Genomic DNA, 144,179 nt, shown 5'->3' with positions numbered 1-144,179 from the left:
TTTTCAATTTTTTTTTTTTTGAGAATAGGCATGGGTATTTGAAATTTAAAAAAATAGTAATAATAATTTTTTGTGAATAATTGCAGATGTTTGAAAAATATCTGCATATCAAGTTGCATATTTAAAATTTTTGTAAAAAAATGTAATATTTGAAATTTTGTTTTTCTTTTTTCTAAAAATTTCATTTTGTAGGAATTTGACTTTTCAAAATATAATCTTGTGGACGACCCTGATAGCAAAATTGTATTTTTTAACTAATATTTAAAATATCAAAGTAACGGTATTGTTAATTTTTACTAGGATCGCATCGGATTGAGCATCGATATTTTTTTTGGAAATGTTCCATAACTACTTTTTAGTATATTCCTGAGATGTCTAGTCATTAACAAAAAAAAAGTTCAATTTCGTTGTAATGTTAATGGATTTTTTTATTATTTTTTTTTCAAAACTATTGAGTAGTTACGTGGGAGTGTATTCATGAAAAATGAAAAGTAACAATGATGATTTTATAGAAGAGATATGCTTGAATACTCCGGGCAATAACGGGTACTACCAATAGTAATGCAACAAAATCTATTTTATTTTTGGGGTAAACTTTTACCCCAATACACTAACTATCTAAAAAATGAGGTTTACTATGTAGGGTTAAGCATCTTGCTGTCATTTTTTCGTACTTTCCAAAAGACAAAACTCATTTTCATTACTCTCTGTACTTTGATACTCCCTTTAAAAATAGGAGGCTTTGTTTATACAAAAGTTAATTGTTCATGTTAGGAATCTTCCTTTTCATTCTATCTCTTAACCTTTCCTCTTCCAAAACGAGAAAGAAAAATAAGGCCAAAGTTAACTTGCGGTTAGCTAATTGTGTCATTATATCCAACTGTTCATTTTTTATTTATAAAATAGGTTGGTATATCTTTTCTTCTTTTCCCTATGATATCAGAAACTTAAAACAAAAACTTAGAAAAAAGGATGATGTTTTCGAGATACATCACGTTGTTACATTGATTGTATCACGCAATCCTCAAAGTTGTTTGTTAGCCAATTCTGGGTCTTATAAAAATGATAACTTTATACATATAGTTAAAAAAAAAGGTTTCCTCTGTCATCCCGTTTTATATGAAAATATAATCAAATACTATACAACAGAAGTTGGGATTTGTATAGATCACACTAATGATCTTAACTCCATGGATTTTCGGCTCTAAAGTTTAAAAAAAAAAACCTTAATTGTTAAAAAACAAAAATTAAGATAAAACCCTTGCTTATAATTACTTTGGTTAACGAGATTTCACTAATCAAATTTGCATCTAAATGCTAATTTTTTTATCTTTAAGGCCTCAAAAAACAAATTTGGATCGAGTTACGGATCAAAAAGTTCATTTCTGAGCTAGTCTACTATCTATAACACCAAATGCCAAATTTTAGTGCTGGATCCTGAAAAACAACCGTCAATTCATCAATACATAAAAAAAAAAAACCTCAAATACCAAAAAATTGTTTTATCTTCCGGTTTACAAGTTGAAATCCTCATTTCTTCTGTGTTTTTACGCAAAATTTTAATTATTATAATTTTGTTAGAACAAATATCTATATTTTATAAATTGGATGCATGTGATGCCTTGGTGGTGGTTAATAAGGATCCAGGGGAACCCTCATATAACCTGCGCAACCACAGGGTTAGGAACTTTTATTTGATATTTGAAGGGTTCCTTGGATGTATGTGATGCTTTGACGGTGGGTTTTAACTATCGCATACTACTTCCTGGACCCCAGCCAAACGGAGGCATTGAACTAGTTTATGGTGTAAGAGGGGCTTCTTAGATATATTGGATGAATTGGTAGTGGTTTTTAACAATTGCACTTTAGGTAATCAGGGGAAAAAACCTGTGTGATTTAGGTCTAATATCAAACAAAACACTCCCTAAAATGACACTTAAAAGAAGAACAAAGTTAGGTATGGAGAGTCATGGCCTACCGGATTACATTCTTGCTATTCTTCGAGTGTCTAATCTTTTGTAAGAATTCTATGTTCTGCCTCCTTCATTCATCTTTGATCATTGTCCATTAATTTCTGCATTCCGGAACCCATGTAAACCAAGAAGCTTATTCTGGAAACTAAATGTATTGCTCCTGGACTCCAGGGAAGCTAGCGAGGAAATATCTAAAACTATAAGGGAAAATAAATTAAAGTTAGATTCTGGAAGTGTTTCACCGACGGAAACGTTAAAAAATTGAGTTAAGTGCAAAAAAAAAACCCCATTTATCTGACGTAGTAGAGAAGCTGCCTTAGAAAGGAAAAGAGTGAGGATATGGTTAGAAAAAATGGTTGACGGATGCCTAGATACAGACTCAAAGTTGGAGGACATACCCGAACACGAAAGTAAAGGAACCATGATTAGATTAAGAAGGAAAATAATGGACCTTAATATAAAGGGGAAGGTATCCTTCATAAAATTTGCTGAGGGGAAAAAATTATCCTCCTTAAGGTTGACCTCTGGTGAGATTTCTCAGATCCTGCTGAGATATCAAAGGAAGTATGTAGTTTCTACCCCCAGCTGTATGCTTTCCCCGACTGTACCACTGACGACTTTTTCTACTTCTGGTGAATTGTCAAAGACCCCACCAAGTGGAAATCCCTCCTATCCGAATTATCGTTACCAGTAAGGACTGAAAGAGATTGCGATGTTAGTTCAGTAAATGAGGATATATTTAAAAATATAGACTTGCTCATAAACCAAGGTGAGATCCTAAAATTCATTAAAAATTACAAAAAAATAAATATAAATCTCTTGGTCCTTCTGGACTTCCTTTCGAGTTTTTTTAATACTTTTGATTTACAAATGACTCAGATATTGTAAGAGGTCTTTAAGGACATTTTCACCAAGGGATTTGCCCCGATTTCATGGACGAAGGAATTTTGACGTTGGTCAAAAAAAAAAAAAAAAATTAGTAAAGACATTAATAATTACCGTCCAATGTCTATTGAATACATAATTCAAGATTCTTACAGGCATTTTAAATAGAAGAATACATTATGTTTGGCCACACATCATCTCTCCTGATCAGAAAGGTTTCATGTCGGGCAGATATTAGCTAGATATTCCGCGATCAATACAAGATTCAATGGACCACTGTTTGTCAGGTAATACAAAATTTGCAACACTCGTAATAGATTTTGAAAAAGCTTTGGACAGTTTATTTCATAAGTATATAATCCAACAATTGTACATAAATGGACTTCCAGATAAATTCGTAGATATGATATCGGCTATTCTACGACATGCATCGTCGAGAGTTGATATTACAGGAGCAAATTTTCAATTTGCAATACACAGAGGTGCCAGACCAGGAGATTGTTCATAATCGGTATTAACGGTTTGTGGAATAAAATAATGCTAAACAATGCAATCAAAGGTCTGCATATCAAAAACTGTCTGTTAAAGTCGGTAATCTATGCTGGCGACCTTACCTTATTTCTGACAAGATTAGAAGAAGAAATCGTACAGTCCATCAAAGCCTCGTTCGAGACCATTAATAATTTCAAAGATATCTTGGGTCTCTCAACAAATCTTGTAAAGAAACAAATTATCACAAATTGTGATCGTGAATAGAGAGTTTCTTTCTTTGAACTAGACATCACTCGATCAGCTATTCTACTTGGCGTTGGGGTGCAGCAGATTCTTTGGAAGCTACGAAAATAAATTAGTTAAACATTATTGAATCACTACAAAGGAGAGTTTTAATTTATATGAACATCCCTTTTACTCGATACGAAAGGCTGAAAGCATGGCCTATGAATATACTTCCCAGGATCTTCCATTTATTAAGATATAAACCCTTTTCCAGTGAAATAAACCAAAAAACAATCATGATTAAAGATGGTCTAGTATGAGGTAACTCAAAACCACATATTTCACAAACCAGAGTAGAAGCTTCCGTTCCGGATTGGGGCCGTGGGTCCCCTTGTATTAAAACACTGTGGAAGTCCTTGAAGTTCTTCTGGATTAAAAAGATATTTCCAAATGAAGATTTTTGGGCGATGCACATAAAAAACGGGTGTTTGAAAGATACGGGGCGTTGTTTTCTGAGTGGATTGCCATGGGTACGTTGGAACTATTAAAAACAATAAAAAAATGTGGACGATATTGGAAAGAAATGGTACCATCTTGGAACTCGATATTGAATGTGGTCCTTCCTCTACTGGGGAATAATGATACCACCAACTTTAATGGCAGGATCAGTAGTAGGGACGAGTACCTCAATGAATATAATATTACCTCAGTTGGTCAGTTTCGGGTCCTGGGGGAAGTCAAAATTAAAAACGATATATTGTGATTGAGTGCCAGTAAGACATGCCTTGCAACAAAATGTGATGTGACTAAACAGAGGCCCCCTGTCCCTATGTACATAGCTTTAGGGAATCTAGAAAATAAAGATATCCGCTTAGGCTTGAGGAAGGGCCAGGAACACAAGGGCCCAACACAAATCGGAGAGAGAAAATTGATGAGACTTGGAATCAATATGAATCTGGCACAGCCGGACCCCTTTAGTAATTATGAGGAACCCATTCACGGACTCACACCAAAAATGGTTGCGATATAGAATTGCCACAACCTCTTTATATACCAACAAATCAAAGGTTAGTGGCGAAGAGCGCTGGTCCCATTGGTGTAAATCGGAGCTGGGATCGTCTTTCCATCTTCTCTTTTACTGCCCAAAAATACTCCCCTTATCCGTATGGTGGAGTGTATGACTCTTGGAGCTTATAATGTGGTCATGAGCCCTTCTGACTGGCTTATTGCAACATCCCCCAAACACCATAATGCTTTTAAAATGGAGTTGATAATTGCGAAAGTCCAAGGAATTATATATCCCAGTAAATAGACATATTAAAAAACTTTGAGGATTCGGAGTTGCCCTTGAAAAGGCAGGTTTAGCCAAGACCTTTGTACTAAAAATTAGAAGTTTATGAAAAGTCTTGTTTACGACCCGCTCGCTTCTCCTCCTTTATATTTTTTTTATTTTTCGCCTTCTTTCATCATTTTACATTATGTAGTAATACTGATAATAGTCAAGGGTAATAATTTTGGTAAGAATAGAAAAGCGTGCGAGGAGAAATAAATAAATACGCATGGCATCATTGATTAAAAAATATACATCTTCTTCTATCAATCAAGAACGTTATCATTCCTGCCTTTATTATTCAATATTAGTTACAATATTAGATGCTGATAGTCGATAGATAACTGAATAAAAGGCCTAAAATAACGTCGCCTTCTGTCTGGATTTATGAAAATGGAGGCCCAGGAATTTGGAAAATACTTACCGGATGAGAAACAGATGCCTTGTCGGATTTGTCGATATAAATGTGCCTTTAGTCCCTGTCTAGAATTACACGGCACTCATTATCCTCATCTCATATCAAGAGCATGGATATTCATTTATTAAATCAAGTTAGCGATGAATACATCAAGTCAGACTTTAACTTTGATCTCACAAAGATGCTTATTGCATGTATATACCCTTATCCATTGCTAATCATCTACGTTCAAAAAATTTAGGGAGAAATACACGGGTAAATTCTTCCCTTCCCGAGGAACCATCATTAAATTAATGGAGGATGTTGGTAATGATGTAATTTATAGAAATACCCCCATTGTAAATTGTGAAGTTGAGATAATTTTCAGGATGTCTTGAGTCATCTACACCAAATTACGATCCAGTTATCAGTAAAAAGTATAAAATATTTACTAATTTCGAAATGGAACTCTGAATTTTGTAATATCTAACAGTAAGTATTCAATTTTTTATAAATCTAACCATAAAATACGATTCTATTTTAGCTAAAGATATCAAGAATTATGATACACAACTCATTAAATGGTAAAAAAAAGTGCTTAAATGGTCAAAACAACGGGGTTGTAGCATTTGGATGGTTCGCAAATAGTTTGTCTGACATTCGCTTTTTCACTTAAAGACTTGGGTACATATATATAATAATATAATATTACATAGTCAATAATTATTACTTTTTTAGGATTAGCTATGGGTGATAAGCTCCAAGAAATGGTGCTCAGAAAACTCTTAAAAGGCAAAAACAACTGCTTAAATGGTCACAACAACGTGGGTAGTAGCATTGGGTGTAGCATTATAATTAGTAATTGTGTGTATCCTTCATGATATGTTGTTATATGAGCATAAATAAGGGGGGTGGAAATATTTTTTGATGCTCTTAATAAGGAGTAATAACGCCGGACATTACTACATAATTAGCTTTTGCTCTTAATCTTTACGATGGATTTAATTCTAACATTTTTTGATTAGTATATTTATTGTCTAATTTTATGACTTTGACATTTACTTTCTTATTAATAATTATGGAGATCTCATCAGTAGAGATATATCTATCCTGTGCACAATTGTATATAGCAACTTCCACATGAAGAAGAGGGTGATTATCTTTTTGATTAAACTCCACGTCTCGCTTGTGTCTTGCAACCTAAAGTTATGCCATATTTAACTGGATTCCGATATCAGAACAAGAAAATATTTAGGTCAATCTATTATTTCAATATTCTGTATTTATAATTTATTGTTATTATTAGTTATATGATTACAATTGTTGAATTTTGTATATTTAACATAAATGTAAGATGGTTAATTTTTTAGTATGTAGATTATATTTAATTTAAGTCTTCTTTTTAAATTTGGAACTACTGGTGTACTTCGAAATACTCTACTTTGTCGTTTCATTAGTTATTATTCTAAGAATATGGTTCATAATGAATTACAATTTCATGGAGTGTGACGTTTTCAAATCTACTGTAACGGATAAAAATCGTCTAAGTCAATTATACGTAGTATATCTTTATTAAACAAATACTTTCATTATACCCTCAAAAATCATAATAAAGCAGGCATCTGATAAATACTGATGTGATTATCACTGATAATCACATCAGTATTTTAAACAATGATACCATATGTCTTTCCCCCCTTCTCCTCGCACGCGTTTTTCTCTACAATATTATCAACTATACAGGGATAGTATGTATGTTAGTGCTCTGTTGGATGAGGAATCACTGTAAGGGTGATAATTTTGGTAAGAATAGAAAAGCGTGCGAGGAGAAGAGAAGAAATGCTTATGTAATCATTGATTAAATAAAATGCATCTTCTTCTATGATGAACTTTATCATTCCCGCCTTTATTATTCAATATTAATATAATATTAGATGCTGATAGTCGATGGAAAACTGAATAAAATGCCTAAAATAACGTCGCCTTCTGTCTGGATTTATGAAAATGGAGTCCCAGGAATTTGGAAAACACTTACCGGATGAGAAACAGATGGTTTGTCGGATTTGTCGATATAAATGTGCCTTTAGTCCCCTGTCTAGAATTACACGCCCCTCATTATCCTCATCTCATATCAAGAGCATGGATATTCATCTAAAAAATCAAGTTAATGATGAATACATCAAGTCAGACTTTAACTCTGATCTCACAAAGATATTTATTGCATGTAAGATAACCTTATCCATTGCTAATCATCTACGTTCAAAAAATTTATGGAGAAATATACGGGTAAACCTATCCCTTCCCGAGGAACCATCATTAAATTAATGGAGGATGTTGGTACTGATGTCATTTATAGAAATACATATAAAAATGTTTTGAGTCATCCACACCAAATGACGATCAAGTTATCAGTAAAAAGTATTTACGAATATCGAAATGGAACTTTGAATTTTGTACTATCTCACATTAAGTATTCAATTTTTTTTTAAATCTAACCATAAAATATGATTCTATTTTAGCTAAACATATCAAGGATTATGATACACAACTAATGAAATGGTAAAAACAACAACTTAAATGGTCACAACAACGGGGGTAGTAGCTTTGGATGGATTGCAACTAGTTTGTCTGACATTAGTTTCTTCTCTTAAAGACTTGGGTATGATCATTAGGTTTTCCAATATTACATAGTCAATAAATATTACTTTTTTATCACTTAAGGGTTAGCTATGGTTGATAGGCTCCAAGAAATGGTGTTCAGAAAACTCATAAAAGGCAAAAACAACTACTTAAATAATAACAACAACGGGGATAGTTACATTGGGTGTAGCATTATAATTAGCAATAATTAGTATGTTGTTATATGAGCATAAATAAGGGGGGGGGGGGAAATATTTTTTGATGCTCTTAAGAAAGAGTAATATCGCCGGACATTACTACATAATTAGCTTTTGCTCTTAATCTTTACGATGGATTTAATTATAACATTTTTTTTATTAGTATATTTATTGTCTAATTTTATGATTTTGACATTTACTTTCTTATTAATAATTATGGAGATCTCACCGGTAGAGATATATCTATCCTGTGTACAATTGTATATAGCAACTTCCACATGAAGAAGAGGGGTGATTATCTTTTTGATTAAACTCCACGTCTCGCTTGTGTCTTGCAACCTAAAGTTATGCCATATTTAACTGGATTCCGATGTCAGAACAAGAAAATATTTAGGTCAATCTATTATTTGAATATTCTGTATATATAATTTATTGTTACTGGTTATATGATTCCAATTGTTTAATTATGTATATTTAACATAAATGTATGATGGTACATTTTTTATTATGTAGATTATATTTAATTGAAGCCTTCTTTTTAAATTTGGAACTTCAAATATATTTCGAAATACTCCACTTTGTCGTTTCATTAGCTATTATTCTGAGAATAAGGTTCATAATGAATTACAATTTCATGGAGTGTGACGTTTTCAAATCTACTGTAACGGATAAAAAACGTCGAAGTCAATTATACGTAGTATATCTTTATTAAACATTTTGCTAATAAATACATTTGTTATACCCTCAAAAATCATAATAAAGCAGGCAGATGATAATCACTTCAGTATTTTAAACAATGATACCATATGTCTTTTTCCTCCCCTTCTCCTTGCACGCGTTTTTCTCTACAATATTATCCACTTTAGGAATCAGCAGACATAGTCATGGAGTACTTTTAGAGCGCTTTTGAATAGTCGGTAGGAGCGAGTGAGAGATGGAATATGTTAAATATTTGATATCAAGGTTATGTTTGTACGCCTTCTCCCCCTCCTGTTTCTCCATTTTCTTTTTCATTTTTCTCTCTCCCATAAAATATTTTTACTTCTTTAAATTAATAACTGGGAATTATTTTTTTTTAAATATAATAATATTACAATTAGATTTGTTTAATGTATATGAAATAAGTGAATATATATATATATAACAATCGTACTTTATCCCTGGGACACTGGCCAATCCGAGGCAGAGAGTATTCAACCATATTTTAAGAGGCCCCTAACTAATTATTCGCTTCCCCCCTCATCCTCTTACACTGCAATAATATTACTCATACTTGAAGGTACTCCCTTGGGGAATGGAATAATGAAATATGCTAAGATATGTGTCATAAATAATATTAAGGTAATTTATAATGTGTTTTTTCCTCCATGGCAATATTCTCAGGAAAATCTTCCAGAGGCAATTTTCCAAGTACCATGTTGATATAATAAATATCGAGGATCAGGGCCTTGAACTTCCTTCCTACCTCCCTGTAAACTCCACCTTTACTAGAGATATATATATATATATTTTGTGAGGGTGCAGGGAGAAGGCAGGAGCGATACATTTGGACACTTGAATTAAGACCCTTATTTTATGATTTTGGAGAGTAGAAAATTCGACATTTAAAATAGCATTAGTGTAGTGAAAATATCATATTTATATTTAATTTCATATATATTTATTTTATTATGCATTTTAAATCAATTTACAACAAATATAGTCGAAAATTCTTCTTTTAGACGGATATATTAAAACAGCACGACTTATGCATCAACTGTTTTTCCTTTTATAAATGCTATTCTAAGTTTTATTTTTATAGGATTTTAGTATATAAAATGGCAAGAGAAAAAATATCAAGGGAAAAAGGTAAGTAGAAAAAAAAGAACAAAAAAGTGTCTAAGTAGAAAAAATGGGGAAAATCTTTTAAACTGTTATAATACCTATTACAGCCATAAAATATATCAAAATAAAAGAAAAATAAACAAAAACGACAGCGGTTCCAATGGAAGAAGTGATAAACACTTAAATCTCCCCTTACTTATGGATTGACGAACAATCATTTTAATGATATTAGACAAGAACAGTGTTTTTCACTTCATGATGATCCAGGATGTGTGAGAGGAGGAGGCGGTTGGTTGTGGTGCGAAAAATCAGTCTTTGTCTCTTCATAAACCTTCTTTATTGTCCAAAGAGATCTAAACAGGCAGCATTACATAGTCACCTAAAGGACTCAAATTCCCGAAGTTGTATCTCTAGGACTGTGAATCCATACTTCCAATGTATTAAGGCAAGTTATGAGAACCATAAAAAAAGTTATAGGCTCTTTCGGTGAATTTTTCTTTTTCCTTTTCTAGTATGATACTGCCATTTTTTCTTGAGAACCTTTTACACACATCCCTCTTTACCTATGTCTAAGGTGTAATAGACTTGAAGATATATTACAATAAATTCACTTATATTTGTGAAATTGACTCCATGTAGGGGGTCTTATTTCCAGGACACTTAATAGGATTCAAGACCAATTTTAAGCTTCCATATTAAGGATTAACACAACCCTAATACAAGGTGAGGACTCAAGAATTGCTAAAGCCGTTTTCAATTATACATATTTTTATTTTGTGCTATTTTATGCTAAACTTTTGAAGTAAAAGTTGGTGATTCAACAATTTTCCACACTATTTATTCAATATGTCCCTCCACTCTGATTGATGTCTTCAATACGGGGACGAACAGAAGGACAGCTGGCCTTGATGATCTGTGATCATGGCCTTTAGGGCAATGACAATTGGGTGAGATGTTTTTTTTGTCTTCCCTCCAAGAAGCAAAGCCAGGTTGTTCACGTCGGGTGTGGACAAAGACCAGATGTCTACCGGGTAGAAGGCAGCGATTTTCTCCCTATATAAATGCTGCACCTTCATGGACGTGTGTACCGGGGTGCCGTTAGGGGTAAACACATAGTTGTTCCTAGAGAACGTGCTCCTCAACCATGGTAACATAGGTAATAGACGTCCGTGTTCCCTCAACCTGAGTTCTTGATTCAGCCAAGAAGCAATCATTACTCTTCTTCAGAACAGCGTCCAGTGTGAAGATCTTTTTGTCGGAGATAAACAAATGCGCGGAGTAGATCGCACACCATCTGCTGTTTTGCTTATTGATAAGACACTTTTGATTGCACAAAAACCAAACAAACATCAACGCTTAGCTTTTTGATAGTACTTTCAAACGGCACCAAGTAGAAAATTGTCCGATTTTTATAAATGAGGCTAGATGGCTTCGAAGAGGATTCTAACTTTTGAGTCCTCACCCTGTATTGTAACAACTTGTATGATAACCAAGATCATTTCATAATGAATTGCGTCTTACCACAGTCACATCTCCTTAATTAACGCTCTTTAAAAAACAAAAACATAGATAATAATGATCTGTACGTCATGTCAGTGAATTTAAATAATGAATATGTTGTATGCAATATTTACAAAAACAAAGCAGAATCCTCGCAGCATAAAATCAGATAATATTAATCAAAAGATTGATACTGATGATTAAGAATTACCAACTTTACCTCATTATTATAATAAGAGATTCTAATATGTGTTCATGGTTCTTTATTTCAAAAATTAGAAAAAAAAAAAAAAAACCACACACATAAAGTTAAAAATGAAAAAAAAAATATTTATATTAATATACACACAAAAAAATGGCTTTTGAAAATATAAGTGTAAAAAAAATAAGGCATTTCAATTCATTACTTAGTTTGTTTTCATTATATAATGTATATATATTTTTATACCAAGATAAAAATAATAGAATCCCTCATGAGACCTGGTTCTTGGGTATTTTGTCAATCCTAGCGATGTTTTTTGTTTGTATGGTGGTCTCATATGAGTGATGTATATTCAATAATATAGTATCTACTAGTAGTAATGCCCGTAGCCGTAGGGACGGGCATAGTGAGCACCGTAGTAATGACCATAGCTATGAGGACGATAGTAGGCAGGGTATCCATAGTGTTGGTGAGAGACGTAACCGTATCCTGGATCAGCAGTAGGTTCAGCCTCACGCTTTCCTAAATGATGATGACGATATCCATATGCATAAGGATATCCATGGTGATAGCCACTATGGTATCCGTGGTGTCCATAAGGTCTATAGTATCCATAATGCCCGTAACCATAACTGGGATCCGCATTGGCTTCAGGCTCTGGTTTGGCGGATACAGAAGCGACGAGAATTACGGCAACAACCTAGGAAAAGGTAATTGTCTATAAAGAAACCAAAAAAACAACAACAACACAGAGCAAAATACTTACACAAAGGAAGGTCTTCATTTTGGATGATGTCTATTTTGATCTTAGCTCTTAAATGATGTAGATTGTGTAGAGCTCCAGAGTTTATATACCTTGGTCCAACATACTTTGAGTCTTCCTTCGAGGATGTTAAAACAATAACATATTTCATTAGGTATCAACATAGGCCCACCCTTTTTTAAAAGATGATTACGTAGGCCTGCGGATGGTTTCATTACTTTTAGTGGTTACTTATATTATGCTCCATATCTATATTTTATTTAATACGATATACCAAAATTACGTCCTCCTAGAGAATCTTTCTTTCTTCATTACTTCAAATGAACAACAACTCACGAAATTCTCATAATAATTTGCTTAGTTTTGAAAGAATCACTGAACGACACACAAACACGAGGAATGACACCTTAATATTCCTTTAAGTAAAATATTTCGTAAATAGATTATATATTTTTTATCAGTTTCAGAACAAATTGGAATACAGAATCTAAAATTGGGACAGCTTTAGGTGAATTTAAATTATTTATTCTTAAACATCCCTTAAGATTCAAATGAAAGAACTACATTAATCTTTCGTTTCAGTAGGGGTTTATCGGCCAGTGAAGAATGCTCCAAATTTCATAGCACTTTTTAAGATACATTATTTTCACTAATGTTTTAATAAAGTACCTCAGTTCATCAATTCAAGTATTGGAACTTTTAAAAGGCCCAAGGGTTACAAGACTACACGAAAAATTCCAGTTTAGTAAAACTTTAAATATATTTTATGTAGGAATTAGCTTACTATTATTCTTAATTAACGCATAATTTTTTTATTCACTTTGAAATATTAATTATTTATGTGTAAACTAATAATGTATAAACTAAACAATAAACAGTATTTAGTTAGTATAACAATAAAATTAAGTGATTAAAATGCAAAATAGATATTAGGTAGTTATTATGAGAGAATGGATTATATGAAAACTACAGTAACCCAATTATTCTCTCTCAGAATTAAGAGTAAGTTCCTATATATTTATGCAATCAAATAACTCGGAGAAGTATGAAGATAATGCCTCTTAGGTAGGCTATTTTGAGGTTTTATATTTTCATACTCCAGGAAGAGTACCCTCAGGCAAGAGAGTCTTTTACCATTTTCAACCAATTCTATAGTTGGTGATACGTTCATATATTCATAGGAAGTACTCCTAAAGAGTAATTTTACAGAGGAGCAAAACATTGCTCCAAACATCAGTAGCAGATGAAAAAGTGCCTTAATTTACACACTCTCTCCTATTTCATTCAATGCCTTAATATCCAGAGTACATCCAGCATCTTCTTCAGAATGATATAATCCTTGATAAACCAGTCCAAACTCTTCAACACCAATGATTTTGTTACTTTGAAGAGACTCAACAGGAATTCGATCTTTCTGATCTTGAATACCAGGTAAATTAATGCGCATACTTCTTTTTTAAATGGAAAAACTTATATGCACAGTTGAGTCAAACGTCCAACTTTGTTAGTGATCTACAACTTGTTCAAGAGAAATTAAATGAGGATATTTCTTCAGGAAATAATAAATTACTTTCTTATAAATCTCAAAATTATGAAACTTTTGTTCGTATCCTACAGTTAACGTAGATGATTTGGCCTTTTTTGACTATATCAAATAAAAAAAGACCTATCTACTCCATGGTTAAATTAATTTTATTACCTATTAATATCCAGATGATATAGATTTGAAAACTATGTAATAAAGTAATATAATGCTTATGCTATACCCAAAACACAACAAGCGTCTTTTGAAGCTCAAGGAGACTAGATTGGGGGTTGAGTTATTTATCAATAAGTGATTGGCGTTGCGAAAACAACTAGATGAATAACTGCGATTTCTAAATTTATTCTAAATCAAAAAACTTATGAGGAAAAAAAAAGAAATTGGAGAAAATTGAAATTTCGTTAATTTCAGGTGCAATGGAATATGAAATTAGTAAAAACAATAAAAGCTGTGGAAATTTTTCTGGATATTCGTTTACTTATAAATTTGCAAAATAAAAATTGATGTTTATCAGAAATATTTGTCGTTATCTGAATATTTTTTCAATTTTTCCATCAAACGTCAATTTTGCATTTTTTTAAAAAGAAAGGCCAATGAAACGATACATTTTAGACATAAAATTTCTAGAAATCCAGTAACCTTGAAAAGTATTTTCAATTTCTGAAACATTTTTGTACATAATATTTGCAATCTTTGCAAAAATGAGCCAGTTATCGAGGGTTATTTTTTCAACAACCTTATTCTTCATTTCATTATTTTTTTTGCAAGACCGAAAAAAATAATGTAAGGTTTGTATTTATTTTAACATATATCTTATTAACTAGTTTTTGACAAAAATGGCGCAAAAAAGGTTTTTGGCAATTTTCTTCGCTAATTTCGATTTGGTAATTCTATACATATGTATATTCCGTTTCCAAAAGAACAGGAATACAATTTCTTGTTGATCCCTCGTTGTGATTATGATATATATATTGGGCATATTATTATTCTACGAAGAAATTTTTGGTATTTCTTAATTAAAAAAATATAATAACTACTCTTTCAATTAAATATTATTAAGCAATATTATAATAGAGTATGGAATAAAATACTATGTATATTTTAATAATATGTAATTCATTTTAACAATTGTGAAGAAATAATATGATATATTGCAATTGGTATGATTGAGTTATTTGGCTAACTACCATATGATTACAGGCCTTTTTTCTGTTTCTTTTTAGAGGAAAGGTTTCGTGATATAATAAAGATAACGACGTGTATTGTAATGAAAAAAATAAGTTATATAAAAAAAAAGGAAGAATGGTTATTGGGCGTGCTCTTTCTTCTTTTTTGTTCATTATTTAATAGGTTCTGGGAGTGTAAACATCTCCCTCTAAAACCATGAATTCCTAGCTGTTAATTGATTTAAAAATCCATGATAAAATAAATATATACGAATTTAAGTATAGAATAAATATTTTCCATGAACTAATGCTATTTTGAATGTTGAAGGTTCTCCTTTTTCTACCAGAAAGATATTTTCTCACACCAAAAACCATATAACACGCAGCTGATATTAACAAAATCCTTAATTCAGGTGTCTCTATGTCTAACCCTCTTCATCTCTTTGCCCTCATTTCTTATTATTTTTCAAAAATGGCATTCTTAATTTGAAGTTAAAACGTTATTTACTCATAGCAAAGGTTATTTTTTGGGACGGCTTTTTGGTTTAATTTGAACGCGTCTTTAAAATTTAGGACAAAATCGGACGGAGGATCAAAATTTTGGGACAGATACTTCCCTAGATTTCAGGGATCTAAAACACACACACACACACAAAAAAAAAGGTGCTTGAAGAACATTTTCTGTTGATTTAATTGAATTTAAACGCTTTTTTTGAGAAAGATGTTGCGTGACTTTTTTTATCATGGGATTGCATCATAAATAAGTTATATTTTGATGCAGTTTTTCCTATGGATTGGCCACCAAATGAGTTTACAGGAGGTAAAAAAACGTCGTTTATTCGACTTGACGTACATATATACCAAAAAAAAAAACATCTCTACCATCGTCGGTGTCAATATGAAGACCGTATGCAATATCCAGCATGTCAAGAATCTTGGCAGAAGGACGTCAAGATCTCCAGGAAGAAAAGTTCTGCGGTGAAAACTTGTCTAATTTCTGATCTAAGGACATCATCCCTCGCGTTGAATCTTTTTGAATGCTTTTTGTGGTTTGCTATCAAGGGCATCACAAATACAGCCCCGCCCAGAAATGTAGATGACTTGAAGTCTATCATCTCCAAGGTCTGGGCCAACTACCTTCAGAACAAAATTTTCAAAGACTGTACCAGCTTCAGGCACCACATTGAGGCTGTCAATATTTCAAATGGAAGCCTTATCGAATAAGATGCAGACCCTGTGATTTGCTCACAATTTTTGCCCACTTATTTTTTTCAAATCAGTTAATAAAATTTTGAGGGAAGAACAAGAATCAAGAAATTACTTCGTGGCTCTGTGATCACGTCTCTGAAGGGATTATAATCCTCGACTTCCTTTCCATCGAAGGAAAATACCAAAAAATAATAGACAATATGGATATAGAGGGTTTACTATAGTCATTTGTGAGAAGTGGCTCCATAACCTCTCTTCTTCATCTATTAGTTATCAGATCACTGGATCTGTCAGGTCCCCCCTCTTTGTGTTATGCTTATTTTAATTAACGTATAATATTTCAAATTCTTCCATTATCTTATTTATTTTTATAATTATTATTTGGACGAGGTCTGTTTGCTGTAATTGGATAACAAACTTTTATGCTTTTCGACTACTGTGTAAAGAATTGTAGATGGGATTCATTGGATGTTAATAAAACATCAATAAAAAATGAACAAATAAACTCCAAACACTAAAATCATGAATGGATTTTCTAAGAGGGGCAAAGCCCTTATGTTATATATATATAGTGTCAAATTCAGATATAATAAAAATACGCTTTTAGTCAAAGTTAAAAAAAAAAATGTTTTTGATTAGGGGAAAAATTTGCTTCGACACCCTCTACGTACATTAATGATTAATCATCCTTTTCAATTATCGATTAAATTATTTCATATTACAGTACATATATAATTTTTTGTACAGAAATCTTCATATTTGTTATTTAAGCCGTAGAACACGAAAATGACCATTAAAACTTTCAACTTTTACAGGTTCGGACTTGAAGCCTTTTTTTAAAATAAGGTTTTTAGAGGATAACTACGATTCAGTCCCATATTTTGACATAAAAGTACTATTTCAAAATTACTTAGAAGATAATATACTTTTTATTTTTCCTTCAATTGCTTTATATTTCAATTTAAAAAAATGCATTTCAAAAAGGTTGTGATGGAATTTCAGTCAATTTAGTATTTAATATTAATAAAGAAATTTAAATATAATAAGCTGGTTAAGTTACGTGAATATACATTATAATAATATTTCAGGGGGAAAAATTGAATCCTTTATTATAACTTACACTAAAATAATAAATAATTTAGATGTAAAGGGGTTAAAACAAGTTTAACAGATGCTACATACTCAAAATAATTGATAGTTATAAACTGATAAACGATTATTTTTTTCCCCGGAATATTAATACAAATCGACTTTGTTTAAATTGAAATAGAAGGCCTATTCTATAACTATAAGTTTTTCTTTTTTTATATTTTTCCCTTGTATAACAGAATAAGTTATATAATTCACTCGTATTATATTACATTACAACGAAAACATGAATATTTTTCGCAGGATATGTGCAATGTTCTTAATACAGATCTCATATATTATGTAGCTTCATAAACCATCGAAGTTTTTATGAAAAATTCAAAGGACGATATTCGAGATTCTGGATTGTACTAGACCAAATAAATAATATCTCATATACCAATTTATAGTTCTGTTTTTGGTGTTATCACATATGGAATCCAAAATGGCCCCACAGATCAATCTGAAATTTATCAAGCAGACGTATAAAATAACTAAACATAACTATGATATTTTTTTTGCGTGGCCGGAATTTACGCCCTGTCCGGTTTCGTCATACGGACGTTTCGCCCTCATATACATATAATAGCATAAATGTATCTTCCACCTATAATTTAAGGTCTTCCTTTACTTCAAATTGAAGTCCTTTGTATTTAATTATGAAATTATGGTATTTGAGTAATTAATATGAAATAATGTTTGTTTCTTCTTTTAATGAATTCGAACCATTTGATATTTTCTATTTTAAAATATATTAAAATTGAATGAAATGCACTCATTTTACGATTCTGAATGCAAAAATGCATGACAAAGGACTTCAATTGGGGGGAGACTAATTTTAAATCTTAAATTATATGTAGAGGATACATTTATACTATAATATATGTATGAGGGCAAAACTTTCGCAGATAAAAAACTTCTGCTGGGCGAAACTTTCCGGGGCAGAACTTCCCAGGGTGAATCTGCCCCCTCCCAAATATCTTCTCCCTCTGTCTCTTTCTTGATCCCTCTCTCTGATCTCTTCAATTTTCATTTTTTGTTTTTATACCCTTTTATTCAGCCCTGCAACGTTGGCAAACTCTGTTAATATAAATATAAAATATGTCTATTTATATAAAGGTGAAGATAATTTTTAGGGCTAAGCTCCCTCTCCTCCCCCCAAAAAAAAAAAAAAAAAAAAAAAATAATTGCAGGTAGCAACGCCACTGGTAGACTCTGTAAAATTTGGGTTGGATAAGATCCAATTGCAGTTTTTTAGTATGTGAATTATCAAGGTTTTTTTTCCTAAATGTATTTATTTAATAAGAAAAAACTTTAATGACCGTAATTTGTGCATACACTCTTATATACTGTAATGATAACCCCCTTGTTGTCGAAAATGAGAGAAATACCCCAAGGTTAATAGAAATACAAGGTGATACCATAACCCGTGTACGACTCATGTTGGACTCCCCTACTCTTTTAAAAATAGACGTCATACTAGATGTGTGGTTACGTATTTTCTCAAAAAAAAAAAAATCTTGCCCAGCAGGTGATACGATAGATTAAATTGAAAATTCTAGTAATAATGACGTTATACACTATGAGGGGTTGTGTGTTTTGTCAAAATCTACCTATCTTGCCCAGTAGTTGATACGATACATCAAATTGAAAATTCTAGCAAGCCTGATTACATGATGGTTTTACCTTGTATTTCTATTAACCTTGAGAAATACTACATTAAGAAAATATGAAAATGTAAAACTACCATTTCTCATGCAAAATTATTTAATTTTCTTTAAAATACTTTTTCAAAACCATTACATATTTACTTATATATTTATTCATTAATTTGTAGCAGAACAGCTAGAAGAGCTATTCACTATTTAATAGTTAATCAATGGAAACTGGTAAAAATGAACTATTTAAAGGCTCAGTATTTAAAACATGAATATACTCAGATATAGTTTAATATTTCCGTTCAGTAATTGATTTTGCTGTTGACATTGTCCATTACATAGCAATCTTTATTGCATTTTTGCACCTTCCCTTGAAAAAGTAAAAGAAAAAAGAGTCTGACTGTTTAGACAGTATATTTATTGTTCACAACCGTCATTCCTTTCACACATCGTTACCTTTATTGTGTTTCAATTTCTTACATCCATAAAAAAAACGAAAAAATGCAACCAATTAACGTCCGAAAGACTGATATTGGGGGAGTAGAAAAATCGACCACTGACAACAAAATATATTGTACTTTTAAAATGTAAATGATGTACCTAGTGATCCATTCAAATCTGAACACTTTGAATTGTAAAATTCAAAAATTTATAATTTATAAATTAACAATAGAATTTCTCGAAAATTAATACTATAAATAGATGTGTGTCTGAGTTCTCTTAATCATTAATGTAGCCGCCATTAGCGGCTATGATGGATTCCAGGCGGGGGTAGAGAATTTGACACCCACTACGGTTGTATTCATATGGTGTTCCCGTAGTACATGCTGAGAGTGGATTTGAGGGTCTCAGTGTTTCTTCTCGACATGCACCAATTTGTCCTTTTTGACAGATCCCTTCTTCCTCTCCGAAATTTTGGAATTGCTGACGGCGTAGACGGTAGGCCTGCAGACGCCAGCATCAAGAAGTGCGCGAATGGAAATTCGTCGATCACGTTCAAGTGTCATTTTATCGACTTGTTTTGTAACTAATGGTGTATGCTTAAATATATCGCAATATGAATTAATTTCAATCACTCAACCTTCATTAATTATTAAATTAGTAAGTTTACAGATTTCAATGGACCACCCGGTATTATGTGGCGAGTATAGAAACGAAATCTTGCTTTTTTGCTCTTTCAACCATAAATTAATATAAAATGATCCTTTTTAACATCTAGTCAAAATGCAAAAACAGAGCAGGTGATACAGTCATTAAAAATCTATTTCACTCAATGTAATTTTCGTTGGACTTTATAACAGCAAGATGTGGGTTATGAACTCCGTGCAGGTCCTGGAAACTAAAATCCGATCTAGATTCTTGCATTCTAGGGAGATGGAGTCGATCATGGACATCCCGGTGGTGTGAGAACTTCAATTTACCATTGACTCAAGGTAGGAATCGACAGAATAATCTATGAGATTAAGCTCAGGGGAGGTAGAAGGTCAAATATCCTTGGACACTCAGTCATTGCTGTGCTCTTCAAGCCAGTCAACAACAGATCATTCTAGTTCAGTCAATCATTGATCAGATAACTAGCCAGGTGAAATCAATGACACCATATTTTTCTATGTTTGTTAAGTAGCATTGTACCTCTGGTAAATACTAAACAAAATTACGTCGATATACTTACATGATTGTGCCTTAGGTAAATACCAGCTATCAGTTTGAACGTCTATAAGTAGAAACAATTGAAATTTTCTGTCCTTTAATAAGGTTTATCCGTCAGATAATAGTTAAAAAAAATGTTTCAATTATTTCTTCTTATAAACGTCATTGTTATTGTTGATCAAATTTACAAACTTTGATCTATTTTCCCGACATACATAATCTTTTATATTCAGGGTCGTAAAAGTGGGTGCCATACGTATTAATATTTATCGATCTTATTAATAAAAGAGTCATACCTCAACACTCCAATCAGGCCCTCCCTATAACTAAAATCCTGATTGCGACACTGTTTTAATATAATGACCTATTACAGAGTTTTATAACCAATAAATTGCCAATATGCTACAGGTTACAATTTTTTATAGTATATGTAGATTGGTGGTCTTTATTTGATTTTATTTATTTTTATTTAAATGAATACACAAATACAATACAGGAAATACTTAAGGAATTACGCTAAAATTAACACCACTAAATATTATACAAATAAAATTATATTTTATCCCACAGAAACAAAACCTACAAGCACACTAGCTTATTCATTTCTAACAACTAGACATTAAAGTAAGTAAAATATAAAAAAAAACGATAAAATAGACTGTAAAACACTAATTGTAAAGCTTAAAATAAACGTTGTTTTTTTTAAACGTGATTCACGGTTATTGAATAATCTTACGGTTGTAAAATGTCTTATAAGTTATACAATATCTGCTGCCAAATCTATTGGTTCCAACATATAAACAAAATTTAGTTACATATAAACAAAATTTAGTTATCTAGTTTGTTTGATAGATAGATCCGAGTCGCTTGGAATGACTAACATTGAAAAAAAAGGAGGAGTATGCCTGATTTGATAGGCTTATATAAAATAATAAGCAGCTTTGATTATTGTACTTAAAGATAGGACAGATTCGCATTATCTTGGATCTGGATCGGTTTGTATCTTTGGACGTAAATATCTGAAATAAGCTTCAGATATCCCAACTATCAGATCCACATCCAAAACCAAAATTAGATAGATACTTGTCTCAAATTTTATGGGAAATTAACCCGAAGTTTGGAACTAAATCAAATAGAATCCTGATTAAAGTTATATTTTTACTGATTACTGTGGCTGAAGGAATGAATAACCGAATATTATTACTATTTGAGGATAATTGTTAGTTATTATTAGAGTTATTGTTATGATAACTTTGGGAATAATTACATAACGGAAAAGTTTATGTAAATGTTACTTCAAGCACTAATCAAGACACATATAAATACTACGTTCGATATAGATAATTTTTTTTCTTTTTTGAACAAGAATAATGTATTACGCAGTAATGTAAGTTGCTTAAGATACCAAAAAAATCACTTGATTCTTTTTAAGATCCATAAAAGTTTAAGAACCTGAAGCTTTTTCGAATCCCAGATATTATGAATTTATCTATACCGTACTCACACTTCGGATCCAGATCCTAAATCCTGTTGGTGGTGAGAGAAATTAGGCAATCACTCGATTTTCATTAAAGAAGATATAAATTCTTTTATCAAAAGGAACTTTAAAGATGGGAAAGCTTCGGGGCCTGATGGTGTTAATGACAAAATTTTCAATGGGTGAATTGATTGTGTCCTTCCTTACCTAACTGAGATTGGAACATCCGTGGAAGTATTTGGACATTTCCAAAGTCATTGACGGAAGCCAGGAAATCCTGGATTCCTAATAAAGGTTTGTCTATGGATATTAATAACTGGAGACCAATTCCTTTTGTTAATTAAGGCTATAGAATCCTTTCTGGTATTCTTGCAATCAAAATGGAGCCAATCTTAAATTATAAGCTTGGTCTGGAACAGAAAGGATTCCTGAGGGGGACATGATTTCCGACATATCAAGAAATATTCAAACTGGAATTGAGAGTATAAAAAATAACGGGAGATTTGGTGCAATAATTGTAATTGACTTCTTCAAGGTCTTTGATACCATTTTACATGGACATATTTTGAGAGCAATAAATAAATTCCTTTCCATGAATTTTTTCCATCCAATTAGAGCTCTTCTTTTCAATTGTACGTTGACAATTGCATTATGTGATTTGGAAAGTAGTTCAATAGTTGTTTTTTTTAAAAGTCGTCCTTAAGGGATCTTGGGGATTCCATAAGAAAGAAGTTTGCAGGTTTAAAGTTAATTTTGGAACGTCAAAACATACTATTAATATGTATGCTGATGATATCACTCTTATATTGGAGGCAAAGCCAGAAAACCAATTTCCAAGGAGGATTGAAGTCTTAAGTAACTACTATAAAAAATATGAAAAGGTATGTTGGAAAAAAAAACAATACGAAGCCAGTTATTCCCTCTCTGGGTAAATGGGATCCCTTTAAAGGACTTAAAATAGTTAATTGCTGTATCAAAAGTCGATATTCAAGTATTGAATGAGAGTAAATGAGCCTCTCATACAAACTGGCTTGATCTACACTTTTGTATTAATTCTTCTATTCACTCAAAAAAGAAATTTAATCTCCAAAAAAGAATTGAACTTTCTTTTCTTAAGCTGTTATCATTATTATTTAATTCCTGGAGAGTCAACTTCGTTTTTTTACTACGTACAAGATATTATTGATATATACGAAACTGGGTTGGAAGAAAAAATACTACTGAAACCAAGGATTGGCTTGATACACATTATTCGGACTCTAATCAAGCTTTCCAAAAAGTTTTAAAATATTTAAAAGAGGCAAAGTGAGGATCAAAGACGATTCACGCAGTGGGCGTCCGAAAGATGCAGTTACCGATGAAAATACCGATGGCAAAATATTTTTGAATGATCGTTATGTGAAGTTGATCAACTCGACAAATATCAAGAGGGCGTGTTGGACATATCATTCAAAATATGTGGACATGCAATAGCTTTCTGAAAAGTGGGGTTTGCTTGAATTCACAATCGATCAACACAGTGTAAATGATTCGTAATAAATACCAAAATTGTTTAGACAATATTTAATTATGGATAAAACGTGCCTCTATCCTTCAATTCATAGTCCAATTGAGAGTCAGACGAATGGTCTGCACGCGATGAACCAAATCCAAAGCGTGGAGAAGTGCAACAGTCGGCTAGCAGGGGTATGACATCAGTATTTTGAGATGTGTATACTGATTGGTCCATTAAAATTTGAACAATTTGAATTTTAAACTTGAACAAGATATAATTTATTATTTAAATATAGAATTTCAAGGAAATTTATACTATAAAGGGATGATTTGTATGAGCTCTATTAATTATTAATATGACCGGCCTTAGCGACAATGATGGAATTTAAGTTAAATTCATTTTACATATAAAAAGAATGTATCTGAACTTATTCACATTTGAAATTCCAGCTTTTTATTATTAATTTATTTAACACTACATAAGTAAACAACCTTTTTAGAGCACGGTTACTGAACTGGATTATATGGAATGCCCAAAAATAAAAATAAAACGCAATTATGACATGTTAACATTTGAAAAGCATTCACTCGTGTTCCAATGGATCTTCTTCCCCCTTCTTGGTATACTTGTTGTCATCGTACCAAGTGGTCTATTGAAATCGGCCCCTAACTAATTCAATAATTAGTAAAGTTTGAGGGATTAAAATTAATTCATGTATCGATATATTAAAAGATAAACAATAGTTACAAAATAAAACAAACCTGATCTTTCTACCTTACGTACAATTCGAGAAAAGGACACTCGAATGAGATTGGCGATTTTCCATCCCCGTACTTTTTGACGCCTTCCACCCCCCCTGGAAGCCATCATTGCTGCTAATGGTGGCTACATTAATGATTAAGAGAGCCCGACACACATCTATTTATATTATTCATTTTGTAGAAATTCCATTTTTTGTTATTAATAAATCATATCTTGTTGAAGTTTAAAATTCCTATATTTTCAGATTTTAATGAGACACTCGGTAATTCTTACTATAAATACACTGACAAGATTGTAAAGGTCAAAATAGTGTAAAGGTGTGTTTACTGAAGTGCTTACTCACAATTTAGTACGCATTTATTTTTATTTTTTATTATGACTTTTCGCCTGGAATTGTCAATAGAAGGATTTTTTTGTCGCTCTTGGTCAAATTTATACAAAAATAAACATAGAAGTTATTATTTATAAATTTAAATGGATTTTATAATCAAGTATTACTAATATATTATAAAAGTATTAATTATGGCTTCTTTATAATAGTTAATGAATAATTATAAATTTATTTAATTTAAATATAAAAACCATTCTTGTTCATGATCACTGATTAAATTTTAGATTTATTTAAAATATTTTAATTGAAAATAATTATTGATTTTTTTAGACGTTCCTCACTTTAATTAATAATTCTCTGTTTATTTTTACTAATCATCTATATTTCATTTAATATATTATTAACAACATTTGACCTCATAATAAATTTAATTTTTTTATTTCAATTTAAAAAATAAAATTTACAAAATATATATATATTTTAAATATGAAAAACATATGATTAATTAAAAAGATAGTTTTTGAAACATTTTTATTAAAATATAACCATAAAAATATTAGAATTATTTAAATGATAATATATATCAAATAAAATATTTTTCAAATTTTAATTTTATAAGGTAATAAGTTATACTTAATAGTTAATTAAATATAAAAATTGAGGTACTTGCTTACTCGAGACAAACATGTGAAAGAATAGAAATGATCAAAAAACAATTAATCTGGGGTGATGCAATGTTTTTCATTTGTGAAATTAGACAAAATTCTGATATTGATGACTAGGGTATGGGGTGCCCCCTGTGGAGGCGAAAGGAAGTAGTTGAATCTGTCGTAGTTGAAGCGATTGTGATTGAGTAAAGACTTCTGAGCCACCCGAATAAGAAGCTGGTTTAAATCACAAACGAATTATTTATTCTATGATCGAATATTTATGAGTCCAGGTGAAGTCACAACAGTTTAAAAAAACAACTATTAATTGGGCTGATATGAGTAGATCCTGGTACACAATTTGGCATCACATTTTACCACTCCACGGGATGGAGGAACCTATCCATTTCAAATGTCAATACAGTTGTTTAGATGAAGTTTTTAAATGAGAAGTTGGTAAGAGAAATAGAATGACAAGACATAGAACCAGATTAGGCTAGTTCTTTCTTTTTTTTGACACTTAAAAGATCCCAAATTTAGACAAACGTATCTTCAGAGATAACATTTTAAGAAAAATGTAATTTTCCAAATCGTATTCGTAAGATATATAATTCTTACTAAACTTAAATTAAAATAACAATTTTTTTTGGATTAAATTTATAAAAATAGGAGCAAATCGGTTTCACTTTTTTTTTCGATATTTCATCCAATGTCCAGCTACAATGTAAAATTTAACAAACAAATAAAACAAAACAATTATCAAAACAAATAAAACAACGACAAGACAATTACCACTGACATAAATTGAGGTGTTAACACTTCCTCGATTAGGATGATTAAAAAATATAATTGGTTCCCTATCACCCATCTTAATGGTGTCTATAGGTGTTCTCTAAAAGTTGATTTCTCAAAAGTTTCCACAGTCCAACGTCCTGATTCCCTACTAACATTAAAGATATAGTTAAATGATATTTTAAGCTATCCATACTTCTCATAAAATTTTCCTTCTTGCAAATCAACAAAAACTTTTTTATCAAACACAAAAGGGTTCCTCCCCAAGGCAGATCTGTTACCCTTTTCCATTGGTTCAAAGAGGATAGTCCACGCTTGTTCCTCCAGGCCTAATTTTTATAAAATTTTAGACGTCAACTCCCTAAATATTTTTTTCTTGTGACATGAAGTAAACATATGCTATTGGGTGTCAATTTCTCCACATTCAAAGGTACAAAGCATCGGTTTCACTTTATTATTTTTATAAAGGGAGTCATCCAATTGTTCCCATGACAGTTTGCAATGCAAATTATGATTAATTAAGTATATGCAAATATTATTATGTTTTTATCATAGGATTAGCTTTATTAACATCTAGGTAATTTAGTAATACAAATTTAAATAAATGTAATTAGTGAAGTTAATGACTTGGTGTAAGTTAAAGACAGGATTAACGTTTGAAGGGTTATTTTTAATAACGTCAGTTAAATTGTGTATAATTTTTTCAACGGATTCATCCATTTTACATTCGTAAATATTTATTAAATTTATAAATTATTCATACTTGTATGAATATAAGCCATCAAGAAAAAATACATCCTTATTAAAACATAATCTTAACAACATGAGTTTGGGATTTAACATTACCTATATAAACTTTTTTATTCTTATTGTAATATCTAGGGCATATAAAAATATGCGACCGGATTTTTTCACTTACTTTACAATTTTTTGCATTTTGTTCAAAAATAACATTTTTTCTCATTTTTGAAAAAAACAAGAACATATTTTCCACTTTTAGGGGAGAAAATGCAAGATTTTGCTCTCTACAGTACATTTAAAAAAATTAATTTCTAAAATGTTCAACACAAGGACAAATCTTCACCAAAGCATTAAAACCAAGTAAATAAATTCTGAACACGTGATTAATTTTTGTTCAAATTTAGATCCTACAATAATAATATATTTTTCCATAAGGTGCGCTCGTGGTGCATTAATTAATTAAAAAAATAGAAAATCGAATTATTAATAATTTTTCCATCAGATCCAGATTCAAAATGTTATCCAAGTTTGTATCAAAGTAAGTCAGACTGAAGTGGTACATACTCTAAGAATGAATATCCTCTAAAGATAAAGGGGAATCTGTTTGAAAATACTTTGAAGAACAGTTATATTGAGGAGGAAAAAAGTGAGAAGCATGCCAAAAATCTTGGGTAAAAATTGAAGCAAACTTACATTCAATCATAATTTGAAGATATTACAAAAAACAGACATGATTCAAAAAAATTCGGAACTGATGCCTTTGGCCTGGATCTTTGTAATAATACTAATAATAATTATAACAAAATAACCCTAAACAATAGTAATTAATATAAAAGAAATTGTGTATCTACAACTTTATAATATTAATGACACATGGTCTCTGATTTTTATGACGCTTGTGTTAACCTGGGTAATATATTATGTACGTATGATATAAATACTAAACAACGTACCATTTTAGAGCGGAATTCTAATAAGAAATTTATAAAGAATTAGCACAACTAGACTATGATAATCTTGTGTTGGCTGGTGATCTAAATCTGTTCGTTGACAAAAGAACGTATTCTTGTAATTACGTAGGGGAATATAACTTAAAATCTATGAAAGTTTTAGAACTGATGATGGAAGATCTGAGAATGGTTGAAGCAGTTAAATTTTGGCATGGAGATAGTTTTATCGATACATGGTCGACTAAAATGAAGTCCCATATATCCCTTACTTATAAATTCGGAGCTGACAAAGAGATTAAAACATATCGAGACTATTAATGACGGTAGATCAGACCATAAAGCTTTTGTAGTAGAGCTTTCTCTGTGTCATCAGAGGAAAAGATGGATAATGCCCAAAAAGATTTTGAACAATTGAAGGTTCATTGATTGGGCCTCTAAACATTTGGACCTTTTTATTGATAAACTAAAAACAAATGGAAAAAATACAAATAAAATTGTTGGTGGACTATTTAATGGAATTAAGAGAATTACGATAGAGGAAATTTGAGATGAAAAAAACAAAAAAAAAAAATGACAGGATAAGACAACTTACCCGCTTCAAGACCCAGCTTCAATCGACTGAGTCCTATATTCAACAGATTAAACAAACACAAATATTAATGCTTGAATATAAAAGACTTTCTTTCAAAGAATATTTGAAACGCCTTAGAGAGTTGAATGAGGACGCATACCGTGTTAAAAAAATATGTGTCTGTCTTTGAGAGAAACAGAAGCCAAGAAGCTCAGAATAAACTGGTAAAATAACAAAACCATATTTTTCCAGAATCGGACTTTAATTTGTACGTCAGGAAGCATTTGAAAGAAGACCGGCCTTTTGTGGATTTACTTTTCAAACATTTCTGCAACCAAACAGCGAAAATAGCAGCTAATTCAAAACTAATTCCTGAAGGGCATTTTACGATATTACGCTGAACACGGATGTGAATTATTAAAAATGCTAAGTCGGATGGGAGATATAGTGCAATAATAGCAGTTGCTTTCTGCAAGGCTTTTGATACAATAAAGGCTGGTTTGAAGCAAAATTGAAAAAAACTTTTGCGATCACATATATACCATGATAAGAGGCTTTATTTAAAATGCGCCCTCCTTTCTCAACATAGATGGTGTCCTCTCAAAAGCAATAAGGTCCAAGAGGGGCACCCGCCAGGGAGATCCCCTATCTCCATACCTTTTTAATTTGGCACTTTTAACCCTTCATGGGCAAAGTAAACAACAATCAAATGTTTGGAATCAATTTCGGAGGGAAGAAAGGCTCATGTCAATTTTACGCAGATGACAACTATATTCTTTTAGAAGGCGCTTCGGAAGAGGAACTGAAGAATAAAGCAAGGCTATGCCTGAGACTGTACGAACGTTTTAAAAAGATATCTGGTCTTAATATCAAGTAAGATAATACAAAAATCCTTGATATTGGTTCCAATAAGTCTAATTTAAAAACCATGGCTGGATGTGAGGTCGTCGACCATTTAAAACAGACTAGGAAAAGACACAAAATATTGAATGGAAAAGATGAGAAAGATTGAATGCAACGCAAAAATAATGAAAGCTGCTAATACGAACTTCTCCAAGAGGGTATGCTGATGGAACTTTTATGTGAAGGTTCATATACTACCTAACTGGAGACTGAAGATTTTCATTAATATGAATATTTAGTCCATCATTTCTCATAAGTAGTGAGGTTTACAAATAGGTAATTAATTGAGTATGAAAGAAATACTTTAACTTTTTATTTTATTTTTGTGATAAGTTAATAGAATTAAGAACTTGAGACATACCTACAATCTGTCAGAATGTCAGATATCATATCTATTTTTCAAAAAAAAAAAAGTGATAAAATGTTGATCATATAATACGTGAATAAATATTTGCAATTTTTTTTTATAAACAATGAAATCTAAAATGAAGGATTAAGTTTAAGTAGCATAAAATATATATAAATTCTGAATGAGTACATTTTTTTGGTTCTTAGTTGTAGACTATTTCCACCTAACTTACTCAAAGTTCATTATATTAGCTAAATACAAATATTCGTAAAGTAGAAGTAAAATTGTAACCATGATATATTTCTATATCAATAATGTCATCAATCAATACTGTAGCTGTTGTCATAGTCTAAACAATTAACAAAAGGAAAAGTGAAAGACACCTTTATCAAATCTCGTAACAATGAAATACAACTAATTATAAATGAAAATATAAAATAAAGCACTATAGATACAAAAAAATAATGTATTCAAATAAAAATATTTATAACTTCTTTAATAAATTGTATAAATTTTATATTCATCTATTTAAAAAATGTCATTAAATCCGGAATTAGGTAGTTGTTAATCAGAATCGGAGAAATGGGTATTTATTCCTGGAACCCGTATTAGCATCAGCAAAATAATTTTTAATTTGTCATTCCGATGCTTATTTATTAGTGTTATTTAACTATTTATTATTATTTTTAGTAATGAAAAAAATAGCCATTTCCCCAAGATTAAGGAATTGTTGCTTTTTACTAGAAAATTTTATATCTGAAATTTTTTTACAAAAAATTTTAATTTATATTTATTTTGTAATTTTTTACAATAAATGTATTTTCTTGAAAGAACTAGAATTTTTTGAATTTTTTTGTGTACACAGCTGTGGATGTTTTAATTTTTTCTCCAAAATATTTAATTTTTTTCTCAATAGCAGTGAATTTTTGAAATTTTATCTAAACAACTATAGATTTTTGAACTTTTTTCCCAAAAAAATGTATTTTTGTGTGAATAGTTGTGGATTTTTGAAAAAAATTTAAATATGAAATTGTATATTTCAAATTTAATTTGTGAAATAATTTTCAAAAACTAAAATTTTAATTTTTGGATTTTTTTTCTTTTTTAAATTCCAAAAAACCCAAAAATAAGCTCCGGAGAATTGAGCCAAAACTGCCCATACTATTAGGAAGTTCCAATTTGTTTTTTTTAACTTTTCCCAATATGCGTACATCCTCCGCCATAATTATATCCGAGCCCAAAGATCCCAAAACGTGATACCCTTGACGAATGTGAGCACCATGAATACGATGGGATGAGTTCTAACCATACCCGGGATCAGCCTCACGTTCAGCTTCAGAAGAAGCTTCAGTATCACACTTTCCAAATAAAATTTTATAAATAATTTAAGCCAAATGGTATAAGTAAATCTAAAGCTGATTTGGCCAGTAGTGGGTACTCATTCATTAAAGAAAAAAGAATATGTCAATTTTTTAGAATCAAAATTTGTTTTTAGCGTATGGTTACATAAAAGTTGAATAAGAACATCTTTCATGACATACAAATCATGATAAGCTGGGGGGCAAAAGGGGCCTATCCAGTTATTTTTTAGTGGATCCCTCTCTTCTGAGAAATACTCATAAAAATTAATGACGCAAGAGTTTAAATTGTATTCTTCTATTTGGAAATTATCTTTCGATCCATCCATAGTTGCTAGTGACCCCCACTATTGGAAACAAGTTGTTCTAAAGGACTCTAGATTTTGTATAAAATGATAAAGAATCGGTAATATTATAAATATATGATGAGAGTATTTTTTTTAAAATGTACTTCAATTTATAGTCAACTAGGAGCAGTACCCGGAGTTATTATGGGTGGATGAACAGACACACTTTGCTTTAATAACATAGAAGATATCTCCCAAATAAATTCTGTGTGTTGCTTTCTATTTTTCATCTGCACACGCACACGTTTAAATGTTCTCTCCTCAAGAATGAAAAGATAACAATAACAGCTTGAGATTTTTTTAAAATTTGATGGGATGAGCCAAGGAGTACTTTCGTCTCTAGACCACTACCTGGTTGAGCTTTAACGACACACACACATTGCTAAACCTGATCCCAAGTCACATTCATGATTTATTATTTCATATCATCTACTTATTTTCTATTTTAATATGAGCTTTAGCTAGACATACTCCTTCTTCAAAAACAGCCCTTGATTCATATTTTTTTCTTAGAACAAGGATTTAAACTGTCCTAAAATACACTAAAAAATGACTTTAGGAAAGAATACCCACAAATAAGCAAGCATTCACAAAGACTTTGCTCTATTATCATTTCCAAATGTATATAGATGTTTACCACAAAATATGTTGTAATAAAGGAATAATTTTTTTATGAAATGTATTTATGAACTAAACAGAAGGCTTAACAAAACCGACATGAAAAAAAAAAAAAGTTACATAAGATCAAAAAACTACAAGATTCATTTTTTTGAATACTTCTTCCAAGTGATGCTCTTTATGACTGAAAAGAAAGAGCTCTTTAATAATAGTATCCTCCATAATGGTATCCACTGAGATAAGGATATCCTGATCCATGTCCGTATCCTCTGCCATAATTATATCCGAGCCCATAAGGACGACCATGATATCCCCCACGAAGGTGACCACCATAAGCACGATGGGATGAGTAGTAACCATATCCGGGATCAGCCTCAGCTTCAGGAGAAGCTTCAGCATCACGTTTTCCAAGAAAGTGTCCTCCATAACCAAGGGAGTGTCCTCCATAACCAAGGGAATGTCCTCCATATCCATAGGAGTGTCCTCCATAGCCGACAGGGCGAGGAGTATAAAAGTAGCTGTTGGTATAAGCAGCGGCATATGGTCTTCCATATCCATAGAGTCCTCCATAGCCGTAGTAAGGTTCAGGATCGGCTTCAGCATCTGCTTTGGCATCAGGAGATGCAAAAGCAGAGACAACAAAGAAAGCAAGGACCTGAAAAGAGTTGAATATGATAAAGAAATGAATCTTGGATAAGACTAATGCTGAAAAGGTGTTTGACTCACACTGAAGAATGTTTTCATTTTGTATTATGAGTTGACTTGTCTATTTTGATCTATGTAACTGATGATCTGAGAATGATGTCGTTATCAAAATCTACATTGATTTATATACCTACCCATCCATGTAATTTTCATTCTTTTTAGGGAGGCAAAAAGTACATATAAGGTTAATTGTGCGTCTCTGTTACATAGTTATGTATATTATACGGCTTGCTTTGAATCTAATTATTATACATTTATTATTTACCATCCCTCTTTGCCTTCATTCTAGAGGGACGATTCCAAAGCTATCTTAAAAATAAAAGTCAGTCACTATCATGCCTTGGAATAGTTATGAACGTGCGTTTGCCGTCGAAATCATAAATGGTTCGAATGAGGATTTCTTTATTACTTAAACTAACTGTAATTTAGCTCTTGAGTATTTCTAAGTGAAGTTTTGAGAAATTAGTTAATTTTTCCCATTTATAATATCCAACTAACGATTTTTTTAATTTATTTTGATAATTTTAAATTTGCAGAATTATTTGAACAAAAATAATTCCAGGAATAATTTTGGTAGTGAGATAAAAATGAAGTTGTCAGATTTGGTGTTATGCAAGGATTGTAAATTGGTGTGGTTTTGTTCAAGTGGGGGGTAAGTCGAAGGGGTTTTATTTCCGAAAAAACCTTTGAATAATCGCCAATAACGAATTACTTAATCAAACAATCATTCTCATCTTTGAATTAATACATGTTACCAATTTAATTTATCATCTTTTTGTATAAAATAGTTATCTTTTTAAGTCCTCTTTCTGAAAAGTTTTTTTTAAAGAGAAACGAAAAAAAATGTAAAGATCTTCGTGGTGGGTGGGGGAGTCAACCATCTGATTTAACATTTAAAATTGTACAAAATAATTTTTTTATTATTGTTATCATTATGAAATGAACATATAACTTTTTTGATTTATAAAACTTGTTGTATAACTTTCTGAAAATAACCTGTGTTGCTCACCCTGTATAAAGTGTCAGTTCCCTTTTATTAGCTAGAAGCAACAACCTCAAGCACAGTTTTTTAAATAGTTTTTTTCAGAAATGAAAACCTCTCCATGTTCATTTGAAATAATCTAATTCCTTCTACTGAGTATATATATATATTTTTTTTAAATGATCCCGAATCTCTTTAAACGTTTCTGATACTGTTATAATTGTGTTATAGTTATGTTTAATTTGATTGTCCTGTTTTTTGGATTCACTCCTCAGTTCAACAGAACTGTATTTAAAATATCGGATATCGTCATCTTTACTAAGATACATTTTAATGACGTTCGATCAAAGTGCTGAAATTGCAATCAATTGAAGACAATTTCTGTCATATTTTGGTAATGTAGGACTCTGGAAGTCATCAACCAGGATATTGAGAAGGCCTGATTCGCATGAGCTTCTACATTATTCGAAGGCACCAGCTATAAACTCCGTAAGGCATCGAAAGTTATTTGTAAACTCCAAACTCGTATCTTTAAAGTGCGAAACAAGATGAGATTAACTCGAATACAGCTACTCTTTTAATTATTTTCTAACGGCAATGGTGATATTATTTTGATTTCTTTTTTTTTTAATGTGAACAATTTGATAATTGCTATCGATGTCGTTATTAATAAATTTCTTCATTGTTAGTTGGGTAAAATGTAGTATAATTACTTTGTTAATGGATATATAGGTAGTTTATGTATATTCAAAAAGGGGAAGGTAATAATATTACGCAACCTCAAATTCTCATCCGTTTTTTGAAAAAAATATTAATCATTACTTTTATGTTATGTTTTATTTACTAGTGTTTTTAAACCTGTTACTTGAATTTTCTCAACTCTTATGTTTTAAATGTTATTTATAGTAGAATATTAAATATATATTAAAGTTGGATATAAAAAAAGTGAAAAAAAAAATCAATTTTTTTAAAATTAGCTCATATTATTTTAAATTCTTTAGAAGAGTCAACCGTATTGGGCATCCTTAGCCACTAGTCAATTCATAAATATAAATAATGTTGACCAATCAGAACATTGAAGCTTTCTTCTTTTGAAGCTGAATTCATTGGTAAAAAAATGTTCTATAGCATAGTCAGAGTTTGTTGGAGGCTAGGCTCTTCGTGCTCTTTAAAATATAATTCATTCACTCTAGTATAAACTTCAAAATCTTGGTCTCCTGCTTATCTTCTAATACAGCGTATCTCAAACCTTTTTTTAGTCAGCCCAACTTATAAAGTGCAAAAAATCTCAAGGGATCCCAATCGGAAATATGATTAAAAATGACATTGCATAGCCTAAATGCAAATATCTTGTTTATTACGACGAAACTGTAATGAAGAGTATACTACCAACTGTATTTATTGGTAGAAATAATAACTTTAACCTTTATAATACACAGATTGAGTAAGTTTTACAAATTTTGTTTGACCGCCAAAACATTAAAATAACTTAAGAACCCAACAAGAGGACCAGGATAACTCAAATGAAGTGAGGGGAGGGGAAGATGCTTCATGTCATAGTGGATCATGTTCAGTTCTTGTGGGGCTTTTATTTTTAGAAAACCATCAATTATGATGTTGGTTGCCCCTTGCTTTCTGTGAAGTCAAATGTATTTTGACGTTTAGTTGATAAAACCGTATAATGACCTACAGACTATTGACATGTTTCGTTATTGACAATGGGTACTGATTTTTTTAATTATAAATTAAAATACATTGAATTATAAATTAATTAAAAACTTAAAGTTTTGTTAATGAACATTCTTGATATAATGCACTGAGTTCCCAAACTTTTGGAAAAAAGAGATCCCAAAAATTAAACGTAGTTCATGAAATGGCAAACATTTGAACGGTTATGCAATTAAGTTAGTCAAATTTTTGTATCATTTTTTCAGCTATTCCATCCATTTTGTAAATATAAATTAAAATGCTAAAAATACTTTTATGAATATAAGATATTGAAAAAAACGTAATTCACCTTAATAACCTAATTTTAACAACATGATTTTTAGTCCTCAAATTAAAGAAGAAGATTAATCCAAGAAATCAATTGGAAAAATATAGGAACGACTTTAAACAAAACAGTTAATTAAAATAATTTAACCTTGATTACAAGTGGCTAAATATACGAATAAATCAAACAAAGCAAATTGTCCAGATAAATAGATAATTTGGTAAGGCATTTTATAAAAAGATGACTTAAAGGCATCAAAATATTAAGGTGGCAAGGAATATAGTTTATAACATTTTTAATATTTTATACATTGATAAAAATAAGAAAGACAACGAAGAAATAATTGAATTTATTGTAATATAAAATATCCATATGTACTACATGAAACCATTTCACTTCTTTTTTTGTGGTGTATGAACTTAAAATTGAGACTCAAAATGGAATAACATTGCAGGCTGGGGGTTTTGAAAATAAGTTCATAATCGAATTAAAGTCTGAATTTGAAGGATATACACAGTGCATTGAGCAAAGCAGGTCTATATTATCTTTGACTTTGTGTACAGCAGCTCTACGTTAAGCAGCAATTTGTATTCATTTTGATATAAGTTAATATGGAATATATCTTTTCGTATAAATAATTTAAGCCAAATGGTATAAGTAAATCTAAAGCTGATTTGGCCAGCAGTGGGTACTCATTCATTAAAGAAAAAAAAGAATATGTCAATTTTTTTAGAATCAAAATTTGTTTTTAGCGTATGGTTACATAAAAGTTGAATAAGAACATCTTTCATGACATACAAATCATGATAAGCTGGGGGGCAAAAGGGGCCTATCCAGTTATTTTTTAGTGGATCCCTCTCTTCTGAGAAATACTCATAAAAATTAATGACGCAAGAGTTTAAATTGTATTCTTCTATTTGGAAATTATCTTTCGATCCATCCATAGTTGCTAGTGACCCCCACTATTGGAAACAAGTTGTTCTAAAGGACTCTAGATTTTGTATAAAATGATAAAGAATCGGTAATATTATAAATATATGATGAGAGTATTTTTTTTAAAATGTACTTCAATTTATAGTCAACTAGGAGCAGTACCCGGAGTTATTATGGGTGGATGAACAGACACACTTTGCTTTAATAACATAGAAGATATCTCCCAAATAAATTCTGTGTGTTGCTTTCTATTTTTCATCTGCACACGCACACGTTTAAATGTTCTCTCCTCAAGAATGAAAAGATAACAATAACAGCTTGAGATTTTTTTAAAATTTGATGGGATGAGCCAAGGAGTACTTTCGTCTCTAGACCACTACCTGGTTGAGCTTTAACGACACACACACATTGCTAAACCTGATCCCAAGTCACATTCATGATTTATTATTTCATATCATCTACTTATTTTCTATTTTAATATGAGCTTTAGCTAGACATACTCCTTCTTCAAAAACAGCCCTTGATTCATATTTTTTTCTTAGAACAAGGATTTAAACTGTCCTAAAATACACTAAAAAATGACTTTAGGAAAGAATACCCACAAATAAGCAAGCATTCACAAAGACTTTGCTCTATTATCATTTCCAAATGTATATAGATGTTTACCACAAAATATGTTGTAATAAAGGAATAATTTTTTTATGAAATGTATTTATGAACTAAACAGAAGGCTTAACAAAACCGACATGAAAAAAAAAAAAGTTACATAAGATCAAAAAACTACAAGATTCATTTTTTTTGAATACTTCTTCCAAGTGATGCTCTCTATGACTGAAAAGAAAGAACTCTTTAATAATAGTATCCTCCATAATGGTATCCACTGAGATAAGGATATCCTGATCCATGTCCGTATCCTCTGCCATAATTATATCCGAGCCCATAAGGACGACCATGATATCCCCCACGAAGGTGACCACCATAAGCACGATGGGATGAGTAGTAACCATATCCAGGATCAGCCTCAGCTTCAGGAGAAGCTTCAGCATCACGTTTTCCAAGAAAGTGTCCTCCATAACCAAGGGAGTGTCCTCCATAACCAAGGGAATGTCCTCCATATCCATAGGAGTGTCCTCCATAGCCGACAGGGCGAGGAGTATAAAAGTAGCTGTTGGTATAAGCAGCGGCATATGGTCTTCCATATCCATAGAGTCCTCCATAGCCGTAGTAAGGTTCAGGATCGGCTTCAGCATCTGCTTTGGCATCAGGAGATGCAAAAGCAGAGACAACAAAGAAAGCAAGGACCTGAAAAGAGTTGAATATGATAAAGAAATGAATCTTGGATAAGACTAATGCTGAAAAGGTGTTTGACTCACACTGAAGAATGTTTTCATTTTGTATTATGAGTTGACTTGTCTATTTTGATCTATGTAACTGATGATCTGAGAATGATGTCGTTATCAAAATCTACATTGATTTATATACCTACCCATCCATGTAATTTTCATTCTTTTTAGGGAGGCAGAAAGTACATATAAAAGTTTAATTGTGCGGGTTTGCCAGATAGTTATGTTCACTTTACGGCCTGCTTTGAATATAATTATTATATATTTATGTAAATAAATGAAGGGTTTTCCATCCCTTTTTGCTTTTATTCAAGATGGATGACCTTAAAATTATCTTGACAATCAAAGTCAGTCGCTATTATGCGTTGGAGGATTGAGGAACGTTCGTTTTCTGTCGAATGTAACTATTGGCAAATAATGAGTGGACAGAATATTTTAGAGTAATACAACTAATTGCAACTTAGCTCTTGAGTTTTTTATTTGTGAAATTTTGAAAAATAAGTTAATTGCTTCAATTTTTAATAAACAATAAACGATCTTTGCAATTCATTTTCATGATTTTAAATTTGCAAACTTCAATAAACTCAGATCCTTTAAAGGATAATCATTTTAGAGATCTATCAAACCTGGTGTTAAGCAAAAATTATAAGTTGGCGTAGTTTGCTCAAATTGGGTAGTTAAAATCACATTTATTTTGTAAAACCCAACATTTTTAACGTAGATGAGAAATCGTCTGTAACTAATTGTCCAATCAATTTATCATCAGTGTACAAAAAACACTGATTTGTACGGTGCTTAACAATTTTTTGACCACCGCATCCATACAGCAACAGAAAAATCAAACAACAAGACCAGAAGAACCCAATGAAGTGCAGAGCTAAGGCTACATTTCACAGTCAATTCTCGTGGTGTGTTTCTTTTTAGATACGATTTATCATGATGGTGCTAGTTCCTTGTTCTTTGTTAAATCAAATGTATTTTGAAAGTTTAATGATAAAACAGTATACTGCGAACTGCAGTCAGGCTAACCCGGCAGATTTTTGACATGATACATTATTGATAATGGGCATTGGAAACAATTGTGTACTGTTAATTTTATATTTTTAGTTAACCGAAATAAATTAAAAATTATATCCATTCATATGTAAAATGAATGTGTTTTTTATTCAAATATATTTATAACTGAAATTTAGATTTTTTAAATAAGATATCAAAATATGTATTTTTCTGACGGCACACATGACATGTTTTAAAGAAAATCCTAGTGTTCTGCGGCACCCACTTTGAGAAACACTCTTCTAATGGACTCTTGATTACTTTTTTTCAAATATAAAGAATAATTGTTAAGACGGTAAAATTGAAAGATAAAACTAAATACTGAGAATAAAACTTTTTATATGTACTTCGATTTATAGTCAACTAACGATAGTGCCCGGCATTATGCAAAGTTATTATGCACCAACGAACAGACACATTTTGATTTAATAATAGAGAAAATAACTCACCAAACGCAATCATGAGTGTTATTGGTCATTTTCTTGAGAAGACTCACACATTGTTACTTAAGTCGTGTATGTTCTCTCCTCAAGAATGAAAAAAGATAATAATAAGCTGGATATATATTTTTTTAATATGAACGAAGAGCCAGGATGTACTTTAGTCTCCAAAGTTTATAGAGGGCAACCTGGCTGAGCTGTAACTACATACACTCGCTGCTAAACCTGATCTAAAGTAACAAATTATTTAAAAAATATATACAATAGTCGTTTAAAATGTCCGTGCAAAGTCTGAGAGATGGTACTACTGGTACGTATCGAGGCTATGTTAAGTTAGTAGCATCTCTTGAAAAAACTGACACCAACTTTCAGCTAGATTGATCTATTTCTTTCTATTTAGCATTTGTTAAAATCAAGAAAGTTAAGTGATTTAAAAAAAAAATGGACGAAATATAATTTTGTGTTTTGATTAAACATTACTTTATGACAGGCAAAACACCTCAGAGGACTAAAAAGAAGCTTGATAAACGTTATGGGGACTCTGCATCTTCGATAAAGCAGTTTATATGTACTTTCAAAATGTTTGGAGTGGCCATATGGGCACAAGTGACACTGAACGTTCTGGACACCCTCTTGAGTTTACTACTTCAGAAATCATAGAGCCCAATACATGATATGTTGATGGGTAACATACGAGTTAAGGTCCATCAGATTGCTAATGCTGTGGGCATCTCGAGTTGCAATTGCTAAGGTCTGAGTTTGTGCATTATTGTGATGGAAAATCACTTTTTTGTGGGCCAATCGCAGGCATTTGCCTTGCCTTTCAGTTTTTAAATAGTCCAATGTCATTGAATAATGTGCTTCTTTAATATTTTTATACTTTTCCACATAGTTAATGAGGATTATTCCTTGCAAATCCAAAATACAGTCGCAATAATCTTTATGCCCGATTCTTAGATTCAAACAAATGCCTAACAGAAAGAAATAGATGATCTGGCTGAAAGTTCTTCCAAGAGATGTTATTATCTAAACATAACCTCGATACACGCCAATAGTGGCATCTCTTGGACTTTGTACAGACTTTTCAAAAAAAACCTCATAATGTAAATTCTTTTCATTTTTCGTGTGAGTTTTAGCTACACATACTCGTTGCTAAAACCAAATCATAAAAAGATTTTGTGGCGATACCTCCAGTTCAAAATTTTGATATAATTATATTTACTTATCAATAAAATTAACTATTTCGGTCTTACTCAAAACATTCTATATAACCCTTACTTTTTTAATTAAATAATTGACAGAGTCAATATCCATATTAATAGACATACCTACCAAAAAATGTCTTGAATGAAATTATAAGACTTTTTTGTTTACGAAATGTATTTATGAACTAAACAGAAGGCTTATAAAACCGCCATGAAATAAAAAAAAGTTACAAAAGATCAAAAAACTACAAGATTCATTTTTTTTGAATACTTCTTCCAAGTGATGCTCTCTATGACTGAAAAGAAAGAACTCTTTAATAATAGTATCCTCCATAATGGTATCCACTGAGATAAGGATATCCTGATCCATGTCCGTATCCTCTGCCATAATTATATCCGAGCCCATAAGGACGACCATGATATCCCCCACGAAGGTGACCACCATAAGCACGATGGGATGAGTAGTAACCATATCCGGGATCAGCCTCAGCTTCAGGAGAAGCTTCAGCATCACGTTTTCCAAGAAAGTGTCCTCCATAACCAAGGGAGTGTCCTCCATAACCAAGGGAATGTCCTCCATATCCATAGGAGTGTCCTCCATAGCCGACAGGGCGAGGAGTATAAAAGTAGCTGTTGGTATAAGCAGCGGCATATGGTCTTCCATATCCATAGAGTCCTCCATAGCCGTAGTAAGGTTCAGGATCGGCTTCAGCATCTGCTTTGGCATCAGGAGATGCAAAAGCAGAGACAACAAAGAAAGCAAGGACCTGAAAAGAGTTGAATATGATAAAGAAATGAATCTTGGATAAGACTAATGCTGAAAAGGTGTTTGACTCACACTGAAGAATGTTTTCATTTTGTATTATGAGTTGACTTGTCTATTTTGATCTATGTAACTGATGATCTGAGAATGATGTCGTTATCAAAATCTACATTGATTTATATACCTACCCATCCATGTAATTTTCATTCTTTTTAGGGAGGCAAAAAGTACATATAAGGTTAATTGTGCGTCTCTGTTACATAGTTATGTATATTATACGGCTTGCTTTGAATCTAATTATTATACATTTATTATTTACCATCCCTCTTTGCCTTCATTCTAGAGGGACGATTCCAAAGCTATCTTAAAAATAAAAGTCAGTCACTATCATGCCTTGGAATAGTTATGAACGTGCGTTTGCCGTCGAAATCATAAATGGTTCGAATGAGCATTTTTTTATTACTTAAACTAACTGCAATTTAGCTCTTGAGTATTTCTTAGTGAAGTTTGAGAAATTAGTTAATTTTTCCCATTTATAATATCCAACTAACGATTTTTTTAATTTATTTTGATAATTTTAAATTTGCAGAATTATTTGAACAAAAATAATTCCAGGAATAATTTTGGTAGTGAGTTAAAAAAGATTTTGTTAGATTTGGTGATATGCAAGGATTGTAAATTGGTGTGGTTTTGTTTCGAGTGGGGGGTAATTCGAAGGGCATTTATTTCCGAAAAAAACCTTTGAATAATCGCCAATAACAAATTACTTAATCCAACAATCATTCTCATCTTTGAATTAATACATGTTGCCAATTTAATTTTTCATCTTTTTGTATAAAATATTTATCCTTTTAAGTCCTCTTTCTGAACAAATTTTTTTTAAGAGAAACGAAAAAAAATGTATAAATCTTCGTGGTGGGTGGAGGAGTCGACTATCTGATTTAACATTTAAAAACATTCAAAATAATTTTTTTATTATTGTTATCATTATGAAATGAAAATATAACTTTCCTGAATTATAAAACTTGTTGTATTACTTTTTGAAAAGGAAGCTGTGTTGCTCACCCTGTATAAAGTGTCATTTTCCTTTCATTAGCTAGAATCAACAACCTCAAGCACAGTTTTTTAAATTTCACCCTTCACAAAGGAAATGTCAAGTAGCTCTAAACAAGATGAAATTAACTCGAATACAGCTAGTCTTTTAATTATTTTCTAACGGTAAATGTGATATTATTTTAATTTCTTTTTTTTTTTAATGTGAACAATTTGATAATTGCTATCGATGTCGTTATTAATAAATTTCTTCATTGTTAGTTGGGTAAAATGTAGGATAATTACTTTGTTAATGGATATATAGGTAGTTTATGTATATTCAAAAAGGGGAAGGTAATAATATTACGCAACCTCAAATTCTCATCCGTTTTTTGAAAAAAATATTAATCATTACTTTTATGTTATGTTTTATTTACTAGTGTTTTTAAACCTGTTACTTGAATTTTCTCAACTCTTATGTTTTAAATGTTATTTATAGTAGAATATTAAATATATATTAAAGTTGGATATAAAAAAAGTGAAAAAAAAAATCAATTTTTTTAAAATTAGCTCATATTATTTTAAATTCTTTAGAAGAGTCAACCGTATTGGGTATCCTTAGCTACTAGTCAATTCATAAATATAAATAATGTTGACCAATCCGTAAATTGAAATTTTCTTCTTTTGAAGCTAAATTCATTAGTAAAAAAATGTTCTATAGCATAGTCAGAGTTTATTGAAGGCCAGGCTCTTCGTGCTCTTCAAAATATAATTCATTCACTCTAGTATAAACTTCAAAATCTTGGTCTCCTGCTTATCTTCTAATACAGCGTTTCTTAAACTTTTTTTAGTCAACCCAACTTATAAAGTGCAAAAAATCTCAAGGGATCCCAATCGGAAATATGATTAAAAAGGACATTGCATAGCCTAAATGCAAATATCTTGTTTATTACGACGAAACTGTAATGAACAGAGTATAATACCAACTGAAGTTAATGGTAGAAATAATAACTTTAACCTTTATAATACACAGATTGAGTAAGTTTTACAAATTGTTTTGACAGCCAAAACAATAAAATAACTAAAGAACCCAACAAGAGGACCAGGATAACTCAAAAGAAGTGGGGAGAGGGGAAGATGCTTCATGTCATAGTGGATCATGTTCAGTTCTTGTGGGGCTTTTATTTTTAGAAAACCATCCATGATGATGTTGGTTGCCCCTTGCTTTCTTTGAAATCAAATGTATTTTGATGGTTAGATGATAAAACCGTATAATGACCTCGACAGACTATTGACATGTTTCGTTATTGACAATGGGTACTGATTTTTTCATTGAATTATAAATTAATTAAAAACTTAAATTTTTGTTAATGAACATTCTTGATATAATGCACTGAGTAAACTTGGTAAAAAAAGAGATCCCAAAAATTAAACGTAGTTCATGAAATGGCAAACATTTGAACGGTTATGCAATTAAGTTAGTCAAATTTTTGTATCATTTTTTCAGCTATTCCATCCATTTTGTAAATATAAATTAAAATGCTAAAAATACTTTTATGAATATAAGATATTGAAAAAAACGTAATTCACCTTAATAACCTAATTTTAACAACATGATTTTTAGTCCTCAAATTAAAGAAGAAGATTAATCCAAGAAATCAATTGGAAAAATATAGGAACGACTTTAAACAGAACAGTTAATTAAAATAATTTAACCTTGATTACAAGTGGCTAAATATACGAATAAATCCTAAACAAAGCAAATTGTCCAGATAAATAGATAATTACAGTAAGGCAGTGTTAATATGGCATCAAAATAGGCGGCACTTACTTTGAGAAAGGCAAGTTAAAATTGAGACTCAAAATGGAATAACATTGCAGGCTGGGGGTTTTGAAAATAAGTTCATAATCGAATTAAAGTCTGAATTTGAAGGATATACACAGTGCATTGAGCAAAGCAGGTCTATATTATCTTTGACTTTGTGTACAGCAGCTCTACGTTAAGCAGGAATTTGTATGCATTTTGATATAAGTTAATATGGAATATATCTTTTCGTATAAATAATTTAAGCCAAATGGTATAAGTAAATCTAAAGCTGATTTGGCCAGCAGTGGGTACTCATTCATTACAGAAAAACCCGCATTTGTCAATTATTTTTGAATCAAAATTTGTTTTTAGTGTTTGGTTACATGAAAGTTGAATAAGGGCATCTTTCATGACATACAAATCATGATAACCAGGGGGGTAAAAGGGGCGTATCCAGTTATTTTTTAGTGGATCCCTCTCTTCTGAGAAATACTCATAAAAATTAATGACACAAGAGTTTAAATTGTATTCTTCTATTTGGAAATTATCTTTCGACCCATCCATAGTTGCTAGTGACCCCACTAATGGAAACAAGTTGCTCTAAAGGACTCTAGATTTTGTATAAAATGATAAAGAATCGGTAATATTATAAATATATGATGAGAGTAATTCTTTTTAAATGAACTTCAATTTATAGTCACCTAGGAGCAGTACCCGGAGTTATTATGGGTGGATGAACAGACACACTTTGCTTTAATAACATAGAAGATATCTCCCAATAACTTCTGTGTGTTGCTTTCCATTTTTCATCTGCACACGCACACGTGTTAATGTTCTCTCCTCAAGAATGAAAAGATAACAATAACAGCTTGAGATTTATTTAAAATTTGATGTGATGAGCCAAGGAGTACTTTAATCTCTAGACCACTAACTGGTTGAGCTTTAACGACACACGCTCATTGCTAAACCTGGCCCAAGTCATATCCATGATTTTTTATTTCATATCATCTACTTATTTTCTATTTTAATATGAGCTTTAGCTAGACATACTCCTTCTTCAAAAACAGCCCTTGATTCATATTTTTTTCTTAGAACAAGGATTTAAACTGTCCTAAAATACACTAAAAAATGACTGTAGGAAAGAATACCCACAAATAAGCAAGCATTCACAAAGACTTTGCTCTATTATCATTTCCAAATGTATATAGATGTTTACCACAAAATATGTTGCAATAAAGGAATAACTTTTTTATGAAATGTATTTATGAACTAAACAGAAGGCTTAACAAAACCACCATGAAAAAAAAAAAAAGTTACATAAGATCAAAAAACTACAAGATTCATTTTTTTGAATACTTCTTCCAAGTGATGCTCTTTATGACTGAAAAGAAAGAACTCTTTAATAATAGTATCCTCCATAATGGTATCCACTGAGATAAGGATATCCTGATCCATGTCCATATCCTCTGCCATAATTATATCCGAGCCCATAAGGACGACCATGATATCCCCCACGAAGGTGACCACCATAGGCACGATGAGATGAGTAGTAACCATATCCGGGATCAGCCTCAGCTTCAGGAGAAGCTTCAGCATCACGTTTTCCAAGAAAGTGTCCTCCATAACCAAGGGAACGTCCTCCATATCCATAAGAGTGTCCTCCATAGCCGACAGGGCGAGGAGTATAAAAGTAGCTGTTGGTATAAGCAGCGGCATATGGTCTTCCATATCCATAGAGTCCTCCATAGCCGTAGTAAGGTTCAGGATCGGCTTCAGGATCTGCTTTGGCATCAGGAGATGCAAAAGCAGAGACAACAAAGAAAACAAGGACCTGAAAAGAGTTTAATATGATAAAGAAATGAATCTTGGATAAGACTAATGCTTGAAAAGGTGTTTCACTCACACTGAAGAATGTTTTCATTTTGTATTATGAGTTGAATTGTCTATTTTGATCTATGTAACTGATGATCTGAGAATGATGTCGTTATCAATATCTACATTGATTTATATACCTACCCATCCATGTAATTCTCATTCTTTTTAGGGAGGCAGAAAGTACATATAAGGTTAATTGTGCGTCTAAGTTACATAGATATATTAGACGGCCTGCTTTGGATCAATTTTTTATTCATGTATGTATACAAATTAAGGGTTATATACATATTATGTACAATGCCAAACAAATTAATTGTTAGGTATATACTGGGTGCGTCCACTTAAGTTTATAATGTGTAGCAGTCATGCTGTAATAGAAATAGCACGTAAACATGGATTCATTTTAAGAGCAATATTCTAAATTTCTCTTGGAAATACAGTCCGTTGTTATCATGCTTTAAATATGTAAGGGGCGTGCATTTACCGTCGAAAATATTATATTGCCAAAAAATGGTTTGAAAGTATATTTTATACAATTAAACTAATCGGAATTTAGCTCTCGAGTTTTTTATTGGTGAGATAGAGGAAATTTCTTAATGGCTTCAATTTCAATTCATTTTCAAAATTTGAAATTGTCAAAATTCTTTGAACGCAAATAGCTCATCATGTAATGATGCTATAGAACTATGTTCAGATTTATCAAATTTAATCGTATGAATTTTTTAGATTTACTTTGGCAAAATCGCAAAAAACTAATTATTTAATTTACTATTCATCCCGATTATAAAGTAAGACATTTTTTAATTTTATTCAGAATCTTTCTTTTTATATTTAATTATTCCTTTAAAACCTGTAAATGAAAAGTTATTTAAAAAGTAACAAAAAATGAAAAAACAACCCACTGGGTATTAAATATTAAAGTTCAGTGATTGGAAAATCAGGAGCGTCGCTATCTGATATGATTTTAAAAACTCTGTCAAACACAACTTGAGTTATGTTGTCGCACTCTGTATATACAATACATACTATATTTTTATTTTAGTAAATGTTACAATGGCAGGGATGAAAATGACCCTTTAATTGATCTTACCTTCAAAAAATTTATATTTTATTTGTTGTATATGAACTATACGTATTTATTAAATGCTCGCTAATGCATTTATATACATTTACTATAGATATCGGAGTATTTTTCTACCCAATCTTTAAATCATACTAATACAATAAACATTTATACTAAATAAATAACATCCCCTTTTCCCCTATAACGACATTAACAAATTTCAAAACGAATGATTCACTCATTTTATATGGCATCCATGCAAATAAATCGCCTTTTACAAATCCATAAATGCCCATTTTTTCATTTCAATCACGTAGCGCCTTTTATTTTTATGTTTAAATACTTTTCCCCAATGAATCCATCGTTTTGATATGTAATTTTGGATAAATACGTATTGTCCAATGCTTAAATCGTTTATTCTTTGATCAAGACCATGATTCCGCTGATTTTCTTTATAGATAAATCATAATTATTATTGTATTTCCTAGATAAAATTGGCACAATTGACCTTATATTTTATCCAAACACTAACTTTGTAGGGCTAATTCCATTCTCCTTCTGTGTATTTCTCATTTCCAGTAGTCTGCGACTTATCATGGACTTTACGGGGTATCATATGAATAAAAGAGTGAGATACGTCATTCCTCTTTTCTCGAAAGTTGCATATTGATGAAAGGAACTCTTGCAAATACATGAAATTTTACGAGGCTTCTATGAAGCAATATTGGTCTCCCTCTCCCATTTCAGCTTATTGTTTAACATTGATTACGCATGCAAAAGAAGTTTTTTAACAAAAATAATAGTTAATTCAAGGTTATATTGGTCTATCTAAGTATTAAAAAAAAATATCTGAAGGGTAATTCCTTCATATGTAGAAGACATATGAACCATTGTACTGGTCTTCCAATCGAGAGCTCCAATCTTCTCATGATTCCAGGCAAAGTGCCAACGTTTGTATTGCAACCATCATATACAACTGCAATAAATAACACCAAGCTTTCATGTTCTTCTATTACTGAAAACATTTCTCTTGATTGATCTTCAGCTTCTCAACTTTTCTGTGAAAAATGGTAAATGTATATATGGTCGGGCTCTTAAAAAGTAGACTATCAAAACTGGCTTTAAAATAAAACAAATATTCATTGGGATCAAACTTTGATCTTTATTAACTTTTGAGAAAAATCATGGCATTCCAGTACTGGTTTACGGTGTTCTTGAGATTGTTGATATTTGGGTGACGGCCTTAGGCTCAACATGCACTCAAAAAGTGAAGTCCAATAAGTTGGCATTTGGTGAGTAGGAGGGCACTTTTTCTTTGGCCAACCACTTCTGGGCCTTTTTGGACGTATGTGTAGGAGCACCATCTGGCTGGAACACCACATTCATGTTTGGTTAATTGGTCTGGGCACATGGTTTCAACTTCTCCTCCTTTGGTTTCTTATCAGCTTCCAAAAATGCGTGGAATGAATTTCGGTGATTCAGGGTTTCTTGGCTTCTAAGGCAACTACCAAAATCTAGTTTTAAAAAAAAAATATTTCACCGGGAAAATTTTACTGCATTCACAAAAACCTTGATTTATGAAGCAAAAACGAAGTGTAAAGATTTTTCGCCGCACCGGTTGGTAGATATAGAGGTTTATGCCAGGCACATATTTGGGATTTTATTAAGTTGAACCAGGTTTATACTTCGAGGCAAGGGTCTTGACTAATTATAAAAAAAACTCCAGCAAAATATAAATAGAACAGTCAAACAACAGCCTATGATATGGAGAGACGTCGAGTCGAAATTTTGGAACTTTCCGGGCGGGGAAAAACTCCTAATAAAGCTAAGATGAAATCCGGTGATGAAATCGTTGGCCATCATCTCGCCTAGGCTGAAGGGCGTCTCATCACTGAACAAAACGACGACATCGGGTGGTTTTTTCTTCAGCATGTTGAGAAGAATCTTCGTCCTTGCGAGGCGCTTTTCCTTGTCTACAGGCTTGAGGGCTTGACGAGGGGCTCTCTTGTAGACCTTAAGGCCAAGTTCTTTCTCAACTAACCGGTCGTTTGTTCTGCTGCTGACGTTGCACTCTCTGGAAAGGCTGCTGACGGTGACCTTGCCTCTCTTGTCCTCGACAGACTTTTTCACCATTTCGTCCAACCTTCGAGGCATTGACTTAGATCTTGTGGTCGCCTCAGGAGTCCCTTTAGTTACCACGCTGTAAACGGTGGTGTGGATGCAGTTCAGAAACTTTGCAATTTCAGAGGGAGTTTTTCCCCGCGCGGAAAGTTCCAAAAATGCGACTCGACGTCTCTCCATATTATCGGCTGTTGTTTTACTGTTGTTATTTAGATTTTGCTGGAGTTTTGTTTATAATTAGTCAAGACCCTTGCCTCGAAGTTTAAACCTGGTTCAACTCAATAAAATCACAAATATGTGCCTGGCGTAAAATTTAAAGGAGTGTTCAGCTTTAGATGCGCACACCAGTATACACCATAGATGTCGGAATATTGATCGTATGAGATTCTACCCAACCTCAACATAATATTAAAACAATTTATACTCAATACATAACAATGTTTGTAAATTAATGAGTGACATACAATCCAACCCAACTCTTTGTCCCCTATAAAAAAATCTTTGTTATTAAATGCATATTATATTGACAATTTTTACAACTCCATTTCAGATGACAAACATTAAAGAGGAAAAAATATTTGTACATCATTTTTTCTTTTAAAAGTGAATACATACAATTTTGTTTATAGAGTGGACCATTGAAATCTGTAAACGTTTAGTTTTAAACTTAAACATTAATGTAAATGGCCTTAACAATAAAGGTGGTCCCCAGGAAGTAACGGAAGGCCTAGCATTCGCTGAGGATGTAGTACTTTGTCATGGGGTCACAGTCCTGGCTGACAGTGGCTTTAAGGACCTCGGCGTTTCGATCACCGACACTGCAGATGTAGTCAAGGGGGGTGGCATTACGGCTGTAGGGAGGCCACAAGTGTCAAATAGAGTTCAAACGAACTCATAAGATTAATTCAAAACTTATTAAATAAGGTCTTGTAACGAAAAAGATGGGGTTCTTTCATTGCTGATGTCAAAAGTGGCTCTTCACCCTCACAAGGCTCCTTCCACCTACTTTATTTTATAGCTCTCTGGACAATCTGCCTGCACTGTTTTCTTTAAGTTCTCCCAACACTTTGAATTTTAAACTTCAACACTTTTATTAATTTACCATAGAATTCCAACAAAATAATATTATAAATAGATGTGTGTTTGAGCTCTCTTAATTATTAATGTAACCACCCTTACCGGCAATGATGGGTTCCAAGCGGCGGTGGAAGCCTTGTTACTTGTAGTCCTCTATCATGGCGTCCCATTGCTAGCTAATAGTGGCTTTGAGGGTGTTTCGATGACGGACACTGCAGATCTTCCCCTCGGAGTGCACTCCGAAGGTATAGTCGATGGGATTGGCATCTGGCCTGTAGTTGGCCAAATTGTCATAAATGAGTTCAAAGGAACTTATTAAAAAAATTACAACGGAGGAGATGGTTTTCTTTTTTTTACTGGTGTCAAAAGTGGCCTCTCAAACCTGACAAGGCTATTTCCACCAACTTTTAAGGTAGCTCTCGGGACAGTTTGGTGTGAAACCCGAAATCTCTTGTATGAGCTCTCATAGACTTGAGGGGATTGGCCTGGGCTGTTTTCTTTAACTTTTTCGTATCCAGTTTAACGTTTCTGACATATACCTTCTTCCTCTCCAACGTTTAGGACTTTTTGACGTCATAGACAGTGGTCTTGAAGACTCCCAGAGTCAAGAAGTACGCGAATGGAAATCCGTCTATAACGTTCAAGTGTCCTTTTCGCGACTTCTACGTAAGTTAGAGAGCTCATATTTGTTTTATTTTCTAACTAAATTGTTTATGCTCTAATATATTGAAATATGAATTAATTTATATCACTCAACAGGCAGTGATTATTACATTAGTACGTTTTAAGATTTCAATGGACCACCCGGTAGGATGAATTAATGACATTATTTTATATTCAAATCAACCTCTTCACTACGTACCTACATATAAAGAAACCATGAGAAATAAGCCAATGAGAAAATCATTATTAAAAAAATGACGGCACAAAGCATTTTTCTAATAAGTTGTTCAATTAAAATACAAAAATAATTGTTACATCTTTACAATTATTATTAATATTTGCCATTTTAGGAATTCTTTAAATATCTTTATGTTGTTTAATTATGACATTATTTATTTGATTTTGTGGACTCTATGTCTAAAAAGTATCTATATCACGAAGAGAGTATTTACCTATATTAGGATGGGTTCTTTTTAAGGTGATTGGATCATTTTTCTAAGCCTACATCTATTTACATAAAATAAACATCATAAATTAAAAGTAGTACTTCTTACATAATCAAAAGGTGCTTCCTCGGACTATAATAAGTTGCAAAAATTCCCTCACACGTTTTACATCTGATAGTCCTTATTAAACAAACTCTGTCATTCAGTATTTTGGACTAGCTTCAATATTGGCTATACGTGATATACAGGGTTCCTACTTATAGCCTTACTAACAAAATCACAAAAAATAGCATATCTCGGCAAAAAATCAATATATTTCCATATTTCAAAAACTGACGACAACGTTATTTAGTATAAATTACAATCCACTCGATGTAACAACCCTCAGGCTTTACCAAAGCCTCCACTCAGCCTCTAAAGCGAGCAGTGACGGCTTTTACCATTCTCTGGTTCATCTTTCTGCACTCCTCCTTGATGGTATCGATTAGGGAGGTCTTTGCATTGTGAGGACATCTATTAGATTTAAATTAAGAGAGTTTGGGGGGAGGGGGTATGTATCCTTAGAGATGAAGTATTTTCCTTGTTCTCTCTGACAGTAACTGGCCAGTCTGTAGCCTGTATAACCTGCAGCGTAAATCCGCCTGGATACATCTTGACATTGTGTTCCAGTTAACCCCAAATTCCCTGGTCAAGCGGGCAATTGGACTGCTGGGATAATCCAAAAAAACAGCTTCCACCCTCATGATGAAGTTGTCGTCTCTGGATTTCTTCCCTTTTCCTTCAACTTCTTTTTAATGATTAAGTCAGGGTGCTCCTTATCCTCATCTAAACACTTCCTGATCCTTTGAATAAATCGTATTCGCTATGATTTTCCCCCTTTGAGTTCAACAAATCCATAATAATGGGGCAAAGTATCTGCTTTTCTTTAAATTCAAAATTATATAATTTTCTGTATGCTGACTCCATTGAAATTTACAAGCTACTAAATAATTGTTCATTGTTTCAGAAATCAAACAGAATCAAACCTGAAAAGAAATCTGAATTGCATCATGCTTTTTACGACGCTTTTCTACAACGACACTATGAAGTAGGAACCATGTGGGAATTTTTCTTTAATTTATTCCTTTGATTCAATTTTGGCGCCTTTTTAGTTTAGTGAACGTATGTATATAAAGAGCGGGGTCCACACATATGTGATACAATTTTATCAAGATCCCTTTCAGGAGAAACCCCATAAGTACTAGGAATAGTATATAGATTCAATGGAATAAAAAGAATTTTTATAAATATAGGGGTGTATACCGGGTGGTCCATTAAAATCTGAACACTTCAAAATTTCAAAAAAATTAATACTAAAAAAGAATGTGTGTCTGAGCTCTCTTAATAATTTATGTAGACATACTTTGCGGTAACGATGGCTTCCAGGCGGCGGAAGAAGGCTTGGCACCCGTTGTGGGTGTAGTCCTTGGTTATGGTGTCGCAGAGTTGACTGACAGTGGATTTGAGGGTTGGATGACGACTCTGCAAACCCAAAAGGTTTATTCAAGGGGGTTGGCATCAGGGCAGTAATTGTGAGGGGGGAGGGGGCAAAAGTACCTTCTTGAGATAATTCAAAAGAGTCTTACAATGGAAGAGATGGGTTTCTTTCAATCTGGTGTCAAATGTACCCTCTCCACTCTCATTACGCTCTTTCCACCACTTTTGGATAGCTCTCTGGACAGTCTGGTGTGAAACCTCGAAATCTCTGGCATGGGCCCTCGTAGACTTGGTGAGATGGACATGGGATAGTTTATTTAAACGGTGGTTAGAGATGTCTTACTGCTTAGATACTTCCATAGGGGGTTTCAACCGTCAAGGAGGTGTGCAAATGGAAATTATCGATCAAGTGTTATTTTTTCGACTTGAAACATATAAGAATATTAATTAATTTCAATCACTCAACCTGAATTAATTATTACAATAGTACGTGTTCATATTTAAAAAAAAACACCCTGTAATATCCCAATTCACTGACACAGGTTAAAAAATAAAAAATTATTCTAAAATAACGTTTCAATTGATTTAAGGAGCCTCTAAAATACATTTTGAATCCTAAAATTTGCCATTGAGTAGTTTTTTTATAGTATAACAAAATTCCTAATACATCCAACTCTCGATTCTAAAAACTTTGATTTTCGACTCATTCTAATTGTATTAAAATCTAATTAGGCTTCATTAAAATATTTTTACAAAAGAATGCAAAGCAGATGTTAAATGGCTATTTAAAGCGGTTAACTTTATTCTGTGACAATTAAGCAAAATAAACACCATTTTAAGAAGCTGCAAAAGACGTGACTCACCTCATTGAACCTATAAATTAAAGACTTAAAGAAGCCCACATTTTTTTCAAGGATTTCTACATATGAAGATTATATTATTTCACTGTTATTAAAAAGAATTGAATATTTACTAGATCATATTAATTAAATTATATATATAATACATATATGTATATAATTAAAAAGTAATTACATTTTGAAACTTTCAACTTAATTTATTTTTGGTTATGCCTAGGTTTTATATGCATATGCCAACTTGAATTTAAAGGTTAATCATTTTATCCTTATTGTGAATAGTCATTGGATTACATAACAAATCTATAATAATAAAACAAAGGGTGGTTGTCTGTCTGTATGAAAAACAGTCACTGTGCTCTCTGACGTATATCATATACATATTTTTGATCCAAGAAATAACAATGTAGTCGTATTAATGAAATATTGCAGAAGGGTACATGTATACAATATATATGTATATAATTCTTTTTGTTATTGCTCTCTTATGAATATCATAATTCTTATTGTCTTAAATGTAGTGTGCATAAGAACTCGTTACAAAATCTATACCTATTTAAATAAATTAGCTTTCTGAAATTTGTTACTCCATATGTTTAAAAAAATGAATTGACAATATTGTCAATTAATAAAAAATTTTATCGGAAACAATTTTCCGTTTTTATAGTGAGGAAAAAATGATTTATAGCGTTTGAAGGTTCACCCTATAATAAGGGAGAGTGTTAATAAAAGGACTAATCCTCGTTTTATTAGTTTATTATTTTAAACTACGACAACCCCAGCGAAACTACACTCAAAAGTTGCAAACTACAAATTGTCTTAAAAGACTGCACAAAGTGTTGATGGCCTTATCCTCATGGTAAACAATCTTTAAACGAACGTCTACAATGTTGATAATGTCTTTTTCTACCATTTCCGAATAAAGGAAGCCTGATATTTTTGTTTCCTGATCTGCCATCATTCACCATAGAAAATAATGTAATCTACGCATCCTGTAGAGTTCAATTTATTAGGAAAACCTCATAGTCACAGTCATTTTTAATCGGGTTACTTGCGCTATTTTACCAGTTAGGAAAAAGCTATCAAATGTTTCCATGACGAATTTCTCCATTGAAGTTGTTCATGTATACAATCATAGTCGTATGTGTATAATACATAAAGTATCCTTCATGTTATTTAATTTTTTTTTTTTTGTTCACACAATCTTTATAATTTATTATAGGTGTATACATACATATGTGGAACATCCATTTCTAACTCATACAGCAAGTGATAAGAAATAAAAAAATTACCCATAATTTTTGTAAATCCATTTTTATTTTTCAACTTCAGTGTACAAAGTTCTTATGGTGCGTAAAAATGCAAAATAAAAAGACCCCAAATTTGTTTTTGGAATCTTCAAAAATGTCTGAAAGTAAAACAATTAATTTTTCAAGGGGAATTTTGATCTATTTCAACATTATTAAATAATATGTTATTAAATTGTATGATCTTTTCAAATGTTATACAGACATATCTTGCTCGTTTGTCTGAAAACTAAGGATGGGCTACGTTTATTTCTTTTAGAACTTCATAGACACGGGTAGTTTAACTTCAGATATTGATAGAACCGAGTGCCTTAATACCTGTGAGTAATTTCTATATTTTCTAGTTTAAATTACAAATAAGCTATAGAAGTTTAGAAAAAAACCCTTTGTAACTGATTGATGACTCATAGTTTGAACAACAAGGATTGGGGTACCTACTTTTTTGAAAGATAATACAAGTGAAAGTTGCACGACAATATATTCATCAATATATGATGTCATTTTTCTCAAATAACTTTTGAATTTGATCCAATGCCCCTAGTAATTTCTAAGGACGAAAGTAATAATATCTATTGCTATGTTTTCTAATAAAAATAAACTGAAAATGAACGTGGTAACCCTGACAGTTTGAAAAATGTTTGAGGGAGGAGCAGATTAGCATTCATGACGTTTTATTAAATTAGCTACGATCAGTAGTCAAATTATGGAAATAAACACAAACCCAAGCCCTTATCTAGCTAAAATAAAGGCAGGATTTACTCTGATGTTGTTCCTCGGTTCTACTGTGAGTCCAACAATGACTTATACTTATAAATCATCAGTGGTACTCTCTTTGATTCATGATCAAATACCTTCTATAGTTTATATAATACTATATATATATATGTGGGGTGGTCCAGATAAATTGGGAACATATGTAAAGGCTTATAACGAACGAACAAGATGGGGTAGAAGCATCATTTTACGTGTACGCTACGGAATTATTATAAATGTACGAAACCAAACAGCGGTACAATTTCGTACCGTACCAGTCGTAATACCATTCTAAGCGTACAATTTGTATTTAGAATCATTTTTTGTTGATAATTCTTTGGTTCGTGAAAAAGTAATTTCGTATTTTTCACTTTATTTCAATGCAATGCCTTGTGAGCAGGATAATTTAGATAACTCTCCAAATATTTTCAAGTTAGCTTCACCATACCTCCCACTTACAGTTACATTTGTATCAAACGAAATAATTTTTTCGACAGCTGGTAATTAGTGACTTCTAATTGGTCTTGGTTATTACCAAATAATGTTGACAGGCTCATCTTGTTGCTAACAAATCTATAAATTCATTAATAATATTATCTTATAACCGTTCTATATTATAGGTATATCAAAGCTTCTTTTTTTTAGAGAAGTTATGTATTTGTGGGAATAACTAATTTGTGCAGAAAATCAATTATAAATAAACAAAATATTAAAAAAAACTACATTCCTTCGATTAAAAAACCCAACATTTTACTATTATACAGTAGCGAACCGCGTACGGTACCAGCACTAGTAAGTATATATAAGAAGATAGGTTCTATGACTCCAGTGAAAATAAAATAAAAATGTCGGTAGACTTCATTTATTTATAATTCAACATTGGTAATTGGTTATTCCGCAAAAGTTCTGGAGAACTCAAAAATGGAGAAATCAAAGAAGAAAAAAAAGCACTCCCCAATCCCCAAATATAGGCCAAAAAGAAGAATTTTCTGTCAATAAGACACCTTCCCCCCCCCCCTCCCCACTCACATGATCAAAATGGTTTTAAAGTTTTCGTTTATCAAGAACTAAACTTGTCTGTAGAGTTTGTTCGTTAAAAAAAATATATTTAAATAAGCTATGTGGGCATTTGAACACCTGGTAACCAAAAGTATGTACACAGACCCTTATATATAAATAATTGAATTTGATCAAGTATTTTCCCTCATGAAAAATTTAAGCTGAGTTTAAAATAAAATTAGGTTGTATTGCTTTACTTATCGTTTATAATTTGGCTATTAAGACTTTTTGGATCAAGTAAAGTTCAGAAAAAGGGTAACATTTTTACAATAAGTATTTCTTAATATTCAATTAAGATTTATTAAATGGATGTAGCTTATATAGTCTTCGTATTCGGAAAAGGTCAGAAGAAGATCAAATTTTTAGTAATTTAATCTTTCCTATAAACTTGACCATTTGGTAATGCTTTGGAAGACATAATATCGTAAATATGGATGTAATTTCTTTAACGAACAGACAGATGGACATACAGCAAAAAATGCAATTTATGGAAATCTTTGCTCTCTTTAAAAAATTAGATCCAAAATTTGTAGAAAAAATAAAAAAATATTTTCGATTGCAAATTTATTCATTTAAATTTATTGTATTAAAAGAATTGCTGTGACATAAAGTGATATTCAGTTCAAAACAATTTTTTAAATCAAAAGCTGTGTATCTACCTTTAAATATTTTTCAAAACAGTAAAAAATTTATAAACGATATTTTTCGCCTAAAAGAAAAAATTTGCAACCCTCAGAGCTCAACATTTCTCAAATTTAAAAGATAAGCTCCACCCTTACATATATATATATATTCAATTAAAAGAAACCACACATTATTTGTGTATGAATAAAAAAAATGTATTCATTTAAGATTTATCTATTACATTGAATGTATGTGAACAATATGCAAAATCATTCAGGGACGCATTTGCCTAAATCGGATCAAAAAACTACAAAATATTCAAATTTTACATAAAAATCTATTCTTTTCATGATTTGCCTTAGTAATAATAGTGGCCATAGGGACGAGCATATCCCAAAGGACGAACAGATCTATATCCATAATTATAAGGTCTTTGAACATAAGAAGGATGTCCGGAATGATAGTTGGAATAATAGGAGTATCCTGGATCAGCATCAGCGGTGGCTTCAGCATCACGCTTTCCAAGATGATGGACTCCGTAACCATATCCATGACCATAGCTATATGGATAAGCACCACGAACGTAAGCACCAAATGGATGGGGTTGATATCCATGAAATCTAACATGCGAATTTGCTCTGTGTCCATAGGCATCCGCCTCAGGATCTGCTTCAGGTGCAGAACAAGCTGCGGCAATGAGCATGGCGAAAACCTAGAAAAAGTAAATCTACATTAGTATTCCATCGTGAGGAAGTACTTGCAAAACTTACAAAGAAAAAAGGCTTCATTTTGTTTGAGTGAAAATTGTCTATTTTAATCGGAGATGAGTGTAATGCTTGAATGATAAGGAAATTGGAAAACTCAGGCCTTATATAGGGGTCTATCTGATGTTTGTTTTTTCTTATTAAAAAAAAGTATGGTTGGATGGCCCGCAATGTGTTGTTTTGTGATAATTTGAAGCGGAATATGTTATATATACATAGATATTAAGTTTTTAATAATGATTTTAACGGGACTATGAATATATTTATAAGTACATCGTAGGTAAAAAGTGCTGTTTGGAAATTTAACAAAGAAATAGTTTCTACAATGATAATAATACAGGGTTGAGACTAAAATTCAAAATGAAGCAAATATGCGTGACTCTGATGACAAAGTTACAACATACTGAATAATTCATGCATAAGTTTTTTGGACATATCCATAAATCACTTAAGATCTGGATATACTATTAACTTTTAAACTCACGCAACCTCTCTATTATACCCATTGATGTTTTAATTCAATAAGTTATATTTTTTATCGTCAATTAGTTTAAAATATATATATAACTTGCATTGAAAGGGATTATTCTTCCTGGACGTGAAATATGCCTTCCACTTATATGGTTCCTTGTTGCCACATTGGTAAAGCATCTGGTCAAAAGCTCAAAGATAATAGAATAAGAATTCCTTCCCATAAATTTCCAACATCAAACATGGAAATTAAGAGTAAATCAAAATCAGCTAAACCAATCTAATTTATACCGGGTAAAAAATACACCATATTTATTCTAGTAATATCGAATGAGTGTTTAATATATACTCTTATTATTGTTTATATAGATGGTAAATCCGTTAATAGCTCTAAAAATGAGTTTGCTCTCTTCATTTTAAACATAAAGGTTTTGAAACAGAAACTAGATGGACCAATGGAGAATTAAAAAGACGTAACTTAATAAATGATACTATAACTTCTTTAGGATTAAAAACAGAAAGGAGACTTAACCAAATGACTAGTATCATGTTAATGGCTCAGATGAAGCGTAAATGAAAAAATGATGAAATAAAATTAAGGGAACAAAAGTTTTTGAGAGAAGATGACTCTTCAAATTTGTCGGAGATCAAAGATAAATTAAATATAAATTGGGATATAATAAGGGGAAGATGAAGCTACTAGTATTAAGCTTCAAAATGAGATATTTGTAGAAAACGATCCCCCATTCTAAACATTAGTAAGTTTTCCATGTCCTCAATGTCTTTTTTGTAAATCTCTTGACTCAGTTATTATACTGACCCTAAATTGTGCAAAATATTTTTATTTTCTTTCTGAATCAGCTAGGTCTTTGTTCATAACTATTTATATAAATACTATACAAATAAAAAATAAATACATAAAAGGAAAATTGCGTTTGTAAAAACATAATTCAATATTATAGTTAAAAAATAATTTCCTTTTTTAGGCCTAAAAAAACAAAAAACAATCATATTCACAAAGAATAGAATTTATTGCTGTTAACCATAGTACAACATACATTATTAAATAGTATATATATGTATACATTATAAAATTATACATAGATATGGCAATGAACACGACCACACAAAAAGGGCCGATGAACATTGTAGGCTTAAACAAGTAAGCTTATGTTTTTACTTGAAAGTTTGACACTCTTTTGTTTCGGTTTCTTCACCATGGGATGTGTATGTTTCATTCTTTGAGCTTCCCTGTATCTATTGCACCAAACTTCGAAGAAGAAGTCACCCACCACCTTCTTTATGTACCTAGGAGGCGCTCCAATGCAGAAACGATTTTGAATTTCAGTACCACTCTTTCCAAGATAGTCTACAAATTCATTTCCTGAAATATCTGAATAGTATTTGTAGCAATGGGGATATAGGTTTATTTCACATTTTACGATGTTTAATATTTCTTTGCACTTCTTAACGGTCTCACTTGATGTAATTGAATTTGAATAACAGCAATTCTGATTGAGAACCCTATGGAATGATACCGTTTTTTGATGGCTTGTCGTGGTTAAGAAGAGTTACGACTGTTTGTGTGATGGGGAGGATTTATTCTTGGAAGACAGATGCTCCGTTATTTAATGATGCTGATTATCGATGAATCGACATGTCACCTCGAGTGATAGCCCATCCCGCACCTGTATTACCTTTCTCATCTTTGGATCCGTCTATACATAATTGTATCGGGGTGTTCAACTTGACAGTTGTCGACCCAGATACGATTGCCGGTGATATAGTCACATACTTTATTCAATTCAACTTGATCAATTTTGGTTCTCTGCTGTTCCTACTCTCCCGTTCACATCATTGGTTAATGGATGTGCAAGGGTATCTCCTATGGATCATCCAGAGTTGGATGAGGGTACATCGAGCAAGATCGATATGTCTCCCAGGGACGAGCAGGGTGCTCGTGTCCCTAAAACCACAATAAGGGTGAACAGTATATCTCCCAGGGACGAGCAGGGTGCTTGGGTCCTTAAAACCTCTATGAGGAGTATTGCCCTCCTTTCTCCGGTGCGTGTGCTGAGAGCACAGCACGTCTATGGAGATAAAAATTTGCTGTACAAGAAAAAATGGCTTGTCCGCGCCTGGACATGGATGGAGCGGATCTATAAGCTGCTATTCATGGAGCGGAACCTGTGTAAGCACCGTCATGGATTTGGTGCTTGGGGGGGTGATGTTATGTATTTCATATTTCCTTTCCCCTTGTTCTTATCTTCTTGTATTTTCTTGTATGTATTAAAGTACTGTATTTTACATAGTATAAATAGTCGTGTATAGAGTAAATAAATTAGAGTATGGTTTTGTAATAAAAAAGAATACACATGATCTTATAAATAAGTGTTATATTATTCCTCCACGTGATTTCTTCTCCTCATGTCTCTCGGTCATCCTGGATCTCTCCTAATATAAATAAGTTTGTGTCTCTCCCTCGTCAAGACGCAACAATTATAACGAAGAGCACGTATAGGCATGAAAAAACGTCATTGTAAGTATTTTTCATAGCTCTGAGCAAGAATAAATGGGAAATAGTGTCCAACACCTGTCTAAAATCAATCGCAATGAGTGCACCATATTTTTTCTATATCTCAACCAATTCGTAGAAGCTAGAGTATTTCTAGAAACATCTGTAATGCTTCTATTCTTATGAAAACTTTTCTCCTTAGGACACAGCTTCTCATGTAAAATTGGTTCTATCTGCTTGGCTAAAGTACCTGCCAATATCCTATAAGATTTGTTTAAAATCGTCGAGGGTCTCTTATGGCTGAGTTTTGTTCCATTTCCTTTTTCGGGATTAGGGTTATTCACCCATGGTAAAGGATGAAGGAAGTTTACCACTCCTCTCCATATTATTTCCAATTCTTAAACAATAAGGGATCACATCTTTGGAGCATAGAGTGAAAATTTTACATTTGATGCAATCTGGACAGAAATATTTTCAACTTAATTTAAATCAGGCTATTTATTTTCTTCTTTTTGTTTATAATATCCAATAAAAGTAGCACAAAATAAAGTGATTAAATCTAGAAAAATAACAGTGCAACTCCATCTAACCAATTAAAGGAACATTTAAAAAAAAAATCTAACTTATATTGATCTTCTTGACCAGCTCCAAAAATGGGAAAAGGTAATAAACGAGTCCCTCACTTTTGTCAAGGAAGATAGGAAATTTACGTCTCAGTTCCAAATTCCGACAGGCTGTATTTACTTCAACTCTCCCTGTAAGAACTGTGGAAAGAGCTTTAAGTCAGCCCTCCATGCATTTGCAAGATGCCCGGCATTATCTGGTCTTCAATATTTCTTCGATTTGAATATTGAACTTTTGAATTTGAGTGACTACAATCCCCAGTACTAGTTTGCCTACATTCTTTTTAGAATGCCCAAAGGGAAGGAAAGACGATCCCAGAAACTAGGACTGTCTGCTTTGCTTTAGTTAGCACTAAAGCATATATAGCTAGCTGCCTCACTTTCTGAGTATCCAATAAGCTTTCACTCTCTGAGTAAAATTTTCATTGCCTCTGCAGCAAGATACGCAGCCTTTTTCTTAAGAATCCCCCATTACGAAGATATAGAGAATGGAAATACGCCGATGACATAGTTCGATTTTTCCCACAATGATCATGTAACTTCTACTCGACCCTTAAATGTTTAGTAAGATGATGATGTGGACAATAACATTCAAGACATAGTTGTTGCTTGTTTGTCTGTTCTAATTTTATCCTTTTCATATATTATGTACTCATATTTTGTAGGGGTAGACATTTGCATAATTTTAGATGGTCTGTAAAAAACATAAGATGTTAATATTGAAGGGCTGGGCTTTGATCTAGGGGGTATATTTTAAACTATAACATTTATTCATGATTAATTTTATCGCAATCCCTCTTGATGTATCTTATTATTATTTTATCTTTATATTATTGTATTAAATTTTAATAAGAGCCAAATTAAAAAAAACAAACAAAAAAAAACACTCAACATCCCAGAGAAAAAATTAAGAATAACTGAATTACAATTAGATAACAATATTTATAATAAATATGATGATGGATTACTCAACCCTGATGGTGAGTAATAATGCATTTTCAAATAAATAATAATTATAGAATTATTAAAGAAACTTTAGGTTATTTTAACGTTTTATTTTAAAAGTGAATTAGTCTAGTGATTATTGACCAATGTGATCATGGGTTATTACAATTGAAGAGGATTCAAAGTAGTCATATCTAAATACAATGTAATAAATAAATATCAGGAAGTAAATGTTGAACTTCTTTTCACAATAAAGTATCAATTTGAAATGAAAGAAATATTAAACCAACTTCATTATGTGTCATGTTTTCAGTTTGAGTAATGGCGATAATAACAATTTGTTGTATTAAAATTGGGAAACGATGGTCTAATTAATGTTGAATATCTTAAGTAATCCATAATATTTAAGCAGATATCCTCTTTTTCTCTCTCTCAATATAGGTATGTACAAGGGTGGATGATGCATCCTTGATAATAAATTATAATTGCTTTTTGAAGACTCTTTCTAGTTACAACTCCAAGTTAATCAGATTACCCGACAAACTCTTTCATCAGACGATCTACAATTCTATGCTTGATTACTTATATCACAAATCAGAGTTTTTAATGGAAAATCGGATAAGTCCATATCTCTGCCTTCATGGTTTATCCCTTTTTAACAAAAATTAATTCTTCTCTTCTATAATTTTTGTTTAATGGAAGAATAATGATTTATTTTAGAAGGTTCTAATAACGAGGTTGTATGTATAGTGTTTATCCAAATTTTAAGTAATCTATGACTTAACAGATGACTTAAGATGTGCCGGTTCGTGGGTGAGAGTTTCTTGTCATACTTTTCTCATTTTTTATAATCAGATTCACTTTTGACAATAGTAGAGAATAGGCTATGAGGTTCATACTGAGGTCTTACAAAAGAAGCAGATAATGTTTTCTATGTTTGATTTGTTTGTATATAGGGAGTAGGATGGGTCTCTATATTGGAACAATTTTTTTGGCCGAATTGTGTAAGAGTTGAAATGAGTTATTTGAGGACCGATTTCTTGTGAAATATCAATGATCTTTTTGAGTCGTCACTTAACTAATCTAGCTGGCGCAATCTTTATCTTTCTTCAAATGAATAAATCTTTCTTTTTCTTAGATTTGACCATTCGAATTGAAATACAAAATGGAAAAGGTATGTGAAATCCTTTGTCGACCATGTAACAAGTGGAAACTTCTACTACTACCTGAATGATTCCTCCGTTACCTCTATGAATTTCTCCAAAAGAGGGGATATTTCATTCTTTGTAAAACTAGAAATGATACTAAAGAGGATGCGATTCATTTGATTCCTCACTGGGACCAGGGTAAGGAGTGAGGGATACCTCTTGGTCAGGAGGACAAAGGTTAAGTACTGGGTGGAGGACTAATACTCATCGGGGACTATGTCTGGAAGCAGGATGGAGCATAAAGCCACACAATAAAAAAGATACAAAAGTGGCTCTCTGAAAACCTGGCTGACTTCTTGGAGAGCAAAATGTGGCCCACATCCTTTATTGATCGCAACCCTCATGCAAATGGTATCTGGGGCGCCAATGAAATGAAGGCGGGACGGGTGTCGTATCCAACCATAACTGCCCTTTAGTCTGCCGTGTACCTTTAGTGGGTTTCCTTTTGTGACAGTTAAGGCTCACCACACTTTATTGAGTCTTAAGCCATACAAAACTTCAGGGACCATTGGAATTATGAGCTCTATTTACAAATAGAGCATTCTTATGAAGAATATACATCACTATGAGTCAGTCTGAGGATTGCGACATTGGATCTCTGTCTGTAACTCAGACATGTCTTGAAGATTATCCATGTCTTTATATGGATAACGTTCATGTCTAACCCAAGTTTATTTACCCTTCCCTTCAAAACTCGTTCTTTTGTCCACTATTGTGATTATATTTAAAACTGGAGAATATTATGTGATGAGAGTGATGGTCCACGAAAATGGACAAAATATGATATGGTTCATGATAGAGGGATATGGGTGGGAGGTTTGTCTGGTGATATTTTACATCCCTTTTTTTACTCATCTTTATTCAAAATGTTCTCAACAATTATACATACTAGATAAACAAAAAGAAAGAAATATTTTTTTTGTATATTCAAAATTTAAAAAAAAATAATTTGGAAAATTTCAATGCTTATTATGTCAGCTGTCTACCTTTGAGTTATTAATGTTGTAAATCATTTTCAACCATTAAATAAAGATTTTTTCAACAAATGGGAAGTGCAACAGTCCTAATATTTTAAAATTTATTCTTTTGTAATGAACTATCTTAATTTACCATTTAAATTAGTTTATAAAAAACTTTGAGTATCTATCTTGCGTGAGGGTATTTAGCTATAAAAATGTAAAAACATTGCACGCAAAAATTTCTATTGTAAGTTATCTCTTCAACTATTTGGTATTTTAACTCATATGATAAATATTTTTGTCTCAGAAAAGCATGATTATATCTTAGAGTAGATTACGTCATCCTGACAAAATTATAAAACATAAAAAGCTGTATCATAAACTGTTTTCACGATAATTGAGGAAGAAGTATTTTTTTTTTTTTGAAAAATTTGGCAATTGTTAAACTTTGAAGCCGTTAAGCTACCTCAAAAAATATTTTCTAAATTTTGCTTTAACTGCCCCGAATGTATTTTTTTATCACTAGGAACAGATTTTGACCCGGCGATCTGGACTTTTCAACAAAACAAAAAATAAGAAACACCCTAATGTATAGGGACTGTTTAACGTCTGGTACGACTAGTCTGTAGATACACGGTGCTCGTATCGTGGCAAAACTCAACATTCAATTTGATTTTAAAGGATAATAATGGATTCCAAGCTCAAGGCAAACTTTATATGACAAGAAAATGATGTCATGGAGTATTTAGATTTTAAGACCATCTACAATGTTAAAAAGAAGCTATACTGTAACAAGACCATGGACAAGAAGGAAGCCTAAAAAAACATAATTAAGGTGGATGCCCTTAAGGACGCCCCTGTACTTGTTCTTGGAGGGTGGTTACAGGGCCACAACATCCACGTAGATAGACTTTTTAAAGGTCAACCTGATACCCTGTGTCTATGAAAGTTTCTCCAACGGCAATGTCGACTTTCACCAAGATGAGACACCCGCTCACACTGCATAAATTACTAAGACCTTTTAAGGTAACAACATCGCTTTCTGAGACAAGAGAATACAGTACGCCATACAGTTCGGATGTCAATCCCCTCGATTTTTCTTTCTGTCACCATATCATCGAGAGGAGGGCCTGTGGCATCCGTCATCCGAATGAGGAGTGGGGTGCCATGGATCCAAAACTCAATTTGCAATACTTTTCAACTCTTTTCAACAAGAAAAAAAATGTTCTACCTATAATAATAACACACCGATTGAAATATTTTTAAATTCGAATAAATTTTACAGGAGCCACATTCAGCATTTGGAAATGAAAACATTACAGTATATGGGTAGTCAACTACGTATATGGCAAGCAACACTAAACATTTTTTTTTTTTTTTTTCAAGAATAATTTGTTTAATATTATTATTGTTAACTTGGACTTCCTCGAAAATATGTTGCTTCAATTTTAGTAAATAAGAAATACATGGATACGTATCTATAAATATGTTTTTAATGGGTTAAGAGAGCCAAATGAAAGAAATTGCATCACTTTAGTGGGATTCAAAACATTTATGGGTACTATGGTGCATCAAACCCCCATGACTTTAAAAATGTTTTTATTTTGTTATGGCTGTATAGCAAAAGTGTTTTACCGCATAAAAAAGGGAATTTTGTAGAAATTTCATCAATTTTGGCTAATATTTTCCGGGCCCGCATCAATGTTAGAAAATTGAAACAATACCATTTGTATCTCCATAAACTAAATAAATGAGACAAAGGTAATTTAAATTATAAGAAGTATATTTCTCGGTTATACATTCTTGTACAATATATAAGACATCAAATATCATTATTTGTTTTCAATGTTAATTAAAAATGAATAGAATGTCGTTTTTTGTTGGCCAAAGTCCAAAATAAACAAATCAAATGTAAATACATAATAATCTTCACATCTACTCATGTTTACTCACTATTATATTAGCTTTTTCTTACGTAGTCCTATCTATTTCTACTGCTTCTAATACATTCTCATCAAAATGTTCTTCTAATTTAACAACGCGAGTTAAGTCTGTCCTGAGTTGTATGCCTCTTTCTACACAGTCATTAATGACGTTAATTGAATTTATCTTTGATTTGGAAGACATATATGTAGGAAGAAGATTGAACCACTCTCATACTTTTTTTCTCAAGGAATTAGTCTCTAAGCCCAGCAGTGTAAAGATGAACCAGGAGTCGAATGAAACTAAATCTGAAGGTGTAGTATACTGCATTATGTCAATTGAAAAATGTGGTTTCCTCTGAGCCATATTGCTTTGCTCACTTGATGGATTTAAATCACTGACCAGGGCAAGGGGTACCCTTTCTGCAGTTAAATACCACAGATCACGAGATAGAGCAGATACGGAACACTTAGAAATGATTAAATTGATTACTACATATTGCTGGGATTTCTTGTGCAGACACAAATCATTCCAAGGAGCTATGGTGCATATATTCCGCTATGAACTGTAGAGAATCATACAAAATTGACAAAGATATGTAACTTCTCACTCTGATGTTTGGAATAAATTGTTCCAGTAGACAAAGATAATATATTGTGTTGTAACATAACATTTTTGATTGAAAAAAGTTATTTTAAACATTCAAAAGGCATTGAACACTGAACCAGGACGTTTGAGGCAAAAATCTTTATTGCTGAGGGCATTTAAATACAAGACTCACAGTTTAGAGAATTTATTGTAATCCTCAGACTGATGTTGGGTAAATACTTTTGACAAACTGAAGTGCTTCATTTGTTCATTCTTGTCTTAATTTAATCAATGAACTTAGATCAAATTGCCTCAGCTTTTCTTTGCTGAGGTACCAACACTTTCAAAAATGTTTATAAATATTTTGAAGACGGATACTTCTGGTGATTTCGACGTTTCTATTTCCAGGTCTTTGAATATTTATGTAAGCATCACCTCACGAATATGATGATGACATGCTGCCCAGAGTAACAGCCATCCTAAGACCAGAAAATACCAGTAACAGTTACACGGCCTGTGTTAGAGGCATTTGTGTCAAACACCCTCGACACAACTGATTTTTCACATTTCCATAGTTTCAGTATTTCCATGCTTTTCCCAGTTACTATTTTTCATGAGCTTAGGTCAGTGCCTGTTTTGTAAGATTGAATCCCAAGGAGCTCAATTCACATCACCGATCGATACACTCAGCCAACTTATTTCTGGAAGTACCCATAAGTTTTGTATCTCACCGAAGTTATGCAATTTCTTTGATCTGCTCTCTTAAGCCATTAAAGCCATATTTCTATATATTTGTAACCATAAATTACTTTCTATCTAAAATTAAAGCAAATTTTCGAGGAAGTGCAAGTTAACAATAATAATATTAATTACAGAATTCTTGAAAAATAAAGCAAAAATGAATGTTTAGCATTGCTTGTCATTAATGAATGTCAGGCTATTTTCTTTTTTCTTTCTAAGTGTGTAACTTTCAAGTTTCTAGCCGGTACTTGTATTAAATTAAGATAATTTAAATCTTGGTAAAATAAAAGCTAATTGATAAACAAATACATATTATTTCCATATGATTAGCTAATCATATCTTTCATTGTAAAATGTGAAAATATAATTCTATCAAATACAGCAAACAGTGCGACAAAGACAAACATAAAATCATTGGATAAGAACACAAAGTCTATCATATCAATTTATATAATTAAAAAAAGAATACATTTCAATCCTTTTTACAAAGTTTGTGTAATAAATTCAGAACATCTATTTTTTGAGGGAAATATGAGCGGTTAAGGATTGGAACAAAGTAAAACTTTACTTACTAATACAAAATAATAAGTCAAATGCCGATTGTTTGAGAATTGATATTGAAAAATCCAGGAATTTTATATAAACATTCTAAATTATTCAATCTCGTTACTGATTTTCAACATTTCTGTCTATTAGGTTTCAACTTGTACGACTACGACGTCAAATCATTTCAGGGCAGAGCGAAGTAATTTGTGCCACAGGAGAATTGTGCTACTGTCTGGTTTTTTTTTCATAAATCATAATATAAATTAGTCGTAGCACCACACATAGTTAAATATTTTACTCATTCTTTTAAAAAAAGGATCTTTTCAATTCCTTAAATAGCGAAGCAGTTGCGTAAAATATACGTCACAATGCAAAAAAAAAATAAAAACACAAGTTACTACACGGATAAATGATGCTAAAGATCTAAAATTAGTACTATAAGTTTGATCACATGCAATGGTTATAAATTGTGCAGTTAGTTCAAAATCAAATAATTGGAACAGGATTTATTCTGGGAAATCTCAACATTTTTAAAACCTTTGTAAAGTCGCCTGTTACTAATTATTCGATTAATTAATCATCAGATAAAAAATGGCTTGTTGAATTTTGGAACAGTTATGAAATGAAATATGTGTTTAATTAAATTTGGCATCTTTGTGTACAAAATAAATATCCCACTAAAACTATATATTCTCAATTCTCATTATTGATTTGAATAATTTTCACTGAGGGGGCACGGGTTGTTTTATAACACATGGGCTGAAAAGTCCCTGGGTTAACAAAGAAAACATTTTTTTTTTGTTTCAAATTTGGCTTTATTTCATCAATATAATCTCAATCAATCATTCCAGTGCCCAAACGTCATTCCAAACGCTTATGTTTGCCACAAAATAGTCCTCACTTTCAGCAATAAACTCTTCATTGGAGCGAAATTTTGCAGCAATCTTTTTTAAAGATTTGAAAATTTAGAATTAATCCCAATTTATGTTACAGTTTATTGATTAAATATACTGAACTTAACTAAAAATCTAATTATAAATATTGAAACTATTTCTAGAGATACTACATAGCGAAGGGTTACCTGGCGTTGCTTGGAGTAAGGAGGGAGCGGGAAATCACGTTTGATGCTGCTCAAAATTATTTCTTCTTAATGTTTAGACCGGTTTGGTACAGGCCCAGATTATCATATATGTACTATTATGAATTTAAAAAAAATACAAATTGTGTTATAAACTTCAAATAACATACCAACATTTAAAAAAATTGTCTATACGACAAGTCCATTTTTGATATTTATCAAGAAATTGTCAAATCGAAATTGTGATGAAGAATCAGAAAATTATTTAATAAATGTTTCGAAAATTGAAAATACTTTATTGTAAAGTTAGAATTTAAAATTTTATGTCTAAAATGTATCTTTTTGTAGCATTTCTTCTTAAAAACTGAAAATTGATATTTGATGAGAAAAAAAAAACAGAGAAAAAAAATAAATTGAAAAACCATTAAGAAAATATTTCAGTTAAACATCCATTTCTATGTGTCATATTTATTTGCAAACGAATTTCCAGACAACTTTGCATTAACTTTAATTTATCTACCAATATAATATTTCATAGGAAATTTATTTTGTTCCTGATAAAAACGAAACTGTAACTTTCACCGATTTCCAAGACATTTTGATTTTGAACAAATTTAGAAAACGTCTTCATGCATAAAGTTGTTTCTTAAGACAACAGTCACTTTTTGATTAATAACTCAATCCTCTATATAGTCTCCTTGAGCCGGAGAAAGAACCCCTAAACAACTTACTAAATTTTATATAAAAAAATTATTTTTTTATTTATAACATGATAATTTTTTTTTTTCACTTCAATCGTAAAACATTTAATAGGTTTTAGCCAACTTTTGGTTATGAAAAATCCACCTCAATATTGCTTTTTCTTTGCAAAATTTTATATGAAGTATATTTATTTTTAATATTATCTTCACTTTTTGGCTTGGAGGTAATTTATTCATATCCCTTGTAAAATTTTAAACACGAATTGACTTCAAATTAAATTCACCTTAATATTAAAAGCTACTTCACCAATTTTTATTCATGATGATGTCACAGAAAAAATAAGTCTTTTATACTTTTTCCAATATGAAAGTTTATTCGTTATTTGAAGAGACAAAGGAATGGAAGAAGACCTAATCATAATGTAATATTATAAAAATCCTAGTTTCGAATTAAGAGTATGTTGTACACTCCAACTTTAGAAAGTATCAAAATACATCATTCTAAATTATTTGATTTGCCTTGATGTTAAAAAGTTTCATCGACATTCTCAGCTGTCTCAGCCTTGCGCGTTCCTACGTAGTGACGAGGTCCGTATCCATAAGAGCCAGAGCCATAAGAAGAGGGTACATAATATCCACTATATCCGTAAGAAGGTCTTACAGGATGTCCTCTATATCCGTAGGAACTGGTATAACCATAACTAGGGTCAGAAATGGGTTCAGCCTCACGCTTTCCAAGATAGTGGTGAGGTCTTGGGCCATAGGATCCGTATGAACCGTATCCGTAAGAAGGGTATCCATGATATCCTCCATAAACTTGAGGTCTGCCGTAACTGGCATAGCCATGACCAGGATCAGCATCAGCAGTGGGTTCAGCCTCACGCTTTCCGAGGTAGTGAGGAGGTCTGAAACCATAGGATCCATAGGAGCCGTGTCCATAAGAAGGGTATCCATAATATCCATGGTGAGGATCGGCTTCAGGATCAGCAGTAGGTTCAGCCTCACGCTTTCCTAGGTAGTGAGGACGACCATATCCATATCCGTGTGCTGGTCGTCCATGATATCCTCCATACCCATAGGGTCTGACACGACCTCCATAAGTATGATGAGGATCTGCCTCAGCCTCTGGAGCTGCATAGGCAGAGGCTACAAGGACAGCGACAATCTACATATGAAATAAAGATACGTAATATGAACGTGGGATTAAAGGAGAGAATGTTTGATTAACTTACAGTGAAAAAAGTCTTCATTTTCCCTTACTTCGATTGAAATAATACTTTAATTATGGAAATTCATGGTTTATATACATATGAGATTCTACTGGTTTTTTTATTTGTTTTGTGCATCCACGATGTTGTATAATTACTTGATTGTGAAAAAGTTGGACCCGCGCATTGTTTGATGTATAAACATTCGGTAACTCATTTTTCCAACGCTCTCCTTATGGGCGTGAACATTGAAAACATATTTTCTAAATGTCTTTACTCTCTTGAAAACCCCTATACTAATTTGATGTGTTTTGCATACTTTTTGAATCTTTTGATTGTCTTGATCTAATAATCTTTTCTATCCTTACCTTTTTAGCGAACACTACTGAACACTATTCATATATTTGAGACTAATTGCTAAAAATGGAAAATCATTTTCATTAAAAAAAAAAAAAGATTCGAATACTTGATGATTGAATTAATATGTATACAGATGTAGTGGAGATCTGAAAAAATTGGATGAAACACTTATTCTAGAACATCAAATAAACTTTAATCAATATAATTAACCTTGCTACTGTATATTTTGATGGCAATTATTAAGGAAAAAAAATTCTTTTTTGTGAAAGTTTCTTTTAGAGATAATTGATTAAACTTCTTTTTTGCTTCATTAGATAATGCACGTATAATAAGCAAAGTAAGGCGCTGAACAATGTATGAGAGTGTGAGACTTAATTTATACAATCTTTAATACTGATGACTGTCTAGGAATGTATTATAAAAAGTGGGAACACAAATCTATCCATATATGGAACGACGTAGCTCAATGAAAACCGAGTTCGGGAGAAATTATTCTCTTGTACTAAATGTGCAAAGGTTTGCGACTCTGTCGTCCATAGAAAATAATTTTTGTATATGGACAATTCTTAGAAAATAATTTTTGTATATGGACAATTCTTAGAAAATAATTTTTGTATATGGACAATTCTTAGAAAATAATTTTTGTATATGGACAATTCTTAGAAAATTCCTTGGTCAGATGGAGTAATTGTAATACTATAATGTTTACTTATACTTAATCAGTGGAACTTCATTTGACCAATTTAAGGAACATTAAAAAAAAGCAACAATAAAACTGTTAATGCTATATGATAATATATTCATTATGTCCTCCTTCACAAGCAATAATAGACTGGACACGCCAGTGAACAGATTGATAGCTCTTGACGATGAAGGCTATTTTAATTACGTACCGCACTGTCATGATGACATCTCGGAGCGAATCTGAATTTGGATGATAGTGAGGTGGCCTTCTTCTCCAAGGCTCTCCAGACTGCAAAGTCCAGGAAGTTGAGGTCGGGAATGAAGGAAGACCTCATAAAGGCAGGACATACGTCTGTCAAATTTTTGCTACATAATTTTTGGTTCTTTTTGGCTGTACGCGACTTAATGAGCTTTTGATGTTGTAGGAATTCCAGATATAAATCCAACGATCTGTGCAAATTTCTTGGCTCTAACACTGGCATGAAGTAGATCAGGGTGAAAAGCTACAAGGTAGTCGTGTTTTGGCTCATGAAATGTACCAGGAAGTTAAACATTCTAAACGGAAGTAAAACTTTTTGCCAAGCAGTTAAAGGTGCCCAGCTTTGTTCATTTCTCACTTTTGAAAGTACAAACTGCCGTCACACAAGAATGGCAAATGATTTACAGATCGGGGCTGTTAGCATTATATGGGGGGAATTTATCACAAGATTTGTTAATTTTGACGCAATATAAAATATGGCCAATTTACTTTGCTTCCTTTTTGCATTTGATATTATTGAAAGCACAAATGATGAACTAGAATTGATTGAGTTGCACGCAGATGCCCCATTGATAAAGAAGGGATTTGTGTAAAGAAAAAAAAAAGTGTAGTGATTAGGGAAGGAAATAAGAAATGCTCTTTCTTCTTTTTTGTACATTATATAATCATTCATGGAGGTATTAACAACTCCCTCAAAAGGAAGAACTCCCGCTCTTTCCTTGTGTAAATTGATTTAAAAATGTAGATATTAACAAAGGTCCTAATTTAGTAATACCGTATGTCTTTCTGTCGCCTTCTTCTCGGCCCTCTTACATAAATCCCCTCTCAACCCATTCAAGAAAATGAGTGGAAGCAAATCCCTTTTTGAATTTTTTGCATATCTTAACTCCTATAAATTTTAAAAACTTAGGAACAAAAGTTTTTTGTGATGATTCCATCAACAAACAAATTCAACCAGACTTTTTCAAAACTCAAAATTAAGTACTCAAAGAACATGTCAAGGATCACAGCTTCAAATATTACTCTGTTATAAGACCAGTACAACCAAATTTACGCATAATTTTGACAAGTTATTGAATAGTTGTGACCATTTAAATAAAATTTTCTATAACATGGGCTATAAAAAAATATTAAAAAAACAAAAAACGAAGGAATACCTGTTTTTCAGATTTTATATATTTATTCGATTTATATATATTTTGATAGAAGAATATAAAATTGAATAATGATTACAAAAATATTTGTTAGTACTCCAATAGTAAGTACAAGATTTTAATAGGGGTCCTAAATATTAGAAGATTTTAATGGCGAGACTAATTCTCTTTAATTTGATGTATGTTTCAAAGGATTCTACATCATTTAATAGTAATAGGGACGCCCATGTCCGTAAGAGGGTCGTCCATATCCATAGGAGGGTCGTCCATATCCGTAGGAAGGGCGACCATAATGTCCTCCATATCCGTAGGAACTGGCATAACCATATCCAGGATCAGCAGTGGGTTCAGCTTCACGCTTTCCGAGGAAGTGATGAGGTCTGAAACCATAGGATCCATAGGAGCCGTGTCCATAAGAAGAATATCCATAAGAAGGGTATCCATAAGAAGGGTATCCATAATATCCATGGTGAGGATCGGCTTCAGGATCAGCAGTAGGTTCAGCATCACGCTTTCCTAGGTAGTGAGGACGACCATATCCATATCCGTGTGCTGGTCGTCCATAAAATCCTCCATACCCATAGGGTCTGACACGACCTCCATAAACACGATGAGGATCTGCCTCAGCCTCTGGAGCTGCATAAACAGAGGCTACAAGGACAGCGACAATCTACATATGAAATAAAGATACATGATATGAAAGTGTGATTAAAAGAGCAAATGTTTGATTAACTTACAGTGAAAAAAGTCTTCATTTTCCCTTCTTTGGATTGAAAGTTATGAATGATATTTCAACTATGGAAACTCATTGTTTATATATGTATGAGATTATACCGGCTTTTTTTATTTATTGTGTGCATCCAAGATGGTGTATAAAGTTGGACCCGCGCATTGTTTGATGTATAACCATTCGGAAATACCTTCTTAGATTGTCCATCGCCCTCCTTATCGGCGTGAATGTATAGAAGTACGAAATATACATATTACTTTTGGTTTATTGCATTATTTAAAAATAAACAATACCTTGGGTTTTTTTCAATTTCCAGCTAGCTATTAAGGGCTGTGTTCCAGTAAAATCGTGAAATAACCAACTATGAGTAATCCCTATTTATTTTATGAAAATATAATTTTTTTTAATTAATTTAAGAATAAAATTGGATATCGCCCTCCTTTTTGGCGTGATTGTATTGAAATACGAATTGTACATATTACTTTTGGTTTAGTGACTTATAAAAAAATTAACAATACCTTGAGTTCTTTCAATTTTAGCAAGTTACTACGCGCTGTGTTCCAGTAAAATCGTGAAATAGCTATGAGTAGTTCCTATTTATTTTATGCAAATATAATTATTTTTGATTAATTTAAGAATTAAATTAAAGCTTAAATCTAAAGAGCAGCTAGAGGGCAAAAAAACAAAAAAATCATAGCTCAAAAAGTCTACAAAAAGAAAATATATGATTTTTAAATACCAATTCTGGAATTCACATTAAATAGGCCTAGTTTTTGTTCAATTTATTATTTATTTTATCGTAAGTATACATAATTGTATACTAGATATGTTTCAAAAATAGCTATAGACTGGGACTTACCCTGATTTTTTACCTGTACATTTTTGGTGGTTTAACCTTTAGTCAGTGAACATTTTATTTAGACGTATTTAATGAACTCCCAAATAATAAACGTTTATCAAATTTTATTACAAGATACACAGTTGGTATAGACTAGAATAACTCTCATAAATCTGAAGAACATTATTTTAGCGCAGCAACAGGAAATAATTTGTGATTATTATTGTGAAAGCATTATAATTTGTTTTTATAAAAACTTCTAGGAAATGTTTTGTTGATAAAGAAGTACACATTAGTTTTGATAGGGTTGAGTGTGATATTTAGAATATCAGTTGCTATTACATTTATGGCAAATAATAGAAAGGAGTAAGAAATAGACCAATTAAAAGAACGACTTAAAAACAAACAAATTAGTCAAACTCACAAGACCTTAATTAAAAATTGCAAAAAATTGTTAAGATTCTTTACAACAACAAAAGTTGAACTTATTCTGTAGGTTTTTTTTCAGGAGCGTATTAAAAATTTACAGCTTTTTTTTTTGCTTGAGTCATAAAATAATTTTATTATTTTTTTTATATGTGTAATGCCCCATAAGTGAAAATGTGGGTAGCAGTTGAAGCATTGAACAACTTTTCCCTTAAATCTCTAGAAAATGATATTTATACAAAATGTTATGTTATAAATTGTTGAAAAAAACAAATTTGAAGGGATAATAGTCCAGCTTTATTTATCAGTTATATTAAATTGCTTTTCTCAGCTTATTATTTCGTGGTAGCTTGGATATTACTTATATATCTAAAGAATTCTCTTCAAATAAAATATTTTGCAGCAAGAACAATAAATTATTTTTAGAGATCGACCTTGCAATACGCTTATTGGTATTCTAAAGAAAAGCATTGTTTCTGGTACCGTTATATATAAACCTAATTTAAGTGTTTTGTTTGTAGACGTTAAAAGCAAAATTTAAGTCTCCTTCTCATTCTATTTTAATGGTTTTTTTTGAATATTTAGGGCAATTCTGATATTGGAACTTTGGTATATTTAAAAAAACCTCTCAAGCAAAGAGATTTTTCATCTTGAAGAAGTGGTCATATTGAGATGAAATAGTTTGACCCTGTAAATGAAAAAAAAACAACCACAGTACTTTCTTTTAAGTGGGGTGTTTATTCACTTTCTCATCTCGGATTTTTATTAATTTCTACTAGGATTTGAATCCTTGTACTCATATGGGAAATCATGAGGTCGAAAATGAATATAAAACTATAATTTTTTTTTATTAATCTCCTAAAAAATTGTAGTTCTACCGAAGTTTTTGAATGCCAACATTCACTTAGTCTACACAACTCGAGAGAAAAATAGTGGTCATTCCATATAAATCCCTTTCTTTGATATGTTTATTAGTTAAATTGTACGAGTACCACGTAATTTCTCCGAAATAGAGCTAAAAAAACCCGCACTCCTACTCAATTAAAAATGAGGAGTGTTCATTTTTTCACTCGTATAGATGTATTTAAGTTTGACGAGGCTAGATGATTGCAATTAAATTCCAGAAGTTTATATATGGGAATAGTTCCCAGACAGTCTGTTTTGAGGCCAGTTTAGGTGTGTTGTACGATTTGTGACAAGCCTACCGTGTTTTCAATAGCTTATAATAACCCAAATAAGTGTGTCTATAAATTTATATTTGTCTTGGGCACAAAATGTTTAGGGACAACAATTTTAGGTGACATGTATTTACGAGATTTCATGCACTATTATCCAGTTAAGCCATACAATTATCTTGAGCTTGAACACAAGGTTCTCAAGTTTTGAACTTATGCTAGTGTGAGATTTTAGGATCATATATAAATTTACTATAACAATTATAGGAAATATTATTTCAGAGGTCGGAAAATTTGTTAACAAAAAAGAAAGATTTATCTTCGATCGTAATCTCCTCTCACATAGGAGCTGGCGGTTTTTCTAAGGGAAATAATATCTGAGTCTTCTTAGATTGACCAGGCACATGTTCGGCAAACTTGTCAGCCGGAAACAGCAGAGGGCCAGAGATGCATTATGGAAGAAAAGAAATTGGCTTATATTGAAACATAACTTCATCCGTCTTTTCTCTCAATCTTTTAAATTTATTTTATTTAACTCTCTAATTTGTTGATGTTATATTATAAGAGGTAGAAACAGAAAAAGTAATAAAAATTCATATAAATGAGCCAAAATTCTAGTTATTTTATGGCTCTACAAAAATAACGAACGTGATCTCTCGTTATTTCAAATAATAAGTGCCCTCCCACTCACTAATGATTTTCTCAGATCCATTGGGGGATCGATAAACTGACAAAAAGAGTAACAAACTTTGCTTTAATAATATAGTAACCCCTTTTTTCCCCTAATATGAAACGCTGAGCTTTGGGTATACACGCTCGTTGATACCTTGTTATTTCATAGATAAAATAGTCATACAATACTATGATAGTAAGCATACACTCATAAATGAGGTTTCATAAGACAAACTTTGGTTTATTAATTATATTATTTGAAATATATACCTACATATACTTGTGGTCTTTTGAAATTTTGTTCCAATTATGTCGATAATTTATTTATTTATTTTACTTTTCAATAATAAATTTTGCTTTTTACAAGAAAATTTAAAATTAATTTTTTAAACTTATTTCCAAAAAGTTTAATTCCCTGTGAATAACTATGTATTTTTGAAATTTTTCTTCAAATATTTAATCTTTGAACTTCTTTGTTTTTTTTTGAGAACAACTGTAATTTTTTTTTCGAAAAAGTCTAATATTTGAAATTTGTTGAAAAAAAATTTAATATTTCAATTATTTTCCAAAGAAAATTATTTTTGTGTAGAGCAGTTTTTCAAAAAAAAAAAAAAATGAAATATTAAATTTAGCCATTGATTTTTTTTTTCAAAAGTTTAAAATTTCAAATTTATTTTTTAAAAATTCCATTAACTAAGACCCCCTCCCCCGAAGAAAAATTATATAATCCAATGGAAGCTCATGATATCAAAATGCTAATTTTTAACGATTATTTAAAATATTAAAGAATCAAAGTCAGAAATTTTTAACAGAATTGCATCAGAATCGGCATTGATTTTTTCATCGTCCCATCACTAATCAATACCAAACAAAGGAAAAGAATTAGAATAATAAAAATTATATTCACAACAATTTAAACAGAAATTAACTTGTGCAAAAATTGTCTTACGAGTCATTTTGACCCAGTTATTAAAATTGATACTTTATTTTTGTATAAATTCAAGAAACATAAATAAACCTAATGAAATAATTATGGATATTCAAAATAAGGGGACTGTAATTAATTAAACAGTAAATAAAAAGTAAAAACCCTACTAGGGTCAATGTCGTAATATCTCAAATACCAAACCTAGAAAGTAACAATCTCAAAAAACGTCTCGGGTTAATATCTATCATAACATAATTTATCCGAGATTATTATTCAGATCGTCAGCAAGATTTTATTTTTTTTGAGGGGTATTTCACACAATTATTTTGAAAAAAATTTACCAAAGTAAATTTTTTGAAAGTAAAATTTAACAATCCACAGCTATTAACTAATATAAATTTTTTTCGAAATAACTTAAAATATTTATCTTTTTCAATTAAAACTTAAACAATAAATAGTTTTTGGAAAAAATTTAAATAATCCACAGCTCTTATCAAAATATTAAATTCTTATGAAAAAAATTTCGAAAGTCAATAAATTATATTTTTGGGGAAAAAAATCAAAAAATATATTTCATATATTACATTTTTTTTTTTTAAATATCCAAAATTCATAGCTACTCAAAAAAAAATTTTAGAATACAATTAAATTTACTACAGCTACATCCCCCTCCAGTCCACCCCTGTGGATACCCTTGATAATTACTGTTATATCCCATTTGGATTCATCCTTAATATATAGACCGGGATTGCTACATCTGTGGTATGTATCATGTATAGCTCGTATTTATATCTGTTTGGAATTAAGATGATCTAGATGAAGTCCCTTCCATCTCACTTTCTCATATTTGCCATTAGGGTCTTTAAATAATAAGAGACCATAAATAACATTCTTTGAAACCTCGATCATATATTCATTAATTTGTAAATAACTCAGAAAGTAGCCATCAGAAATATCATTCCAACAAATGTGACTGGTTCATATTTAAATTTATTTTGGTTCATCAAAAGTTATTCTATAGGATGAGCTTTACATCCGATTTGTACTTCCCTTAAGATTTAGAACGGGACATCAGTATGTATACTCGTATTTATATCTGCTTAAAATTAAGATAACTTAGATCAAGTCAAGTGATAAGCTATCAAATTCATAACTTAAAAACACACCTGAGATGTGAACTATGCATATTACCTGAATGGTTATAAGACTGCAGGATCTTAGTTTTTTTAGACCAATCCAGCACTACCTTAATGCAATGACCTCATATCAAAGGAAGGATTAACTATTTCAAACAAAAGATCTTGGTATATGTCTGATTAAATAAACGAAGAAAAACCTTTTTTCAAGCTTTAAACATTATTCGATTCATATATATTTGAAGAGAAGAATATAAAAGTTGAATAATTATTTTCAAATTGGTACTCCAATAATAAGTACACGATTTGTAGTAAGGTCCTAAATATTAGAAGATAAAAATGACGAGACTAATTCCCTATCATGTGATTCATATATATAAGAATTGTACACATTTAGTAGTAATAGGGACGTCCATATCCGTAAGAGGGTCGTCCATATCCGTAGGAAGGTCGACCATAATGTCCTCCATACCCGTAAGAACTGGCATAACCATATCCAGGATCAGCATCAGCAGTGGGTTCAGCCTCACGCTTTCCGAGATAGTGATGAGGTCTGGAGCCATAGGATCCGTATGAACCGTATCCGTAAGAAGGGTATCCATGATATCCATATCCAGGGGATCTGACATGACCTCCATATACATGGTGAGGATCAGCTTCAGGATCAGCAGTGGGTTCAGCCTCACGCTTTCCGAGGTAGTGAGGACGACCGTATCCATATCCGTACGATGGTCGTCCATGGTAACCTCCATATCCATAGGATCTCACACGACCTCCATAACCATGGTGAGGATCCGCTTCAGGATCAGCAGTGGGTTCAGCCTCACGTTTTCCGAGGTAGTGAGGACGACCGTATCCATATCCGTATGCTGGTCGTCCATGGTAGCCTCCATATCCATAGGATCTCACATGACCTCCATAAGCATGATGAGGATCGGCGTCTGCCTCAGCCTCTGGAGCTGCATAAGCAGAAGCTACAATGAGGGCAACAATCTACATAGGAAATAAAGATACATAATATGAACGTGTGATTAAAGGAGAGAATGTTTGATTAACTTACAGTGAAAAAAGTCTTCATTTTCCCTTACTTCGATTGAAATAATACTTTAATTATAGAAATTCATGGTTTATATACATATGATATTCTACCGGCTTGTTTTATATATTTAGTGCATCTACAATAATGTAAATGTTGGGCCTGCCCATGGTTTGATATATAACTATAGCTTTTTAACATTTCTAACGCCCTCCTTATGGGCGTGATTGTACTGAAGATCGAATTCAAGAATTGAAAATATTACTTTTTGTGGAGCAAATTATTAATTATGTCTATTGTCTCTGTATATGTATAGAATTTATATCTTGAAGATTAATTTCACCAACATATTTTACTCCATTTTTATCAAAATTACACCAGGATTTATAAAATCATCATGTCTTTCCTTTGATATTTTATAGCAATGTATTTCCCCTCATAAAATATGCATCAATCAAATAAAACCCGTATTTTTTATGTATTAACGACTTCTTATATTTTTAGATTTTGAGTAAAATACATTGTTTTAATCATCCATCCATAATATCTGCTGACAGAAAATTTGGCTGGAATTTATGAAATAAAGATCAATTAATTATTCACTAAGCAATACAAAAAAAAAAAAAAAAAAAAAAAAAAAAAAAATAATACTCAATGTTTGAATATATCACTACTCTCTTTTGAGCTCTGACTTTTGGTTGAAATTTGTACTTTCTCCTTTTTGAAATTTGCTGGATGAGAGTTTCACCTATTGGAAATGTGAGCAATGAGGAAAAAGTTTCATAATCTTGCCTTATATCTTACCTACACTCATAAATAGATTGCACGATGTACATGGATATTTTAAAATCATAATATTTATAAAATGGCGGTTTCTCGTAGAAATATTAGGAACCAATAAATCATATACTGTTTTATAATATTTCCAGAGTTGCAATATAGCAAGAGGAAACTAAAAAAATATATATTATCTGCAGGGTGGTAAAACAGTGTCTAGCTTATAGTTTAAAAAAATGGCACATAGTAAGAATAATTTTCAGAGCGCCCTCTATGTGAGTAATAATCACAGTGACATATCCATCAATTAGTGTTTCTTATGATCTAATACTAAGGTGTGACTTAGTTTCTGAATTAACAGCGTCGGAGTAATTTGCTTGATCTTCAATTATTTTTAGAGATGTACCGATCCCAAAATTTCAGTCATTTCTGATACCATATTTATGGTGAATTATGAAACTGATTCCTTATTATATATAATGGAATTGCAGTAACCAAATATAAAATTATTTAAGATTTTTATTGATTAGAGCTAGGCAAGAAAATACGTAAATATCGAGTGGTCCATTAAAATATGTACACCCTGAATTTTAAACTTGCCTGGCACCTTCTTCAGATGTAGTGCTAGAAGACAAATGAAAATGTATTCAAAGATAAATTTAAAAAAAACAATTAATCCAATACCGGATAAGACTTTAATTATCGTAAGTTTATGTTTAGTTTATTATTTTTTTTTCTAGATGTTTGTATACATCATATATAAGCTTATGAGTGAGAGTACCTGTAACAGTTCGGAGTAATTATGCGTCGACAAACAGACAAAGAGAGCAACAATATTTGCTTAAATAATATAGAAAGTGATTAATGAAAACCTGTACTCTTGGTATGTAAAAATAAGGGGAACTGAAAATGATCGTGGTTATCCAGATAATTTTAGGAATGTATCGGAGGAGAGCCGATTAGCTGTCATGCCATTTTACTAGATCAGCTCTAAGCAGCCGTGACAGGAAGGAAATAAACAAATATTTCCCTCTGTATATAGAAAGAACAAATAGGCCAAAATTACTCCGACGTCCTTTTTTCAATTTTACCCCGAGTCCAGCAAGGAATTACACTTATACCTCCCGAGCAAAACTTTTGTTGTTACTCTACGTCTTTCATGCACACAATCATTATTTATTAATTTATTTTGAAATTTTCCCGTATGAGGAATTAAATGATAGTCATACCAGCTTGGAAAACAAAAAAGCTTGTTCAGATAGCCAACTTGAAAAACCCGTTCTCCCTTTCTAAGACATATTTTATACGCGTCTGAATATAAATATGTAATCTTTTTTTATTTGATTATGACGGGATGAGCTTTAGTTAAACACGCTCGTTGCTTCTTTGTTATTTGATAGCTCAAAAAGTCATGCACTAAGATACGAAGGGCACACTTAAAAATGCGTGTTCTAATTAGTTGATTATATTATTTGAAATAAACTTTTTTGATCAAATTAAATTTTATTTCAATTATGGCAAAAAATACTATGAGTTTTTACTAAAATTTATTGATAATGAATACTACACTAGCTTGAGATTACAGCTAAAGTATCATAAAATTGGTGCAATAAGCTGTATATTGTTTTGAAGTTTTGCAAAAAAAAAAAAAAAAAAAAAAAAAAAACTGAAATATCAATATCACTTCAATAGTAATAAGCCAAAAAGGGAAGGTGAACTAATTCCCTTGCTGTCAAATTATATTTTAGGCCAATATTTAATTAGAAATGCTTTTACAAACAATAATTATACAATAGCATTAGACCTCCACTTATATTTATCGGAAAGGAATGAAAAAATCCGTGTGATTTAATATCATATTTTGTCAAATCCACCTTTACATGCATACATTTGTGAGTCAATAAAAACATGTAATAAAAGTACTTGTATATTTAATATTCATTCCGTGTCAGTTCACCCTGTAAATTCATTTATAAATTCCATAGGTATTTACCCTAATCAGTAAAAACCAAAGGAAAGGATAAAAACGGAATAAAAAGTATATTTACAACAATTTAAGCAAAAAAATCAAACTATTTTTCTGATATTATTCATTCAGGTAAATTCTAAGAAATGTTAGTATTAATAAATCAAAAAAAAAGAAATCAAAAACTGACATGGTAGAAGAATTTTGCAAATTTCAAATTATGAAAATCTGCAACCTGATTACGAACACCATATTACAGGAAGTTATGCTGCTAAACCCTGTAGTAGACATATCTACCGATGTATGTAAGTATGGAACTTGTAACAATTTTACAAAGGTACAATATTGAAATTGTAAATGATAAAAAGGTAGACAGATCATAAAACAAGGTATCATTGCGTAGGAAGTTTGACGTTAATCAACACAAATTACAAAGACTTTTCATTGTTCTTAATAAATGTATTCAAAATATAACTTTGTACTTCTCTATACATAAAATTAGCAAATTAATCAAGTACTTGTATGTCTAAGGAGATAATACGACCATAAGTCTTAAAAAAACCTATCATAATTTGAAATAGATTTCTCTTTCTTATACAGACAAGTAACAACCATAGAAACAGAAATATATGGAGGTGATAAGGATTTTTACTTGGCTATTTGCATTAGTTTGCCAGATGGATGATAAATATTCTGACCTTGAAAAGTTAAATAAGGCTTTTGTCTTTGTAGATATGTTATAATCTGAAGGGAAAAAAATGAACTTGATTTGACTTGATCTAAATGAGCATGTCTATAATTATTTGAATCATCATCTTAATTTTATTCACGGAAATATCTATTCCATCTATAAAGTTTGTTTCGTTTTTTTACTACTACAAAAAAGTTCGTATAACAGAGTGGGGACACAAAACGTGCAGTAAGATGACTAAATCACTAAAAGCATGATTTATATGGAATCGAGGAAAGATAACTCAAGAAAATGTAATTATATGTTTAAGAACCATATTTAGCTTTATTTTTTACTGATGGAACGATTCTGAAAAAAAATCCTGATACCAATTCCGATTTAAAAATATTTAAAAAAATACAGGTATTTTAGTATTGTTTTGATAATTTTTTGGAAAAAAAATGAAAATTAAACTTTAAATTTAAATTTTTCCAAAAAAATTCATATATACAATTTGAAAATTTTAAATTTGTTTACAGATCTACAAATGTTCACAAAAAATTATTTCCAAAATCCGCAACTGTTTACAAAAAAGAATTTTTTTGGGAAAAAAAATTCAATAATCCCCAGCTGTTTTTTTTTTTTTTTTTTTTGCGCTTGAAGCACTTTTTCATGCCATTTATTCTCAGGATCGGGCCCTTCCTCATCTTTATGAGTAGTGGCAAAGTTTTTATGATTGCAGAGCCGGAGCAGCGACTCTGAACGGACAACTTCTCGAGAAATTTCCATGATGGACTTTCCTGGGTCCTCATTGACGATTAGCTGAATTTTGGCCACGAATTCTGGCGTCAAAAACACAGTTACCTCAACCCACATTGCTGTTACCTTTAAATCACCTATGGAGGCCACAGATTCCCCCTTAACTCTGCAAACCAACGTCTCACTGAGTCCCAGAGTTAGAGGAAGTGCTATGTCGTCACTCCCATTGTGGGTTTCAAGGAGAGTACCATCCCTTTTCTATATATTTGGGACAACGATTAGACTTTGTATATAACTCTGTCATTTTTGAAAATTATCATTTTCAAATAAGAGGAAGTTTTGTAACAAGGAAAGCTAATTGTTTCCAAGACAAACTTCCAAAAGCGGGAAAATTTCTTAATAAATATCAACAAGTAAAATATTTATAATGTAACCTGGTATTTCTGCAATGGGGAAATAGGAATATTCTAGAATAATTTTAAATACTACAAAGATAAAGTTGCACCTTTTAAAGATCCAATACTTGATGGCAAACCTATTGTAATAGTAAATTATTAAGGTTGATTTTAATCAAAGCTACTACCAAAAGCATACAAAATAAGGTGAATATACCACATTTATGTATGATATTAGTTTTTGAGTTGATCTACTGCAAAAAAAATTCTACTTTTAAATGTTCAATTTAATAAATAATATGTTAATGAAATAATTATAAGAAACTCAATAATTTGAAAGTCCCAAGTGTTTGAGACTAAGTCCAAATATGTTATGAATCAAGTAGTTTATCTCACGTCCAATTCAATAAAGCCAAGTATCAAATCAGGTTCAAAACCAAATTCAATCTTGTTATCCTAAAGTTTTATGCACTTTTTAATATTATGTAATTTATTTAACACTCCAATCATATACTACAAACGCTTTTGGACACTAAGCCGCTTGACAGGTTCCGTCATTAATTATTGTGTGTCGAGTATGGAGGTCTCAAAGGAAGAAATTCGTCCTATATTACATTTTTACAACCTGAAATGGAAAAACGCGTCGAATGCAACGAAGAAAGTTTACAATGTATACGGAGCCGACACTCCGAGGCGGCCAGCATTTTTAAATAGTAGACAAAACGAACGACACTATCAAGACAACACCAGGCTGCACACCTCCTTGATGACGCGCCAGAAGCTTTATGATCTTGGATGGGAAGTTCTTAGACATCCACCCTACAAATCCGACCATACACCAAGAACTACCACCTGTTCCTGTGTTTGACCAACACGATTGGGAGTACAAATTTTGCCTCAACAGAGGCCTGCGAAAATTAGTTATCTGAGTTTTTGCAAATAGGGAAAAGGGGCTCTACGAGAAGGGTATTTGAAGTTGTATTCTCGTTGACAACAGGTTATCGAACAGAACAAGGTATACTTGGCATAAATCGGATGATTGTAACACATCTTTTCAACCATTGAAATTAAGGGACAAATACGAAATAACTTTTTCCCCAAACTAATATAAGTGAGAAAGAGGTAAAGTACAAATATTTCGATTAAAGGAATCAAACATAAATAATTTCAAAAGTAAATTGAAACTCTAAAATATTATTTTTCCTTTCAATATTAATAACATACCTATTTTCAGAGAAAAAAGGACTTATATCCAACAAAGAACTATTTCAGCCAAAATATATGCATGATTAAATGAAGAAAGAAATAGATTTTTGAAGATTTAAAAATTTATTCGATTCATATATATATTTGAAGAGAAGAATATAAAAGTTGAATAATTATTTTCAAATTGGTACTCCAATAATAAGTACACGATTTGTAGTAAGGTCCTAAATATTAGAAGATAAAAATGACGAGACTAATTCCCTATCATGTGATTCATATATATAAGAATTGTACACATTTAGTAGTAATAGGGACGTCCATATCCGTAAGAGGGTCGTCCATATCCGTAGGAAGGTCGACCATAATGTCCTCCATACCCGTAAGAACTGGCATAACCATATCCAGGATCAGCATCAGCAGTGGGTTCAGCCTCACGCTTTCCGAGATAGTGATGAGGTCTGGAGCCATAGGATCCGTATGAACCGTATCCGTAAGAAGGGTATCCATGATATCCATATCCAGGGGATCTGACATGACCTCCATATACATGGTGAGGATCAGCTTCAGGATCAGCAGTGGGTTCAGCCTCACGCTTTCCGAGGTAGTGAGGACGACCGTATCCATATCCGTACGATGGTCGTCCATGGTAGCCTCCATATCCATAGGATCTCACACGACCTCCATAACCATGGTGAGGATCCGCTTCAGGATCAGCAGTGGGTTCAGCCTCACGCTTTCCGAGGTAGTGAGGACGACCGTATCCATATCCGTATGCTGGTCGTCCATGGTAGCCTCCATATCCATAGGATCTCACATGACCTCCATAAGCATGATGAGGATCGGCGTCTGCCTCAGCCTCTGGAGCTGCATAAGCAGAAGCTACAATGAGGGCAACAATCTACATAGGAAATAAAGATATATAATTTCTAATTAACGAATCCAAGAGGTGGATTAACTTACAGTAAAAAAAGTCTTCATTTTCTCTTCCTTCGATTGAAAGCTATGAATAATACTTCAATTATGGAAATTCATGGTTTATATACATATGAGATTCTACCGGCTAGTTTTATATATTTTGTGCATCCACGATACTATAAAAGTTGGACCCGCGCATGGTTTAAGTGTACCTATTTTCAACACTCTCCTCAAGGGCGTGAATGTATTGAAGAACGAATTCAATAATTGAACATATTAATTTAGGTTAGGCACATGATTAAGCAATACGTTTGGTTTCTTTAATTTCAAGCTAGTTTCTTACTCACTGTGCGTTCTAAGAGTTTCTCTATTTTATTTTATGAAAACAAATTATTTTTAGTTAATTTAAGAATTAAATTAGTACTTGAAATCCAAAAGTAGCTGGAGGCTTAGTTGGCTCACTCTAGTTATTATAAATATAAACAAATAGCAGTTTTTCTATGATGCAATTGCTTTCAGAAATATAAGTTATTATAGTTATTCGAGACTATTATTCTTCAGAGTCATTTTTAACCATTAAAACAATCCCAAAATTTTATGTACGATTCAGAAAAAATATGTAAAAGTTTTTTGATGATTGTAAACGTGTTTAATTAACTTTATATCTCGTTTTGAACTCGATTAATTTTCTTTTTAGGCTGAAAAATGATGGAAAATAACACTTTTTTTTAGGTTTATCAAACATATCAATAATTCATAGTGATGAGAAATATCATAACTTATATTATAGAAAAATATTTAATGTTTTATTAAAAAAAAAAATTGCATCTCTTAGATTTTTATTTGATTTGTTATTTTTTGAGTCATTATATTTTTATGGTTGTGTGCTAACGAATATACAACATGATTTTAATACTGTTTACTATTTCAATGTCTAGTATTGACGTAATGCCCCATAATAAATAATATATAATACTGCTCTTCATATAAATTCAAATAAAATAACTATATATTATATTTTAAATAAATATATCCTGGAATATCTTTTCCTAAACAAAAGAGTCAACCCTTCTCTCTTATGTGGACTGGAAATTTTCATCAGATAAATTTTCATTCTGTAGTTCCTCGTGGAATACGTAATTCAGAGCTAATTAGAGCATTTCTATCTTCCTTTGCCCTCAACTCTTGGAGGAGGACATCAAAGTCCACTTCTTCCAGTCTTAATAAGTAAAAATGATCTTAGGTATGTGTAATTGTCAAATTAAAAGCATATTAAAATATTTTATTTTTATGATTATAACTTCATATTGTAGTAGTACCTAATAATCATTTCTGTTTTTATAATTCACATATGTGTGAGGCCTGTTATCTGAAAGTGAATGGATCCCTCCATAATTTTAACCCTGTAATATATTCATTATTATATTAGGTTGGGGAAAATATAATGTCAAATATAGTATACTTCAATTTTTCTAAAATTTTCATGAAATGGCTGTCAACATATATTAAATAATTACAAAATAAGTTTTGGGGCTGCATTCAAATTTGGGTCAATGCTATAAGCCAAATACTAAGAAGGGGATGTAAAAACTTGGTTAAAATATTAGAAAGGATAGTTAATATGGAAATAATATAAAAACTTATTATGTTAAAAAGTAAATTTACTTTTTAGCATCACCCATAACATTAAGTATACAAACATTGTACAGGTATTCCACATTCTTTCAAACTGTACTAAATTTTGAACATAATACACTTTCCAATTCAAAATGAGAATAGTCCAATTCTATAAAGACTTTGAGCCTTAATGAAGAAAAGTTTAAAAAATAAAATCATATAGAAAAAAAGAGGATAAACAATTCTTTGGGTAACACAAAAACAGAAACGGATCAAATTCACCCTCAACAAAACAGAGGGGGTAACATTTTGTTTCCAATTAAAAAAATTTACCCTTTTATATTTCTCAGACCTTGTTGTTGCACATGGATCCCCTTCTGATCATTTATTTTTTGATTAAAAATCCCAAACCATCAAATAAATCCTTCTTATCCCCGAACAGATTAACTTCATAATAAATGTTTATTGCCTTTCATTGGTATAAATTAAGACTACTTCTTTCTTGAAAGTAACTTTGGGTTTTAGTTTGGTACCTTGTAGGTTACTCTTAAAAACATTGCGTATGTCTCACCGAAGAAAAGGGACGTTTCTTTAGATTAAACAAAGAGCTACAAATACAAAAATTATGTCTAAAAATTGAGAAACTCACAGGTCTAAATTGTAGGATACTATGTTTCCTTAGCAGAATTAAAACCGTTGTCTAAATTGAATGAGAGGAATTGTCAAATAATGACGATTGATGATATGAGTGGTTCATGTTTAGACACATTTGACATACTTAAATTTATTATAAAATGAGACACTAGTTATAAGTATTTTGTGAATTCCTTCTCAATTTTATTAATTAGTTTGAAGAGTTAACAATTATTTTCTTTTTTGTTTTCATTGGATGTTGAGCAATGAAAAGTTCATGCATAGGGGTTTTGGATAATAATTAGCACATTTCAAGTTCCTTGCAGACCTTTTCAGGTTCTTGCTTGCCGGCAAGGAGATCCTCAATCTTGGGCTTAAGAACATCATTGACGAATCTGGTACAGGTCTCACCAAGGAAAGAAGATACTTCTTGAGCTTGAGCACAGATCTAGAGATAATTGTGTGAATGATTTAATTGAGCTAAATAATTTAACTACTTACTTCTTCGACCTCCTCAATGACTTGATCGGCGTTGTCTTGAGTCAAAACACTTTCGTTGACTTTGGTGATAAGATACTTGCAAAGATCACACTTAACACTCTTTTCGATCATTTGATCCTTAGAGACAGTGGCGGCACTGGCAACGGCAACAAGGGCGAAGAGGGCGAGGAATCTCATATTGATCATGTTTGATGAATGTAACTTTAAATTAAAATGTGGTGTCTTATATACAATATTCTTAACTTAAAAGATAAGAATTTGATAATTAATTTATTGATAAGGACAGTGGCATCATCAATTTGTTTGAGAAATAAACTCATACAAACTTTAACTTAATAAACAGCAACAATGTACAGCATAATGAATTAGTTCTGCATAATTACATATTTTATGAATTTGGACACATTCTAAAGCGAAGAAAAGTTTCAATTTTTATATCAATCTACAAAATTTATACTTAGCTTTTTGTAAAATTTACTTATCTTGGAAATTTCAAACCAAATTCTTCCAATTTTTTTTTTATCTAAGTAAATGCCACGCCCTTATTTTGATTAAATTGTGTTATTTTTCTTAAGTCAATCGAACAAAATCTGTATGTAAATCAACAAAAGATTTCAAATCTAAGAAGTCTTATCGTGTATTGTTGTCGATAGGTATGCGCAATAAAAATATTAATAGTTTGAGGAAAATAAGATTTAAAGGAGGTAAGTGACACGTTTGTGGAACTGCAGAACAGCAGCATACCCAAATGTTTTATTCCTTAATTGTTGATTGTTTTTGAGTTTAAGTCAACAATTTGAGTTTTAAAGTCTTTTGGCTTTGTTTTTGTTTTTCTTATTCGCATCAAACAAAGTTGTTGACGATGAATGACGAGGCCAAACATTATATGGTTGCCACTCTCCTCTGCGCCGGTAGGTCTGTCAAAGAGATAATCAAGGACATTGGACTATCCAGGACTACTGTGTTCAAGGTCCAGAAGCTTGTCAAGGAGGGAAAATATCTGAAAGACCTGCCCATACCTCTGAAATGACTCAGGATTGGCTCGCTGCCAACATACTATTTTGGAACAAAAACATTTTGTCACCTCAATCACCTGATTTGAATCCCCTTGACTACAGTGTGTGGTGGCAAATTGAGAAGAAGGCCTGTGCTACCCACCATTCGAATTTGGACTCATAAAATGCCAGCGACAATGAGCAATGGGCAGCCATGGAAGACCATTACATCATCAATGTGTGCAAGACCTTCGGCAGGCACGTGGAGGGTGTCATAGCAGCTAATGGCGGTTATATTCAGTAATTATATTAAATCTTATAAATTCTCTATTATATAATTCTCAAAAAAAATACGTCATACGAATTTTATTACACATTTAATTATTTGCCACAAATAGTCCGTGTATTTATGCAACTACCGGTAACACTTTAAGAATTACTTATAAATATTTTTGTTTTAGTGGTAAAATATTAAACCAATTTTTGTTTCATTAGATAATCCACAACAAGAGTAAGGCCTTGAAAAGCTTCAAGTAGCTTAATGAACAATACGCGTACGTATATTTAAATAGAGCAATGTTTGAACAAAGAAATTCCGCATTTGAAGTTTTTTTTTGGAGGAATTAGAGGGGAAAAAGGCTCTAAATGAGAATATTTATACCAACAAATCCAAAATTAATGTTTTTAGTTGTAAATTCGTATTCTAATCATTAAATATTGCACTTTCAGAATGTATAAAGCTCTAAATGTGATTTTTCTTATTTCAAACACCTTTATACGTCCTCAAAGTTTAGGAATTTTAGGAATTAGAGCAAAAAAGGGCTTAAAATGACCATATTTTTTTCAAAAATTCCAAAGTCTATATTTTTAGTTCATATTTTAATCATTGAATATTGCACGTTGAATAAAGAAATACTGCATTTGAAGCTTTTTTGGAGGAAATAAAGCGAAGAAGGGATTCAAATGAGCATATTTCTTTCAACTAATCCCAAATCCGTGTTACTACTTCGAATTTTGTGTTTTATTTATGCGACTAACTTATAATTTGTACAGATTAAGGAAATATTGGTATTTGTTCTACACTTGTACTGAAACAGTGTAGATTAGATTGTTCTGTTAAAATTGACAGCCAAAAGAAAGATAAAATCCCTACTAAATATACATAAATGTAGTTAAAAATTGGAAAATAAGAATATATATGTTTTTCAATATGATAAACATTTCTTGTGATTTGTCAAAGGAAATATAAAGTAGGAAAGTGGTATGTGTTTTTTTGCATTTGCTGTTACCATATTACCCAATATAAATGAATTAAAGACAAAGCGACAAGGTACTGGTGTTTTGGCTCACGAAATATACCTGGAAGTTAAACCCTTCTAAACGAAGGTAAAGCTCTTTGCCAAGCAGTTGAAGGATCAAAAAACTTTGTTCATTTCTGACTTTTGAAAGCACAAACTTCCTCAAAACAGTAATGGTCAATGATTTACAGTTTGGGGTTGCTATCATTAAATGGGGGATTTATCAGAGGATTTGTTGATTTCGTTGCAATATAAGATCAATCCAATTTACTTAGCTTGCCTTTTACCTGGGATATTGAAACAACAAATGATGAACTGGAGCTAGAACTGATTGAGTTGCATGTAGATGATTCATTTATAAAGAAGGGATTTGTAATAAGAAATGCTCTTTCTTCTTTCTTGTCCATTATATAATAATTCATGGAGGTATTAACAACTCCCTCAAAAGGAAGAGTTCCCTCTCTTTCCTTGTGTAAATTGATTTAAAAATGCAGATATTAACAAAGGTCCTAATTTAGTAATACCATATGTCTTTTTGTCGCCTTCTTCTCGCCCTCTTACATAAATCCCCTCTCAACCCATTCAAGAAAATGAGTGAAAGAAAATCCTGATTGAATATTTTATGCATATCTTAACTACAATAAATTTTAAAACCTCAAAAACTTAGGAACAAAAATGTTGCTGATAATTCAAAGCCAATTAAAATTCAAGCAAACTTTTTCCAAACTCAAAATTAAGAACTTAAAGAACAGGTGAAGGATCACGGATTCAAATATTTACTCTGTTTTTAAAGACCAGCACAACCAATTTGACCCCATTATTCTATTACATCTTATCTTTGAAAATCATACTCTCGAAAAAAAAAAAAACTTTTTGACAAAAAATGATTGGTTTTGAAAAGAAACTTACAAAATCAAGAAATTTTCTTTACTATTAATAAGTAAAATATTCTATAAAATAACCTGTAGTATAACCTAGAAGGAAAATATATTTCAAACTAAAGATCTAAGTATATTTTTTTTGATTAAATGAAACGAAGAAATACATTTTTTCAAGCTTTAAACATTTATTCGATTCATATATATTTGAAGAGAAGAATATAAAAGTTGAATAATTATTTTCAAATTGGTACTCCAATAATAAGTACACGATTTGTAGTAAGGTCCTAAATATTAGAAGATAAAAATGACGAGACTAATTCCCTATCATGTGATTCATATATATAAGAATTGTACACATTTAGTAGTAATAGGGACGTCCATATCCGTAAGAGGGTCGTCCATATCCGTAGGAAGGTCGACCATAATGTCCTCCATACCCGTAAGAACTGGCATAACCATATCCAGGATCAGCATCAGCAGTGGGTTCAGCCTCACGCTTTCCGAGATAGTGATGAGGTCTGGAGCCATAGGATCCGTATGAACCGTATCCGTAAGAAGGGTATCCATGATATCCATATCCAGGGGATCTGACATGACCTCCATATACATGGTGAGGATCAGCTTCAGGATCAGCAGTGGGTTCAGCCTCACGCTTTCCGAGGTAGTGAGGACGACCGTATCCATATCCGTACGATGGTCGTCCATGGTAGCCTCCATATCCATAGGATCTCACACGACCTCCATAACCATGGTGAGGATCCGCTTCAGGATCAGCAGTGGGTTCAGCCTCACGCTTTCCGAGGTAGTGAGGACGACCGTATCCATATCCGTATGCTGGTCGTCCATGGTAGCCTCCATATCCATAGGATCTCACATGACCTCCATAAGCATGATGAGGATCGGCGTCTGCCTCAGCCTCTGGAGCTGCATAAGCAGAAGCTACAATGAGGGCAACAATCTACATAGGAAATAAAGATATATAATTTCTAATTAACGAATCCAAGAGGTGGATTAACTTACAGTAAAAAAAGTCTTCATTTTCTCTTCCTTCGATTGAAAGCTATGAATAATACTTCAATTATGGAAATTCATGGTTTATATACATATGAGATTCTACCGGCTAGTTTTATATATTTTGTGCATCCACGATACTATAAAAGTTGGACCCGCGCATGGTTTAAGTGTACCTATTTTCAACACTCTCCTCAAGGGCGTGAATGTATTGAAGAACGAATTCAATAATTGAACATATTAATTTAGGTTAGGCACATGATTAAGCAATACGTTTGGTTTCTTTAATTTCAAGCTAGTTTCTTACTCACTGTGCGTTCTAAGAGTTTCTCTATTTTATTTTATGAAAACAAATTATTTTTAGTTAATTTAAGAATTAAATTAGTACTTGAAATCCAAAAGTAGCTGGAGGCTTAGTTGGCTCACTCTAGTTATTATAAATATAAACAAATAGCAGTTTTTCTATGATGCAATTGCTTTCAGAAATATAAGTTATTATAGTTATTCGAGACTATTATTCTTCAGAGTCATTTTTAACCATTAAAACAATCCCAAAATTTTATGTACGATTCAGAAAAATATGTAAAAGTTTTTTGATGATTGTAAACGTGTTTAATTAACTTTATATCTCGTTTTGAACTCGATTAATTTTCTTTTTAGGCTGAAAAATGATGGAAAATAACACTTTTTTTTAGGTTTATCAAACATATCAATAATTCATAGTGATGAGAAATATCATAACTTATATTATAGAAAAATATTTAATGTTTTATTAAAAAAAAAAATTGCATCTCTAAGATTTTTATTTGATTTGTTATTTTTTGAGTCATTATATTTTTATGGTTGTGTGCTAACGAATATACAACATGATTTTAATACTGTTTACTATTTCAATGTCTAGTATTGACGTAATGCCCCATAATAAATAATATATAATACTGCTCTTCATATAAATTCAAATAAAATAACTATATATTATATTTTAAATAAATATATCCTGGAATATCTTTTCCTAAACAAAAGAGTCAACCCTTCTCTCTTATGTGGACTGGAAATTTTCATCAGATAAATTTTCATTCTGTAGTTCCTCGTGGAATACGTAATTCAGAGCTAATTAGAGCATTTCTATCTTCCTTTGCCCTCAACTCTTGGAGGAGGACATCAAAGTCCACTTCTTCCAGTCTTAATAAGTAAAAATGATCTTAGGTATGTGTAATTGTCAAATTAAAAGCATATTAAAATATTTTATTTTTATGATTATAACTTCATATTGTAGTAGTACCTAATAATCATTTCTGTTTTTATAATTCACATATGTGTGAGGCCTGTTATCTGAAAGTGAATGGATCCCTCCATAATTTTAACCCTGTAATATATTCATTATTATATTAGGTTGGGGAAAATATAATGTCAAATATAGTATACTTCAATTTTTCTAAAATTTTCATGAAATGGCTGTCAACATATATTAAATAATTACAAAATAAGTTTTGGGGCTGCATTCAAATTTGGGTCAATGCTATAAGCCAAATACTAAGAAGGGGATGTAAAAACTTGGTTAAAATATTAGAAAGGATAGTTAATATGGAAATAATATAAAAACTTATTATGTTAAAAAGTAAATTTACTTTTTAGCATCACCCATAACATTAAGTATACAAACATTGTACAGGTATTCCACATTCTTTCAAACTGTACTAAATTTTGAACATAATACACTTTCCAATTCAAAATGAGAATAGTCCAATTCTATAAAGACTTTGAGCCTTAATGAAGAAAAGTTTAAAAAATAAAATCATATAGAAAAAAGAGGATAAACAATTCTTTGGGTAACACAAAAACAGAAACGGATCAAATTCACCCTCAACAAAACAGAGGGGTAACATTTTGTTTCCAATTAAAAAAATTTACCCTTTTATATTTCTCAGACCTTGTTGTTGCACATGGATCCCCTTCTGATCATTTATTTTTTGATTAAAAAATCCCAAACCATCAAATAAATCCTTCTTATCCCCGAACAGATTAACTTCATAATAAATGTTTATTGCCTTTCATTGGTATAAATTAAGACTACTTCTTTCTTGAAAGTAACTTTGGGTTTTAGTTTGGTACCTTGTAGGTTACTCTTAAAAACATTGCGTATGTCTCACCGAAGAAAAGGGACGTTTCTTTAGATTAAACAAAGAGCTACAAATACAAAAATTATGTCTAAAAATTGAGAAACTCACAGGTCTAAATTGTAGGATACTATGTTTCCTTAGCAGAATTAAAACCGTTGTCTAAATTGAATGAGAGGAATTGTCAAATAATGACGATTGATGATATGAGTGGTTCATGTTTAGACACATTTGACATACTTAAATTTATTATAAAATGAGACACTAGTTATAAGTATTTTGTGAATTCCTTCTCAATTTTATTAATTAGTTTGAAGAGTTAACAATTATTTTCTTTTTTTGTTTTCATTGGATGTTGAGCAATGAAAAGTTCATGCATAGGGGTTTTGGATAATAATTAGCACATTTCAAGTTCCTTGCAGACCTTTTCAGGTTCTTGCTTGCCGGCAAGGAGATCCTCAATCTTGGGCTTAAGAACATCATTGACGAATCTGGTACAGGTCTCACCAAGGAAAGAAGATACTTCTTGAGCTTGAGCACAGATCTAGAGATAATTGTGTGAATGATTTAATTGAGCTAAATAATTTAACTACTTACTTCTTCGACCTCCTCAATGACTTGATCGGCGTTGTCTTGAGTCAAAACACTTTCGTTGACTTTGGTGATAAGATACTTGCAAAGATCACACTTAACACTCTTTTCGATCATTTGATCCTTAGAGACAGTGGCGGCACTGGCAACGGCAACAAGGGCGAAGAGGGCGAGGAATCTCATATTGATCATGTTTGATGAATGTAACTTTAAATTAAAATGTGGTGTCTTATATACAATATTCTTAACTTAAAAGATAAGAATTTGATAATTAATTTATTGATAAGGACAGTGGCATCATCAATTTGTTTGAGAAATAAACTCATACAAACTTTAACTTAATAAACAGCAACAATGTACAGCATAATGAATTAGTTCTGCATAATTACATATTTTATGAATTTGGACACATTCTAAAGCGAAGAAAAGTTTCAATTTTTTATATCAATCTACAAAATTTATACTTAGCTTTTTGTAAAATTTACTTATCTTGGAAATTTCAAACCAAATTCTTCCAATTTTTTTTTATCTAAGTAAATGCCACGCCCTTATTTTGATTAAATTGTGTTATTTTTCTTAAGTCAATCGAACAAAATCTGTATGTAAATCAACAAAAGATTTCAAATCTAAGAAGTCTTATCGTGTATTGTTGTCGATAGGTATGCGCAATAAAAATATTAATAGTTTGAGGAAAATAAGATTTAAAGGAGGTAAGTGACACGTTTGTGGAACTGCAGAACAGCAGCATACCCAAATGTTTTATTCCTTAATTGTTGATTGTTTTTGAGTTTAAGTCAACAATTTGAGTTTTAAAGTCTTTTGGCTTTGTTTTTGTTTTTCTTATTCGCATCAAACAAAGTTGTTGACGATGAATGACGAGGCCAAACATTATATGGTTGCCACTCTCCTCTGCGCCGGTAGGTCTGTCAAAGAGATAATCAAGGACATTGGACTATCCAGGACTACTGTGTTCAAGGTCCAGAAGCTTGTCAAGGAGGGAAAATATCTGAAAGACCTGCCCATACCTCTGAAATGACTCAGGATTGGCTCGCTGCCAACATACTATTTTGGAACAAAAACATTTTGTCACCTCAATCACCTGATTTGAATCCCCTTGACTACAGTGTGTGGTGGCAAATTGAGAAGAAGGCCTGTGCTACCCACCATTCGAATTTGGACTCATAAAATGCCAGCGACAATGAGCAATGGGCAGCCATGGAAGACCATTACATCATCAATGTGTGCAAGACCTTCGGCAGGCACGTGGAGGGTGTCATAGCAGCTAATGGCGGTTATATTCAGTAATTATATTAAATCTTATAAATTCTCTATTATATAATTCTCAAAAAAAAATACGTCATACGAATTTTATTACACATTTAATTATTTGCCACAAATAGTCCGTGTATTTATGCAACTACCGGTAACACTTTAAGAATTACTTATAAATATTTTTGTTTTAGTGGTAAAATATTAAACCAATTTTTGTTTCATTAGATAATCCACAACAAGAGTAAGGCCTTGAAAAGCTTCAAGTAGCTTAATGAACAATACGCGTACGTATATTTAAATAGAGCAATGTTTGAACAAAGAAATTCCGCATTTGAAGTTTTTTTTTGGAGGAATTAGAGGGGAAAAAGGCTCTAAATGAGAATATTTATACCAACAAATCCAAAATTAATGTTTTTAGTTGTAAATTCGTATTCTAATCATTAAATATTGCACTTTCAGAATGTATAAAGCTCTAAATGTGATTTTTCTTATTTCAAACACCTTTATACGTCCTCAAAGTTTAGGAATTTTAGGAATTAGAGCAAAAAAGGGCTTAAAATGACCATATTTGTTTTCAAAAATTCCAAAGTCTATATTTTTAGTTCATATTTTAATCATTGAATATTGCACGTTGAATAAAGAAATACTGCATTTGAAGCTTTTTTGGAGGAAATAAAGCGAAGAAGGGATTCAAATGAGCATATTTCTTTCAACTAATCCCAAATCCGTGTTACTACTTCGAATTTTGTGTTTTATTTATGCGACTAACTTATAATTTGTACAGATTAAGGAAATATTGGTATTTGTTCTACACTTGTACTGAAACAGTGTAGATTAGATTGTTCTGTTAAAATTGACAGCCAAAAGAAAGATAAAATCCCTACTAAATATACATAAATGTAGTTAAAAAATTGGAAAATAAGAATATATATGTTTTTCAATATGATAAACATTTCTTGTGATTTGTCAAAGGAAATATAAAGTAGGAAAGTGGTATGTGTTTTTTTGCATTTGCTGTTACCATATTACCCAATATAAATGAATTAAAGACAAAGCGACAAGGTACTGGTGTTTTGGCTCACGAAATATACCTGGAAGTTAAACCCTTCTAAACGAAGGTAAAGCTCTTTGCCAAGCAGTTGAAGGATCAAAAAACTTTGTTCATTTCTGACTTTTGAAAGCACAAACTTCCTCAAAACAGTAATGGTCAATGATTTACAGTTTGGGGTTGCTATCATTAAATGGGGGATTTATCAGAGGATTTGTTGATTTCGTTGCAATATAAGATCAATCCAATTTACTTAGCTTGCCTTTTACCTGGGATATTGAAACAACAAATGATGAACTGGAGCTAGAACTGATTGAGTTGCATGTAGATGATTCATTTATAAAGAAGGGATTTGTAATAAGAAATGCTCTTTCTTCTTTCTTGTCCATTATATAATAATTCATGGAGGTATTAACAACTCCCTCAAAAGGAAGAGTTCCCTCTCTTTCCTTGTGTAAATTGATTTAAAAATGCAGATATTAACAAAGGTCCTAATTTAGTAATACCATATGTCTTTTTGTCGCCTTCTTCTCGCCCTCTTACATAAATCCCCTCTCAACCCATTCAAGAAAATGAGTGAAAGAAAATCCTGATTGAATATTTTATGCATATCTTAACTACAATAAATTTTAAAACCTCAAAAACTTAGGAACAAAAATGTTGCTGATAATTCAAAGCCAATTAAAATTCAAGCAAACTTTTTCCAAACTCAAAATTAAGAACTTAAAGAACAGGTGAAGGATCACGGATTCAAATATTTACTCTGTTTTTAAAGACCAGCACAACCAATTTGACCCCATTATTCTATTACATCTTATCTTTGAAAATCATACTCTCGAAAAAAAAAAAAAAACTTTTTGACAAAAAATGATTGGTTTTGAAAAGAAACTTACAAAATCAAGAAATTTTCTTTACTATTAATAAGTAAAATATTCTATAAAATAACCTGTAGTATAACCTAGAAGGAAAATATATTTCAAACTAAAGATCTAAGTATATTTTTTTTGATTAAATGAAACGAAGAAATACATTTTTTCAAGCTTTAAACATTTATTCGATTCATATATATTTGAAGAGAAGAATATAAAAGTTGAATAATTATTTTCAAATTGGTACTCCAATAATAAGTACACGATTTGTAGTAAGGTCCTAAATATTAGAAGATAAAAATGACGAGACTAATTCCCTATCATGTGATTCATATATATAAGAATTGTACACATTTAGTAGTAATAGGGACGTCCATATCCGTAAGAGGGTCGTCCATATCCGTAGGAAGGTCGACCATAATGTCCTCCATACCCGTAAGAACTGGCATAACCATATCCAGGATCAGCATCAGCAGTGGGTTCAGCCTCACGCTTTCCGAGATAGTGATGAGGTCTGGAGCCATAGGATCCGTATGAACCGTATCCGTAAGAAGGGTATCCATGATATCCATATCCAGGGGATCTGACATGACCTCCATATACATGGTGAGGATCAGCTTCAGGATCAGCAGTGGGTTCAGCCTCACGCTTTCCGAGGTAGTGAGGACGACCGTATCCATATCCGTACGATGGTCGTCCATGGTAGCCTCCATATCCATAGGATCTCACACGACCTCCATAACCATGGTGAGGATCCGCTTCAGGATCAGCAGTGGGTTCAGCCTCACGCTTTCCGAGGTAGTGAGGACGACCGTATCCATATCCGTATGCTGGTCGTCCATGGTAGCCTCCATATCCATAGGATCTCACATGACCTCCATAAGCATGATGAGGATCGGCGTCTGCCTCAGCCTCTGGAGCTGCATAAGCAGAAGCTACAATGAGGGCAACAATCTACATAGGAAATAAAGATATATAATTTCTAATTAACGAATCCAAGAGGTGGATTAACTTACAGTAAAAAAAGTCTTCATTTTCTCTTCCTTCGATTGAAAGCTATGAATAATACTTCAATTATGGAAATTCATGGTTTATATACATATGAGATTCTACCGGCTAGTTTTATATATTTTGTGCATCCACGATACTATAAAAGTTGGACCCGCGCATGGTTTAAGTGTACCTATTTTCAACACTCTCCTCAAGGGCGTGAATGTATTGAAGAACGAATTCAATAATTGAACATATTAATTTAGGTTAGGCACATGATTAAGCAATACGTTTGGTTTCTTTAATTTCAAGCTAGTTTCTTACTCACTGTGCGTTCTAAGAGTTTCTCTATTTTATTTTATGAAAACAAATTATTTTTAGTTAATTTAAGAATTAAATTAGTACTTGAAATCCAAAAGTAGCTGGAGGCTTAGTTGGCTCACTCTAGTTATTATAAATATAAACAAATAGCAGTTTTTCTATGATGCAATTGCTTTCAGAAATATAAGTTATTATAGTTATTCGAGACTATTATTCTTCAGAGTCATTTTTAACCATTAAAACAATCCCAAAATTTTATGTACGATTCAGAAAAAATATGTAAAAGTTTTTTGATGATTGTAAACGTGTTTAATTAACTTTATATCTCGTTTTGAACTCGATTAATTTTCTTTTTAGGCTGAAAAATGATGGAAAATAACACTTTTTTTTAGGTTTATCAAACATATCAATAATTCATAGTGATGAGAAATATCATAACTTATATTATAGAAAAATATTTAATGTTTTATTAAAAAAAAATTGCATCTCTAAGATTTTTATTTGATTTGTTATTTTTTGAGTCATTATATTTTTATGGTTGTGTGCTAACGAATATACAACATGATTTTAATACTGTTTACTATTTCAATGTCTAGTATTGACGTAATGCCCCATAATAAATAATATATAATACTGCTCTTCATATAAATTCAAATAAAATAACTATATATTATATTTTAAATAAATATATCCTGGAATATCTTTTCCTAAACAAAAGAGTCAACCCTTCTCTCTTATGTGGACTGGAAATTTTCATCAGATAAATTTTCATTCTGTAGTTCCTCGTGGAATACGTAATTCAGAGCTAATTAGAGCATTTCTATCTTCCTTTGCCCTCAACTCTTGGAGGAGGACATCAAAGTCCACTTCTTCCAGTCTTAATAAGTAAAAATGATCTTAGGTATGTGTAATTGTCAAATTAAAAGCATATTAAAATATTTTATTTTTATGATTATAACTTCATATTGTAGTAGTACCTAATAATCATTTCTGTTTTTATAATTCACATATGTGTGAGGCCTGTTATCTGAAAGTGAATGGATCCCTCCATAATTTTAACCCTGTAATATATTCATTATTATATTAGGTTGGGGAAAATATAATGTCAAATATAGTATACTTCAATTTTTCTAAAATTTTCATGAAATGGCTGTCAACATATATTAAATAATTACAAAATAAGTTTTGGGGCTGCATTCAAATTTGGGTCAATGCTATAAGCCAAATACTAAGAAGGGGATGTAAAAAACTTGGTTAAAATATTAGAAAGGATAGTTAATATGGAAATAATATAAAAACTTATTATGTTAAAAAGTAAATTTACTTTTTAGCATCACCCATAACATTAAGTATACAAACATTGTACAGGTATTCCACATTCTTTCAAACTGTACTAAATTTTGAACATAATACACTTTCCAATTCAAAATGAGAATAGTCCAATTCTATAAAGACTTTGAGCCTTAATGAAGAAAAGTTTAAAAAATAAAATCATATAGAAAAAAGAGGATAAACAATTCTTTGGGTAACACAAAAACAGAAACGGATCAAATTCACCCTCAACAAAACAGAGGGGGTAACATTTTGTTTCCAATTAAAAAAATTTACCCTTTTATATTTCTCAGACCTTGTTGTTGCACATGGATCCCCTTCTGATCATTTATTTTTTGATTAAAAATCCCAAACCATCAAATAAATCCTTCTTATCCCCGAACAGATTAACTTCATAATAAATGTTTATTGCCTTTCATTGGTATAAATTAAGACTACTTCTTTCTTGAAAGTAACTTTGGGTTTTAGTTTGGTACCTTGTAGGTTACTCTTAAAAACATTGCGTATGTCTCACCGAAGAAAAGGGACGTTTCTTTAGATTAAACAAAGAGCTACAAATACAAAAATTATGTCTAAAATTGAGAAACTCACAGGTCTAAATTGTAGGATACTATGTTTCCTTAGCAGAATTAAAACCGTTGTCTAAATTGAATGAGAGGAATTGTCAAATAATGACGATTGATGATATGAGTGGTTCATGTTTAGACACATTTGACATACTTAAATTTATTATAAAATGAGACACTAGTTATAAGTATTTTGTGAATTCCTTCTCAATTTTATTAATTAGTTTGAAGAGTTAACAATTATTTTCTTTTTTGTTTTCATTGGATGTTGAGCAATGAAAAGTTCATGCATAGGGGTTTTGGATAATAATTAGCACATTTCAAGTTCCTTGCAGACCTTTTCAGGTTCTTGCTTGCCGGCAAGGAGATCCTCAATCTTGGGCTTAAGAACATCATTGACGAATCTGGTACAGGTCTCACCAAGGAAAGAAGATACTTCTTGAGCTTGAGCACAGATCTAGAGATAATTGTGTGAATGATTTAATTGAGCTAAATAATTTAACTACTTACTTCTTCGACCTCCTCAATGACTTGATCGGCGTTGTCTTGAGTCAAAACACTTTCGTTGACTTTGGTGATAAGATACTTGCAAAGATCACACTTAACACTCTTTTCGATCATTTGATCCTTAGAGACAGTGGCGGCACTGGCAACGGCAACAAGGGCGAAGAGGGCGAGGAATCTCATATTGATCATGTTTGATGAATGTAACTTTAAATTAAAATGTGGTGTCTTATATACAATATTCTTAACTTAAAAGATAAGAATTTGATAATTAATTTATTGATAAGGACAGTGGCATCATCAATTTGTTTGAGAAATAAACTCATACAAACTTTAACTTAATAAACAGCAACAATGTACAGCATAATGAATTAGTTCTGCATAATTACATATTTTATGAATTTGGACACATTCTAAAGCGAAGAAAAGTTTCAATTTTTTATATCAATCTACAAAATTTATACTTAGCTTTTTGTAAAATTTACTTATCTTGGAAATTTCAAACCAAATTCTTCCAATTTTTTTTTTATCTAAGTAAATGCCACGCCCTTATTTTGATTAAATTGTGTTATTTTTCTTAAGTCAATCGAACAAAATCTGTATGTAAATCAACAAAAGATTTCAAATCTAAGAAGTCTTATCGCGTATTGTTGTCGATAGGTATGCACAATAAAAATATTAATAGATTGAGGAAAATAAGATTTAAAGGAGGTAAATGACACGTTTGTGGAACTGCAGAACAGCAGCATACCCAAATGTTTTATTCCTTAGTTGTTGATTGTTTTTGAGTTTAGGTCAACAATTTGAGCTTTAGAGATTTTGAATGATTTTACCTATTCTCCTTCTGCATCATAAAGTGAGACATTCTGCTAATATATTTATTTTTTCTTCTTCATCTATTTATGTTAATGTAACGATTTGCGTTAAATTTCAATTATGTTACTTTGATAGATTTATAACAAAGTTCCGAATTGTCAATTGTGGTATCTCTGTAAATAACCCGTATAAAGACGAAAGAAAAACTTACAATAGATCACGCAATGGCTTAAAAAATTATAAATAATTATCAAACTAAAAATAATGGAAATTAAATACTACTTGTTGGTTGTAAAACTGGCCTTCAATTAATTAAAATAAATCATAAGCTTTTTAAAAAATATTAAGCATTTCTACATCATTTTACTGCAATTTGATTTGAATATCTTTAGAAAAGGCAATAGTATTTAGTATGTATACAAATTTTGTTTGAACTCATTACATAAGTGAGATTTCGATAGTATTTCTTTTTAGTATTGTAGGTATAATATCAGGAAAGTGTCTTAGTAGTGGATGGAGAAATATTTATTTAAATCAATTAAATACCGGTAGTTGCATAAATACGCGGACTAAATTTTAAACCCTTAGATCTTGAGGTTCTGTGACCGGAAAAAAAAATTCAAGCATAAGTAACTCGGTAAATCTTTTAGCTTTGTTTTTGTTTTTCTTATTCGCATCAAACAAAGTCGTTGACGATGAATGACGAGGCCAAACATCATATGGTTGCCACTTTCCTCCGTGCCGGTAGGCCTGTCAAAGAGATAATCAAGGACATTGGACTACCCAGGACTACTGTGTTCAAGGTCCAGAAGCTTGTCAAGGAGGGAAAATATCTGAAAGACCTGCCCATACCTCTGAAATGACTCAGGATTGGCTCGCTGCCAACATACTATTTTGGAACAAAAACATTTGGTCACCTCAATCACCTGATTTGAATCCCCTTGACTACAGTGTGGGGTGGCAAATTGAGAAGAAGGCCTGTGCTACCCACCATTCGAATTTGGACTCATAAAATGCCAGCGTCAATGAGCAATGGGCAGCCATGGAAGACCATTACATCATCAATGTGTGCAAAACCTTTCGCAGGCGCTTGGAGGGTGTCATAGCAGCTAATGGTGGTTATATTCAGTAATTATATTAAATTTTATAAATTCTCTATTATATAATTCTCAAAAAAAATACGTCATACGAATTTTATTACACATTTAATTATTTGCCACAAATAGTCCGTGTATTTATGCAACTACCGGTAACACTTTAAGAATTACTTATAAATATTTTTGTTTTAGTGGTATTATATTAAACCAATTTTTGTTTTATTAGATAATCCACAACAAGAGTAAGGCCTTGAAAAGCTTCAAGTAGCTTAATGAACAATACGCGTACGTATAATTAAATAGAGCACTCAGACGACATATGAAAATGTTTGAACAAAGAAATTCCGCATTTGAAGTTTTTTTTTGTGGAGGAATTAGAGGGGAAAAAGGCTCTAAATGAGAATATTTATACCAACAAATCCAAAATCAATGTTTTTAGTTGTAAATTCGTGTTCTAATCATTAAATATTGCACTTTCAGAATGTATAAAGCTCTAAATGTGATTTTTCTTATTTCAAACACCTTTATACGTCCTCAAAGTTTAGGAATTTTAGGAATTAGAGCAAAAAAGGGCTTAAAATGACCATATTTTTTTCAAGAATTCCAAAGTCCATATTTTTAGTTCATATTTTAATCATTGAATATTGCACGTTGAATAAAGAAATACTGGATTTGTAGCTTTTTTGGAGGAAATAAAGCAAAGAAGGGATTCAAATGAGCATATTTCTTTCAACTAATCCCAAATCCGTGTTACTACTTCGAATTTTGTGTTTTATTTATGCGACTAACTTATAATTTGTACAGATTAAGGAAATATTGGTATTTGTTCTACACTTGTACTGAAACAGTGTAGATTAGATTGTTCTGTTAAAATTGACAGCCAAAAGAAAGATAAAATCCCTACTAAATATACATAAATGTAGTTAAAAAATTGGAAAATAAGAATATATATGTTTTTCAATATGATAAACATTTCTTGTGATTTGTCAAAGGAAATATAAAGTAGGAAAGTGGTATGTGTTTTTTTGCATTTGCTGTTACCATATTACCCAATATAAATGAATTAAAGACAAAGCTACAAGGTAATGGTGTTTTGGCTCACGAAATATACCTGGAAGTTAAACCCTTCTAAACGAAGATAAAGCTTTTGAAGGATCCAAACTTTGTTCATTTCTGACTTTTGAAAGCACAAACTTCCTCAAAACAATATTGGTCAATGATTTACAGTTCGGTGCTGCTATCATTAAATGGGGAATTTATCAGAGGATTTGTTGATTTCGTTGCAATATAAGATCAATCCAATTTACTTAGCTTGCCTTTTACCTGGGATATTGAAACAACAAATGATGAACTGGAGCTAGAACTGATTGAGTTGCATGCAGATGATTCATTGATAAAGAAGAGATTTGTAATAAGAAATGCTCTTTCTTCTTTCTTGTCCATTATATAATAATTCTGAGGTATTAACAACTCCCTCAAAAGGAAGAGTTCCCTCTCTTTCCTTGTGTAAATTGATTTAAAAATGCAGATATTAACAAAGGTCCTAATTTAGTAATACCATATGTCTTTTTGTCGCCTTCTTCCCACCCTCTTACATAAATCCCCTCTCAACCCATTCAAGAAAATGAGTGAAAGAAAATCCTGATTGAATTTTATGCATATCTTAACTACAATAAATTTTAAAACATCAAAAACTTAGGATCAAAAATGTTTGTGATAATTCAAAACCAATTAAAATTCAAGCAAACTTTTTCAAAACTCAAAATTAAGTACTTAAAGAACAGGTGAAGGATCCCGGATTCAAATATTTACTCTGTTTTTAAAAACCAGCACAACCAACTTGACCCCAAGTTTTGACAAGTTGGTTAATGAATATGACCAAATGCACAAATTTGATTATTACTCGTTATTTGTTTTTTCGAATATATACTTGAAATAATAGTTCTTTTGTCTAATATAATTTGATATAAAATATAACCCTATATATCTCTACCTCCAAATGCAGCCATGGAGCTAAAAAGTTTGTCAACCCTTATTTTAGATGATAATAATTATATGGTCATAAATTAAAAATGTTAGACTTGACACATTTTTTATGGTCGAAATTGAACAACTTTTATTTTACGCTCAACTGATTATAATTATAATATTATTTGTAAATGCTTATATCGATAATATGCATATATTTTTTACAACAACAATTATTCCATTACATCTTATCTTTGAAAATCATACTCTCGAAAAAAAAAAAAACTTTTTGACAAAAAATGATTGGTTTTGAAAAGAAACTTACAAAATCAAGAAATTTTCTTTACTATTAATAAGTAAAATATTCTATAAAATAACCTGTAGTATATCCTAGAAGGAAAATATATTTCAAACTAAAGATCTAGGTATTTTTTTGATTAAATAAAACGAAGAAATACATTTTTTCAAGCTTTAAATATTTATTCGATTCATATATATTTGAAGGAAGAATATAAAAGTTGAATAATTATTTTTAAATTGGCACTCCAATAATAAGTACATGATTTGTAGTAAGGTCCTAAATATTAGAAGATAAAAATGACGAGACTAATTCCCTATCATGTGATTCATATATATAAGAATTGTACACATTTAGTAGTAATAGGGACGTCCATATCCGTAAGAGGGTCGTCCATATCCGTAGGAAGGTCGACCATAATGTCCTCCATACCCGTAAGAACTGGCATAACCATATCCAGGATCAGCATCAGCAGTGGGTTCAGCCTCACGCTTTCCGAGATAGTGATGAGGTCTGGAGCCATAGGATCCGTATGAGCCGTATCCGTAGGAAGGGTATCCATGATATCCATATCCAGGGGATCTGACATGACCTCCATATACATGGTGAGGATCAGCTTCAGGATCAGCAGTGGGTTCAGCCTCACGCTTTCCGAGGTAGTGAGGACGACTGTATCCATATCCGTACGATGGTCGTCCATGGTAACCTCCATATCCATAGGATCTCACACGACCTCCATAACCATGGTGAGGATCCGCTTCAGGATCAGCAGTGGGTTCAGCCTCACGTTTTCCTAGGTAGTGAGGACGACCGTATCCATATCCGTATGCTGGTCGTCCATGGTAGCCTCCATATCCATAGGATCTCACATGACCTCCATAAGCATGATGAGGATCGGCGTCTGCCTCAGCCTCTGGAGCTGCATAAGCAGAAGCTACAATGAGGGCAACAATCTACATAGGAAAAAAGATACATAATATGAACGTGTGATTAAAGGAGAGAATGTTTGATTAACTTACAGTGAAAAAAGTCTTCATTTTCCCTTCTTTCGATTGAAATGATACTTTTATTATGGAAATTCATGGTTTATATACATATGAGATTCTACCGGCTTTTGTTATTATTTATTTCGTGCATCCGCAATAGTGTAAAAGTTGGACCCGCGCATGGTTTGATATATAACCATTCGGAAATAGCTTCGCACATTTTCAACGCACTCCTTTTGGGCGTTATTGTGTCGAAGTACGAAAAAAGAAGTAAATTTATTACATGATTGTAACATGAACAGTTTGTTTGGTTTCTTTTATTTCTAATACGTTTCTCCGCTCTTTGCCTAAGTCCTTATGCAGAATAACCATCAATTTGTGCTTCTTATTCACCTCAAATAGTATTAAATATGTATTATGTTTTGTTACAATAAATTAGTATTTTAAATGAAGAAACAATTCTTAGATACTTAACAGCCTTTCAATTAATTCAGACAGAATTGTAATAGTAGTTAATTGAATAATTCCATGGACAGAGGACATATGTCTTTTGATTTGAAGATTTTGATATGATCAGAAGATTGATTGGTGTAGATTTTAATTCTTTTTTGTATTGTTTTTTGGATTTTGGAGGAAAATTCCTTTTCGATTATCTGGAAAAGGGTGCATATTATTCATCGTTATTGGATCGTTTGAAAACAGAACTGCAAGAAAAACACTTAAGATTTCCCCACAAAAAAGTCATTTTCCATCACGACAATGTACCAGCTCATACCTCAGCAGCTGTGGTTGGTAAATTAATGGAAATATATCTTGAGATACCCACAGCACACGCAGTCTCATGCAACTTCACTCTTCTGTCATCCATCACCACATCATGCATTTTACTCTATGATTTCGTAACCTCAACAGGGCGTTCAGATCGTCCTGCATCACTTGTGCCCATATGGCCACTCCGAAAATTTTGAAACTACTTATAAACTGCTTTAATCGAAGGTGCCGAGTCCCCATAATGTTTATCAAGCTTCTTTTTAGTCTCCTGAGGCGTTTGACATCATTTCATAAAGTAATGTTTAATCAAGACACGAATGTATTTTTCGTCCATTTTTTGAAAGTCACTCTACTCCGGTATTTACCCTAACCTTTAATCTTATCCAAAATGTTTCAAATTTTTACTATTATTGAACTAGGTAGAGCTGTAAATTCTAAGCACTGACTTTTTGAAGAATGTTTTGGAGAAGAGCAGATAAGCTGTCAATACGATCCATTAGATGAGCGATGACTGAAAGGAAATGAACATACTGATCCCACTTTGAATCTAGCAAGGACATGAATTGGAATTACTCCAATACCAATCCTCAATTGTACTCCAACTTATACCTATAATTTACCAACAAATCCTCAGTAATACTATTTATCGTATATGATAAAACAAATATTTTATACTTAGATATTCTCTTGTCAAACATTTTAAAAGGATGATAACACCTCTTTAAAAAATAACAAAAATTATTGTCTAGATTGGCAACTCCAAAGAAAAAAAAAAAACCTTCATGAGAAAAATATTTTTTTTTACAACTATATAAATAGTGGTGCAATAGTAATAACTGTAAAGTGTGTAAATTTTCAATTTCCACCAGATATATGATATGTATGTAGAGGGGACTTCTTTTATTCAACACCCAGTACTATTTTTTTTTTTTTTACATGAATTTTCTTCTAAGCCAATCATTAAAATTTAATAAAAACCAAAGCAAAATGACAGTGGATCATTTCTTTTAATTCAATATCAATACAACCGCCTTTGACATCAATAATGGGATCGACTCAATCTCGGAAATTGAAGAATATCTTAATATCAGTACCCTCGGTAGATTACGAAATTACTCTCGTATCTTGGCCACCATCTCCGATTTTGTGTTGCATGAGGACTTGTTGTTGTGCCACAATACTGTACACTGCACACACAAGTCCATGGCGTTGAGGTCCGGTGAGCTTGAAGGTCAAACACTGGGTCCGATAAATTCGAAAAACGTTTTCTTTACAGTATGGGATGGTGCAGAGATTTATTGCTAGACAATCAAGTGCCACACACTTCCTGATCAGCCTTTGAGAACAGTTGATATCCCTGGCAATGCCCCTCATCGATTTGAAAGCTCACCATCAATGATTTTTTTTTCAAATTTGGAATGAAGTTCTGATCCCTCAGGCAATCTGACCTCATCTTGTGATCAGCACGCTTTACTGTTGATTCATAATCATCTACAGACTCTTTCAGTTCCTTCCTGACTCCATGTAAAGGATCTGTGCAGGTTTAATAAATTTGCAATCGCGACAATTTATTGTCCAACAAGTATCACAACAAGGTCACTACTGCCTTTTCCACGTTTGTGGAATAAATACGTTGTTGATCGATGCCATTTTTTTAAAGTGACGGCAAAATTTTCTGGCTGGCCGCCAAAAGAAAACAAAAACGTCATACCTGTGCAGCTGTCACAGGCGCTCAAATTTCGTTGCTAAATAACAACCGCACACCATACATTGAATAACCGGTGTCTTTTACGCTATATATTTAAAATTTGACAATTAAATTTTAGTTTAGTGTGGGGGGAGGGGGGTATTATCAGCTCCTTGTAGTCCTCATGGATCTGCTGCCAGTTGAAACATAGCCCTCATATTATTTTATGTATTTTTTGAAAATTATAAGATATATTGGATATGAGTGGTTACACTATTTTTAGAGCCATTCCTAATAGTCTGATTTATAATGCTTCTCTGTAAGTATTTTATAAGTCTATGTACGTGTGTGACTTGTGGCCATCTTGCTAAGGTACAATATTGGAATTGTGATTTATACAAAGTTAGGTATATCATAAACAAGGTTACATTGCGTAGGAATTGTTTACAGACGTCAATGAACATAAAACAACATTGTCATTGTTCTTAATAAATTTAATCAAAATATGGCATAATGGGCAAAAAGGAAAAAAAATAATATATAATTTTTTTTTGCTAAAATTTGATGAAATGCCATGAACTATAAGTTGCATATTGTTTTTGACTTTGAAAAATATCAGATCTCAATAAACTTGCCACTCGAGTTGACACAATCAAAAAAGACTAGCAAAAACTCACAACTGCCCTTACTCTCGAAAGTTATTACATACTGAACCAATAATAAGCTTAGTAGTTTTTGTTCAACAATCTTAAAAATAGCTCTATCCAATGCTTTCGATTTTGGACAGGGATATACTATACACCAAATATAATAAGCACCATTATGATTCTTAAATTACATAATCAATTACCTTCATTTTGACTTTAAGAATGATTCTCAATATGTTCCCCCAATAACTTGATACATTGTATTAAAATTATTACAATAAGTCTTTATGCAGTTTATTTACAGAGATACATCAATTAACAATTCGGAACTTTATTATAAATCTATAATAAGAGCAGGATTGAAATTTAACACAAATCTTTATTTAAAAAAAAAAAGATGAAGAAGAACATTTAATTAGTCATTATTGCCCTTTGTCTTAATTCATGATGCTGAAAGAGAAAAGTCAAATCACTCAAATTACCCAAAAAACCTAAAGCTGAACTTGTCAATCTAAAATCAGAAGAAATAAACATAATTAGAAATTGGGATGATCTCCTGTTCTGCAGTTTCGCTAACGAGTGAATCAACTCTTTTATATTTTTAATCTTTAAAATCCTTTTGAAGGACTCTATGATCCATACACATTTGGTGTTTTATCAGTCAGAGAAGGTCAAGTTAAATTATTTCGACTACCTCCATTACTTCAAACAAGGCAGTAGTCTCTGAATGATTGTATATATTATTATTATTATTTATTTTTGGGGGAAGGGGCTTGGTTTTTGGAACTTTTTAGAAATTTAATTTAAGAAATGAAATCTCAAATATTAAATTTTGGGGGAAAAAATTAAACAATCCACAGTTATTTAGAAAAAAAAATCCAATATTCAATATTTGGGGAAAAAAAATCGACAATAACACAGGGAAACAACAGTCATTTTGTACAAATAAATTCAAGCAAAAAAAGGAATTTATCTTTGACTGTAGAATCCAAAACTGATCTCAGTTTCTCTCTCAGTCATCTGAATTCTGAAATATCTGGGAACATAGTCATTCGGTACTATTATCGTTCAGAGTCATTTTTAACCCTTAAACTAATCCCCAAATTAAAAGTAGGAATAATAAAACTTTTGTATAAATGGTTTTATAATTAAAAAGTGTTATTATTGATTCTGTATCTGGTTTTGAACTCGATATATTTCTATTTATAAGCTGAAAAATGATGAAAAACGACACTCTCCTTTAGGAATATATAATTTAAAAAAAAAAGGTCTTTTTAAAAAATATATATCTATAAGGATTTTTGTTCCATTATGTATTATTTAAGTAATCCCATTTTGAAATGTTCTCATCGTGAATGAATCGCTTTATTGTTTCGATCCTGGTAACTCATTCCCAACAAAAGGAGTGCAATCTACTTTCTTATGAGGTCCGGTAGTTTTCCTCTGATAAATTATCCTCCTGCCGTCCCTCGTGGAATTCAGAATCCGAATTAGAACATCTCTTTCGATGGAGATCAAGCTAGATGTTTCTTCATTGATTGCCTCGATCTTCCTTTAACGATGCATCATGAAATTTGCATTAAAATCGAAAAAAAAAAAATATGATGATTTTGTAGACTGTTTGCAAGTACACCCCCCATAAAAAATGGGATCATTACAAAACAGAACAAAAATCCCTGGAGGTGTATACTTTTTAAATTAAGCCTAATTTTTCCCTTATGTAATTATTCTGTAAATTATATGGATTTATTTTTATCAATCCCCTCAAATTTAAATTACTTTAAAGGGATTGAAATCTTTCTTAGTTATATTTTTTTGGAAAGGGTATATCTAGTTCTAAAAATTGTGAATTATTGTCTCACTTTAACATGCTTATTTAATTAATGTCCATCATAACCATTATACTAGTATCCTGTTTTAAATTAGGGGCACCTGCAGAATAATATATATATTTTTTTTTCTATGGGGAGGAGGGGGGAGTTGGGGCTTCGTTTTTGGAATTTTGTAGAAACAGTTTGAAAAATTAAATTTCTAATAAAAAGAAAAAAAAAATTCAAACAGTAAAACCAACTCCTACAAAATTAATTTTTTTGGAAAAAAAATTCAAATATTAAATTTTTCGGAAAAAAAAATCCAAAATCACCAAGAAGTTAAATTAAATTTCATATGTTAAATTTTTTGAAATTTTAAATTTTTTTTTGGGGGGGGGGAAATTAAATTTTCTAGTAAAAAGCGAAAATTCGTTTTGTTGGGGGTGGGTGGGAGCTACAGCCCCTCCAATCCACCCCCTACGTACACCTCTGCAAATCCGTTATATAGTCTATTAAATAAATATGGAAAAATAAACAATTCAATCAAAAGACATGGAAGATCATGTTCCTAATATCGTGTTATTGTTGTGACGTAGTCACCCTTATTCTTCTCTTTTCACTAGGGGGAGATGGCCTGATCAAACTGATTTGTGTCTGGAGAACCATGTAGCAGTTTCTAATTGAATCAGAGTTGAGATCTACTAACTCCTACCTTCCTTGCCTTAAGTGTCCACTGTTTGCCTAGAGTCATTTTTCCTTGACTCTATTCAAGAACTATACTTTTTTTGAATTTCGATATGTTTTGGCATTTTTCCCCATGTTTTTAGATGGAAAAAATGCGGAAAAATATCAAAATTCAAAAAAAGTATAGTTTTTGAATATCTCGAAAATCATTTTTTATGTGTCTAAGTATGTCCCATACCCTGCCTTATCGGCCTTAATGTTTTTCAAAAACGCAATTTATGATGATTTTGGGTAGCTTTTGGACAAAAAGTGTATTTAAATACACGATTGAATGTCAAAAAAGACATTGAACTACTTTATATGTATTTTACTATCCAAGTATCAAGATTACCCAGTACAATGAAGGTAAAGAGATACAACTAGGTGCGCGGACGGCACTATTAAAATTGTATACTCCAATTTATCAATGTTGTATTATGAAGCTTCTTCATTACAACCTCTGCTAAATAATTATAAATTTTTCTGAGCAATAACATGTCCTGGTAAAATTTCAAGTCATTTACCGGAGAATAGTTAGGAATGTGTTGATCCTATCCAGATTTTTCATTCTACCTTTATCATTTTTCATTTTCTCAATAAATAAAAACATCTTTGGGAATAAATATTTCTGGTCATCCATTGTGCTTCTGGTTTCTTCCAGTGAGTACATCGCGGAGGATTTATATTATAATGAGTTTTACCATTTTTTGCTAATAAACTATTGGAAATTAGTCTGATTTCATAATTTTATACATGTTTTCCAATTTGCTCTTGTTCCTTTCAAGCATAATCTTTTACTTGTGAGGCTTTATGGCTGTTTTATATTCAAATTACCCAATTAGTCCTTGAAATGTTTAAAACAGAGATTTTTTGGATACTCAACTTTCCTAAAAACTTTTACCAAACTGGACCGACAACTACCCTCAGTACATGCTAGATAAAATAACTTTTTGTCTAATTTCTTTATATAAGCTAAGCGGCTCCTTTGTGAATTCCACTATTATAGGAGGTGTTGTCAAAAACACCTATAACCCTATCCATGAATGTCCATGTCATCAATATATATATCTATCTATTGATGCATTCTCTTATTGAGCTACAAATCACTAGAACTCCCAACAGTTTTCCTTCGGGATATACAGGTGGGATCCATGAAAATCTCTCAACATTTTCCTATCCCAGTGTAGTGGAGTATAGGGAGGAGGATCTCCAACAACTGATGGCATATATGTTTAATGAATTTTATGTCTGGAGGGTATCCTGTTTCGACCTGTCGTTGATGTAGAGACAAATAAATTATCCATGTCAGCCGACGTGTATTTTGCAAGTGGCACAAACAAGGATTTTTAATGTATTGTCAGATAGTACTAAATGATCAACAGTATTACATATTATTTCACATCCCATAATTGTTTTGGGGATAGTCTTTCGTGGTGTAAATCACTTTTTTCAACTCATTTCATTAATTTCAATTCATTTATGATAACAAAGGAATTGTTGAACAAGTTTATTAATAAATTGTTCACATGAATTCTTGTCTTAATTTTTTGTAATGCAAGTCTATGAAAATAAATAAAAGGTATATTATTCTGATTTTCATATGGTATTAAAAAAATCATTCTTTAATGAGAAATTGAGGTAAGTGAAAAATGATGTTGATAAATGGAAATTTACAAAATTAAGTGCTGTCTTCCGCTCTTTACGTACGTTGTACAGGGCAATCTGGATACTTCCTTGATAGTTACGTATTATTTGAAAAATATCATATTTGAATTAAACATTTACTTTTGCCATTCAATCGTTTGTTTCATTCATAATTTTTGCCCCAAAACTACCCACAATAATCAAAAATGGCATTTTGGAAAAATAATTAAAGCAGATGAGACAGGGTATAGCTCATACTTAGATCCCTAAAAAAATAATTTTCGGGCTTTTCACATCTGTAAGCATAGGAAAAAATTGAAAAACCTATCAAAATTCTAAAAAGTATATATTTGAATAGGTATAATATACATAAACGTAACCGTAATTACTAACACAATGCAACCAAATTAAGGTCTTAGAGTGCTTGCACGCTGAAAACCACATTTGATAATGTTAAATAAGCGATAGAACACGAAAATAACCATTGAAACTTTCAACCTGTACACTCTTCAGGCTTGGCCTTTAAAACCTTTTCTTTTCATATCAATTTTGTAGGGTATAACTATGATTAATCCCCACATTATGACATGAAGGTAAATAAAAGTTTATGGCCCTGTTTTTCAGTGATTAAATGAGACTCTAGTAAGAAGTATTTTGAAAAATTGTTTATAAATTTTATTGATTAGTTTGAAGATTTAAAGAATTATTTTCTTTTTTATTTTCATTAGATGTTGAGCAATGAAAAGTTCGTGTGTAGGGGTTTAGAAGTTAATTAGCACATTTCAAGTTCCTTGCAGACCTTTTCAGGTTCTTGCTTGCCGGCAAGGAGATCCTCAATCTTGGGCTTGAGAACATCATTCACGAAACTGGTGCAGGTGTCACCAAGGAAGGAAGATACTTCTTGTGCTTGAGCACAGATCTAGAGATAATTTTGTGAATGATTTAATTGAGCTAAATAATTCAACTACTTACTTCTTCGACCTTCTCAATGACTTGATCGGCGTTGTCTTGAGTCAAAACACTTTCGTTGACCTTGGTGATAAGATACTTGCAAAGATCACACTTAATGCTCTTTTCGATCATTTGATCCTTAGAGACAGTGGCGGCACTGGCAACGGCAACAAGGGCGAGGAGGACGAGGAATCTCATGTTGATGAATGTAACTTGAAATAAAGATTTAAGGCCTTATATACATTGAAATATTCATGATTACAATTTGATAGCTAATTAACTGATAAGGACATCATCATTATTCAAATATTTAAGAGAATCTGTCTAAATGCCACACCTTGAATTTGATAATGGTGCTCTTTTTCTTAATTCAATCAATTACAAACTTTATGTATACTCCTATAAAAATTTTGACTTCAACAATTCAAGTATATCTCAAAATTTAATATATTTTGTCACATTATGTTGTGGATAACATTACTATTGAGATTGGGGGATTAAATATGTAAAACATAAAAGACATTGGAATTGCTTTAATATATTGAGAATAATTTTTATTCTTAAACTGCGGAAATGGATTGAGTTATTTTGTAGTCACATAGGTACTTTAATTATTTGCTGTACTTCATCGAACATTTTCCTTCCAATACAAACATTCTCAAAAATATAAAAAGTACTGTTTTTACTAAACTACAGTGCAGTAAAAAGTAAAGTTATTATAGTAATTTCAACCTTTTCGTTTAAAAAAGATTGGATGTTGTATTATTATTTTAGATTTTGTTTAGAACCTTTATTTTATTAAAGATACTTAGATTACTCCCGATATCACTCCTTCAAATGAAATCTATTAATTTATCATTCTTTGATTATTAGTGTAGGGAAAAAGTAATTTTGTATTTTTTGCTAACCCATTTTTTTACCTAAGTATATCTTGTTCATTATTGATTGCACCAGATCATACGATAAGACATTGTAAAAATGTGAATATATACTGCAAATGCTTATTCTACAGTATTGCAATTGGCCATATTATACTATAGATTTGTACTACCTCAAAGGGAAAAACGAGTCTAATGCGATCAAGAAAATTTGCAATGTATTCTGGGCTGATACTATTTCGGTTCGTGTTACACAACACTGATGAAAGCAATGACCAAAATTAATTCATTAAAGTTTGAATTGCTTTCTTGTGAATAAAAAAGGCTCAGTGCTGACAGATTTTCCAACAAGAAAGAAGTTATTTTTAGCAGTTTATAGCTATTTTGAGGACAATACAGTTTTCTGTATAAAAAAGAATATCCAACTTCCTACTCAGGGTAAGTCTGGTCTTTCTTTTGCAAAAGTAAAATAATGACTAGTGGAGTTTCAACAAGGCTGTACGAGCTGTCAAGACGATCATGGGTTGACAACTCCAGCAATTGTGTAAAAAATTCTCTAAACAGTACCGTTGGATCGTCAACTGAAAGTGGACGAGCAAAAACGGCCGCCTTTGGACAGGAATAAAGTTTTATTCCATGATGACAATGACCAAAATTAATTCATTAAAGTTTAAATTGCTAACTTGTGAATAAAGTAGCTTAGTGGTATACGATTTTTCAACAATAAAGAAGTGATTTTAGCAGTTTATAGCTATTTTGAGGAGCAGGACAGTTTTCTTTGTAAAAAGAATATCGAACTTAAGAACATCATTGGGAAAAAAAGAATAGAGGTAGATGAGATTATGTAGAAAAACCAACTTGTTTTTCCTTCGGCTGGTTGTGTACTTTTGGAGCCACACTCGTAACAAATCTTCTTTGACTCCTCAATAATTATTTTGTGAATGTGTTCATAACTCCTAGTTCATAATAATAGTTTGAAACCCTACATTTAAATGAATTAATTGTATACCTCGTTTATTCCTGATAAATAAGCAGTTTCAATAAATAAAAATAAAATAATTTCAAAAAAATAAAAATGAAATAATTTCAATTAAAAGGAATGGTGTTGTAATCAAATACCTATGGCTAGTAAAAATTACAAATTGTAACGCATCCAATCTGTTTATACTCGTACATGTTGCAACTTGTATCATATATATAGTAAACTAAATGGGCACTGAACAATTATTCTAATATATAAGGAATATAAATATGAAAATAAATAGTGTTAAATTAGATTTTCTATTTAAGAGTACTTCCTATTTTTAATAATCTAAGAAGAGGAATAATATGTCTTCCTCCATAAATTAACTAAGAAAATCTAACTTAATTATGAATTATCAGCATATTATGTAACTAAGTATAAGTATATTAAACGTTCCGCCTTCCACGATAACCAGATCCATATACAATTTTCCTATTTGTTTTGTCAAAGCCACCATTTTGACGACGTTTATTATATTTTCCTTTTGAGAGGTATTGCAAAATCTTTCCTAAGAAGGGATTCGCCTCACGCTTTAACAAATGACGAAATCCCTCATTTTGAATATTGTATCCTACACTTTTTAATTGACTATCAGGGATGACTCCCACCTCATATAATGGATTCCTTTCGACATAATCCTCCCGTAAAGGATTTGCAGAAACAACATCCACAACAAGGGCCAATAAAGTCTAGAAAGTTAGGAAAATATTAATTTTTTGAGTACTTTATACGTATTTAGAGTCACTTACCAATAAAGGAATGAGTTTGAGAAGAATTGTCATTCCCATGATTTGCTTCTCCTGAATGAATATGGAATTACTAAATTTCTTTTCATTTATACTTATAAATATTTTTTGTATCCAAGAGCTAAATGCCTTCAACGCTCTCAAAATAAGCGTTTTGTCTCCCAGCAATGTTCTAATTATAAGTATCGTTTATTTTTAGACATGACCCTTTAGAAGTTACTCGACCAATGGGGGCCATCTTCATTCTTATGGTATCAAATAAAAAATTACATTTTTCTATCTTTTTAACTCCAGGTAAAATATATGGACATTTGTTTCCTTTCGTTTTCTTTCTTTAATTTAGTCATAACTGAACCTCAATAGTATAAAAAACCATACATTGAGGATGTCCTAAGCTCATTATCCTTTCATATACCTGCAATATCCTCATTTACAAATTATTTAAACATTTATTATTAGTCCTATAGGACTTTGTATTTCAATTCAATGTGATTTCTATTTAAAGATATTCTAAGACATTATTTTCGATTGTGTTACCAATGACCTCAAGCCATCCAAAAGATAACACTGTTTTATTAAAAAAACCTGTAATTTGAGGGATATAGACACAACATAATATATACGTAAGTACTGGGTGGTCCAGTGAATTAGTGTCCGATTATTTCTAAAGTCATTTAATTAAAAGTATTGTGTTAAGAGATTTTGTTGTCTAAGTAAGAAATATTGTAACAGACCATACACCAAACGAAGTACAATTTTGGGGCAAATGCTTTTAAGAAGTAGGGAAGCATCTTGGTGCCGTCGGACGATACGACGCTGAGGACCATGACCTAAGCTGGATGTTTGGTCTTGAAAGTTCCCTCGATTTGAGCTCTTGATTCAGCTAAGAAAAGATCATTTATCCTGCTCAGAATAGTGTTCACATTCAAGATCATCTTGTCGGAGATCGACTTGTGTGCGGAGGAAATCGTTTAACCCCTGCTGTATGTTGCAAACTCAGCATGATGAGTAATTTAGGTATCAATCACATATTGTATCCATTTAGCCCCTACTAAAGTGAATAAATATATATATATTTCCTCTTAATATATATAGGAAAAGTTAACTTATTCAGAAATATTAAAATAAATAATTTATAAAAAATTGAAAACATTTATTTTCTAAATATTTCTAAATGTTAGACCTTTAATTTGATGACTGTGTTCTTTTACTTACTTAAATCAAACGCAATTTCTATGCATATATAAAGTTCGACAAAAAATAAAACATATATAATTCAAATCTAAAAAATTTTTACCATATAATGTTGTCGATGGCATTGTCATTCTGTTCGAGGGATTAAATTTGTAAAAGAGATAATAGACTCGTAGAATTGGAATGTGCTGTAGAAGAGCAGAATATTCAAACTCTTAGTAAATTCAATACTCCAAATTTTAGATATACAAGTTGAGTTTTAGGTGCATTGCGTAACTTGGATGATTTTGAATGTTCTCTTTCTGTATTACGAACTGAGACATTGCACTTCAAACTAATTAAAATTAATTTTTATCTTTGTATGTCGCCGTAACGATTTGTCTTATATATCAGGTTTGTTTAATTTTAAATCAAATCCAGTTTTAGTCGATGGCTTTCATTTGATGGTATGAAAAGTTTAAAGAGTTTTATGAAGGGGCAATCATTTCAAAATAACTATCTTTAGATTCTTGGATACAATCTTCTGGTAAACAAAAACTTCAAATACATTAAACAGTTATAAAATACCAATAAATACATTTCATTTTGGAGATTAAAAAGTGCCAAAAAAGTTTAAAAAAATTTATAAATAGTCCCAAAAGGAAAATAACTTATTCAAAAAACCATACTAAATTATTTTTAGAAAAGAAATATTCCCCCCCCCCCCAAAGCAATTTTTGCTTGTACTAAAATAGTTTTTAGTTATTTCATTCTATAATTTTTTTCCATAAAATTATATTTATTGGGAGCAGTTGTGGATTTTTTTAATTTTTCTCGAAAAAATTGAAGCTATAAAAATTTTTGTAATAGCTCTTAATTTTTAAATTTTTTTTTCAAATTTAAAATTTGAAATTTTTTTGAACAGCTGGGATTTTGGATTTTCTTTATAAAGTTAAATGTTCTGTTACAACAAACGAATTTTTGAAACTTTTTCCCTATAAATTTAATTTTTTGAATTTTTTCGGGAATAGCTATGGATTTTTGAATTTCATTTTAAAAAATTTTTGGATTTAAAAACAAAAAAGAAATCAAAAAACCAAGCAAAAAAAAGAAGTAAAGAAGCACTTACATAGAGATTTTGTATTATTTATTTTTAGGATTTGTAAATTAACATGATCAGTATTCAGGGTACAGTTTTACAATTAATAATTTTTTAACCCGGTTTTTCTTCAGAATTCTTAATCGTATAGCTTTTAAAACCAGTGTATCGGAATCACCAGACAATTTTGTATAAGTTTTGTTTAGTTAGTGTTGAAAATGTCCTCCGAGTACGACCGTTGTGCAGCGATCATTGTCACCCTCCGTGCAGGCTGTGAGCCCAAAGAAATAATCGACTTTCTCAAGTTGTCATCTGCCACTGTGTACAAAGTTGCAAAAGAGTTCAAGGAGTCTGGAGGGAGAAAACAGGCAGTAAGGAAGAAGGCAAATCAATCTGCGTACAAAATTGTGGTTCGGATAATTTCTAGATGTTCAGGTCTAAGGAAATGTGGCCCCCTAGCTTCCCAGACTGCAATCCTTTGGACTATTTCGTGCGTTACGTCTTGGAAATGGATTCAACAGTTGTGCTCATAACAATTTGGCTTCTCTGAGAGCCTCCATTATGGAGGCTGTGAACAATATGAATAAAGATCACCAATACGAGTTGCAAAGACAAGCATCCCAATGGTTGGTCAAATAAGATGAGGACTTGGATCAAATGATCGAAAAGAGCATTAAGTGTGATCTTTGCAAGTATCTTATTACCAAAGTCAACGAAAGTGTTTTGACTCAAGACAACGCCGATCAAGTCATTGAGAAGGTCGAAGAAGTAAGTAGCTAAATTATTTAGTTCAAATAAATCATTCACAAAATCATCTCTAGATCTGTGCTCAAGCTCAAGAAGTCTCTTCCTTCCTTGGTGAGACCTGCACCAGTTTCGTGAATGATGTTCTCAAACCCAAGATTGAGGATCTCCTTGCCGCCAAGCAAGAACCTGAAAAGGTCTGCAAGGATCTCGAAATGTGCTAATTAACTTCCAATCAACTACACACGCCACTTTTCATAGCTCAATATCTAATGAAAATAAAAAAGAAAATAATTCTTTAAATCTTCAAACAAATCAATAAAATTTATAAACAATTTTTCAAAATACTTTTTACTAGAGTCTTATTTAATCACTGAAAAACAGGGCCATAAACCTTTAGTTACCTTCCAACTTAATTTTTTTTGATAGAAACAACTAAAAATATGATAATAACATATTCAGTACCTATTGTTGTACCAATGATGAAATTTTCACTTTTTCTTATTCTTAGGGTTTAAAATGACAGGTTTTCAACTTTAAGGTATGAAAAATACATACAGTTGACATTTATCAGTCTTGAAATTTCCTGACCTAAATAGATCCCAACATTTGAACAAGTATAAAAAAAAGTTATTTTTAGCATTTATTTGCTGAAAATAGCACGTGTAGAAAGATTGTTATACGGGTCATTCTGCCCAAGTTATTCTGAAGGATATTTTATATCTAAAATAATTTTATAAAATCATTTACATATGTAGGAATATTGATACATATTCTGTAAAAGACCAAATATAATCATTTTGGACAGATAAATTGTATAACCAGTAGATTTAGAGCGACAAAGATATTTGAAACGAATGATGTATTTACAAGTATGTTAGACAAAAGTACTTTTTGATATAATGACGAATATACGCATTCGTTTAGAGCTCCATAATAACAAATATGGACAAAGAAATGAGGATATTTTTTCGATGATGAGAAATTAAATGAATCAGTAGTTATTAAGACTGTAAATCTTATCCATAATTAGTTTGCACCCCCCTTCCAAAAAACAACAACATAATATCCTTGATGCGGCAGATTTGCAAGATCTGGAGTTTGAAGAGAGAAGAAAATAATGTAGATGAATACTTGACTCATCCTGATATGAAGAAGACATTTTTTCTTGAATGTGACATTTTCTCGTTAAAAAATGTTGAGACACTTTATAATTATCGTTGGCTAAAAACAGAAGTGGGGATAGGAATTATACTTGTAACATCATAACAGTAACTCCCGGGCCTACAAGATATACTCATTTGAATGACATCCTTCTTTGGGATGGAGGGAGTAGTTAAAGCAGTTTTTAGGATTACAATGACATTTGACGTTGAAAACTAACAGAAATATTCATTAATATAAATTTTGTACCTTTAAAAAAGACTGGTAAAAAAGTTATTCATGTCCATAGTAAAAATAACAATCTATAAAGCCAAAACTAAGATTGATATATATTGTCCAACATATTCAAGAACCTTGAAGAAAGATTACATATTCCAATTTTGGGTACTATGTATGCTTAACTAAAGTTATACATTAAATAAGAGAGTTGTCAAATAATGACCATTGATGAATATATCTTCCGCAATTTAACCCAACATTTTGGTCATGGCACTTTAAAGTTTAATAAATTGACTTCAGTATACATTTTCTTTCCAAAATAAAGAAATGATGTTTGAGAGGATTTTAAATTTTGCCATACCTACATCAAAATGTATTTAATATAATATTTTTAATTTGTTTACTTCATTTTTTTGTGAGTTGGAAGGTAAATAAAAATTAATGGCCCTGTTTTTCAATAATAAAATGAGACTCTAGTAAGAAGTATTTTCAAAAATTGTTTATAAATTTTATTGATTAGTTTGAAGATTTAAAGAATTATTTTCTTTTTTATTTTCATTAGATGTTGAGCAATGAAAAGTTCGTGTGTAGTGGTTTAGAAGTTAATTAGCACATTTCGAGTTCCTTGCAGACCTTTTCAGGTTCTTGCTTGCCGGCAAGGAGATCCTCAATCTTGGGCTTGAGAACATCATTCACGAAACTGTTGCAGGTCTCACCAAGGAAGGAAGAGACTTCTTGAGCTTGAGCACAGATCTAGAGATAATTTTGTGAATGATTTAATTGAGCTAAATAATTTCACTACTTACTTCTTCGACCTTCTCAATGACTTGATCGGCGTTGTCTTGAGTCAAAACACTTTCGTTGACCTTGGTGATAAGATACTTGCAAAGATCACACTTAATGCTCTTTTCGATCATTTGATCCTTAGAGACAGTGGCGGCACTGGCAATTGCAACAAGGGCGAGGAGGATGAGGAATCTCATGTTGATGAATGTAACTTGAAATAAAAATTTAAGGCCTTATATACATTGAAATATTCATGATTACAATTTGATAGCTAATTAACTGATAAGGACATCATCATTATTCAAATATTTAAGAGAATCTGTCTAAATGCCACACCCTGAATTTGATAATGGTGCTCTTTTTCTTAATTCAATCAATTACAAACTATGTGTTTACTCTTATAAAAATTTTGACTTTAACAATTCAAGTATATTTCAAAATTTAATAAATTTTGTCACATTATGTTGTGGATAACATTACTATTGAGATGGGCGTAGAATTTGCAGAACAGCAACAACTCCCAAATTCTAAGTTTGTTTATTGGTTCAGAGTTCAGTTGAACAAATTGAGCTTTGAGTAACTTTAGTTATTTTGATCTTTCCTTTTGAATATTATAAAGTAAGAAATTCAAAAAAAAAGCTACTTACAATTTCTTTTTCATCTTTTTATGTGGCCGCATCGATTTGTTGTAAACTTAAGATTTGTTTCGCTTTTATTTAAGGGCTTGAAAAGCTTAAAGAGTTTGATGAGCGTTCACATATTTCAATCCTCTTATTGTCATAAACTTATACCACACTTCTGAATTGTGAATAAGTTATTTAAAGATTTTGAAGCTTTCAGTACGATAGACATTGGAATTGCTTGAAGAAACTGAGAATAATTTTTATTCTTAAACTGCGGAAATGGATTCAGTAATTTTGTAGTCCCATTGGTACTTTAATTATTTGCTGTACTTCATTGAACATTTTCCTTCCAATACAAACATTCTCAAAAATATAAAAAGAACTGTTTTTACTTAACTACAGTGCAGTAAAACATAAAGTTATTATAGTAATTTCAACCATTTCTTTTAAAAAAGATTGGATGTTGTATTATTATTATTTTAGATTTTGTTTAGAACCTTTATTATATTAAAGATACTTAGATTACTCCCCAGATCACTTCTTCAAACGAAATGATCTATTAATTTATCGTTCTTTGATTATTAGTGTAGGGAAAAAGTAATTTCGTATTTTTTTTGCTAAACCATTTTTTTACCTAAGTATATCTTGTCCATTATTGATTGCACCAGATCATACGATAAGACATTGTAAAAATCTGAATATATACTGCAAATGCTTATTCTACAGTATTGCAATTGGCCATATTATACTATAGATTTGTACTACCTCAAAAAGGGAAAAACGAGTCTAAAGCGATCAAGAAAATTTGCAATGTATTCTGGGCTGATACTATTTCGGTTCGTGTTACACAACACTGATGAAAGCAATGACCAAAATTAATTCATTAAAGTTTGAATTGCTTTCTTGTGAATAAAAAAGGCTCAGTGCTGACAGATTTTCCAACAAGAAAGAAGTTATTTTTAGCAGTTTATAGCTATTTTGAGGAGCAATACAGTTTTCTTTATGAACAGAATATCGAACTTTTTGAACATCATTTGGAAAAGAGAATAGAGGTAGATGAGATTCTGTAGAAAAATCAACTTGTTTTTCCTACGTTGGGTGGGGTACTTTTGGAGCCACCCTTGTAACAAATCTTCTTTGACTCCTCAATAATTTTTTTGTGAATGTGTTCATAACTCATAGTTCATAATAATAGTTTAATTAAATGTATACCTCGTTTATTCCTGATAAATAAGCAGTTTCAATAAATAAAAATGAAATAATTTCAATTAAAAGGAGTGTTGTTGTAATCAAATACCTATGGCTAGTGAAAATTACAAATTGTAACGCATCCAATCTGTTTATACTCGTACATGTTGCAACTTGTATCATATATATATTAAACTAAATGGGCACTGAACAATTATTCTAATATATAAGGAAGATAAATATGAAAATAAATAGTGTTAAATTAGATTTTCTATTTAAGAGTACTTCCTATATTTAATAATCTAAAAAGAGGAGTAATATGACTTCCTCCATAAGTGAACTCAGGAAATCTAACTTGATAATGAATTATCAGCATATTATGTAACTAAGTATAAGTATATTAAACGTTCCGCCTTCCACGATAACCAGATCCATATACAATTTTCCTATTTGTTTTGTCAAAACCACCATTTTGACGACGTTTATTATATTTTCCTTTTGAGAGGTATTGCAAAATCTTTCCTAAGAAGGGATTCGCCTCACGCTTTAACAAATGACGAAATCCCTCGTTTTGAATATTGTATCCTACACTTTTTAATTGACTATCAGGGATGACTCCCACCTCATATAATGGATTCCTTTCGACATAATCCTCCAGTAAAGGATTTGCAGAAACAACATCCACAACAAGGGCCAATAAAGTCTAGAAAGTTAGGAAAATATTAATTTTTTGAGTACTTTATACGTATTTAGAGTCACTTACCAATAAAGGAATGAGTTTGAGAAGAATTGTAATTCCCATGATTTGCTTCTCCTGAATGAATATGGAATTACTAAATTTCTTTTCATTTATACTTATAAATATTTTTTGTATCCAAGATCTAAATGCCTTCAACGCTCTCAAAATAAGCGTTTTGTCTCCAAGCAATGTTCTAATTATAAGTATCGTTTATTTTTAGACATGCCCCTTTAGAAGTTACTAGATCAAATAAAACATTACATTTTTCTATCTTTTTAACTCCAGGTAAAATATATGGACATTTGTTGCTATAGTAAATCTTTGACCTTTCCTTTCGTTTTCTTTATTTCATTTAGTTATATAACTGAACCTCAATAGTGTAAAAAACCATACATTGAGGATGTCTTAAGCTCATTATCCTTTCATATACCTGCAATATCCTCGTTTACAAATTATTTAAACATTTATTATTAGTCCTATAGGACTTTGTATTTCATTTCCATGTGATTTCTATTTAAAGATATGCTAAGAAATTATTTTTGATTGTGTTACCAATGACCTCAAGCCATCCAAAAGATAACACTGTCTTATGGACAAAACCTGTAATTTGAGGGATATAGACACAACATAATATATACGTAAGTACTGGGTGGTCCAGTGAATTAGAGTCCGATTATTTCTAAAGTCATTTAATTAAAAGTATTGTGTTAAGAGATTTTGTTGTCTAAGTAAGAAATATTGTAACAGACCATACACCAAACGAAGTACAATTTTGGGGCATATGTTTTTAAGAAGTAGGGGGCATCTTGCTGCCGTGGGACGATACGACGCTGAGGACCATGACCTAAGCTGGATGTTTGGTCTTGAAAGTTCCCTCGATTTGAGCTCTTGATTCAGCTAAGAAAAGATCATTTATCCTGCTCAGAATAGTGTTCACATTCAAGATCATCTTGTCGGAGATCGACTTGTGTGGCGAGGAAATCGTTTAACCCCTGCTGTATGTTGCAAACTCAGCATGATGAGTAATTTAGGTATCAATCACATATTGTATCCATTTAGCCCCTACTAAAGTGAATAAATATATATATATTTCCTCTTAATATATATAGGAAAAGTTAACTTATTCAGAAATATTAAAATAAATAATTTATAAAAAATTGAAAACATTTATTTTCTAAATATTTCTAAATGTCAGACCTTTAATTTGATTACTGTGTTCTTTTACTTACTTAAATCAAACGCAATTTCTATGCATATATAAAGTTCGACAAAAATAAAACATATATAATTCAAATCTAAAAAATTTTTACCATATAATGTTGTCGATGGCATTGTCATTCTGTTCGAGGGATTAAATTTGTAAAAGAGATAATAGACTCGTAGAATTGGAATGTGCTGTAGAAGAGCAGAATATTCAAACTCTTAGTAAATTCAATACTCCAAATTTTAGATATACAAGTTGAGTTTTAGGTGCATTGCGTAACTTGGGTGATTTTGAATGTTCTCTTTCTGTATTATGAAGTTAGACATTGCACTTCAAACTAATTAAAATTAATTTTTATCTTTGTATGTCGCCGTAACGATTTGTCTTAAATATCAGGTTTGTTTAATTTTAAATCAAATCCAGTTTTAGTCAGTGGCTTTCATTTGATGGTATGAAAAGTTTAAAGAGTTTTATGAAGGGGCAATCATTTCAAAATAACTATCTTTAGATTCTTGGATACAATCTTCTGGTAAACAAAAACTTCAAATACATTAAACAGTTATAAAATACCAATAAATACATTTCATTTTGGAGATTAAAAAGTGCCAAAAAAGTTTAAAAAAATTTATAAATAGTCCCAAAAGGAAAATAACTTATTCAAAAAACCATACTAATTATTTGTAAAAAAAAATATCCCTCGCCCTCCCCCAAAAAAAAGGAATTTTTGCTTGTACTAAAACAGTTTTTAGTTATTTCATTCTTTAATTTTTTAAGTTGTGGATTTTTTTAATTTTTCTCGAAAAAATTGAAGCTATAAAAATTTTTGTAATAGCTCTTGATTTTTAAATTTTTTTTTCAAATTTCAAATTTTTTTGAACAGCTGGGATTTTGGATTTTCTTTATAAAGTTAAATGTTTTGTTACAACCAACGAAATTTTGAAACTTTTTCCCTATAAATTTAATTTTTTGAATTTTTTCGGGAATAGCTATGGATTTTTGAATTTCATTTTAAAGAATTTTTGTATTTAAAAACAAAAAAGAAATCAAAAAACCAAGCAAAAAAAAAGAAGTAAAGAAGCACTTACATAGAGATTTTGGATTATTTATTTTTAGGATTTGTAAATTAACATGATCAGTATTCAGGGTACAGGTTTACAATTAATAATTTTTTAACCTGGTTTTTCTTCAGAATTCTTAATCGTATAGCTTTTAAAACCAGTGTATCGGATTAGATAGCGTTGAAAATGTCCTCCGTGTACGACCGTTGTGCAGCGATCATTGTCACCCTCTGTGCAGGCTGTGAGCCCAAAGAAATAATCGACTTTCTCAAGTTGTCATCTGCCACTGTGTACAAAGTTGCAAAAGAGTTCAAGGAGTCTGGAGGGAGAAAACAGCCAGTAAGGAAGAAGGCAAATCGATCTGCGTACAAAATTGTGGTTCGGATAATTTCTAGATGTTCAGGTCTAAGGAAATGGTGCCCCCTAGCTTCCCGGACTGCAATCCTTTGGACTATTTCGTGCATTACGTCTTGGAAATGGATTCAACTGTTGTGCTCATAACAATTTGGCTTCTCTGAGAGCCTCCATTATGGAGGCTGTGAACAATATGAATAAAGATCACCAATACGAGTTGCAAAGACAAGCATCCCAATGGTTGGTCAAATAAGATGAGGACTTAAGCATTTTTAAAGAAAATTCATACAGTAACACTTGTGGATCGTTGATTAAAAGTCTGCAAACCAAAACCACCACATTTGCACAAAAAAAGTGTTGTTTTATAAAGGAAAAATTAATTAACTCAATCTTGAATGGGTACCTTGTAAAAGTTCCGATTTTAATGGAACACTTGCTACAAAAATTGACCATTCAGAAGTGTAATATAGAGTTATCCAAATAATAGGATTTAAATGGTTGCGCCCTCATTAAATCTTTTGAACTTTTCATGTTATAGAATGAATGCAACCGACCACAACTGGATTTAAGTTAAACCGAAACCTTAAATTTACAACAATTCGATAGGGTAAAAAAGCTCAACTTATCCATCTAAAATCAGGGGAATAAACAAACAAAGAAACTGGGATGTGCTGTTGTTTTGTAGTTCCACCTACGAGTCAATTATAGGAGAATGAGGATACATTTTACAAAAAATAAAAAATAAACTGTCTTAGTTTCACAATTAAAAAGGTAATTCAATGCCCCGGCAACATGACAAGCTAAGACAAATAATTCCAAAGTATTTTTGATGTAGTTCAATAATTAATAGCCATTATTGGTTTTTTGAAATTAACCAAAGTAGGATACATGATACACCAGGAGGAGACCTGATACAGGGTAGGAGGAGACCTGATACAGTGTAAGAGGAGATATGGTACATGGTAGGATTAGACATGTTACAAACATTTACATTCGTTATATGCTAGCCTTTATTTAACTTTTTATTACAGTATGTAGGCATCAAGTAAATACTTGTAATTACATATACCTATAGAATAAACAAATAAAACATTTACAGAAATAGAGTTAGTAAATAATAAAATTTAAAAAAATAATATTTTTTTCACCATTTACTGTGATTGATAATTAAATTATAAAATGAAATTATACAAAAAATAATTAAATATAATGTACTCTCCCCCTACCTCCTTTACATATTTAATCCCTCGATCTCAATAATCATGTCATTGACAAGTTTATGTACAAAAATTCAATAGCTTTGAGATATATGTGAAATAATGAAGTCAAAACTTATATATATATACATACAAATTGTGTTTGATTGAGTTCAGAAAAAGAACAAATTATAAAATTAAAGGTAAAAACTCTGTATCTTTTATTTAATTCACATAGATATTTTTTTTAAATACCTAAATAACTCATTATGCTGTGTTTGCTACACCCTTGTACTTTTTAAAGGTAAAGCCAAACTCTTAAATATTTGATAATGTTTGATGTCCTTATCAGTGAATTGGTTATCAAATTGTAATCATCTATATTTCAATCTATATAAGGCCTTAAATCTTTATTTCAAGTCACATTCATCAACATGAGATTCCTCGTCCTCCTCGCCCTTGTTGCCGTTGCCAGTGCCGCCACTGTCTCTAAGGATCAAATGATCGAAAAGAGCATTAAGTGTGATCTTTGCAAGTATCTTATCACCAAGGTCAACGAAAGTGTTTTGACTCAAGACAACGCCGATCAAGTCATTGAGGAGGTCGAAGAAGTAAGTAGTTAAATTATTTAGCTCAATCAAATCATTCACACAATTCTCTCTAGATCTGTGCTCAAGCTCAAGAAGTCTCTTCCTTCCTTGGTGAGACCTGCACCAGTTTCGTGAATGATGTTCTCAAGCCCAAGATTGAGGATCTCCTTGCCGCCAAGCAAGAACCTGAAAAGGTCTGCAAAGAACTCGAAATGTGCTAATTAACTTCCAAACCACCACACACGAACTTTTCATTGCTCAACAACTAATGAAAATAAAAAAGAAAATAATTCTTTAAATCTTCAAACAAATCAATAAAATTTATAAACAATTTTTCAAAATACTTTTTACTAGAGTCTTATTTAATCACTGAAAAACAGGGCCATAAACCTTTAGTTACCTTCCAACTTAATTTTTTTGATAGAAACAACTAAAAATATGATAATAACATATTCAGTACCTATTGTTGTACCAATGATGAAATTTTCACTTTTTCTTATTCTTAGGGTTTAAAATGACAGGTTTTGACAACTTTAAGGTATGAAAAATACATACAGTTGACATTTATCAGTCTTGAAATTTCCTGACCTAAATAGATCCCAACATTTGAACAAGTATAAAAAAAAGTTATTTTTAGCATTTATTTGCTGAAAATAGCACGTGTAGAAAGATTGTTATACGGGTCATTCTGCCCAAGTTATTCTGAAGGATATTTTATATCTAAAATAATTTTATAAAATCATTTACATATGTAGGAATATTGATACATATTCTGTAAAAGACAAAATATAATCATTTTGGACAGATAAATTGTATAACCAGTAGATTTAGAGCGACAAAGATATTTGAAACGAATGATGTATTTACAAGTATGTTAGACAAAAGTACTTTTTGATATAATGACGAATATACGCATTCGTTTAGAGCTCCATAATAACAAATATGGACAAAGAAATGAGGATATTTTTTCGATGATGAGAAATTAAATGAATCAGTAGTTATTAAGACTGTAAATCTTATCTTAATTAGTTTGCACACGATAATAAAAACAACAATAATATCCTTGGTGCATTTTTTTGCAAGAAAATGGAGTTTGAAGAAAAAATACGAAGAAAATAATGTAGATGAATACTTGACTCATCCTGATATGAAGAATACATTTTTTCTTGAATGTGACATTTTCTCGTTAAAAAATGTTGAGACACTTTATAATTATCGTTGGCTAAAAACAGAAGTGGGGATAGGAATTATACTTGTAACATCATAACAGTAACTCCTGGGCCTACAAGATATACTCAGTTGAAGTACATCCTTCTTTGGGATGGAGGGAGTAGTAAACGACCAGTTTTAGGATTACAATTACATTTGACGTTGAAAAACTAACAGAAATATTCATTAATATAAATTTTGTACCTTTAAAAAAGACTGTAAAAAAAGCTATTCATGTCCATAGTAAAAATAACAATCTATAAAGCCAAAACTAAGATTGATATATATTGTCCAACATATTCAAAAATTATTTTAGAACCTTGAAGAAAGATTATATATTCCAATTTTGGGTACTATGTATGCTTAACTAAAGTTATACATTAAATAAGAGAGTTGTCAAATAATGACCATTGATGAATATATCTTCCGCAATTTAACCCAACATTTTGGTCATGGCACTTTAAAGTTTAATAAATTGACTTCAGTGTACATTTCTTTCCAAAATAAAGAAATGATGTTTGAGAGGATTTTAAATTTTGCCATACCTACATCAAAAGGTACTTAATATCATATTTTTAGTTTGTTTCTTCATTTTTTTGTCAATTGGAAGGTAAATAAAAATTAATGGCCCTGTTTTTCAATAATAAAATGAGACTCTAGTAAAAGTATTTTGAAAAATTGTTTATAAATTTTATTGATTTGTTTGAAGATTTAAAGAATTATTTTCTTTTTTATTTTCATTAGATGTTGAGCAATGAAAAGTTCGTGTGTAGGGGTTTAGAAGTTAATTAGCACATTTCGAGTTCCTTGCAGACCTTTTCAGGTTCTTGCTTGGCGGCAAGGAGATCCTCAATCTTGGGCTTGAGAACATCATTCACGAAACTGGTGCAGGTCTCACCAAGGAAGGAAGATACTTCTTGAGCTTGAGCACAGATCTAGAGATAATTTTGTGAATGATTTAATTGAGCTAAATAATTTCACTACTTACTTCTTCGACCTTCTCAATGACTTGATCGGCGTTGTCTTGAGTCAAAACACTTTCGTTGACCTTGGTGATAAGATACTTGCAAAGATCACACTTAATGCTCTTTTCGATCATTTGATCCTTAGAGACAGTGGCGGCACTGGCAACGGCAACAAGGGCAAGGAGGACGAGGAATCTCATGTTGATGAATGTAACTTGAAATAAAGATTTAAGGCCTTATATACATTGAAATATTCATGATTACAATTTGATAGCTAATTAACTGATAAGGACATCATCATTATTCAAATATTTAAGAGAATCTGTCTAAATGCCACACCCTGAATTTGATAATGGTGCTCTTTTTCTTAATTCAATCAATTACAAACTTTATGTATACTCCTATAAAAATTTTGACTTTAACAATTCAAGTATATCTCAAAATTTAATATATTTTGTCACATTATGTTGTGGATAACATTACTATTGAGATGGGCGTAGAATTTGAAGAACAGCAACAACTCCCAAATTCTAAGTTTGTTTATTGCTCCAGAGTTCAGTTGAACAAATTGAGCTTTAAGTAACTTGAGTTATTTTGATCTTTCCTTTTGAATATTATAAAGTAAGAAATTCAAAAAAAAAGCTACTTACAATTTATTTATCATCTTTTTATGTGGCCGCATCGATTTGTTGTAAACTTAAGATTTGTTTCGCTTTTATTTAAGAGCTTGAAAAGCTTAAAGAGTTTGATGAGCGTTCACATATTTCAATCCTCTTATTGTCATAAACTTATATCACACTTCTGAATTGTGAATAAGTTATTTAAAGATTTTGAAGCTTTCAGTACGATAGATATTGGAATTGCTTGAAGAAACTGAGAATAATTTTTATTCTTAAACTGCGGAAATGGATTAAGTAATTTTGTAGTCCCATTGGTACTTTAATTATTTGCTGTACTTCATCGAACATTTTCCGGCCAATACAAACATTCTCAAAAATATAAAAAGTACTGTTTTTACTAAACTACAGTGCAGTAAAAAGTAAAGTTATTATAGTAATTTCAACCTTTTCGTTTAAAAAAGATTGGATGTTGTATTATTATTTTAGATTTTGTTTAGAACCTTTATTTTATTAAAGATACTTAGATTACTCCCGATATCACTCCTTCAAATGAAATCTATTAATTTATCATTCTTTGATTATTAGTGTAGGGAAAAAGTAATTTTGTATTTTTTGCTAACCCATTTTTTTACCTAAGTATATCTTGTTTATTATTGATTGCACCAGATCATACAATAAGACATTGTAAAAATGTGAATATATACTGCAAATGCTTATTCTACAGTATTGCAATTGGCCATATTATACTATAGATTTGTACTACCTCAAAGGGAAAAACGAGTCTAATGCGATCAAGAAAATTTGCAATGTATTCTGGGCTGATACTATTTCGGTTCGTGTTACACAACAATTGCTATCTTGTGAATAAAAAAGCTCAGTGCTGACAGATTTTTCAACAAGAAAGAAGTTTTTTTAGCAGTTTATAGCTATTTTGAGGACAATACAGTTTTCTTTATAAGAAGAATATCCAACTTCTTACTCTGGGTAAGTCTGGTCTTTCTTTTACAAAAGTAAAATAATGAATAGCGGAGTTTCAACAAGGCCGTACGAGCTGTCAAGACGATCATGGGTGGACAATTCCAGCAATTGTGTAAAAATTCTCTAAACAGTACTGTTGGATCCTAGACTGAAAGTGGAAGAGCAAAAACGGCCGCCTTTGGACAGGAATAAAGTTTTATTTCATGATGACAATGTCTAAAGTTAATTCATTAAAGTTTAAATTGCTAACTTGTGAATAAAGTAGCTTAGTGGTATACGATTTTTCAACAATAAAGAAGTGATTTTAGCAGTTTATAGCTATTTTGAGGAGCAATACAGTTTTCTTTATGAATAAAATATCGAACTTTTTGAACATCATTTGGAAAAGAGAATAGAGGTAGATGAGATTCTGTAGAAAAATCAACTTGTTTTTCCTACGTTGGGTGGGGTACTTTTGTGCCACCCTTGTAACAAATCTTCTTTGACTCCTCAATAATTTTTTTGTGAATGTGTTCATAACTCCTAGTTCATAATAATAGTTTAATTAAATGTATACCTTGGTTATTCCTGATAAATAAGGAGTTTCAATAAATAAAAATGAAATAATTTCAATTAAAAGGAGTGTTGTTGTAATCAAATACCTATGGCTAGTGAAAATTACAAATTGTAACGCATCCAATCTGTTTATACTCGTACATGTTGCAACTTGTATCATATATATATTAAACTAAATGGGCACTGAACAATTATTCTAATATATAAGGAAGATAAATATGAAAATAAATAATGTTAAATTAGATTTTCTATTTAAGAGTACTTCCTATATTTAATAATCTAAAAAGAGGAGTAATATGACTTCCTCTATAAGTGAACTCAGGAAATCTAACTTGATAATGAATTATCTGCATATTATGTAACTAAGCATAAGTATATTAAACGTTTCGCCTTCCACGATAACCAGATCCATATACAATTTTCTTATTTGTTTTGTCAAAGCCACCATTTTGATGACGTTTATTATATTTTCCTTTTGAGAGGTATTGCAAAATCTTTCCTAAGAAGGGATTCGCCTCACGCTTTAACAAATGACGAAATCCCTCGTTTTGAATATTGTATCCTACACTTTTTAATTGACTATCAGGGATGACTCCCACCTCATATAATGGATTCCTTTCGACATAATCCTCCCGTAAAGGATTTGCAGAAACAACATCCACAACAAGGGCCAATAAAGTCTAGAAAGTTAGGAAAATATTAATTTTTTGAGTACTTTATACGTATTTAGAGTCACTTACCAATAAAGGAATGAGTTTGAGAAGAATTGTAATTCCCATGATTTGCTTCTCCTGAATGAATATGGAATTACTAAATTTCTTTTCATTTATACTTATAAATATTTTTTGTATCCAAGAGCTAAATGCCTTCAACGCTCTCAAAATAAGCGTTTTGTCTCCCAGCAATGTTCTAATTATAAGTATCGTTTATTTTTAGACATGACCCTTTAGAAGTTACTAGACCAATGGGGGCCATCTTCATTCTTATGGTATCAAATAAAAAATTACATTTTTCTATCTTTTTAACTCCAGGTAAAATATATGGACATTTGTTGCTATAGTAAATCTTTGACCTTTCCTTTCGTTTTCTTTATTTCATTTAGTTATAACTGAACCTCAATAGTGTAAAAAACCATACATTGAGGATGTCCTAAGCTCATTATCCTTTCATATACCTGCAATATCCTCGTTTACGAATTATTTAAACATTTATTATTAGTCCTATAGGACTTTGTATTTCAATTCCATGCGATTTCTATTTAAAGATATGCTAAGACATTATTTTTGATTGTGTTACCAATGACCTCAAGCCATCCAAAAGATAACACTGCTTTATGGACAAAATCTGTAATTTGAGGGATATAGACACAACATAATATATACGTAAGTACTGGGTGGTCCAGTGAATTAGAGTCCGATTATTTCTAAAGTCATTTAATTAAAAGTATTGTGTTAAGAGATTTTGTTGTCTAAGTAAGAAATATTGTAACAGACCATACACCAAACGAAGTACAATTTTGGGGCAAATGATTTTAGCCCCTTTTTCAGTTGAGACAAGCAAATCCTCCAAACTTTGAAAATTAGGTTATGGATAAACGGGAGACCAATACATTTTTCAGGCTCAGCGACGACTTCTAGATGGCAGTTGCACCCGTGAATATTCTTTATCGCCCATTGTTTCTAAGAAAAGTGTCCTTAGGAATAGTATATTTGTACAGAAAATAAACTATTTATGCATGAAATATCGAAAAAGCTTGAAAAACTAACTTAATTCCATTAAAAAAACATTTTACTATTATGCTCTACCGAACCGCGTACCATGAAGGGTGTACCGCGTGTCGTAAAAAACCGTTGGTTTAGTGTACCGCCTCAGCGCTAATATATATATATATAACCCCCTTAATGGTATAGTTTGACTGTACTTATGTACATTCAAAATCTTCAAGGATTTATTTAGTTTGCTTGATTTGCATTTCACTTTTAAAACGAATAATGAAATACTTTAGAGTAAAATGTCTTACTTTAGATTATAAAACAACAAAAAGTCTTTGATCGATGCATAAAATATGTTTACCTTGATGCACAATATGTTTAACTTCCCAATTGGGATTAGTGTATAAATATGCTCCATCAAAGTGGCTCCTATTTGGTTTCAATAATAAGGATAGATAACCCTCTCAATCAATCCTCTTATATGTTTTTACAAGCTTATTTGTTTGTTTCTTTTCCAGGTAAATTAATCTAATAACATTACATATGTAAAAGGATATGTAATGTTATTTTTATTTAAAAATGTACATATTTCATAGAATCATCGAATTTGTTTACTATTCTTAATGTGTTACAAAGACTGACTACTAAATTTCATTGGATATACCAAATAAAAATTATAAATAAAGGTTGGAATTGTATAGAAAATTAACATTTAGCACAGATAACTTTGAGGTTGCTTGTCTAACTTATTTCTTGTAACGGTAGCCAGATCCATAACGTCCGCTATTTATAACTTCATTGTTATGAATATTACGTCCACCTTGTCCAGATCCACTGTCATGGACGGTGCGTCCTCCATTTACATATCCACTATGAAATCCTTGTTGTCCACTGAATCCTCTATGAAATCCTTGCTGTCCACTGAATCCGCTATGAAATCCTTGTTGTCCACTGAATCCATTATGAAATCCGTTTGGTCCTCTGTATACTTTACTAATTTCATGTCTGTTGCTGCGTCCAACCCCGCTATTACCATGTGAGCCATAAGTACCATGAACAGACCCACCATAAGACACAGAGTGGTCAGCATCACGCTTCAAGCGATGTACAGATCGGTATTGGCCACCTTCTCCATGGGAAGCCTTAGGCTTTGTACTAGCGAAGACTGTAGCAAACAGAAAGATGGCGACCTATATATTTTGGATAGAAAAAACTATATTAAAAGACACTTACAGGAATTAAGTACTTACAATGCAGGAGATTTTCATTTTGAATTTAATGTATTCAAAGGCTTTAACTAGCTGAGAATGATGCTAAACATAAAAAAGTGGGTCCTTATATATTATTTCAAGTTTACAGTGGACTGCGTAACACAATTTTGAATCAATTTTGCATTTAAAAGGATCAAAGGAATAGGGATTAGTCCACAAGGAAGTCAACGTTAAACCTCATGTAAAGGTTCAAATTTTATAACAAAATATATGTGTATGGTTAAATTAATATTTCAGACTAGGATGTAAATTAAGGTGAACTGAATCTTGTTCACTTCTATTTACAGACTTCTACAAATCCATCCGATTAATGCCCAAATTTTTATTAATGTGTTATTTGTGATACTATTTTAATTCAAAACTTTGGATCTTGTAGATCAAGTTCGGAGAACTAGGTTATTAGTTGGATATAAACGGATGATCTATAACTTGTACTACCAGATTGTACAAGTAACAATTTATTCGTCTCAAAACACCCTATTTAATTATAATTTGTGATTTCTTAAAACCATGGTTTTGTTACGTATTTAGGAGTTAAAATCTTTGCGGATATTTTAACTTAAAAATTACTTATTAATAATTATTTTTCATTTAAAAAGTACGATATATTTGATACATCAACCATCACGCAAAGTATTTTCCTCATGATTACAAATATTCACTACTTAAATCTATTTTTTTGTCTGCAACATGTACAAAATTGCAAATAATGCACGACATTTTCAAAAAGACTTCCCCTTATCCCTCTACATCATAAACATCCCATTAAAGGTGATATTACGTACTTCATAATTTTAAACAAAGAGATAAGCCTATCTTCTTCCGTCTGTATACTAAACGAAAGCTAACTCCAGCTAACTTTCAGAATAAATTATGTGCATTCATGTTCTGCATATCAAAATTCTTAGTATTTATTTATAATGCACAAAAAAAAATTAAGTTAGAGGCCTGTTTTGAAAACCTACAATTGACCCATATATCCTATATGCTCAGGGTAAATCAGAGTGGTGCATCTAATGTGAACAATTTGAATTTTAAGACTCAACAAGATATCATTTATTAATTAACAGTAGAATCTCAACAAAACTAATACTATAAATGGATATGTGTCTGAGCTCTCTTAATCATGAATGTAGCCGCCATTTGCGGCAATGATGACTTCCAGGTGGTGATGGAAGGCCTGACATCCACTGCTGATGTAGTTCTCTGTCAGGGGTCCCAGTGCTGACTGACAGTAGCTTTGAGGGCCTCAGTGTTTGGATGAAGGATACTAACGACCCTCCCCTCGACAAGTATCTTTTCAACCACTTTTTTGATAGCTGGATGGAAAGTTAGGTTTAAAACCAGGGGATTTCTAGCATGAGCCTCATATACTTGAAGGGATTGGCCTGGGCTGTTTTGTTTAACTCCTTCGGTCCAGTTTAGCCTTTTTGACAGAGCCCTTCTTCCTCTCCAACGTTTCGGACTTACTGATGGCGTTGACAGGTGTCCTGGAGAAGCCCAACTTGTTGAAGTGCGTGTATAAAAATTCGTCAAGGACGTTCAAGTGTCATTTTCTCGACTTGTACGTAAGTTAGAGAACTCAAGTTCATTTTGTTTTAATACTAATTGTTTTTGCTATTATATATTGAAATATGAATTAATTTCAATCCCTACTTTAACATCCGATAAGTCACGAAGGCTTCAGAAACGATTTTTACTTAATCAAGTAAAAAAAGGATCTTAGACATCATAGAAACACTGTCATTTTCTTCAGTGATAAAAAAACCTTCACCTTTATTGTAGAGAAAAAAATTCCGACGGTTTATACGTGATCAAAACTTTCTTTAATCAAGGCAACGAGAAAGGCTGATGAGCGGAAGAGGATTCAGGTAGCCCGTTACTGTGCACCGGACTCCCCTTGTTTGATGGTATCAAGGCTATTGGAGCATCCTGAGATACTATTTTCGAGTCCAGAAGGGCCTACATGATGGCCACAGTACATCTACAAAGCCCAAGAGTAGGTAAGCCAAAAAATTCTTACTCAAATGAGGTCAAGGTAGCTTTTCAAGCCTGATGTCTATGTCTGACTTTACTAAGGACAAACAGTGTCCAGGGCCATCAAAAATGAGGGTGGGACCTCTTTACGAGCTCTTGAGTGGCTTTTCCTCACAGAAAAAACTAAAAAAATCCCCGTGACCGCTCCAGAATGCTATTCAATGACCTGAAGCATTCACTGTTTATGTCCACCACAGACCCTAGATCTCAATCTCCTTGATTACTCTATATGACGGTACATCGAGAGTCAGGCCTGTCAAGTGCACCATCAAAATATTGAGGACCTTAAGGCCTCCGTCGACCAGGCCTGGCCACAATGTCAATGGACTACCTCAACAGGGTATGCTAGGATTTTCAACATCAATTGCAGGGTGTATTGGATGCTGATGGGGACCATATTCGATAATAATATAGAAATAAAATATTATACGAACTTTTGGTTAAATAGAATACAGAAAAAATACCTTTAAGATGATATATGTGTTATTTTTTGTTTTCAAAGAGTCTCAATTCTTTTGCGCGGACCGGTAATACCTAGGGTTCATATTATCCCAGTTACCCTACTTGTGTTCATGTTTCCAAGACTATTGATGTTAAAAGGATTAATTGTGGTATGGTAACACAAAAAATGTCTTATAAAAAAATAATTTGAACTTTTTCTTCTTATTAAAAACCTGTTTACAATGTTTTGGGTTAACGTAATACTTAGCATGCCTATTTTATATCTGGCAGGATATTTTAGATTTATGATTGATGGTGGGCATGATTTATAAACTAGATGATTCATTCAGATTTCTTGGGAATAAGTATTTCACGTTATTCTTACATTAACTTTATTTTACTATTGGGTTTAGAAGTAAACTCCAGAAATTTTTGAGTAATCAAATAATAATGCACTGTAATAGCTCAATCAACAATTGGAAATAATTATGCTTCTGTGGACACTCCAAAGAGAGGATATCGAATATCAAAGTAATTATTTTACATTCATCTCAAGGAAGAATATTTTTAGAATCTGAGATAGTTTATTTTCAGACATTGTTTTTGTGATTTCAAAATCCTAGAAAATAATAATTTTTGGATCGTTAACAAAGATGTTTTTTTCATGATTTGGTTCTTTGCAGGCTTGGTATTCACATTTCTAAGATATATTGATTTATCCAATATTCTTGATTTTACTTTAAAATCTTTATTTGATTTATAAGACTTAATTTAATCCGGATGAAGTATTTGAAATAAAATTTATAATTTACATATAATTTAAAAGTGAGTTTGCATTTTAGCTTCTTTTAAGTGCCATTTGTAGTGGCTCTACAAAAGGAATATTTGAAATAATTGGTCAATGAATATCAATGTAATCCCAAAAAAATATAAGCTCCTTTTTCTGTTGAGAGGTGTATATAGGATCAAACCTAGCATAATAATTGTAAATAAAAATGTCAAGAGAGTTGCAAATAGTGTTATATATTATCAAAGATTATAATACAACTCAGTCCAACTTGTTGATCCTTAAAAAAGATAAAATCAATCCCTTGCTCCGTTATTGAAAGGGATTTTCTTTTTTAATTATTTTGTTATATTATCAAATAAATTAACTAAGTAAGTAAAATATACGATGATGGTTTTATATTGCATTAAAATTAGGGATGTACCGATATCCTAATTTAAGCTGATGCCGGTTTCAATTCCAAGTCCATCTTTATTGAGGATTCCGAAGCCCAACAGTTTGGAGTGCAAGAATGGAAATTCGTTGATCTTGTTCAAGTCTCAGTCTCTCAACTTGTACGTAAGATGGAGAGCTCAGGTTGTTATTTTTTTCTAACTATTTGTTTATACTTTAAATATCGAAATGTGAATTAATGAGGATCGCACAACCTTGATTAATTATTGAATTAGTAACTATACAGATTTTAATGAACCACTTGGTATGAATTGATATAATTATTGAGTAGTAGCGTGTGAGTGTGCTCATGAAAAATATTGAGTAGCACTGATGGTTTATTGCGGATTTATCTTCTATAACAGTAAATCAAAATTTGAATT

At 31.6% G+C, this 144,179-nt stretch overlaps 18 protein-coding genes and 3 long non-coding RNA genes across 23 annotated transcripts; 2 read left to right on the top strand and 19 right to left on the bottom strand.

The window, feature by feature from the left end:
• Positions 1-11,711: 11,711 nt before the first annotated feature.
• Positions 11,712-12,571, bottom strand: LOC121116777 (uncharacterized). Its single transcript, XM_040711063.2, has 2 exons — positions 12,432-12,571; positions 11,712-12,365 (listed from the first exon to the last, which is right to left on the bottom strand). Exons 1-2 carry the CDS (start codon positions 12,447-12,449, stop codon positions 12,036-12,038), a joined length of 348 nt encoding a protein of 115 aa, XP_040566997.1. The 5' UTR covers positions 12,450-12,571; the 3' UTR covers positions 11,712-12,035.
• A 19,596-nt stretch (positions 12,572-32,167) lies between these two features.
• LOC121116778 (uncharacterized) lies at positions 32,168-32,975 on the bottom strand. The gene is made up of 2 exons (XM_040711064.1): positions 32,850-32,975; positions 32,168-32,778 (listed from the first exon to the last, which is right to left on the bottom strand). The coding sequence occupies exons 1-2, from the start codon at positions 32,865-32,867 to the stop codon at positions 32,326-32,328; spliced, it is 471 nt and encodes a 156-aa protein (XP_040566998.1). The 5' UTR covers positions 32,868-32,975; the 3' UTR covers positions 32,168-32,325.
• A 4,452-nt stretch (positions 32,976-37,427) lies between these two features.
• On the bottom strand, positions 37,428-38,235 carry LOC121116779 (uncharacterized). The gene is made up of 2 exons (XM_040711065.2): positions 38,110-38,235; positions 37,428-38,038 (listed from the first exon to the last, which is right to left on the bottom strand). Exons 1-2 carry the CDS (start codon positions 38,125-38,127, stop codon positions 37,586-37,588), a joined length of 471 nt encoding a protein of 156 aa, XP_040566999.1. The 5' UTR covers positions 38,128-38,235; the 3' UTR covers positions 37,428-37,585.
• Positions 38,236-40,942: 2,707 nt separating this feature from the next.
• On the bottom strand, positions 40,943-46,387 carry LOC121116780 (uncharacterized). Of its 3 annotated transcripts, none has more exons than XM_040711067.2 (2): positions 46,286-46,387; positions 40,943-41,547 (listed from the first exon to the last, which is right to left on the bottom strand). In XM_040711067.2, the coding sequence occupies exons 1-2, from the start codon at positions 46,301-46,303 to the stop codon at positions 41,095-41,097; spliced, it is 471 nt and encodes a 156-aa protein (XP_040567001.1). In that variant the 5' UTR covers positions 46,304-46,387; the 3' UTR covers positions 40,943-41,094. The 3 variants fall into 3 exon arrangements, with proteins under 3 accessions (XP_040567001.1, XP_040567000.1, XP_040567002.1); XM_040711066.2 differs by lacking the exon at positions 46,286-46,387 and adding an exon at positions 41,619-41,744; XM_040711068.2 differs by lacking the exon at positions 40,943-41,547 and adding an exon at positions 45,624-46,213 and having other exon boundaries at positions 46,286-46,383.
• Positions 46,388-71,056: 24,669 nt separating this feature from the next.
• Positions 71,057-72,150, bottom strand: LOC139904678 (uncharacterized). Its single transcript, XM_040711070.2, has 2 exons — positions 71,998-72,150; positions 71,057-71,930 (listed from the first exon to the last, which is right to left on the bottom strand). Exons 1-2 carry the CDS (start codon positions 72,013-72,015, stop codon positions 71,292-71,294), a joined length of 657 nt encoding a protein of 218 aa, XP_040567004.1. The 5' UTR covers positions 72,016-72,150; the 3' UTR covers positions 71,057-71,291.
• Positions 72,151-74,430: 2,280 nt separating this feature from the next.
• On the bottom strand, positions 74,431-75,328 carry LOC121116784 (uncharacterized). Its single transcript, XM_040711072.1, has 2 exons — positions 75,168-75,328; positions 74,431-75,100 (listed from the first exon to the last, which is right to left on the bottom strand). Exons 1-2 carry the CDS (start codon positions 75,183-75,185, stop codon positions 74,636-74,638), a joined length of 483 nt encoding a protein of 160 aa, XP_040567006.1. The 5' UTR covers positions 75,186-75,328; the 3' UTR covers positions 74,431-74,635.
• Positions 75,329-80,512: 5,184 nt separating this feature from the next.
• Positions 80,513-81,525, bottom strand: LOC139905139 (uncharacterized). The gene is made up of 2 exons (XM_071887636.1): positions 81,396-81,525; positions 80,513-81,328 (listed from the first exon to the last, which is right to left on the bottom strand). The coding sequence occupies exons 1-2, from the start codon at positions 81,411-81,413 to the stop codon at positions 80,729-80,731; spliced, it is 618 nt and encodes a 205-aa protein (XP_071743737.1). The 5' UTR covers positions 81,414-81,525; the 3' UTR covers positions 80,513-80,728.
• A 5,723-nt stretch (positions 81,526-87,248) lies between these two features.
• LOC139905138 (uncharacterized) lies at positions 87,249-88,263 on the bottom strand. The gene is made up of 2 exons (XM_071887635.1): positions 88,105-88,263; positions 87,249-88,042 (listed from the first exon to the last, which is right to left on the bottom strand). Exons 1-2 carry the CDS (start codon positions 88,120-88,122, stop codon positions 87,443-87,445), a joined length of 618 nt encoding a protein of 205 aa, XP_071743736.1. The 5' UTR covers positions 88,123-88,263; the 3' UTR covers positions 87,249-87,442.
• A 2,219-nt stretch (positions 88,264-90,482) lies between these two features.
• LOC121116787 (uncharacterized) lies at positions 90,483-91,018 on the bottom strand. The gene is made up of 2 exons (XM_040711077.2): positions 90,811-91,018; positions 90,483-90,757 (listed from the first exon to the last, which is right to left on the bottom strand). The coding sequence occupies exons 1-2, from the start codon at positions 90,994-90,996 to the stop codon at positions 90,611-90,613; spliced, it is 333 nt and encodes a 110-aa protein (XP_040567011.1). The 5' UTR covers positions 90,997-91,018; the 3' UTR covers positions 90,483-90,610.
• A 3,131-nt stretch (positions 91,019-94,149) lies between these two features.
• LOC139905137 (uncharacterized) lies at positions 94,150-95,163 on the bottom strand. Its single transcript, XM_071887634.1, has 2 exons — positions 95,005-95,163; positions 94,150-94,942 (listed from the first exon to the last, which is right to left on the bottom strand). The coding sequence occupies exons 1-2, from the start codon at positions 95,020-95,022 to the stop codon at positions 94,343-94,345; spliced, it is 618 nt and encodes a 205-aa protein (XP_071743735.1). The 5' UTR covers positions 95,023-95,163; the 3' UTR covers positions 94,150-94,342.
• A 2,224-nt stretch (positions 95,164-97,387) lies between these two features.
• LOC121116786 (uncharacterized) lies at positions 97,388-97,919 on the bottom strand. Its single transcript, XM_040711076.2, has 2 exons — positions 97,710-97,919; positions 97,388-97,656 (listed from the first exon to the last, which is right to left on the bottom strand). Exons 1-2 carry the CDS (start codon positions 97,893-97,895, stop codon positions 97,510-97,512), a joined length of 333 nt encoding a protein of 110 aa, XP_040567010.1. The 5' UTR covers positions 97,896-97,919; the 3' UTR covers positions 97,388-97,509.
• A 3,134-nt stretch (positions 97,920-101,053) lies between these two features.
• On the bottom strand, positions 101,054-102,067 carry LOC139904724 (uncharacterized). Its single transcript, XM_040711075.2, has 2 exons — positions 101,909-102,067; positions 101,054-101,846 (listed from the first exon to the last, which is right to left on the bottom strand). Exons 1-2 carry the CDS (start codon positions 101,924-101,926, stop codon positions 101,247-101,249), a joined length of 618 nt encoding a protein of 205 aa, XP_040567009.2. The 5' UTR covers positions 101,927-102,067; the 3' UTR covers positions 101,054-101,246.
• Positions 102,068-104,283: 2,216 nt separating this feature from the next.
• Positions 104,284-104,819, bottom strand: LOC121116788 (uncharacterized). Its single transcript, XM_040711078.2, has 2 exons — positions 104,612-104,819; positions 104,284-104,558 (listed from the first exon to the last, which is right to left on the bottom strand). The coding sequence occupies exons 1-2, from the start codon at positions 104,795-104,797 to the stop codon at positions 104,412-104,414; spliced, it is 333 nt and encodes a 110-aa protein (XP_040567012.1). The 5' UTR covers positions 104,798-104,819; the 3' UTR covers positions 104,284-104,411.
• A 4,041-nt stretch (positions 104,820-108,860) lies between these two features.
• Positions 108,861-109,944, bottom strand: LOC121116785 (uncharacterized). The gene is made up of 2 exons (XM_040711073.2): positions 109,804-109,944; positions 108,861-109,737 (listed from the first exon to the last, which is right to left on the bottom strand). Exons 1-2 carry the CDS (start codon positions 109,819-109,821, stop codon positions 109,138-109,140), a joined length of 618 nt encoding a protein of 205 aa, XP_040567007.2. The 5' UTR covers positions 109,822-109,944; the 3' UTR covers positions 108,861-109,137.
• A 7,759-nt stretch (positions 109,945-117,703) lies between these two features.
• Positions 117,704-118,228, bottom strand: LOC121116789 (pore-forming peptide amoebapore B). Its single transcript, XM_040711079.2, has 2 exons — positions 118,026-118,228; positions 117,704-117,972 (listed from the first exon to the last, which is right to left on the bottom strand). The coding sequence occupies exons 1-2, from the start codon at positions 118,200-118,202 to the stop codon at positions 117,826-117,828; spliced, it is 324 nt and encodes a 107-aa protein (XP_040567013.1). The 5' UTR covers positions 118,203-118,228; the 3' UTR covers positions 117,704-117,825.
• Positions 118,229-123,571: 5,343 nt separating this feature from the next.
• On the top strand, positions 123,572-124,015 carry LOC139905136 (uncharacterized). Its single transcript, XR_011779637.1, has 2 exons — positions 123,572-123,692; positions 123,746-124,015. It is a non-coding gene; the product is annotated as an uncharacterized lncRNA (long non-coding RNA).
• A 1,520-nt stretch (positions 124,016-125,535) lies between these two features.
• On the bottom strand, positions 125,536-126,051 carry LOC121116792 (pore-forming peptide amoebapore B). Its single transcript, XM_040711083.2, has 2 exons — positions 125,858-126,051; positions 125,536-125,804 (listed from the first exon to the last, which is right to left on the bottom strand). Exons 1-2 carry the CDS (start codon positions 126,032-126,034, stop codon positions 125,658-125,660), a joined length of 324 nt encoding a protein of 107 aa, XP_040567017.1. The 5' UTR covers positions 126,035-126,051; the 3' UTR covers positions 125,536-125,657.
• A 1,713-nt stretch (positions 126,052-127,764) lies between these two features.
• On the bottom strand, positions 127,765-128,607 carry LOC121116790 (uncharacterized). Its single transcript, XR_011779636.1, has 2 exons — positions 128,412-128,607; positions 127,765-128,351 (listed from the first exon to the last, which is right to left on the bottom strand). It is a non-coding gene; the product is annotated as an uncharacterized lncRNA (long non-coding RNA).
• Positions 128,608-132,611: 4,004 nt separating this feature from the next.
• LOC121116793 (uncharacterized) lies at positions 132,612-133,132 on the top strand. Its single transcript, XM_040711084.2, has 2 exons — positions 132,612-132,810; positions 132,864-133,132. Exons 1-2 carry the CDS (start codon positions 132,634-132,636, stop codon positions 133,008-133,010), a joined length of 324 nt encoding a protein of 107 aa, XP_040567018.1. The 5' UTR covers positions 132,612-132,633; the 3' UTR covers positions 133,011-133,132.
• A 1,532-nt stretch (positions 133,133-134,664) lies between these two features.
• LOC121116794 (pore-forming peptide amoebapore B) lies at positions 134,665-135,178 on the bottom strand. The gene is made up of 2 exons (XM_040711086.2): positions 134,987-135,178; positions 134,665-134,933 (listed from the first exon to the last, which is right to left on the bottom strand). The coding sequence occupies exons 1-2, from the start codon at positions 135,161-135,163 to the stop codon at positions 134,787-134,789; spliced, it is 324 nt and encodes a 107-aa protein (XP_040567020.1). The 5' UTR covers positions 135,164-135,178; the 3' UTR covers positions 134,665-134,786.
• A 2,031-nt stretch (positions 135,179-137,209) lies between these two features.
• On the bottom strand, positions 137,210-138,059 carry LOC121116278 (uncharacterized). The gene is made up of 2 exons (XR_011779635.1): positions 137,857-138,059; positions 137,210-137,796 (listed from the first exon to the last, which is right to left on the bottom strand). It is a non-coding gene; the product is annotated as an uncharacterized lncRNA (long non-coding RNA).
• Between the last annotated feature and the right edge of the window lie 6,120 nt (positions 138,060-144,179).

Source organism: Lepeophtheirus salmonis, chromosome 4 (genome assembly GCF_016086655.4).
Source record: "Lepeophtheirus salmonis chromosome 4, UVic_Lsal_1.4, whole genome shotgun sequence".
NCBI classification, from domain to species: domain Eukaryota; kingdom Metazoa; phylum Arthropoda; class Copepoda; order Siphonostomatoida; family Caligidae; genus Lepeophtheirus; species Lepeophtheirus salmonis.
The sequence above is the reverse complement of the archived record's forward strand: the minus strand, read 5'-3'. Positions and strand labels throughout refer to the sequence as shown.

Coding starts and splice junctions, on each gene's coding strand:
- LOC121116788 (XM_040711078.2), bottom strand. CDS start 104,797: ATGATCAATATGAGATTCCTCGCCCTCTTCGCCCTTGTTGCCGTTGCC. Junction 104,559..104,611: donor TCATTGAGGAGGTCGAAGAA/GTAAGTAGTTAA, acceptor AATTATCTCTAG/ATCTGTGCTCAAGCTCAAGA.
- LOC121116789 (XM_040711079.2), bottom strand. CDS start 118,202: ATGAGATTCCTCGTCCTCCTCGCCCTTGTTGCCGTTGCCAGTGCCGCC. Junction 117,973..118,025: donor TCATTGAGAAGGTCGAAGAA/GTAAGTAGTTGA, acceptor AATTATCTCTAG/ATCTGTGCTCAAGCACAAGA.
- LOC121116793 (XM_040711084.2), top strand. CDS start 132,634: ATGAGATTCCTCGTCCTCCTCGCCCTTGTTGCCGTTGCCAGTGCCGCC. Junction 132,811..132,863: donor TCATTGAGGAGGTCGAAGAA/GTAAGTAGTTAA, acceptor AATTCTCTCTAG/ATCTGTGCTCAAGCTCAAGA.
- LOC121116786 (XM_040711076.2), bottom strand. CDS start 97,895: ATGATCAATATGAGATTCCTCGCCCTCTTCGCCCTTGTTGCCGTTGCC. Junction 97,657..97,709: donor TCATTGAGGAGGTCGAAGAA/GTAAGTAGTTAA, acceptor AATTATCTCTAG/ATCTGTGCTCAAGCTCAAGA.
- LOC121116792 (XM_040711083.2), bottom strand. CDS start 126,034: ATGAGATTCCTCATCCTCCTCGCCCTTGTTGCAATTGCCAGTGCCGCC. Junction 125,805..125,857: donor TCATTGAGAAGGTCGAAGAA/GTAAGTAGTGAA, acceptor AATTATCTCTAG/ATCTGTGCTCAAGCTCAAGA.
- LOC121116787 (XM_040711077.2), bottom strand. CDS start 90,996: ATGATCAATATGAGATTCCTCGCCCTCTTCGCCCTTGTTGCCGTTGCC. Junction 90,758..90,810: donor TCATTGAGGAGGTCGAAGAA/GTAAGTAGTTAA, acceptor AATTATCTCTAG/ATCTGTGCTCAAGCTCAAGA.
- LOC121116794 (XM_040711086.2), bottom strand. CDS start 135,163: ATGAGATTCCTCGTCCTCCTTGCCCTTGTTGCCGTTGCCAGTGCCGCC. Junction 134,934..134,986: donor TCATTGAGAAGGTCGAAGAA/GTAAGTAGTGAA, acceptor AATTATCTCTAG/ATCTGTGCTCAAGCTCAAGA.